General features: G+C 57.1%; 3 protein-coding genes across 3 annotated transcripts; 2 read left to right on the top strand and 1 right to left on the bottom strand.

Moving 5' to 3' along the window:
• The first annotated feature begins 7,237 nt into the window (after nucleotides 1-7,237).
• Nucleotides 7,238-48,420, top strand: LOC138391516 (SRC kinase signaling inhibitor 1). The gene is made up of 18 exons (XM_069481316.1): nucleotides 7,238-7,531; nucleotides 17,635-17,655; nucleotides 21,247-21,442; nucleotides 22,009-22,207; nucleotides 22,617-22,710; nucleotides 22,919-23,781; nucleotides 24,750-24,842; nucleotides 25,097-25,140; nucleotides 25,452-25,639; nucleotides 26,765-26,940; nucleotides 31,620-31,750; nucleotides 31,883-32,030; nucleotides 32,333-32,579; nucleotides 33,070-33,304; nucleotides 34,903-35,057; nucleotides 35,376-35,528; nucleotides 40,112-40,258; nucleotides 47,663-48,420. The coding sequence occupies exons 1-18, from the start codon at nucleotides 7,253-7,255 to the stop codon at nucleotides 47,795-47,797; spliced, it is 3,504 nt and encodes a 1,167-aa protein (XP_069337417.1). The 5' UTR covers nucleotides 7,238-7,252; the 3' UTR covers nucleotides 47,798-48,420.
• LOC138391969 (uncharacterized) lies at nucleotides 35,906-39,656 on the top strand. The gene is given in 6 exon segments (XM_069482157.1): nucleotides 35,906-36,067; nucleotides 36,177-36,299; nucleotides 37,077-37,526; nucleotides 37,528-37,632; nucleotides 38,646-39,380; nucleotides 39,609-39,656. Coding segments are annotated over 6 exon segments (1,623 nt in total).
• A 12,350-nt stretch (nucleotides 48,421-60,770) lies between the features above and the next one.
• Nucleotides 60,771-127,606, bottom strand: ARHGAP23 (Rho GTPase activating protein 23). Its single transcript, XM_069482429.1, has 24 exons — nucleotides 127,544-127,606; nucleotides 102,659-102,820; nucleotides 99,836-99,863; nucleotides 98,477-98,572; nucleotides 98,198-98,276; nucleotides 97,983-98,037; nucleotides 93,885-95,049; nucleotides 92,112-92,267; nucleotides 91,769-91,880; nucleotides 91,529-91,586; nucleotides 90,351-90,494; nucleotides 84,764-85,078; nucleotides 83,487-83,548; nucleotides 83,140-83,270; nucleotides 82,432-82,553; nucleotides 81,900-82,055; nucleotides 78,495-78,573; nucleotides 75,212-75,285; nucleotides 74,852-74,941; nucleotides 74,036-74,161; nucleotides 68,342-68,383; nucleotides 68,014-68,110; nucleotides 65,912-65,943; nucleotides 60,771-61,875 (listed from the first exon to the last, which is right to left on the bottom strand). Exons 1-24 carry the CDS (start codon nucleotides 127,604-127,606, stop codon nucleotides 60,826-60,828), a joined length of 4,494 nt encoding a protein of 1,497 aa, XP_069338530.1. The 3' UTR covers nucleotides 60,771-60,825.
• Nucleotides 127,607-139,652: the final 12,046 nt, after the last annotated feature.

Below are 139,652 nucleotides of genomic sequence, written 5' to 3'. Positions count from 1 at the left end.
GTCCCCAGGCGCCCGCCCCACCCCCAAGGTGGTTTGTAGGTCTCCTCACCTCACCCAGTTCTGCTCTTTGAGACCACCCAGTCTGGGCAGAATGGCTCCTGTGCCCTCAGGGAGGCCCCATCTCGGGAGAAGATGAGGGCCTTGGCCTAGGAAGCCCCCAGTCTGATGAGGAGAGCTGGGGCCCTAGCCCAGCCCGGGAGGGCCCGGCCTGAGTGGGGAGGCTAAGCTCTGTCTGATGGGGGAGCTGTGGGCCCCGCCCCAGGGGTGCTCCGAGTCAGAGCAAGTGGACAGAGTCAGCCTAGGGGTGGGCGAGAAAGAGCTCGGCAGGGGAACCATCTGGCCAGGGTGGTGCCCCCACCCAGGGAGCTGACACCCTCGAGTCTTCTCTCCCTGTGGAAAGCCCCAGAAGCTCTCCCAGGAGCAGCCAGGGCCCAGGCGCCCCCACAAGAGCTCCTCTTAGGCAGGTGAGCACTCCCTCCCCGAGGTGTAGCGAGGTCCTTTAATTAGATTCCCACTCGTTTACCAACTAAGTGGCCTTCGGTGGGTTTTAAATCTGCACAAATTGGTTTGTGTTTTTCTGCCTGCGTGAAGCTGTGACTGGCAGTGCCCTGTACCTTCCCTGCCTCCCTCAGCACGGCCCCTGCTCTGGTTCCCTCCAGGTCGCTGTCACTCCCCCGTCCCATGTCCCAGCCGAGTCTGAGTCTGGGCGCCCAGCTTCCCTGGGGCTGGGAGGCAGCAGGACTCCCTGGGCACGGGGATGGAAGGGACCACGGTCACAGGCCACAGGCCTCTTTCCCCTCATCCCCCCTGCCCCTGGGGAAGGGAGTGAGTCCATGTGGTGACTCAGATTAGCTCACTCGACCTCCCTGGCCCTCAGTGTCCCTTGCTGTGCCATGAGGACAGTCAGCCTGCTCCAGCTCTTCAATGTAGCGGCTCTGTAGATCAGTGTGGGGGGAGGGGCAACAAGTGTGTCATCGGCCCAAGAACCGCCCGACACCCTCTTGCCTTGCCCACTGTCCCCACCACGGCAGTGCCCAGGGAGTGGCCAGGGGCCATGCTGGGGGGATGGGCTATGCTTGGCTTCCTCCCTCTTCTCTGTCCTCCCTCTCACACCTGGCAGGGAGGGGAGCTGGCCTTCCCTGGAGACCCCATGATGACAGCTTGCCTGGCATCCTCTTTGTTGTCTAACCCTCTCCCCCATGCTTTCAAGTCAGCGCCTCCTCCAGGCCCTCCCTCCCATGAGTCCTCTCTCCTTCCTCTCCATCTTCCTTCCCAGCCCAGACGGGTCTCCTGAAGCGGCCTGACACGCGGGCGGTGGAGCTGGGTTGGGAGCGGGATGGGGAAGCACGGGCAGGTGTGGGGTTCCTGGCCCACCCTCTGTGCCAGGAGCAGGGCGCCAACCCCTCTCCAATCTGCAAGGCAAGGCAGCTGCCTCCTCCCGCCAACCACCCTTCCCCCGCCACACACCCCCACCTCTGAGGCTCTTGTTGGAGTGACAAGGACACTCAACAGGGCGCTGGGCATTAGCAATTTGGGGGGATATTACACAGGAATGTTTACAGAAAGGCAATTGCCCGGAAAATGACTTTGGTTGCTGTGGTATGGGGCGGAAAAGATGGTTTTAGAAAACAGACACAGATGGGCTTCTGCTCCAAGGACCCACAGACAGCAGGGACTGAGGGGCCTGGGCACACGAGGAGAGCAGAGCCAGGGGCACCCAAAGACGGAGAGGCTGATTCCTTCAGTGGGGCGGGGGGCAAGGGATCCTCTCACGTGGTCCAGGTTGCCAGAGCCTCTGCCAAGCTTGAGACATTTCTGGTCCCAGTTGACCTTTGTCCTCTGACCTCCAACCTGCAAACACAGTGTGCTTCCTGACTGCAGCAGGCACCCAGGAGGATGGAGCCGTCAGGCACAATTGATGGTGGCAGTGCCTCGGGGCTCCTCCTGGGTGACTTGGGCTCCTCTTGCTTTGGCTGCAGAGGCAGGACTGGGGCAGCCTCATGCCGTGCGTGTTCGCACGTGTGGGCAAGCACCTTGGGGTCTGAGGCAGGGCCTCTTGCCCTTCCAGCAATCTCCAGGCACCCTGCCCCTTGCCCCGCCTAGCCCTGGGGCCCTGTGGGCTCCTGAGCTGGTGTGGTCACCCTGAGTGCTTCCTGCCCTCCCTTCTGGCCAGGGCTGCAGCCCAGTCCCTACCTCTGCTCAGGCAATGGGTCGGGGGCACACACGTGACAGCCTCTCAGGGACCTGAACTCCAGGTCCTGAGCTTGGGGCTTCAAGGCCTCACAGCAGGGTCCCCAGAGAGTCCCCTTCTCTCTTTCCTGTAGCTTGTAGCTTTGCTCTTCCCTCTGCTTTCTCCCTTTGTCTCTCTTCTTCCTTCTCCCGCCTTCTCCTCTTCCCCCCATTCTTTTCCTCTACAGATGATGTCATGTGTGATTGTTGCCCAGCGGTAGGTCGCCAGAGGACAGAGTGGATGGTGACATCTGGGGTAGAGACGTCAGGTGGGGACCGGCTTGATGGCGTATGAGATGGTGTCACTAAGATGCTGGGATCTTAATTCTCATGATGAGTTACAGTGAGCTCAGGGGAAAGAATGCAGTGCATGATAAAAATAAATGATGCTCATAAATAAACGTGGAATTTGGAATTGGTGGAACAAATAACAATGTCACTCTCTTCCCAAGCACCTGCACCGTTATCCTCAGCCGGCCACTGGGGGGCGCCCACCACTTCCCTGTCACCCCAGCCTTCGGCCACTTTCACCTTCCCGTTTCCCAGGCTGGGAAGGCTGAGCTGAGGGTGACGAGGCCGCCTTCGCCGCCCTTCCCGTCCCCTCATTCTGATTCTGGTGTCATTGTCCCCCAGCATCTTCCCTATAGCTTGAATCTCCGACTCTAAATTTATAGTCGGCCTTGCGCCCTGAGGGTCCTTGGAGCCAGGGGAACCTGAGCCCCTCCCTTATATCTCCTTATATCTCTGGCTCCCCCAACCCCATCCCTGGGGGGGCCTTTCAGCCCCCACGCCCCTCCCCCAGCGTGCCCCAGCTCTGCTTCCCCTTCCCCCAGAGTTCCCTGCCTCTGCCTTTCCACCTCAGTGTCCTCCGCCCCCTCACCTGTCCCCCAGGGAACCCCAGCCCAGGGCCCTGGCGGCCCTCCCTGCCCTGGAACAGGAAAGCATCGATCTGCTCAGGGCCGCCGGTGCCTGCCAGATTGGAATCGATCTCCCTGGCTTTTCCCTGGGCCGCTCAGTCCCTGGAGGGTCAGGGCCGCCAGGAGGACTTGCTGGTGGCTGCAACAGGCTTAGGGGTAACAGGGAGGTCATGTTGCTAGGGCCCAGCAAGCCCACATGTCAGCAATGTCCTTTTTTTTTTTTTTTTTTGAGACAGAGACTCACTTTGTCACCTTGGGCTCGAGTGCCCTGGCATCAGCTTAGCTCACAACAACCTCAAACTCCTGGGCTCAAGGGATCCTCCTGCCTCAGGCTCCCGAGTAGCAGGGACTACAGGTGCACACCATGATGCCTGGCTAATTTTTCTATTTTTAGTAGAGACGGGTCTCACTCTTGCTCAGGCTGGTCTCGAACTCCTGACCTCAAGGGATCCTCCCGCCTTAGCCTCCCAGAGTGCTAGGATTACAGGCGTGAGCCACCTCACCAGCCAGCAATGTCTTTAGTGGAAAACAATGCACGTTCTCCTCCATTGTCCAGGGTTTAGAGGTTAATAGCCCCATTTTACAGATTAGGCCTTCAGGCCCAGAGGGGAAGAAACCTGTTGACTGAGTGAATAACTAATGAATGGCTAGCCTGGGGTCCCTCAGGGAAGGAGCTCACTAAACCTGGAGTGGCTCTGGCCGGGGTTTTCTTTCTCCCCATGCTCAGAATTCAAGCGCCTGGCAGGCTCAAGGAGATAAACTCATGGGTGTGTCCAGAGCCCCCCAGGCTGGTCACTGGCCTCCCTCTCCTAAAGGCAACAGGATGGCCCCCAAGCAGAAGCCCAGGCCGGTCCTGCCAGCTCAGTGGGGGCCCTGCAGAAAGAAGTGAAATAGAGGAGCAGGAGCCAGGACACCTGGGTTACACAGGCTCCCCTCTCCCGAGCCTCAGCTTCCTTTGTTGTTAAATAAAGCCAAGGATTGCAAAGGTTCTTAAACAGATTCTAAAGCTTTTCAAATCAAAGCCCCTCCTGGCTTGCCACCCCCCAGTATCTAGCTCCTGCCCCCCTGCGCCAGTGCCTGGGCACATGAGGGGTGAGTCCTGGCCTCGAGGAGGCAGTGGGGGTTAGTCCCTGATCCCCTCCCTGCTTAGCAGCCCTCCCCACAGTCTGTGTGACATTTGTGAGACTGCAGTCTCAGAGAGGGGCTGTGAGCCCCACGTCCTCCCCTCTGCCTGCTCCAGCAGCTGGGACCCCTCCCTGCCATAGTCTGCCTGGGAGGGCTGGGTGACCCAGGGACACCCTCACAGTCACTGCCCATCTCAGGGTGGTACATTGTTCGATGTACCCCAGACACACTGAGATGCCCCTAGGAGGTCAGGAAGGAGGTGCTGGCATGGAGCAAGGCAGGGGCGGGCAGTGAGGAGCTGTTTGGGGTCCAGGAGATCAATGAGGGAAGCAGCTGGGAGGTGAAAATGGGAGACTTGTCCCAATGGCACCTGTGGGTGCCCAGAGCCCTAGGAGGGCAGATGAGCCTGGCCATCTGGCACAAGGGGACGGGTCCTTCTGGCTCAGGCAGGGCTACAACTGGACTGTACAGCTGGGTTCCAGCAGCAAGACCATGGTCAGAAGCTGCAAGGCCTGAGCAAAGGGAGGGGTAGGGAGTGTCCAGGGCCCTTGGACATGGAGGGTCTCCTCCTGCTCACTTGTGTGACTTTGACTGGGGCTATTTCTCCAGCGGCCACAGACCCGCAGCCTTCTCCTGGATGTAGTGTTCAGGGCACTCCCTTTCAGCCACATTTCTGGTCACCCTGGGTTGCCACGAGCTCCTCAAGGGCAGGGGCTGGACCCTCTGGAAGATGGCCCCAGGGTCGCAGCATCACTCAGTCTGGGCCTTCTCACAAATTTCCTCCACATCGGGGAACTGTTTGCACTGTACTAACACAATATTTTTTGTTGTTGTTAACTCAACTCACTTTGAACTTAAATAAATTTACTTAAAAGGAAACTTTATTTCACCATCATACCAAGGAGCAATGTCCATGAAATCAGTGCTTTGACCTTCTACTTGAGGATTTTTTCTAATCCTTATGACGATAAATGCATAACTATTAAAGTATAAAACGACGTTCCTTCCAAAGTCATCTCCTCCCGTGTAGTGTGCGTGGACCTCATTTTGGGGAGCATGGCAGAGGATGGGGACTGTGGTGAGAGGGACGACCCCAGAGGCCAGCAGGTAAACCAGGTAGTCCACACGGTGTGGTGCGGTGCTGTCAGTGTTTGCTTACTAACAATTGTCATTTGTCAAGGAAAGTGGCAGTGCAAACCTAATAGATATTGGGGTCAAATTGGGACTCTACCACTCACTGTGGCTTTGGGCTTGTCACTGGACTTCTCTGAGCCTTGGTATATAGCCACCCCTGAAATGTGGACTACGATAACACTCCCCGGCAGGGTGTTGGGGGTACACAGGCCCAGAAGATGGCAGTCAGGCCCCTGTAAGCTGTGGCTCTCTGTGCCTGTGGGAGCCCTTCTTCCCTTGGTTTGGGTGGGAGGTGCTGGGTCTTCCTGGGCTCTGTGCCCCTGTGCACATGCCACAGCCATAGTCCAGGGAGGAGAGAGTGTGTGTGTGTGTGTGAGTGTGTGTGTGTGTGTGTGTGTTGGGGCAGGTGGTTTTTCCTGAAATGTGGCTGAATCTCCACTTCCCTCCTGTGGTTGGGCAGGGGTGGCCGAGGCCTGGCAGCGGGCCTCCTGAGAAGCGAATGTGTGGAGGGAGGAAGAAGGTGGGCAAGACTGGCTGGGCCCTAGCATTCCCGGACCTGTCCCCTAGGAGGCCCCAGTCCTAGGCAACACTGGGGGGTGGTGCCACTTTGGAGCTGGTGGACTATGGGCCTGGGCATGTGCAGGGGAGATGGTGCTTGTCTCCCAGTGGGGGTGATTCCTGGGGGAGGGGGAGGGTGAATCTACGTTTTATGCCCAGGAACATGGTTGCAATAGGCCCCCACCAACTCCTCCCACCCCCAAGGGGCGTCAGTGACCTCTGGAACCCCTGGCCACTGGTCCTTGAGGCTGGAGGGTGGGGGGCAGCAGGGCTGGGCCTGGGCAGGCTGGGGGCTCAGGACTGGTAGGCATTTGGGAAAGGGATTCAGAGTTCTGCATGGGACCTCAACCCCCGGCCTTCTCTATTTTTTTCCCGCTTCTGTACTGTCCTTTGTCCCCTGTGTATCTCTTATGGGCTTGTGTGTGTTTGGGGAAGAGAGAATGAAGAAGGGGAGGGGAGAGGTGAGGGAAGGTCCCAGGGCAAGGGGCTTGAGCTGTTCTGTCTGCTTTCTTTCTCCTTTAAGTTTGTCCCAAATCCATCTCTCACTGTCCTCTCTGTGCCCAGCCTCTCCTGTCCATCCATCTGTCTGTCTCTGGGGAGGGAGGGGAAAGGGGGTCCCACTGCCCCAGACCCTGGGCCTCAGTTGGAAGCCCCAAGAGTGACCTTTGCCCTCATTACACCATGTATCCTAACCCTGGCCCCTCTCCCAGCCAGCCCCAGCCTTGAGGATGAGTATGCCCTGGACATGCTAGTCTGAGGGAGGAGGCAGCCCCCTCCCACCCTCTCCTTAGAGGATGCCCTTGGAAGGAAGACAGTGCAAGGTCCTTTTTACATTTTTTAGGAAACTTCCAAAAGGCAACCCCCCTTTCCCTCACCTGTTTGCACCAGCTTTAGGATACAGAAGGGGTGTGTGGCTAGAGAGGTGTCCAGCTCACCGTCTTCCACCACTTTCTTCCATCCCCATTGTGGCCTCAAAATCTCCCACAGTCATTATCTCCCCAAACCCACGGGGAGGAGCAAAAAGTCAAATCCTGCCCTTGTTCCCCACCCGCCCTTGGGGCTGAAGGTGCCCTCTGCACCCCGTCCACCCTTCTGCTGCCTCCCGTCCCTAGTGGGGGCTGGGAGCCCCTGCCTCACCCCAGTAGCCTCTCAACACCCTTAGGCACGCCCCCTCCCCCCCGCCCTGCAGGGACCCCGGTAAGGGATGGGCAGGCCAGGCCCGGGCGCACCGTGACCCCGCCGTGCCCCTCTTGCCTCTCGCAGCAGATCCGGAGCGGAGCAGCCCCCCCATGCTGTCTGCGGACGATGCCGAGTACCCGCGGGAGTACCGGACCCTGGGGGGCGGGGGGGGCGGGGGCAGCGGGGGCCGGCGCTTCTCCAACGTGGGGCTGGTGCACACGTCGGAGCGGAGGCACACGGTGATCGCAGCCCAGAGCCTGGAGGCGCTTAGCGGGCTCCAGAAGGCGGATGCTGACCGCAAGCGCGATGCCTTCATGGACCACCTGAAGAGCAAGTACCCCCAGCACGCCCTGGCCCTTCGAGGCCAGCAGGACAGGATGCGAGAGCAGGTGAGTGTGCCCAGCTACCTGCGGGCTGGGGGCTGCGGGTGGGCGGGCGAGGGGACCTGATCCTCTATCCGTGGCCCCAGGCTTATTCCAACTCTGGGAGGCGTCTGGGGCAGAGAGGGCTGAAGGGAGAAGTTAGAGAACTGTCCCTTTAGGGCAGTGGCCCTGGTTGTCCTTTTCTAGAGCCTGGGGAGGAAGAGGCTGGGGGCTCAGCCTCCAGATCTCTGCCTGCAGTCCTGGAACTGGCAGCATGTGATTGGGCAGAGAGCTCAGCCTCTTTAACTCAGGCTATTTGGGCAGCAGGGCAGGAAGAACATGCCCTGGAGGCCAAGGACATGGTAGGGAGGAAGGGAGGGGCTTGGTTGGGAGGAAAGGAGGGGACCGCCGTGGAGACTGATGTTCTGCGCCTGAGGGTCCATCCAGTGGTGGAGCTGAGATGCTGGCTGGCTGTGACATGGGCCCTAAGGGAGGCTAGGGCTTGGGAGCCTCACTAGGCTGGGTCTGATAAGTCCCCAGTCCCTGCAAGAAGGGAGCCCAGGACTGCCGCCTTTTACCTCCTTCCTCCCTGTTCCACCCTGCACCAAGACTCGCTGTGTGACTTTGAGCTGGAAGCTTCCTCTCTCTGTGCCTTGGTTTCTCTCCTGCCCTCAGTAAGGCTTAGGGAGGAGTCTTGGCCTCTGCCTCTGGACCTAGACCCGTCTCCTTCTGTATGGGCTGGGACGCTTCCCTTCTATACTTTCCCAGAGCAGAGCAGGGTGCAGTGGCACACACCTGTGGTCCCAGCCACTCGGGAGGATCACTTGAGCCCAGGAGTTCAAGGCCACAGTGAGCTATGATTGCACCACTGTGCTCTGACCTAGGTGACAGAGTAAGACATCTTGTCTCAAAAAAAAAGAAAAAAGAAAGGAAAACCCCACCCCCACCCCCCCACCTTGGGCTCCTGAATGCATCTCTCCACTCAAGTATGAGCTTCTCCTCTGTAAGAAAGTCCTTTCTGGGACAAGTCTTCTGCTTACAGTCCTGGCTAGGTGAGGTGCCCTGATGATTGCTGTATATTGGCTGCTGAGACTCAGGCATTGTCCCCTCTGGAAGGAGGGACTATGGGGAGGGAGGTACATCCCATGAGCATCCTTTCAGTCAAGCCTTGGGGTGTCAGTTCCTGCTGCCACACCTGTCTTGCTCTGTCTCCCTTTTCCAGGTACTGCTGGGTGTGGCTGGGGATGGGGAGGAGTGTCCCCACCCCCACCCTCACTGCAGGGAACAAGGACTCACAGGCACATGTCTGGTACCTTATCTGTGCCCTGATGCCACCTCCAGTTCTGTCTGGCTTTTGCCTTTTTCCAGCTCCAGAGTCCTCCTGGGAGCAGGGTCCAGATGAGAGAAGGGAGATTGCAGATGAGATGCGGCCCTCACCCTCAGGGCTCCCTCGCAGTGGTTCCCCTTGTGTGGGGAGGCGAGGGGCAGGGGCATTTGTCATCTAGCTTGGGAGGGGGTTTAGAGAAGGGGAGATCAGGTGGGCAGGCCTGATCAGGAAAGGCTTCCTGGAGGAGGAGGTACCTAAACTAGGCTTAGAAGGATGGAAAGGGTTTGCACAGGCATAGAGGAAGAGAATGTGGTTTTAGGAGGTGGGTGGGGGGAGTGGTGCGAGCTTAGACCTGAGTTGGTTTGGGGAATGGCACAGTCCGCCTGGCTGGTACAGGAGGCTCAGGTGTGGGACATGTGGGGGCAGACTGAAAAAGTGGGCCCAGGTGGTGGTGGCAAGGAGGGCTGTGGCTGCTTCTGGATGGCAAACAGCAGGGGACAAAAGGCGGGCCGGAGGCAGGGGAAGAGAAGAGGAAGAGTGTATCTGGGATGATGAAGAAGAAGGGAGGACGGATGGGGCTTGGAAGGAAGACTGAGCAAGAGTTATTTGCTGCCTGGGTCTATGAGGCAATGACAGAAAGACCTGGGCAACAGGGAGATGTTGGTGTCTTGGAGAGAAACAGGAGGGTTGGGAGGGAAATGTGTGGGGGGTTGGGGAAGGGAATATGAGTTTGGGGTGTAGATTGGGCATTCACAGGGGTGCCGGTAAGGCACCACATATGTGGCTCAGGTCTCCAAAGTGACCACAGCTTCAGGAGGAGAGTGGAGTGTGGTAGGACCTGGGACATTAGGGTATAAGAGTGGCCATCAAGACAGAATGGAGTCTGAGAAGGGAGAGAGCCATGATGGTTGGGGGCAGGGGTGGGAATATTCTGCATCCACGAAAAAGTGGAAAAAGACCCCCTGAAGGAGGGGCCAGGAGGAGGGGGACCTGCACTTCAGAAGTCAGAAGGGACGAGGAGAGAGAAACAGCCATCGGGACTGGCCAGGATCTGTGGGTCCAGAGAGGGCGAGCTCATGTCTCGCGGTGTGGTGAGATAATGGCCGGTCTCAGGGGCCCAGGAGATTGGGGGTGGGGAGGGGCCAGGAGCCTTGGCCATAGACCTGTTTGGGGAGATTTGGCCAGAAAAAGATAGAAACAGCTGAAGTGGCAGCTTCAAGGGGCAGCAGGCCTGGGAGAGAAGCTGAGGGCCTCTTTCGTCTCTGGCATGTTTGCTGTAGGGAGCAGGCACCCAGTGAATACTTAGGGAACGAACCAGAGCACAGCCACTCACTCACACATTCGCTCCTTTCTTTCCTCCCCCGCTCCCTCCCTAGAGTGTGAGCGGGCAGGGTCGTGGCCCTTTCTCTTGCCATCCAGTGCTGGTGCCCAAGCCTAGCACTGGCTCAGTGCGCGCTTGTGGAATGAATGACAGAAGGAAGGAGGAATGAAGGGAGGATGCTGAGGGGGAAGAAGGTCATGGAGCGATGGGCTTTCAGCCTTAGGTGTGGGGTGGCCTTGGGGTAGCAGAAGAAAGTCGCTTCCACTGAGATGCAGGAAGTAAAGATGTGCTATCAGGACAGAGACAACTGGGGTGAGGCCACTCCTGCCAGTGAGTGGTTCCCATGAGGCAGGTGGTGACATCCTCAGGGAGGAGGGGCTGAGAGCTGGAGGAGGGGAAGGCTGGGAGCAGCCAGGTGCAGGGAGGCTGGGGACAGTCAGGAATTGGAGATAGCATTTCAGTACTACCTGATAGGGAAGGCCCGGCCCTGGGCTCAGGGAACCCCTGGTCCATCAGGAAAGACAAACATCCCGAAACAGACCCAGGGCACTAGTTAGAGACAGACCCAGCCTATGTAAGGGACTTGCCAGCATCGCTAGGTCCCTCTGCGGTGGGAGCTCTGTGCCCCATTCCAAGACTTGCCCCAGGAATGCCCCTCCCTGTCCCGTCACAGTCCCCCAGCGGCTTCTGCCCGCTCCCCCTAATGGGGTGTCCCCCGCTTCGCACACACAGGTTGGCGGCTGGACCGTGGACCCCGTGTGCCTCCTCAGCTCCCTCTGCTCCCACCTCCATGGCGACTCCGCCCCCTCCGGGGCTGGCCAGCCGGCCCAGGTGAGTCACCCTCCTCCACCCCAGCCCCCACACCCATGGCTGAGTCTGGCTTTGGGGAGGATTAGTTTTTGGAGGGGGGATATTTAGGATTTTTATTTTGCATCCCTTTCTCTTTTAGGTAGGAGCCCCCATTTTCAGGGGACTTCTATGCCCTGTATCCACATCTCCCCTGATCGTCTAATTTCCTGCCACTACCTCCCCAAACCTGGTTGGCTTTGGGGAAGGAATTTTTTGAGGGAGGATACTCAGGATTTAAATTTTTTTTTTTTTAATTCCTTGCTCCTTTAAACAGGAGTGCCCTCACCTTGCCCCATGGGTTTCCGGAGTCTCTTAAGCCCTGCCTCCACTGAAGATATCTTACCCTGTCCACACCCTACCTTTCCATTTCCAAGCAGACCCAACCTTCCCCTGATGTCTTTCCATCAGGAAGTTCTGCATGATGTCTCTCTCCCACCCTTCTTGCTATGTTCAAGGCTTAGTTTCAAATTTTTAAGAGGACTTGGGCATCTGGCCATTTGTTCTGAACTTGTTCCCCTCTTCCTCATCAAGCCTCAGTGTCCCTGATGGGAAGATGGTTCTTAGCTTAGACAGGGGCACACTTAGACAGGATACCAGGGGTCTGGGGTCCCAGCTAGGCCTGGACGTTGCCATGGGACAAATAATAGCCACCTGAGGCCCAAACAGGGAGAGGGACCAGGAAGTCAGAATTGCAACAGAGAGGGGGCAGTTCAGGCTTGACCTGAGGACGTTCAACTGCAGGAGGTGGCGGAGGGCAGTGGCAGGGAATCCAGTGGGTAGCAGTGGTACTCGGTTCCTTACACACCTTGCTCCTCCTGGAGAAGGACAGCAAGGCTTGACTTTTTCAAGGGGAATTAAGAGAAAAAAATTGTGACTGCCCAGGAAATGATAAGCCTTCAGAGCGAGACGTTTTAGCTGAGTGTAACTCAAGTCTAGCAACAGATTGGCAGGCTTGGCATCACTCACAGGGTGTCCAGCCGATTCCTTTCCCGGCTCTCAGCCCCGTCTTGGCTGAACTTGGGGGAACAAGGATGTGTCTGCCAAGGCTGGATGGCAAGTAGGACAGACTTGTCCTGAGTGACCAAGTGTGTGGTGGAGGCCAAAGTGGGGCTGGGACAGGGATGGTGATGGGGCAGAGGACAGGTTCGATGGAGCATCTTGGGCTGTGATAGGGTTGGGGTGATAGACGGGAGTGAGGCTGGACTCAGATGAGCTCAGTTGCACCTGTCATGGGGTTCTAGGCCCATCCACATCTGGAATCTGCTCTGATCGCCGAAGGGGGAGCTTGAGCAGACCTTTGCCCCAGGGCTTTGTAATTACTGAGGAGAGTGGCTGTGCACAGGATCTTGTCATCACCACATACTTAGAGCTTAGCATGCTCCCCGTCCCCAGGCCTGAGTCTGAGGTTCCTTTTTGTCAAGTGCAAGTCTAGAGATGTTCCACAAAGGCCAGAGTCACACAGCCGGGCCAGATAGGAGGGCATCAAGGAAACTTAGGCATCTTTGGCCTCCCAGACTTGGCCAGGGATTAAGTCCTAAGAGAGTTAAAAAAAACAGAGGTGCACAGCGGAGACCCAGGTGGGGAGAGGCTGTGGGCTCCGACGGTGGCAGAGCAAGAGGCGAGGCAGGACACCGTCCTCTCCCCTACTCTACACCAGGCCAGGCCTTTAGGAATGGGAGCGGGACAGAGGACCCTGGGAGGGGACCAGAGGTTAGACTACTCGCCGCAGCCCCTCCCCCGCTTCCACCAGGCTGTCTAACCTCCCTCCCTCCTGCTGCAACCCGAGTCCTGGGCGGCGGGCCGGCGTATCGGGTGACCGCGCGTCGCAGCCACCAGCCTCCGCCGCTCCTCGGCGGGGCCGCGCCGGGGAGGGGGCCGAGAGAGGGGATGTGCACGGCGGCGCGCCGCGCGGCGCCAGGTGGAGTCGTGGTTACCGGGGCGACCGGGGCCCGGGCCGGCTCGGCGGCGGCGGCGGCGGCGGCGGCGGCGGCTCTCGCACTGCAGCAAAGGGCACCGGCGGCGGCTGCGGCTGCGGCTGCGGAGGCGGCCGGGGGAGGGGAGAGCCCGGGCGGGTGGGAGCTGGGGGCCGCCCTCCCTCCCCCGCCCGACGCAAGACCTGGGGCTGGGGGCCCCGCGGGTACACCTGTGGCCGCAGGTAAGGGGGAGCGGCTGTGGGGGCGGGGACCACCGCCTCGGGTACAGCGGGGGGGGGGGGGGGGGGCGCCAGGGACACGGAGATGGGCCCCCCCCGCCCCCCGCCCGCTCCGAGGCACCTAGAGCCATCCAGGGGTGGGAGACGCTCGGGCCATTGCGGGTTCCCAATCTCTGAGAAACGCCTCCTCCCCTCCCCCACTGCATTAGGTGCCTTCCGCGTGGGCCGAGCCCCCACTCCAAAATGCGGCTGGCGCCCCCTCCCCCAACCTCGGAAAGTCATGACCTTCCTGGGGTGCACCCTCGCCCCCAGCGCAGCGCAGGTCCCGCAGCAACCCCCCCAACACACGCACTCTGCATTGGGAAGGGGTAGGAGGTGAGATGTCGATCCGCACGCCTGAAGGGGAGGGGAGTGCATGTGTCGCGGTGGGAGCCTGTCGCCCCAGGGGTGCGTCGCTTAGCCCCAGCCTGGGGGGGGGGCGGCTGTTTACGTGGACTCCGTGGACTCCCGTTCACCGGAGTTGAGAGGTGGGTGTGTGTGCCGGTGCGTGCTGAGCTGGGGGATTGAGGAGCCAGGTGCTGGACCCTTGGGTGTCCTCCCTCCCTGGAGGATGCGTTGTCAGGGCACCAGGTCAAGGAGGGGTCATGCACTCACCTAGTTCGCCGGGGACGTCTGCCCAGGCGAGGAGAGACCTCAGCTGGCTGGGGGAAGGCTCCCAAGGGGCACAGCCCTGCCCCTCCCAGGGTACAGGGGTTGGGAGGAAGGGCCAGCTGCAGGGCCAGGGAGGAACCCCACCACCAAGGCTAGGGTGGAGGAGGGAGAGAGGGAGTTAACTCCTCAGGCCCAGAGGGGAGAAGCTGTTTCCTCTTCTCACCAGGGAGTTGGAGGATTCCCTGGCCTTGCTTCCTGGGGCCTTCAGGGAAGCTCCCACTCCCCATTTCTGAAAGCCTGGTCCCTAGACATGGCTGGCCTCCATCTTCCCCTGTTGGAACACCTCTCATTTTGCACCAGCTCCTGTAAGATTCTTCCCCACAAGTGGTTGCCCCAAGCAGGGTCTCCCCTACTCACCCCTTTCTTTATTTCCTCTCAGTGTCTTCTGGAAAGGCGAGACCCCTCCCTGAGTATGGGGAGGGAGAGAGCTTTGCCTTGGTATTGGAGGATTTTGCTTGAAGTGGGGAGCCAGATCTCTCCTGGGCCCTTCCTGCCCTCTGCCCTCCTCCCAGGGGGCTTTCTGGTGCTGGGAAGTTCCCAGGGAAAAGGCCTAGAAGGCTGAGCAGTCTGGGTGCCAAGAGATGGAGGGAGTGGTGCCAGACAAGAGCATGGGGAGACAGCCCCCTCCTCCCATGGGCTGGTCCTGTTTTATTTGCATTTGTTCATTGTCACATGGTTGTTGAGGGCCTGCTTATATGCCAGGCACTGTGTTGGGCACAGCAGGAGGAACAGACAAGCAGGAAAAGGGTGAGGAGGTAAAAGGTGCTGGAAGTTGGAAGGGGAGTGGCTAGGAGTGTCCTCCCTCAGAGAACAGGGGAGGAGCCCTTTGCTCTCAGCCACCCAAGGCTGTCCCTTGGGTTAAAACCCTGGAAAGAGAGAGAGAGGATGGAAGGTTTCCCCAGAGGCCTCCCCCCCACTGTGATTTCCCCCTTCAAGGACAGGGTTGCCAGAGACTATGTGTGTCATTCCTGGTGGGGTGGACATGAAAGAGGATTATTCTTCCCACTTTCTGGAGGGAGGACAGAGGATGGAGGGGGAGGACTCACATTCTTTAGAGATCAGAGCCCAAAGTCCCAGAATTTTGATCTCAGCATCATTCATACATCCAAGTGACCTAAGCACAAACATAGCTGTTCTGCTATCTTTACTCTTTAGTTGGGCTCAGCTAGCCTTTCCTATGGCACTGACACCACCCAGTCCTCTCCCTTAGCCACTGCTAGTGACCTGTCCCTTCCAGGTGACTGCCCCATGGGTGCACACAACCTTGGGACCCTGGAGCAGGCCCATGTTGAGGCCATAGGCAGTGTGGCTGTGGCCAGGCCCTGTCCCTGTGTCCCTCCCAGGGACATGAGATGGGTCCCAGTCATCTGTACAAGGTACCCTGAGTCCAGCGTGTTGACATTGGTGACAGGGTAGGGGACAGGGCATCTTCTGACTCTTTTGAATCAAGAGATCACCTCCCTGACACATGATGTCTAGCACATCATAGGCATGGGGCATTGGCCAAGGTGGCCAGAGGCACCCTGACCTGGCTAGCAGGGGGAAGAAGGGATGGACTTTCTCTTTGTATGTGGGTGGCTCTGACACCACGTGTGTGTATTGGGTGTGTTCCTGTAGCTGGCGTGTGTGTCTCGGTGTGAGTGGGGTGGGTATCCATGTCTCTGTGTTTCTGTGACTCTGTGGGGTGCTTGTGAGAGTGCGTGTGAACAGTCAGGGGCCGAGGGGAGGGGTACACTTTCATGTACGCGTCGGGGTGGTCTACCTGTGGGTATCTCTGTCGCCCAATTGCTGTTTGTTTCTGGGGCTGTTTCTGGACGAGGAGGGCTTCTGTCTCCGTGCTTGTGGCCCTCGGTAGGTGTGTTTTTGTTGTGCTGGGTGTTTGTGGAGATGTCCTTATCTAAGGATGTGTTTGAGAGTCCGAGGCGGCCCTGTGAGTGAGCCCGCATGTGGCGGGGAGCTGTGGGTGACCCATGCGTGTGCCGCCGGTACTGCTTGTAAGGGTGGAGGTGGGTGAAGGACTTGAAGCCTCTGCAGAGCTGTCCATCACTGCCGGGTCTGCAGACATGACTCTCATTGTAAACCTCCGGTGCCCTCTGCCTGGCTCTGCCTGCCACCCATGTGTCCATTCCCTCTGCCACACCCACCTTCCCAAGCCGAAGGCAGCTGTGGCTGTGGCCTGTTACTTCAGCCCCTTACCTCCCCTCCCCTCGGCACCTGTGGGCACCCTGGCACCCATGGGGGTAGCTTCTGTCCGTAGATTATTCCAGGCATTGACTGGGGCACAGACTTTGCTATCCCCTTTTCCTGCCTGGCATGTGACTATTTTTCGTCTTCTGGAGCCAATACTGGGGGGATTGTGGCTCAGGTGGGTGTGGTCCTGGCAAACGAACCGTTTCATCCCAGCCCTGGCCCTGCGTCACCCCACCCCAGAGGTCTGCCTCAGGTAAAGCCTCCATCCGGCAGTGCCCCTCAACTCCTCCCTTCCAGGAAAGCATTCAGGTGGCCCAGGACACCCTGGCATGCTGTCCTTCCCCCATCAGGGACCCTCGATGTTCCTGTCCTCTGCCAGTGGCTCTGAGGCCGGGGGAATCTTGTCTGGTTGTGCCAGGCACCCCAGGGCCAGGCCATCTGCTGCCTCTATCTTCCTGCTGAGGCTGGCACTGGTCAGCAGGGTGCCCCTGGCTTTGCCAAGAACCAGCTCGGCCTCGGGGCTGCTCCTTCCTTGTCCTAAGCCATCTGGAAGGGCCTTCTGGTCTTGAGGGAGGGTGGGGCGACCCTGGGTCGCTGTGAGAAGGCATCTCAGGCTCCATGTTCTGGGGAGGTTAGGAGGGATGCACGGACCCTCCTCTATCATCCAGCCAGCCACAGGGCGTTGCCAGGTCCTCTGTCCCCCCCAGCTGCCTGTGCATCGCCCAGCGCGTGAGGCTACCGGCATCTGTAATCCAGGTCCGTCATGGATGTGGCTCCCTGCCCTGGCCTTGGCCCCAGCCTCCCTCCTGCACTCCCTGTCCCACCAGCCCTGCCCAGTTCTGATCCCATTCTGCCCCACTCAGCTCTTCTGCTTGTCCACCCAGTTAAATCTAAATACTTGCTCTCAGCATCTAAGGCCACTTGTCATCTGGCCTCAGCCCCCTCCCCCCACCCCTTGCAGCCCAACCTGCCACCTTCCCAGGCTGCCCCCCAGCCAAAGCGGACTACGGAGTATTCCGTCAACCCACTCTCCACTCGCCTGCGCCCGGGCACTTGCCACACCGTCCCCTCTGCTCAGCTCGCCTTGCTGCTCAGTCTCCAGCTGCTCATTTTTCAACACCGAGCTCAAACGCCACCTCTTCTGGGAAATTTCTCCTGGCCTGCCACAACCACATGCCACTTCTCTGACCCCACAGCTCAGCTGTATCTCTGCCCCTCTTTTGACTGTGTCTCATGGGTTCCCTACGTCATGGTCACAGTCCTCTGTGCCTTTTCCTATATGTAGTTCTCTGAGGGCTCTTACTATAGCTAGGAGGCGTGGCTTGTGAATATCTGGAGTGGTCCTCCCCTGCTCCCACCAGCAAGCCTCCAGCCTGCTCAGGGCCATCCTGGCTACACCGCAGTGTTCCAGGTCCTAGCAGAGAATGGGATGTACCAGGCCTGACTTCCTTCCTGCTCCTGGGAGGGTAGAGGGCCCACGTCCCAGGGCTCAGTGCCGGGCTCCAGGGGTCTCTAACCACCCCCCTCCTCTACCCTCTCAGCCCCCTCATAACCATCTCTTCTCTTATTTCCATCAGCAGCCAAACTACTGGAGTTTCAAGGTCAGTGTGTGATGCTTCTGCTTCCATGACAACTGCATGTGCTCTCCCTCCCCTGCGCCTGCCCCTCCCTTGCACAAGCTTTGCACCCACCAGGGTGCGCGTCTGCACGGGCACCTCCTGGTGTGGGCGGTGGGCCTTGGGGCTGCAGGCTGTGACTGCTGCTTTGGGAGAGTCTGGGTTTGCCTGCCAGGCATGTGGATCCAGAGTGGGAATGTGGGCTGGAGATGCTCAGTCCCCGGGCTTCCGCAGCCCATAAGGGGTGTGTTGGAATGAGAAGGGCTGCCTGGCATTTCCCCAGCTTGGAGAGATTTCTGGCTCTGAGTTGGGGACCTGGACCCCATGATCTTGTTGAGGGGCCTGCTCTCTGAACTCAGATTTCACCTCCCAGGGAGGCCCCGTGACTATGATGAGTCCCTCATCTGTTTCTTACTCCCCATGATGGGGGAGTTGCCCAGTGCCAGGCAAGAGATTCACAGCCCTGCACCCCCAAACCTGTTGTCTAAGTGCAGGCCTAAGCTCAGGGATGGGTGCCTGCTGCCTCCTCTGGCAAGCCTGGACTCTCCTGAGCTGGAGAGCTGTCTTCCCCCTGCAAGGGCATCCTGCGGACCCCTGGGGAGCACCCTCGGGCCTCTCTTTCATCTTCCTTGGCACCCAGGCCCAGAGCTGAGTGAACCAACTGCTGCCTGCTTACTGGAGCCTCTGGCCCCTCAAGTCCTAGGCATCGTGACAAGGTCTGGGAAGCGTCCATCCCAGACTCCCCACGTGTCTTACTTGCATGCGTTCTCCCCAGCACCACCAGAATCCTGGAACCAGAAGACCCTGGAATCATAGAATGGCACAGCCGCTTTGGAGGAGGCAGGAGAGGGCAGTGGTTAAATGCATACCCAGGCTGCCTGGTAACGAATTCCAGTCTGCTGCTCACCAGCTTGGTGACCTGGGGCAAGTTACATAATCTCAGCCTCAGTTTCTCCTCTGTAAAGTGGAACAACAATGCCTGTGTCACAGAGTTGTTATAAAGATAGAAAAACTACAGTAACGCACGTGTCTGGCTCCTGTCAAGACTTACGTGGTAGCCAACCTCCTTGGCTGCCAGAATCATGGCTGCTGACCTGACTCTCAAACCTGGAAATCAGAATCTCCATAGGAACTTGTCAAAAATCTTCACCCCAAGGCCCCAACCCCAGAGATTATGATTCAGTGAACGTGGGGTCCTGGAAACAGTGCTTTTAAAAGCTTCCAAGGGATTCTTCCCCAGTCTATGGACAGCCTCTGGGACCCTCAGCTCCTACTCTGACCACCCCCCTCAAGGTTCCCTCTGTCTGACCTCTGACCGGGAGTCAACAGCTGCTCCCTAGAACACCTCCAGGGACGGGTTTTCCCATGGTGGCCCCTTTCTTGTCTTGGCTTGAATCACTGTTCTGTTCTCTTGCCACCTCCCTCATGGCCGGGAAGTCCTTCTGGATGTCTCACTTTACTCTGTCCTGTTGTCTCAGCCCAGGGATGGAGGGAAGTGCTGACAGGTTTTCCCTCTTTTCAAGAGGGTTTTCTACAAAGGCTGTGACAATGGAAGGTGTGCTCCACTAGACAGGAACTGGTGGAGCAGGGGATGTGAGCATCTCTTCTCCAAGGGCTCTTGCCTTCTTGGCAGTCAGCAACCCCCAGGATCCCTGCCCTGCCCCCTTCATTCTGGTCCCTGTTCCATCTTCCTACTGGTACCTCATTGGTACCCCCTGGCACTGTGGCCACCCCCTATTTCTCATCCTTGCTAACTGCCTCATTCTGCCTGAATTCTGTAGCCCCTCATCCACACCAGCCTGGCAACCACTGACCTTTCAGTTGCCAGGCAACCCAGTGACCACCAGACCAGACCTGGTTCTCCATATGGCTGCAGAGCTCCCGCCCTTCTTCTGGGGCTGGAGGTGAGAGCAAGGGACACAGGCTGGCACTGGTGGACAGCCTAGAGCTGAGCCACAGCATCTAAAGTCTGGGCACAGGCATCCCCTCCAAGCCGGCCCAGTTCCAATGCTGCCTTCCTCCTCCTAGGGCCCATGCCCGCCCACTGGTCAAGGCATGGTGCTGGATGCTGGAAGCCCTGTGATGTCCCCAAATCTGACCTTCCATGTCCCCAAGCCCTCAAGGCCACCTTGGGGACAGCAGGGCACACTGCCCATCAGAGGAGGATGCTCTTTCTTTTCCAGAGTGCTGATCCAATTGGAACGTTAAATTGAGTTAATACGAAGATAGAGATTAATTAGAAGTTGATCAGGATTTGGGGAAAGAGGGAGCCAAAGAGGAGAATAAATGATTCCTTTTTAGAGCTATTTTATTGTCTTTTTTTAAATTATAAAAGTAATATATTCGGATTGTGCAAAATTCACACAATTTTGTAGAGAAATCTATAGAGGAAAAAAGAAAGCTGTCTCTCAACTCTGAGATAACCAACGTTAATAGTTTTAAGTGATTTGCTGTTAAAATAGACCATTTATTTTACAGAAAAATACAATTGGGCAGCATGATTTTTTCTTGATGATAACATGTATATATATTATATAATATATATATATATTCCTACGTGGAATGATGTAGGTCTGATCCACTCTTTTACTCCCTTAAATAAATGAGTTTCAGTATAGCAACCAGGTTTGAGGGGACGGACTAGGGTAGAATGGGAGGGGCTGTGGCCCTGAGTGACAACCCAGTCTGCAGCCAAAAGTAGGTTCTTAAAGTGCAATTGAAATCATCTTGTGACTCCTCTCCCCCAAAGGAGAGAGCAATCAGGCTGTCCTGTGACATCCTTCCCTCCCTCCCCCAACCAGATATCAGCCTCAGCTCTAGCTTCGTGGGAGAGGCTGTGGCTGGGGATCCTGGGGAGGCTGGCCATGGTGGCTGGCTGTGGCAGCATGCGCCTTACAGGGAGGGGTGACACATGTGCCATGTGCACATGTGTGTCACACCAGGCTTAGCATGTATATTGTGTGCACTGGGCAGGGAGTCTGTTTGAAACTGGGGTCCAGCTGGCTTTGAGGGGTTTGGGATAGTTTTCCCAGTTACCTTAAACCAAAGACATTGATCTAGGCAAGGAGCCCCACCTCCCAAAGCTGAGGTCCTGGGGTCCTAGCTCTCTTTGCTTTCTCCACCCGCCTTGCTTCCCGCCCCCACCCCCACCCCCACCCCCACCCTCTGAACTCCATGAAGAATAAATTTGCCGCTCACAAACCCGCCACTTAATTAATGTCTGGAACTAATGCCCCAATTTGTTCAACGATTCTGCTGCTCACCTCGGTGACAAATTTGTGTTGTTGTTGTTCTTTGGAAGCTTAAAATAGCAGATGTGCCCGTGGCTTCTGCTCAGATGGTTTCTTGTCTGCTTTTCTGGCTTGCTTGAGTCCTTTGCCCACTCCTTACCTGCTGGGTGTCCCAGGGAGGCCAAGGCCCCGGAGAGGTTGAGGAACTCTCTTGTAGCCACACAGCGAGTCTGGAATTTGTGTGGGTGTCTCTGGCTGGCAGAGCCTCCCCAGGGCCTGGATGGGGGCAGCGGCAGGCAAGGAGGGGCTCACGCTTGGTTCCTCTCGCCCTGCCCTGCCCCTGCAGACCCGAAGCTCACGCCACACTCAGGGAGCCCAGCCTGGGCTGGCAGACCAGGCGGCCAAGCTGTCTTACGCCTCAGCTGAGTCGCTGGAGACCATGTCTGAGGCCGAGCTGCCCCTGGGCTTCAGCAGGATGAACCGCTTCCGACAGAGCCTGCCTCTCTCCCGCTCCGCCAGCCAGACCAAGCTGCGCTCGCCAGGTACTGCGCGCCCTGTCCACCCTCCCAACCAGCTGCAGGCTCCTCCCTCTGCTCTTCTCCCCTCCGTACTCATCCCCGACACCACTCAGTCCCTCCTCAGTCTCTGCTTCCCTTTCCAGCTCCATCTGCCCCCAGCAACCCGCCCCCCTTAGCTCTCTCCCTCCACCCCTCTCCCTCAGGATCCCCTGCCTAGCCTTTCTCTGCAAGGCGCCTCTCTCCCTCTGCTTCCTTTTCTCTCCCTGGGCAGTCCCCCCTTCTCTTCATCCCTTCCTTCTCCCCTCTCTTCTATCTCAAACTCTCTCCAATCTCTCTCAGCAGCCTCTGACCTTCCAGACTCCTTCTCAGTTTCTGCCCCACCTGCTCCTGCCCCAATTCCATTTCCTTGTCTGGGCTCCAACTGCGTGGGGTCCAGTGGGTGCCTGGCGCTGCCTGCAGCATGAGGGGTGCTTGGGTGCACCTGCACTCGGGGGCGGCTTCGGGCCTCAGACCCTGCCGCTGCGGTGCCAGCGCAGCTCCCGAAGGCTCTCCTGGCGGGCGGCGTGGTGGCAGCGGCCTCTCCTTCGCAGGGGTGCTGTTCCTGCAGTTCGGGGAGGAGACTCGGCGCGTGCACATCACGCACGAGGTCAGCAGCCTGGACACGCTGCACGCACTCATCGCGCACATGTTCCCGCAGAAGCTCACCATGGGCATGCTTAAGTCGCCCAACACCGCCATCCTCATCAAAGACGAGGCTCGCAACGTCTTCTACGAGCTGGAGGACGTCCGGTGGGCATGGCCCCAGGGGCTGGGTGGACTTCCCCACACCGCTCCTCTGAGGGGTGCTCGACCCCGCATGCCCTTCCCCAGTCCCCTCCTGACCCAACCTCAGCCTCCCCCTCCTCCCGGAGCCCTACCGCCCCCCTCTTTTCTAACTCATCCACCCCTGCTGGTTCCCTTTGGTTTGCGCTAACCTGAAAATGGCCTGAAGCCGAGGAAGCGGACTGGGTGAAGGCTGCTGGGTGTGTGTGTTGGTGACTGGCAACCTGAGGCACCAGATCCACCGAGAGAAGGACTTAGGAAGGGGTTGGGGCTCCTGGTGCCTCTTGCCACCCCTGTTCTCTCTGCCTGGAGTAGCCTCATCATTGTGCACTGCTGGGGGATGGATGGTGACCCTCTCTTCCCCCCCTGCCCCCAGGGATATCCAGGACCGCAGTATTATCAAGATCTATAGGAAGGAGCCACTTTATGCTGCTTTCCCTGGCTCACACCTCACCAACGGGGACCTCCGGGTATGGCTGGGGATGCCCAGGGCATTGGGGAGGCTGGGCGGATGGGGTCCAGGCGAGCAGAGTCTAGGCAGTTGTCACTGGGGACCAGGACCAGCTTTGGAGAAGGGACTTTCTAAGCGTCAGGGAGGAGATGCTGGCTTCTCAGGCAAGGGGCAGTGGACCCCTTTGTGACCAGCCCTCTGGGGTCCCGGGGCTGTTTTCTGCGCAGAGAGAGATGGTGTACGCGTCGCGGGAGTCGTCGCCCACGCGGCGCCTCAACAACCTGTCGCCAGCGCCCCACCTGGCTTCCAGCTCCCCGCCACCCGGGCTACCGTCGGGGCTGCCGTCGGGGCTGCCGTCTGGCTCGCCGTCGCGCTCGCGCCTCTCCTACGCTGGCGGGCGCCCGCCCTCATATGCCGGCAGCCCGGTGCACCACGCGGCCGAGCGGCTGGGAGGTGCCCCGGCCGCCCAGGGCGTCAGTCCCAGCCCCAGCGCCATCCTGGAGCGGCGCGACGTGAAGCCGGACGAGGACCTGGCGAGCAAGGCGGGCAGCATGGTGCTGGTGAAGGGCGAGGGCCTCTATGCGGACCCTTACGGGCTGCTGCACGAGGGCCGTCTGAGCCTGGCCGCGGCCGCGGGCGACCCGTTCGCCTACCCCGGGGCCGGCGGCCTCTACAAGCGCGGCTCGGTGCGCTCGCTCAGCACCTACTCGGCCGCCGCGCTGCAGTCCGACCTGGAGGACTCGCTGTACAAGGCGGCGGGCGGCGGCGGCCCGCTCTATGGCGACGGCTACGGCTTCCGCCTGCCGCCCTCGTCGCCGCAGAAGCTGGCTGACGTGGCGGCGCCCCCCGGAGGTCCCCCGCCGCCGCACAGCCCCTACTCGGGGCCACCCAGCCGCGGCTCGCCGGTGCGCCAGTCATTCCGCAAAGACTCCTCCTCTTCTGTCTTCGCCGAGAGTCCTGGAGGCAAGACCCGCAGTGGGGGCAGCGCCTCGACGACCGGAGCACCCCCTCCCGAGCTCTTTCCTGGGCCTGGGGAGCGCTCGCTCGTTGGGTTCGGGCCGCCAGTGCCAGCCAAGGACACGGAGACCAGGTGAGGGACACTCGCCAGGCCTCAGGGCTGTGGGGGTGGGGAAAGGGGGCAGGGCAGAGTCCTTGGCAGGTGTGTGTCTTGGACTCAGAGATCCCAGAGTTCTTTGTAGACCCTGAGTAGTATTGGATATGGCAGGGAGGGCATTGGAAAGACCCACCTGCCATTTTCCTGCTGTCTGCACCACCTGAAGGGGTGGGCGAGAGGTCCCAAGATGAGGACCCTGGAGACTGGGGTTTGCATCCATTTTCTGAGCCTGTTTCTCCAACTGTGAAATTGAGGGGCTGAACCAGTCCTTTTAGTGCCTTTCCAGCAGGGACACAGAATTTGCAGCCTTGAGAGCTGTCCAGCACAGGGCCAGCTGAAGTCCACTAGGGAGGAGGGTGCGGGTAAGAAATAGGGACGGCAAGAGCAGCATGTCTAGTTACCTAGCCTCCAGGGTAGGGAGCCCTTGCCAGCACGCAGTCCCCTCCTAAGGGTGCAGGGCTGGAGGAGGTAACCTCTGCCCTTGGGCAGCACTGCCGAGAGGTGAGGAGAACCCATTCGCCTTCACACAGCAGGCACTGCCCTGGGTACTGTTGATACCAGGTTGGGCAAACCTAGTTTCTACCCTGGTCTAGTGGGGAGACACACACACAAAAATACTTGCACTTCCCTTGGGTGGTGTAGGGCTCCTCGGGGCTACTGGAGCTGTCAAGCTGGAAGAAAGGCACAGCAGGCAGGGGAAGCATGTGCCAGGGCGTGGAGAGGTCAGGGTGGGCCTTAGGGAGGCAGTGGTGAGAGATGAGCGGGTGCTGTGGGCTTGATCCTTAGGTTTTGGGGGCCTTTGAATTGTCTGTGTGCTGGTCACCTGGCAGGGAATAGTGCTTGTTCCGGTTATCAATCTTAGCAATGGGGGGCTGGGCAGGGGACTGGGCAGGAGGGACCCTATGCTCAAAGGAGAGGTTGCTCAGAGCTACCTTCCTCCCCAGGGAGCGCATGGAGGCCATGGAGAAGCAGATTGCCAGCCTCACAGGCCTGGTACAGAGTGCTCTACTGCGAGGCTCAGAGCCTGAGACGCCCAGGTGAGGCCTCTCTCCCAACACCACTGCCAGGGGCTGGGGTTGGGGCAGGAGAAAGCGGGGATGGGCCTCAGGAGCCCTGGGCTGAGCTCTGCAATGTCTCACTCGGTGACCCTGGGTGAGTCCCTTCCCTGCTTGGGGACTCCATCCTCAGATCAGAGAGCTGGAGAAGATTACAGCTAAGGTCCTACCCAGCTCTGACAGTCTGGGGCTGGCCTGGCCCCCCTGATGGCTGTCTTTTCCCACCTGTGCCACAGTGAGAAGATTGAAGGCTCCAATGGAGCAGCCACCCCCTCAGCGCGTGAGTGACCCTCCCCCCCCCACAGGTCCCTGTCCTCTCAGAGCCTCAGTTCCCTAATCTGTAAGTGGGGTTTAAACAGTAACTACATTGGGCTTTCAATGGATAAATAAGTAGTGATCTTGGCCGGAGATGTATTTTCCCTGGCACTTTGCTCCCCACAGTTAGGACTGACCACCACTTGGGACAGGGAGTCAGAGCCATGTGCCTCTCAGGCAACCGTGTGGGGTCAGGGAGGGAGTGAGACCTTGTCCAGCCCCTCCCAGGCGCCCAATTTGTTCCCTTTCTCCCATCCTCGTGGTCCTTCTTTGCAGCCGGCGGCTCAGGCAGCCGGAGCAGCGGGGCCACCCCGGTGTCTGGCCCTCCCCCGCCCTCGGCCAGCAGCACCCCTTCAGGGCAGCCCACTGCTGTCAGCCGTCTGCAGATGCAGCTGCACCTGCGCGGCCTGCAGAACAGCGCCAGTGACCTGCGCGGCCAGCTGCAGCAGTTGCGCAAGCTCCAGGTACAGCCCCTCCCCGGGGCTCCGCCCCACCCCAACCCACGTACTGGCCGAAAGCCCTTCCCACAAGTCGCGCCCCATCCCCTCCTCCTTCGCCCATCCCCCACAGAGCCGTCCCTCGCTGTTTACTGGCCCCTCTCCGAATCCTTTCTCCTCCCCTTCCTCAAGCCCTCCTCCCTCCGCTCCGTCGCTGAACCACCGCTCCCTCACTAAGCCCCGGCTCCTCGCCCAAATCCCCCTTACTGAGCCCTCCTTCCCCGAGTCTCCGTCGCAGTCCTGGAGTCCCAGTCCACCCACTGAGCCCCCTCCCCCTGTCAGTATCCCTCGGGGCTGTTCCAGTACTTTTCTGCCCTGCATCCCTTTTCCCCCCAATTCGGGTGAGAGCCCTTCCCCCAAGTCCCCTCAGCTCCCCCTTCCTGAGCCCGGACAGTCTCCCCCACCTCGCCTGACAGATGGTCCCACCTGTCAGGAGACTGGCATCAATGTGCCTGCTCCTCGAGCGGGCCCAGGGCCCGTCAGGTGAGGATAATGAACAGAGACAGGCTGGGGATGGGGCAGAGAATTGCCATCTGGGCAACGAGTAAGAACTCGCCCACCCCCGCCATTCGGGCTTGGAACTGCGTTAGATCGATCGTTAACCTAGCCTTCCTGTCTCAGCCACAGAAACTCTATCAACCCCCAGCGCTGGAGTCCTTCATTCCAGTCCCGTCCCCATTCAGGGCTGCTCAAACCACAGCCATGCAGCCATCCTGTAATCAGGGCCCTACATGGGCCCACCCGTCCCGCAAATATTCCCATCCCCTTCTCCTGCATCTATATTTCCCTAGAACTTAACCTTGTCTTCCGCCCCCCACAATCCCACCCCTTCGCTGCTGCTCGTGGCCACAGCTATGCAGCTGCACCTTCTGCACCGCCATCCTGCCTCAGTTCTCCAGAACTGAGCCCTCGGCCCCTGCCCCCCGCCATCCCACCCTGTCGCTGCGGCTGGGGCCAAGCCTAACACCCGCATCTTCTGCGGAGCCCCGCCCTGCACTGGGCTGTGCTCTACCCGCCTTCTCCCGGCCCTTGCCCTGCTGCGCGCTCCACCCCCTCCCACCCGGGTCCATCCGTCCCTCGCGCGTCCCGCAGCTGCAGAACCAGGAGTCGGTGCGCGCGCTGCTGAAGCGCACGGAGGCGGAGCTGAGCATGCGCGTGTCGGAGGCGGCGCGGCGGCAGGAGGACCCGCTGCAGCGGCAGCGCACCCTGGTGGAGGAGGAGCGGCTGCGCTACCTCAACGACGAGGAGCTCATCACCCAGCAGCTCAAGTGAGGCGGGGCCCGCCGCAGAGGGAGCGCGGGGTGCGGCCGCGGTGACCTCCAACCTGGTTTCACTGGGAGGAGCACCTCCCTTCCTTCTGAGTCATAGGCGACGCTGGTCTGTTCTGAAGCCCGATTTCATTCTTTTCTGGCCTGATTTCTCGGTGACCCACAGACCTTTGACCGGCTGGCATAAGTCCTGATTTCTGTTTTTCTGGCTTGATGCCGGCTTTTGCTATGGTCTTGCTTCGTAATGATCCACAGTCTGCCTTCTTGTGGCTGCAGCTTCACTCTCATGTGGCCACCTGCGCGATTTCCTTCAGCCCTCTGCCTGCTTTTATGCTGGCCTGTGACCTGTGCAAACTGACCCTCAGGTAGAGCATTTGGGTGGAGCGTCAGGCATTGCCAACCATCCAGCTTGGTGGTTACCAGCCACCATTGGGAATCTAATTCCCTGATCTCTGAGACCAGGTATCGCCAAGGAAACCCCTCTTTCTCTTAGTGCAGCTGAAACGGGGCTCTAGTGTAACAGAGAACACCCGGCCTCCAAATGCTTAGACATGGAGGGGTTAACAGAAGACAGTCTTCTGATCCAAATTTAGCAAATGGCTGTCTGGCCATGATGCCATTGTCTGGCACCTTTGAAGGGAGAAGCTGCCTTTCACCGTCCATTCAGGGACTGAGCACCCCCACCTCACTGCTTTCCCTTGTCAGTTACTGCTCCTTCCTGTGTGCCCCCCTTGTGGTGGCACAGGGCACTAGGGGACCTGGGTTCCAGCTCTAGCATTGAGGGGCTGTGTGATCAGGTCAGTTCCTGCCCCCTCTCTGTGCCCCAGCATCCTCACTTGTGCCCAATATTAAGATTTTTGTGGTTCTTTTCCAAGAGGGGTTGGGTTGTACTGGCCAGCAGCTCAGGGAGCCGGGAGAGGCTGCCCAGCTTCCTCACTAAGTTGTAAATGAACCTCTTGCCAGAGGCTCCTTGAGAAGGGTCACTGCTCCTCAGCCCCGGGCCCACACAGACTGATGGCGCATGTGCCTTTCAGCGAGGCACAAGACAAAGATTCCTATGACACTGTGTGGCTGAAATGAAGTAAGGGGCCACCCCGTGTGGAAATAAACACCAGCAGCCACCCTGTCACTCTAGGTGTGATAGATAGTGACAACTCCAGCCAGATCTCCAAGCAGACTGGCACCTGCCATCCCTCTCACCCAGGGCATTCCATTTACCCGACTTTCCTGTCCTGTCCCTGTTCCTTTCCATTCAGCACAGAGGAGCTGGGTTGGAATTTTCAAAAGGAACTTTACTAAGACATTAAAGGAAAATTAAAGGAAATATAAAAGCACAAAGGCAGACGAGATGAAAGAATGAATTTATGTTACCATCATTATAAGTGTCTGATTCTTGGCTCCTGGGGTCCTAGACTCTCCAGGAACACAGAGTCCCCTCTCCCCTCCCCACGCCTGTTATAAAACCCATTATTCAGACTGCTCACTTGAGAGAGCTTGAGACCTGCAATACTGCTTCTGGAATGTGGATCCTGCCTCCTTGGGGGCAGCAGGGGCTGGGCTGCCCTGGTGCAGCCCTGGCCTGGCCATGAAGCCCCCCCCCCGCCAGCTCCCATAGACTCCCCAAGCGTGAACCCTGCAGGCCCTGCTGAGCCCCCCTCTGGCTGCAGCCCTCGTGTGCTTACTGTTTCCTCTTTCCTGGCATCCTGCTAGAGGTTAAGGCTGGTTCTGCGTTTCACTCTGCTTAGCTCACTCACCTGCTCACCCAGCCCAGCACTTGAGCTCTCTCTGGACATTGCCCGAAAGGGCAGCCTCTGCTGACTGAGACCTTTTGGGTCCTTGAATTGATCTTTGCCGAACCCAGCACCAGCTTTATAGGCACATGACCTGTGCGGTGACACAGAGCCCATGCTCAGAAGGGCCCCATGCTTGGTTTAGTGCTCTGCTTCACTGTCTTGAAATTCTTATTAATTTTTGAACTAGGGGCACCATTTCCATTTGGCATGAGGCTTCACAAGTTATTAGCTGTTTCTGTCCTGACCCTCCCCTCTTGACCCCTCCAGGACTAAAGTGGGTCTGGAAAGCACAGCCACTCTCTAATCCAGTGTCTAGTCCAGCTGGTCTGGGACCTGTTTGCAGAGCCTGTCAAGTTAGGGGCCCCCAAACTTTAATAGATCGGACGGTTAGAAAATCAAGGCCCTGACTGAGCCTAAGGCGGAGCCTGGTTCCTTCTGCCTGAAGGTTGCAATGCTGCCTCCTCCTGAAGGCTTCTCTGAGTCCTTTAAATAAGGGCCTCTTCCCCCTCGGAGTGATGTTGGGGAGTGACACTTTTACAAGACCAGCACAGCCTGGGCCAGTCTGGTGTCACACATACAAGCAGAGGAGAGTTGTTCTTTCCTATGTGCTGGAGCGAGGGCTGGAGTAGGACAGTGGGGAGTGCGTATGAGTGATGTTAGTCCAGCGTGGAAGTGAGATGCAGCAGAACCAATGGCAGAGACCAGATGTGGGTAGATCCTGCTTTGCCACAAAATAGTTGTATGACCTTGGACTAGTTAATCTCTCTGCCTCTTTTATTCCTTTTCTTAATGCCAAAGTCTTTATTAGGGTAGCTAATTAATTAGTTAAGTTTAAATGCTATAATATATAAGCTCCCAAATTATATAATGGTTCAAAAATAATAGACATATCTTTCTTCTTTCACATTGAACAGTTTTGGGTAGGTTAACAGGTTGGCTCTCCTCCATGCAGTCATTCAGGGATCTAGGCTGGTGGAAGTCTGCCATCTTTAACATGTGCTTTCCAAGATCACCCAGAGAGTTTCCAACCCACCAGGAGAAATGAGCATGGAGGAGCTTATGTGGGAGGCTTTTATGGGCCAGGTCTGGAAGTGGCATGTACTCGTTCCACTCGTATTCCATTGGGTAGACCTCAGTTGAATGGCCATTTATGCAAGGGAGGCTGGGAAATGCAGTCTGGTGTCTGAGCCCCTGTTTGTCCTTGTGTAAATGGGAGTTAATAACTGTTCCCACCTCCAGGATTTATTCTGAGGATTAATTAAGGTAATGAAACTGAAGGGCTGAGTATAGCACCTGGCATGCAGTAAGTGCTTAATACAAGACAGCTCTTTAACTGGTAGTGCTGAGTCACAGGGATTTTGCCCTTGACTCCAACCTCATCTGTCTTTCCCCCCGCTAGTTGGATGAAGATGTACAAGGCATGCTGATAAGATTTACTGATGACACAGAGCTTTAAGGGGGAGCAAATCTGTTGGATGGTAGAACTGAGATTCAGAAGTTGTTCGCACCTGGACTGAGCTGAAATCCAACAGATGGGATTTGACAGGAATGTATGTAACATCCTGCATGTGGGTCAGGGATGTCAGAGACTCAGGCCCAGAATTGAGGTGGCCTACCCGGGCAGCAGCTCCTTCCTCCACTTGTTCATTCACTGCACAATTACTTACCAGACATCTACTCTGTGCTGGGCATCGTGCCAGGTGCTGGAAATCGGAGATGGATCTGGAAGACGTGGTCCTTGCCTGCCTGGCACAAGTGGTCCAGAAGGCTGCAGAGCCCAGCAAATGGGAGCTTCAGGAATTTGGGGGGCAGGAAACAGACCCCCAACTCCAAGTGGAGGGGCAGGGGAGAACTTCCTGAGAACAAGTGGAAATTAGCCCCTGGGCGGGGTTGTGTGTGTGTGTGTAGGGATGGATGGATGGAATATTCTAGACAAAGAGAACAGCATTATAAAGGGTGAGAGAGGGTGGCGCATGCAGGGACCTCAGGGAAGTTCTAAAGGGCTCTAAATAGTAGCAAGCCAGGCGGGGGCAGGCCGTGCAGCTCCAAGGAGAGCAACCTCCAGAGACTGAACCTTAGCCGCCTGCTTTCCCATCTGCATTAGCTTATTTCATCCTCCTAATGTCCCTGTGAATGAGGAACTCTTACCATCCCCAGTTTTTGGACAAAGAAGTTGAGGCCCAGACATATTAGGTAACTTGCCTGGGATCTCCCGCAAAAGGCAGAGCTGGGATTGGAGCCTGGATGTATCTGACTCTAGAGCCAAGTTTTCAACTATGACCCTTGACCCTTGTGCCCTTCTCTGCTGCACTGAAGACTTTGGATTTTAGCCTCAGGCTGATGGCATCCATTTAGGGTTCAATGGAAGGGGTGGTGACCTGGTCTGATTTACATTTTAGAAAGTTGTGGGGTCTTAAATGACACAAGCTCAGCAGAAATCAATGAAAATCAAAAGCAGCTTTGGCCTCAAGGAAAGAGGCTGAGTGGCCGGATCATTTGAGAAAAGGCAGGTGGACACCATAGTGTCCCCTCAGACAGGAGATCCCTTGGGGGCAGGTATCACTGCCTCCGGTTCTCTGAAAGGCTTCAAAGTTCTTTGCTGCTTCCTTGGCAGAATGAGAATTGGGGGCTGCAAGTCACAGGAGGGATGTTTGGGCTGACGTTGCAGAAGAGCAGAGTTCCCCAGGGGGCTCAGAGTACCTCTCAGGGAGCTCTTCGGAGGTCTCCTCCCCTCTGAGACTTGTGTTGCTGATTTCACTTGGGCACGTGGCCTGTAGCTGGCTTTTAATTTTGATCTAACCGGTGGCCTGGTTTCTTTCCAGCTGCCCAATTTCAGGGGGCTGGGCTGGGGCCAGAGGGGCTGAGAGGGTCTCTCTGTGGCTGCAGTGACCTGGAGAAATCGGTGGAGAAGATCCAGAGGGACATGTCCCACAACCACCGGCTGGTACCCGGCCCCGAGCTAGAGGAGAAGGCGCTGGTGCTGAAGCAGCTTGGGGAGACGCTGACGGAGCTCAAGGGTGGGTCTGGGGCCAGCGAGCGTGGCACGGTCCGGGGTGGGAGTCCCTGCAGCACTCCTGCCATCACCCCTGTTCTCCCCGTCCTCAGTGCTCCCTCTGAGTGCCCCAGCTCACTCCTTCCTGTCCCCCCAGCTCACTTCCCAGGCCTGCAGAGCAAGATGCGGGTAGTGCTGCGCGTGGAGGTGGAGGCAGTGAAGTTCCTGAAGGAGGAGCCCCAGCGCCTGGATGGGCTCCTCAAGCGCTGCCGTGGGGTCACGGACACGCTGGCCCAGATCCGAAGGTCATTCTGTCCCTGACCTCTGATTTCCCATGGGGTCACACACTGGGCCCAGATCCATAGGTCAGCCTGACCCCTTATCCCGACTTCCCCAGAGGATGGTCACCTCTGACCTGTGACCCCTCAAGTGCCATAGGCTCGGCTTTCCCTTATGCTGGGGGCAGTTGCCCCTCCCCAGGCCCTCCCACCTCCCCTGCAAGATCCCAGAGGCCTGGTCACACCCCACCTCCCTCAGGCCAGCCTCCCCTCAGAGGGGGCCACCACCCTGCCGGCCTCACAGCTGCTCCTAACTCTCCCAACCCCAGGCAAGTGGACGAGGGTGTGTGGCCACCCCCCAACAACCTTCTGAATCAGTCCCCCAAGAAGGTGACGGCCGAGACTGACTTCAACAAGAGCTTGGACTTTGAAATGCCACCCCCCAGCCCCCCGCTGAACCTCCATGAGCTGAGTGGGCCGGCCGAGGGAGCCTCTCTTACCCCCAAGGGGGGCAACCCCACCAAAGGCCTGGACACTCCTGGCAAGAGAAGCGTGGACAAGGCTGTGTCTGTTGAGGTGCTGGGGCCTGGGATTGGGGGTGGGGGCCGGGGTCACACGTTCTCATCACCACCCTGGGGTGGGAAGTGCCAGACGTGTAGGTCCTTTCTCTAGGAGGAGGAGGGTCAGTTCCCTAATGGAAGTCTAAGAAGCATAATGAGGGTGACATTAGTCCTGCTAGACAGCAAGTGTATTCTAAAGCTATAATAATCAAAGCAGTGTGGCATTAGCATAAGAACGGACTGTGATCAATGAAACATAACAGAATGTCCCAGAAACAGGTGTCAGTATGTCAAGAATATAGTAAGTAATGAAGTAGCATTCCTGACCGTGGAGTTGATGTGTAACACCCACGGAGAAGGCAGAGGGTGCTGGGGGGCGGGGGGCAGGATCAAATGTGAGGCTTCCTTTTCTATTCCTTGCATGCGACTGGGGGGAAGAAGTGAGGCCCCAGAGGTCCCCGAGCAGGGCAACCGCCTCGGTCCTGACTCCCGGCCCCCCTCTCAAGGCTGCGGAGCGAGACTGGGAGGAGAAGAGGGCAGCCCTGACCCAGTACAGCGCCAAGGACATCAACCGGCTGCTGGAGGAGACGCAGGCAGAGCTGCTCAAGGCCATCCCCGACCTGGACTGTGCGAGCAAAGCCCACCCGGGCCCAGCCCCCACCCCAGACCACAAGCCCCCCAAAGTCCCCCACGGCCAGAAGGCAGCTCCCCGAACGGAGCCCAGTGGGAGGAGGGGCTCAGGTACGGGGTGGCAGGGGCTGGTGAAGAGCCCAGAGTGGGAGCGCTGTCAGGATGACGGGGGATGAGGGGGACTGGGGAGTGGGAATCACTATGGTGGGGCTGCCAGAGAGAGTGGCTCTGGGACATCAGCCACCTGCTAAGGGGAGACCCAGAAGGACAGGGTGAGCTGGACCCCGCCCAGGGCTTTCCCCACCACCCTAAGAGCTGCCAAGAGGACCACGCAGGGGGATGAGCAGGTCCAGGCAGAGCCATCCTGAACATGTGCCACCAACCAGGCTGTGCTGGGGATGTGCCACAGTACTGATAATGACACTCACACAGTTCCCGGGCTCCCCAGCCTGTGAGCTCATGGGGAGGCAGAAGTCCGGACCAGAAGTGGCAGTATCATTCATTCATTAATTCATTCCTGCAACACCTATTTGTTAAGTACCTACTGTGTGCTAGGTCCTGGAGATAGAGAGGTAAGACAGGGCTTGCTTTTAAGGAGCTCAAAATTTAGTGAGGGATGGCTCGGCCGGGTGGCTCACGCCTGTAATCCTAGTATTTTGAGGGGCTGAGGCAGAAGGATCGCTTGAACCCAGAAATGTGAGGTTGCAGTGAGCTATGGTGATGACACTGCACTCCAGCCTGGGAGACAAAGCAAGACCTGTCTCAAAAAAAGATTTACTGGGGGAAATAAAGCTAACATTGGTGTTTATCATGCACTTTCTGTGCCATAAGAACTGTTCCAGATGCTTTCTATGTATTAATCCTTATAATTCCACAACAACCCCAGGAGGCAGATATGGTAATTATTCCCATTTTACGGATGAGGACACTAAGGCTCAGAATGGTTAAGCGATCTGTCCCAAGCCATAGCTAGCCTGTAAACCAGCCGTAGAAGGCAGCTGCTAAATGCAGTGGCAAAGGCAAGCCCTGGTGCTGTGTAGTCCTAGAGAAGGCCCTGCGAGGGCAAGAGGGCTTCCTGGAGGGGGAGGCTTTCCACTGGAGCCTTGGAAATGAGAAGGCACTTCCCTGGCCAGTGAGAGAGGGCATTCCAGGGGGAGGGACCTGGCAGGTGCAGAGGGTGCTGGGCTAAGGAGCTTGCATGGGGTTTGGGATGATAGGGAGCTGCTGGAGGATCAAAGGCGGGGAGTGTCACAGTTAGAGTGACCTCTCAGCAGGTTGCCCTGGAAACAGGGCTGGAGGAGGAACTGGGGTTAAGGGAGAGCCAGGTGGGCGGGGCAGAGCTGAGCCTAGGGCTGAGGGGCAAAGGAAGAAGGGGGCTTAGAGCAGGGTCTCCAGCTCAGTATGTGCAGGAGTCACCGGGGTCTCCTACACTGCAGATTCTGGTTTGGCAGCCTGGGGTGGGGCCTGAGCTGCGTTTCTGCCAAGCTGCTCTGGCCCAGGGGCCACCCTTAGCAGGGAGGGGTTGGAGTGCCCTAAGGGGAGCCAGGACAGAGCAGATTGCAGGGGAGGTGAGAGAAGTACGGGGGGCCCTGTGTTCTCACCCCTGAGCTTTCCTCTCTCCTCCTCCTGGGCCTCCCTGGGAGGCAGATGTAGTGCGTTGGTTCCAGGGTTGCGGGTCTCCTGACCCCCAGCCCCTTGGCTGTCTGCAGATGAGCTGACAGTTCCCCGATACCGCACGGAGAAGCCCTCCAAGTCGCCCCCACCGCCCCCTCCCCGCCGAAGCTTCCCCTCCTCCCACGGCCTGACCACCACGCGCACCGGAGAGGTGGTGGTCACCAGCAAGAAAGACTCGGCCTTCATCAAGGTACCACTCCCCCCTTGGGCAGGGGTCCAGGGGGTTGAGTTAAGTCAAGCCTGAAGTAACCTCTGGAGACCCCCAGGGCTGGGAGAGGGACCCCTTTCTCAGAGGAAGTGGAAGGAAAGAGGGCTTGGCCAGTGGAGACTCTGTCCTTCTAGCATGGGATCCTGGGTATGTGTATTTGCCCTAAGTCCACCCCGGGCCCCTGCAGGGGACAGCAGGCATGGCAGATGAGAAGCTGGGGTAGGTGAGAGATGGGGCCTAGTGGGTGAGCTGGGGCTGGGGGGCAGAGCTCAGTCTTGACAGGCGTCCCGGGCCTTGCAGAAGGCCGAGTCCGAGGAGCTGGAGGTGCAGAAGCCCCAGGTGAAGCTGCGCCGGGCCGTGTCCGAGGTGGCCCGCCCGGCCTCCACCCCGCCCATCATGGCCTCTGCCATCAAGGACGAGGACGACGAGGATCGCATCATCGCAGAACTGGAGGTGGGTCGGGGCGTGCCTGGCCCCCCAGGCCTCAGCCGGGCCCCCTTCCCTGCCAGGCTGTCCCCAGGCGAGGTGGCCGGATTGGGCAGCTGGATGGACACTGGGTCCCCACGCTGAGTGCTGGCTGCACAGGACCCCAGCCTTCTTGCCTCCATTTCTTCTCCATTGTAAAATGGGGGGCTCTAAAGTCTCTCCTTGCAGGTTTGAGCTTTTTATTGTAGTCTCTGAGACCCCCCCAAGTGCCCCAAGAACCCCTGTACTCTGAAAGACCCATACCTGAATATTCTGAGATCACTGAATGCTGAGACCCCCATCGCTGAGTGTGCTGAGAACAGTTAGAGCTTGAGACCCCCACATCTGAGTGTTCTGAGACCCTCATGCCCAAACGCCTTGACTCCCCCAGTGCTGGAAGTCGCCATGCTCAGTGTCCGCGGCCCCCACCCCAGGCCTGGTGCCTGGAGCCCCTGGATTGCCAGGGTCTCTGCAGGAGGAGACCAACGGGGCAGGCTGGGCCAGTGGCCACAGCGAAGGGCCAAGGGGTGAGGCCAGGGGCCCAGCACCATCCAGGCCACCCTCCCCTTGGGTGCCTGCACCCCCATCCTCCCTAGTGCCCCTCTTCCAAACCTGCCCCCACCTTCTGCTCCTCAGGTGTTTGAGAGAAGCTCAGTGTCTTCCCTCCCCCCCACGCCCCGCTGCCAGCCGATCCCCACCTTGCTGTCCCCCCAGGACCTGGGGTCCCCCAGGGGCTCAGCCCCGGGCCCCACACGGAAGGTAACGGGGCTGCCCACCTCTCACGGCTCTCTCTCTGCCTGTGCCGCCACCCTCCACCGCTTCCCCTCCTCACCTCTCACGCTGACCCGCTAAAACGCCAGCCACGCCAGCCACGGTCCCAGTCCTGCCACTGCCACAGCATCACACCCTCGACTCACCCTCCACCCCCCATAGGCGCATAACCCTCCTCCCTCCGCCTCCCAGGTGGGATTTCCCCGGGACTCCAGCAGCCCAGGTGTCTGTGACCCTTGAGTCTGCGTCCCCTCAGGCTTGATTCCAAGTCTGGCACACGTGGCCTGCTGTTCTGGTCCAGTTTGCGGCCTGAGTCTAGGTCTGGCCCGAAGCCTGGGTGCTGTCTTGGGCCAAGATTGGAGGTTGGATCTTGCTCACAAGACGACTTTGGGTCCAACTCAAAATCTAACCTTGTCTTGAGCCCTTGCCTGGTCCCCACCTCTGTCCCCCGCTGCTCTGCCGCCTGTGCCGGGTGACAGGCTCTGCTTTTCCCTCTGGAATCTGTGCCTTGCACTGGGGGCCTGGACACCCAGGGAAGGCTCATCTGCAGCCTCTGCCCTGCCATGGCCCATCTCGGCCCCCTGGTCAGGGGACTTGGAGTGGAAGAAACCCATGCCCTTCCTTGGCTGCTGGTTCTGTCTTTCAGCATTGGGAAGTTCTTCCTTCTCTCTAACTTCAGTCCTTGCTGCTGTCCTGCTGCACTTATTTCCTCTTTATTCTTTCTTGGGAATTTGGGGGACCTGTTTTCTGCACCCCCTCCCATAGGACTGTGCTGTGCTTGGGGAGGAGGGTGGTGGGAGGGGCTGGGAGTCTCTCCCTCTGCCCGGTCAGGTTGGGCCTGGAGGGCCCTCTGCTCTGTGGGGGGACAGCCCCCCATGCACACACACTGTCATCTTCCTTATCTGGTCCCTGGCCCACAGTGGGCTCCATGCTGGCCACCACCCAGTTTCTGGCCTGGCTGGAGGCCTGCTGGTGCTTTGGTTTCCTGGCAGGGGAGAGCAGACAGGCATCATATGGGGGCACAGTGCTGTCAGCTGGGCAGGGGACGGGCACAGAGCAGCCCATGGAGCTGTACATGATGAGCAGTGTGGGCGGGGCACCTTCTGGCTGGCTGAGTCCTGGGCACCGTGGCCCCTCAACCCCACACCTGCCCCTTGCTGGCTCTGGGAGCCAATCCTGAGAGGGCCCAGTGGGCAAGGCCCCTCCCCTGGCCTTGTGGTCCTGCCTGACCCTCTGCATCCTACGGCACCGTCAGGCAGTGGAGCCGGGCGAGCGTCAGGTCACCCTCTCTGCCTTCCCAGTCTACACCCCATGCTCCCAGGTAAGCAGGTGGCAAGGCTGGGTGGCTCGCCATGGGAGGGGGTGGTTGGAGTCCCTGCTGGCCCCCACGCATCTCCCCCTGGCTCCTTTTAGTGGAAAGAACACTGGACTTGGAGTCAGACCATCTAGGTCTAACTAACTGTGGGTGAGTGGCCTTGAGTGAATCATGAAACCTCCCTCACCCTCGGCTTCCTCCTCTGTGGAGTGGGGCGATGAGAGCAGTAGCCATTTCACGGGTCACAGTAGACTTTAAAGGTGAGGACAGACGTGACAGCACCTGACACGTGACTGGTGCTCAGCATTAGACCAGGATTCCCTCAGTTCGGGCACGGTACTTGGGGCGTCTCTCTGTGCCCCCACTGAGGCCAGGCCCAGGGCCACTCGCACCGAAGCAGGTACCCAAGGGGGCTTTGCTGGAGTGTGTGTGCCGCAGAGGACCCTGGCAAAGGCTGAGCCCCGCCCCTTCTGTGGCGAAGCCCCCGGGGAGAGCTCACAAAGCGGCAGGGGGGCCAGGAGTCTCTGGCTTGAGATGAGGACGACAGCCCCCTCCTCAGAGGACAGAGGCTGGCAGGTGGTCTCTGCCCACACAGGGCTGGAGGCCTGGGGCGTTCATTTCAGCCGATATTCACGGAGCATTCACGATGTGAATTACTTACTTCTCCACCGACCCCACGTTGGCGTCATCCCCTTGGCCAGTGGCAAACTCATGGGAGTAACCGCGAGACCTGCTCCCAGAGTGTGACAAGGGCGACGACGCACAATTAACATGTGTCTATTCTTCCGCATAAACTGGCATCTTTACTAGACCGTGGGAAGCCGTGGGGGCTGGTGGAAGTGACCCGGGTTCTAGTCCCAGTTTTGCCTCTAACTTACTGGGTAACCTTAGTCAGGACCCTCCCTGCCTCAGTTTCCCCATCTGTGAAAGGAAGGGATGGGCTCACCTAACTCTAACCCCCCATCCCAGCCCAGTGTGGTTTGCAGGGATCACAGTCTTCCTCATCCTTCTGCCCCCAGGCTGCCCCGGGTCCCGGGGCCTTCTGCATCCCGCGGATCATCCTGACAGAATGTGCCCCCAACCCTCCCTCCCTGCCAGAGGCCAGGCTTGAGGGGCCGGGTCCCAGGACAGCTCCCACCCCGAGACCCCGGACCCTGGCTGGCAGCGGGAGGGGCTGGGATGGCCCACAGACCCTGCCGGGGGGAGCGGCTGAGCCTCCCTGGCCGCGGAGCAGCTTGATGCCTGAGAAGGAAGGGGCAGCTCTCAAGAAACTGGGTGTAGAAGGCTACGGCCCAGAGGATGGAGGAGACAGGGTCCCCTGCTCTTGGGGAGCAGCCGCAGATGGGACCCAGAAGCCTTCTCCTGCTGAGACCCACCTAGAGGAGACCCTCATGGACTTTGGATGCCATGCCCAGACCTGCAGCTGGAAACACCCGGGCCAGCCTGTCACCAGCGCAGGCCACACAGCCCAGGGTGCCACCACCCATCGGATGGACAGCCTGGAAGAGACGCTCCAGGAGCTGGAAGCCACCCTCAGCGAGATGGGCACAGCCACCACTGCAGGGTCCCCGAGCAGCCCCCCATCCCTGCCCCCCAGCCCCCAGGTGGCTGCCTCCTCCCCCCCTTCACACTCCTGTCTCTGCATCTTCAGGGCTGGAGGGAGTGGGGGGCTGCAGGAGCCACACCAGCCCCCTCCTCCCACCGGCCTTCTCTCAGCTCCTGCCACCCTCCTGGGAGCCTGGTGCCAGGCATGGGTTTGCAGGCAGAGCCCGGGGGAGGCTGGGAAGCTGGCCTACCCAGGGGTCGGCCCCCCAACCTTGGCAAGAACTGGGTCCTCTCCCCTTCTGCTCTGTATCTGTAAACCAGCAAATAAAGTTCTGTCCCCTCCCCCCCCACTCCTCTCCCCCCTCCTGTCTCTGACTCTTTCTGTCTCTGTCATTCCTCTGCTCGCGCCTCTGGGTGCCCAGTGGCCCTCTGTGCAGGTCCGACACCTGGGGGGTGTCAAGGGGGCCAGACTTGCCCGTCTCTAGGGGGACCCCACCCCAGCCTCCCATTAGGAGGCAGATGCGGCCTTGGGCTGCCAATCTGCAGTTCTGCCTTTGCAGAGAAAGCCCTCAGCCCCAAATCTAGGCCTGTGCCCCCAGGTCCACGGTGGTGCCTCTTGCTGGAGTGGGGTGGTGCTGGGGACCCTCACTTTGGAAGCGGCTCACCCGCTCAGGAGGGCACCAGCTGCCCCTGAGCTACTCAAGGAAGCCACCAAAGAGTTCTCACTCTGGAGTTGTTGGGAACCTGGCTGGTGGCCCTACTCCTCTCCTGCGGGGAGGCCTCAAGCCTGGCTCAGAGAGGGGCCTGGGGTGTGGAGGCCAAGGGCCCCACAGAGGAGGTGGCAGCCCCGGAGACCCCACCCAGTGCGTGCCTAGGGTTTCTGTGTGACTCCACCCCCACACGGGACCCTCCAACACCAACCCTGTTCCTCTTCCTGCAGAGTGGCAGTGGCAGCGTGCCACCCATGAAGGTGGTGACTCCGGGGGCCTCTCGGCTGAAGGCGGCCCAGGGCCAGGCAGGCAGCCCTGACAAAAGCAAGCACGGCAAGCAGAGGGCTGAGTACATGAGGATCCAGGCCCAGCAGCAGGTGAGGGCGGGGGGCGGGGGGTGGCCCCGCCAGGCCCCTCGGTGCTGTGCGCTGAGCTCCTGCTGTGTGCTGGGCATTTCCTGCCACTACTCCCGGGACCACCCACCCTCCAGCTTGCCTGAGAGACCCTGCCAGGACTACCCTACCCATCCCTGAACCTTCGCCCTGCCTCCTCCCCTCAATCCCAGCGCTTTGCATGTGGTTTAGAGCATACGTGCTCAGCCAGGCCCCTTCCGTCTCAGGAGCCCCTTGCTCAGGGGCAGGGAAGACCCTGTCCCCAGCTGGCTCCTGGGGGACCGGGGACAGGGGTGGGGTGGGGGTGAGCAGATTCATGACTCCACCGGCCCCCTGTCTGGGTCCCTTCTAAGGCCCAGCCTGCTCTGGGGCATAGAAGGGAGAATTTTGTACCTTCCTCTTCCTGCCATTCTGTTCCTCTCTTCTCTTTCCTTCTCCCTGTTCTCAGGGACCCCCCACTCTCATCTCAGCCTCCCTCTTAGCTCTTGGGCCAGCCCCGGCTAAGGGAGAAACGAGTTTTGCATCTGCTTTTCAGCCTTGCGTTGGGGTTTCAGTGGACTCACCTCTGATCGCAGGGAGGGGTACTAGAGCCCCCAGGAGGGGTAGGGGTGTGGTAGGAGTTGCAGGGGCGCTACACCCCCTTTCAGATTTATTAGTGGGCTGGAGGGCGGCGTATAGAAAGACATCACCTGTGGGTGATGCTGCCCCGTCTGTGGCCTGCCCACGTGGCCTGGTCAGCGGGTGCAGGGTGGTCCCCGGGCCTAGCTGTGAGAGAGACCTGTGGCGTGCTCATTTGATTCAGTAAACATCTCTGAGCAGCTCCTGTACGCCAGGCCCAGTCTGGGTGTGAGGGTGGTGGCTCCCACTTAAGAAGGTTCTAGGCTCAGAGGCAAGAGGCTAAAGATGAGTGAATTCAGTCACCTCCTTGACAGACAAGGGGACAGCTGAGAGAAGGAAAGGGGCTTCCCAAAGGTGCATAGCAAGGTAGCCTCAGCAGCTCCCCACCTCCCTCCTTGTGGTCCCCAGACACCCTGCGAGTGCCACCTCCAGCTTTTCTTCCTGCCACCCCCATGGCTGAGTCCCCTCGTCCTGTCCAGGCTGGTGCCTCCTCGGTGCCCAAGAGAGCAGCTGACATTTAAAGGGTGTCGGCTTGTGCCAGGCACGTGCATGATCTCATCTCACACTGGCCACTCTAGTCGGAAGGAGCTGGGTCCTTATTGTCCCCGTGAGATAGGCGGGGACACTGAGGCTTTACCCAAGGTCACACAGCTGGCAAGTGGGGGAGCCTGCTTCGGTCCACACCGCCTCCCCTCCCCCACCCACCCCCACCCACTGGTGCTGCAGCCTCCCCAGCAGGCCCCTCCCGCGGCTGTAGTTGTGCTCCTCCTCTCCCCGAAACCCCTGGCTCCCCAGATCCCAGCCCCCATGCTTGTTCCTCAGCCTGTCCTGGCCCTCCCTCCGCCTCCCACAGGGCGCGTGAGGTCTCTAGTGGCCTCCAGACGGGCTCTTCCCCCTCCATCCCCACCTCCCTGCAGCATGTGCCCTGTAGACCCTTCACGCACGCCCGTGGGGCTGTGCGGAGCCCCCAGTCCTGGCGTCCTCTCCCAGCCCTGCCGCGGCCCTCCTGGCTCCTCTGCCCACCTCTTCTCTTCTCCGCGCCTGGTTCCTCACACATCCCCCTCCCCTCCTTGGGCATCACCCAGTCTCTGTCCCCACCCAGGTCTGTTCTGAGCTCCAGTCGCCCACGCATGCCTCCCCCGGCTGTCCCCAGGCGCCTTGCACACGTGCATCCAGACACAATGCTCCCTCACCACCCAGCCCGTGGCTGCCCCAACTGCTGTCCCCTGGGGAAGGGTCGCCCCCACCCCCAGTAGCTCCTCCCCGCCCCTCGCCTCCTGGGCAGACACGGCTGTGCTTTCTCCCCAACATGCGGCCACTGGCCTTAGCTACACCTCGCGCTCCCACTGCCCCAGTAGCCTTTCTTTTTTTTTTTTTTTTTTTTGAGACAGAGTCTCACTCTGTTGCCCAGGCTAGAGTGAGTGCCGTGGCGTCAGCCTAGCTCACAGCAACCTCAAACTCCTGGGCTCAAGCCATCCTCCTGCCTCAGCCTCCCCAGTAGCTGGGACTACAGGCATGCACCACCATGCCCGGCTAATTTTTTCTATATATATTTTTTAGCTGTCCATATAATTTCTTTCTATTTTTAGTAGAGATGGGGTCTCGCTCTTGCTCAGGCTGGTCTCGAACTCCTGAGCTCAAACGATCCGCCCACCTCGGCCTCCCAGAGTGCTAGGATTACAGGCGTGAGCCACCGCGCCCGGCCGCCTTTCTTAAAAATATTCCTTCTTCCTGGTAAAGTAATGTATGTTCCCTGTGGAAATTTTTAAAAGTAAAGTATAAAAAAGCAGGGGGGACCATCTACGTCTCACTACATGCATGCATGGATTTCTGCCAGCTCCCTGGGGCTCCTGTCACCTCTAACCTATTTCCCAAGACCTACAGGGTGGAGCGGGAACTTTGTAAAATGCAGATTTGATTCTCTCTCTCTCTCTCTCTCTCTCACACACACACACACACACACACACACACACACACGCGCGCGCCAGCTTAAACCCCATCTCCGGCCCTGCTGGATGATAAGCCTGAATCCCTGCTGGTGCTGTCTAGGGCACTTCAGCTCAGCACCCGCTCCGCCTCCAGCCCCCTTGCCCCATAGTCCTCCTCCCTCTCCAGCTCCCCCCCGCCAGCCCATGCCCACCCTGTGTTCCAGCTGCCTGGGTCACCTGGGCGGACATGCTCCATCCAGCTTAGCCTGTGGCCTTGGTCAAAGTCCTCTGTCTACTCAGGCTCTTTCCTCATCTGTACAATGGGGACAAGGACAAAAATACCCAGTAGGGTTCTGAGATCACATAATGCCAGATGCAGGAGAGAGCTTTGGGAACCACACACAGCTCTGCAAAGGGAAGGAGTCCCGCGATGGTCTCGGTGGGACTGGACGTTGTCCAGGACAAGGCTGGTGCCCAAGGCCTCTCCCTCATCGAGTGATTCCGACACTTGGAGCTCAGAGCTGTCTTTGGCAATGAGGAGATGGAGGGTGGCTTAGTCCGTTTACGTAGCGGTATAGGAATACCTGAGGCTGGGTAATTTATAAAGAAAAGAGGTTTATTTGGCTCATGGTTCTGCAAGCTGCACAAGAAGCGTGGTGCCAGCATCTGCTTCTGCTGAGGGCTTCAGGGAGTTTCCAGTCATGGCACAAGGCCAGGGGGAGCAGGCCTGTCACAGGGCGAGAGAGGGAGAGAGAGAGAGAGAGAGAGAGAGAGAGAGGAGACACAGCAAGGCTTTTTCCAGCAGAATGGGGCTCAGCCCTGGGTGAGGGAGCCGCCTTCCTACCCAAAGCCTCCCGCCAGGCCCCACCTCCAACACTGCGGGTCAAATTTCAGCATGAAATCTGGGGGGACAAATATCCAAACTACAGCAGAGGGGAATGGAAGTGCCGGGATCAGACAAAGAAACCGGGGGAAGAAAGTTCCGAGATCTGGGTGTTTTGCAACAGAGCCTGATGCTGCAGAGAAGTCAGAGGAAATGATGGAGAGAAAGCCCTTGAGTGTTGCGCTTGACAGCCAAGTGTGGGGTGGGAGCCAGACTCCAGGGGTGCGAGGATGTCAGCTTGGTGTAGACGTGAAGCCGTGGACACTCCCTCTCTGTGGCCTCGCTAGGGGGAGGGCAGGGGGCACAGTGTCTAGCAGGAGGGAGTAGGGAAGGAACTCTACCCCACCTTTCTCTCTGTCCACCCTGCCATGAGACCCCCACCGGCCAAACCCAGCCAGAGGCCAGTCAGCAAAGGGCTGGCAGGGGTCCGCTCCCAGGGCACAGAGCAGGGCAGAAATTGATTCTAGGGAGTGGGGAGGCAGATACGAAACAGCCAGCATTCCTGTTGGGTACCAAGTTCATGTGTCTTGTTTAATCCTAACAACTTTATACGTTAAAATGAATCTGTGTTGTCACGGCTGCATCCCCACAGCACCTAGAACGGTGCTTGGCATATATTGGCGCTCAGTAAATAGTTGTCGGGTGGTGAATGATCGAATGAGTTTGCCGCCGATCAGGCCCAATCCAGATGGAAATAGACAAAGCAAACCTGAGAGGTTACAAAAATCCCAGTAAGAGCCACCACTCCGTGCACGTGCTGTGGCAGGCACTGGGCCTCGCGCCCTATTTGCGTCATCTCTCGTGCACCTGACGCTGTCGGGGCGGTTATCCCTGCAGATGGGACGTGAAGGCCCAGAGAGATGTCTGCTTAGGGTCACGTGGTTAAAAAGAGGCAGGACTGGGCCTTAAACCCAGATCTGCCTAATGCAAATTCTCCTATCTTCATGCTGGATTCTGTTGCTTTGCCAGGAGCACAGCCTTGTGGGTGTCACCCAGCCTCGGTGAGATCACACTCAGAACGGGAACACTAGAAGGCAATAGCTTAACACAAAAAAGAGAAGGTTGAATAGAGTGATAGAGGAGTGACGCTGGGCCTCACGGGCGTCACTTAGAATGGGTTTAGCTGCAAGGAACGGGAACCCCAATTCAAAATGGCTTAAACAATAAGGAAAGGTATCGTTAACCAAGCAAGAAGTCTGGAAGCAGGGAGGTTCCAGAGTTGGGGAATTCAGCAGCTCAAGAACATCAGGACCCAGGTTCCTTGTGCATTTAGGTCCTATCGTCATCCTGCCACCCTCTGCCACGTGGCTGACTTCATGCCAGGGGTCCTGGGCACACAACTCTTTTAGAAGCAGGAGAATCTTTCCAGGAGCCCCCAACAGGCCTCCCCGCTCTCCACGTTGCCTATTCCTGGATCAGTTGCTGGCGAGGAGAAAGGAATTGCCCTCATCGCCGTGGATTTTTCATGATCCCCGCCACTGCCCCCCATCCTGGGCTGGGGGAAAAGCCCAGCTTCTCCTGACAGTCTGGTTCCAGATCCAGGCAGGATTTAGTCAGCAAAAGCAGGGCCCAGGGAGGACATGGCACTGGGAATGGCTCTGGAGGAGGCAGGCGACAGGAGGACCCGCACCTGTGTGGCAATGTGTGCGTCGGAGCGGAGCGTGGGGGACGGGGCAGCGTGCTTGGCACAGACAGCAGGTGGCAGACTCTGATCCCCAGGCAGGAGGGAGGTGTGCAGGGTTCAGGGCCTGGGTGAGGGTCCTACGTCTCCCCCCACTCCCTGAAAGCTGAACATCTGTGAGGCTTCCCCCTCGCTGCAAAGGTGACTGAGTTCTGCTTCTCTGGACGTAATTGGGACCAACATGGGAGGACTGGTAGGGGAAATGGAAGTGACAGGAACCTTGAGAGACAGTAGCTGTGTCACACAAGAGCCTCGCAGGAGGGGGTCGCTGGGCACAGCTGGCCGTGCCTCTCAGCTTGGCGAGAGTGGGTTTTGAGTGCTGCAGTGGTCAGCGTCTCCTGGGAGGGAAGATGGCCCAAGAGGACTTTACAACACAAATGCTTGCAGAGAGACCACGAGTGGTCCCCACGAAGAAGTCGGGGCAGAGGTCAGGCGTTCCCATGAACTGGTAAAGCCGGATGGCAGAAGCCTGGCGCTGGCTGTGGGAGGGACAAGGGGTGCCTTGCCTGGGTGAGGACATGTTGCCACGTGAATATGGCGTCACGTGGAGGCACCAGCCGGAAGGTAGGTGTTCCAAAGACCAAGGCTTGGAATAGACCGAGGCTCCTTCAGAACAAAGAGGACAGCCAGGAGGGAGTGGACACCTTGCATGGGGACGTGGTGAGATGTTAAGAGACACCAGAGAGAATTCACTGTGCTCCCCTCCCACTTGGCTTTGGGGGAAAGAATTTAAATGAGAAAGCCTGGTGTGTGGGAAGAGTGGGCCTGAGCCCAGGGTAAGTGACAAGTGGTAAGAGAGTCCTTGGTTGCCTTTAAATGAGTTTGCCTCTGGGCCCAGGTCCTGGGAGCCCCTTGAGGGCAGGGCCCAGGCCGGACACATGCACAGGGCTTCAGACCCCGGTGATCGGGTGGCTGCAGCCCTAGAGCCCCTTTGCGTAATGGACGGACGGACGTGCGGACGTGCAGCCTCGGCAAGAGGAGAGGGATTAGAGAACCCAGATGGGGACCGCTTGCCTTGCTTTCCATAATGGGGAGGCGCAAACTGCAGTGTGGCCCGCAAAACCCGGGTGAGTCACTGAGCGGAGCGCTTGCGCCTTGGAAGAAGAAATGATAATCACCAAGGGGGTGGGTTCTTGAGCAGGCTGGGCTTGCTGTAGACGCTAGCTGTCCCCTGCAAGGCATCTGCCACAGCCTCCCCAGGGCTGGTGATAATGTAGGACTGTGATGTGCCACTTTAGCTTTTGGGGGGTCTTTTTTAGCAAGGCCATTCAGTTCTCACGCTAGTAGCTAAGCAAGGCCAGAGGGGACAATGAATACAATTGTGGGAGAAAACCTGGTCTGTGTCCCACTGGCCTAGTGGATTTCTCAGGGTAAGCGTGCAGCACAACCCCCTGGGGCACCTGCTTAAAATGCACATTCCTGGGCCAGCACCAGAGACCGACTGTGGAGGGGGCCCAGGAATCTGCATTTTCAAGGCACGTCACATGCTGTCCCCCACCCCCCAGTTGACACAGATAGCTCCCCACTTTGGAGACCACAGCTCCAGAGAACAGGCCTCCAGGACCAATAGAGACACAGGGAGTCTGCTGGAGGTGGGGAGGAGGGTGACGGGTGGTTCTGACTGTCAGAGGGGACCAGTGAGGACAGGACACGTCACGAGGGAGTGGCCTTCCCATTCCCTACCCAGAGCTGGAGGAAGACTTGCAGGGGTGCTATGGGGCTTCCCGTGCAGGGGTGCGAGGCTGGGTGCAGTGAGCGCCTTCTTCCCACAGTCCCAGACTGGAGTTCCTTGAAGTGCTCCCCAGGGAGGACCAGCTCCTTCCTCTGTTGCCATGGCACTGAGGCCAGAAAAGACTGCGCTATTGACCAGTGGGGACTAAGACCCCTCCCCCACGTACCCCTGCCTCAGCTAACCTTTCACTTCTTCTTCCTCCCCTCCCCGCCCTCCCCCTGCCCCGCCTCCCCACCTGCCTGTCCTGGGCATGGTCTCTCTTGTGCTGCTCTGGTCTCTCTTCCACCTTCTCTCTCTCCCATCAGTGACCGTGGGCCTGCCCCCTACTCTGGTTCCCAGGCCCTTCCCACACCCCCTTTCTGCCCCCGCTGGGCCCCCCACCCTATTCAGAGGACCGCTCTCTCCAGATGCCCCTCTGGTTTCTTCCTTTTGCAGTTAATTTTCTCTTGCATTTGTAGAGGTTTTCCATTTTTAAAACGTCAGCTGGGGGCCAGCACGAAGGCGCTCCCTTCTTCTCTCTGACCCCTGACCCCTGTTTTTGTTCCAGGCCACTAAACCATCTAAAGAGATGAGCGGGTCAAATGAGACCTCGAGCCCTGTCTCAGAAAAGCCCTCGGCTTCCAGAACCTCTATCCCTGTATTGACTTCCTTTGGGGCAAGGAATTCTTCCATCTCCTTCTAGAAGGCCCCTCATGTCTCCACCCCTGCCTGTCCCTCCACCCCTGCCATTTCTCTCTCTTCCTTCCTCTCCACCCACCCCCACCCTGCTCGCCAGACCCCTGCGGGGTTTGTCCTTCAGAGGAGGGGGTGGCCCTCAGCTCCCCACACCCATCCTCTGTTGGTGTTTTTGGTTTTTTTTAAATGATTCACTTTTAATTATCTTTTTTTAAATAGTAAAACTAAAAACCAAACACACCACCTCCCCCTGGTTTCCTGTTCTCAGAGGGCCTCTCGGGCCCACTTCCTGTCACTCTGTCCCTTTTCTCTTTCACCGCTCTTCCTCCCAAGTCCATCCTGAAGTCCCTGCCCCCTCCCCCCCTCCCCCCCACTTCCCAAGAATACTCCAAACAAACTCTGAGCCACGGAGACTTGGAGCAGCGAGAAACTCTCTCCCCTCCCTCGGTGCCTCCCGGAGGAACGCCTGGACATTGGACCAACCCAGCATCAGGCCTGGGGACGCGACGCTGGGAGACGGGGCCCTGGAGACACCCCCCTCCCGGTCCAACCTCGCACAAGACTGACCTCTGCTGCTGCTCCGCTGCTTCCACTCACCCAGTGGGCCTGGAGTCTAGACGGATGGGCTGGACACGGAGGCCGGGGGCTGGGAGGCCTTGGGGTAGGGTGAGGCCGGGAGTCTGTGTCCCTAGGGAGCAGCGGGCCTCTGTCCTGCGGAGAGCGGGAGGAGGCCCTTTGCACCGTTGGCTGTGGGGGTGGGTTGTGCAGATGGCCTGACACCGGGGCCTGACATTGGGGACACTGCCTGGGGAGAGGGCAGCCCTGGGAGGGGCATTGGGTACTTTTAGTTTCCTAATTTAGCACTTTAAATGACATTAACTTATTTAATGGGGGTGGGGTGGGCAAGAATGAAGGGCCCAGAAATTAGGTTTTGAGGGCTGGAGGCGGTGGGGAAGGGGCCTGGTTGTGAGGGAAGGGGGAGAGCAGGGAGGGCTGGGTGGGGTGGGGCAGACAGCTCCGGCCGCAGGTGGGGTGACTTGACCTTCAACCATCTTCTTTGTGACTTGAGGGTTTTCAGGGAAGGGGCGAGATGTGGTTTTTAAATGGGGATCTGTTGACCGGGGTGAGATGTCTGAAGGTCCCCGAGGCCTGGCCAGCCAGTCTGTGGCCCGTGGATGCCCTGCTCCGCCCGCAGAGGCTGTTGGAAGTCGTGGTCCTGGGGATGGGGAGAGGGAGATCAATTCTGGTTGTCACTCCTGGCCCCCCAGAGGGCACAGGGAGGGGTCAGAGGGAGATTATGAGAGAGGGGGAGGAGGAGGAGGATGGAATGGGGGTCCCCAGGCAGAGGATCCCCATTTGGAGCACAAAGTGGTGTAAGCACAGGGGAGGGGAGTTGGAATCAGTCCCCCCAGCAAGCACAGAAAGGAGCCATTGCAGGAGGGCAGCGCCCGCAGACGTGGGGCGGGGGAGGGACAGCCCGGGGAGCTGCCCGAGGCTTGGGGAGGGAGGGGAAACTGGGCTGTGTTTCTTCATTTCTTTTGTTTTTGCTTCTGTTGGTTCATCCTTGTTTTCTAGCTTTGGATCATTTTTGTACCAAGGCAAGCAAGCCTTTTTGAAAAATAACAAAAGAAGAGGAAAAAAAAAAAAATCCCTCCAGAAAAAAAAAAAAACTCTGGAAAATAGGAAACAACAAAAAAAGGACCTCATAAATGATGCAATTACTTTTAATTGCAGGCAACTCTTTACATTTAAGTGAAGTGTCTTAACATTTTATATTGTTTTAAAAATATATTTACATATTATATATATATATAATATACGTAATATAAATATATATAAATATTTAAAAAAGAAAAAAAAAAAGAAAACCACGGCACTCTCTCCCTTGCCGCTGTCTGGCGGGGGAGGGGGCTGGGGTGGGCGCATCGGCCTGGCTCATGTGGTCCAGTGAAGGTTCGGTTGATTTGGCTGTACAGAGACCCCTGGCTTGGGAGGGGAGGGGGGAGTGGTGCCCCCTCCTCCCTCCACTCCATTCCTCTTCGCTTGCTACCCTTCACTCGCCCCCCACCTCCCACCCTCCGCCCTGTGACCGGAACGTGTGCCCCACGTCATTGTCCTGAGTTGAATGTCCCTTTGTGGGGGGAGGAGGGCGGGGGCGGTGTCCACCCAGGAAGGGGCAGATGGAGGGAGCCATGTGCCCCACCCCCTGCTCAAGTAGAGCCCAGTGGGATTTGCATCTTTTTTTCACTTTGGTTCCTGCACATTTGTGGGCTGGGAGGCATCTGCGTGGAACTGTGTGCAGCCTGCGTGTGTGCGTGTGCGTGTGTGTGTGTGTGTGTGCAGGCACAAGCCCACCCGGCCGTGTGTGCAGATGCATGGGACACACGTCCACAGGCCTGGCCTGTCATGTGTGGGGAGGCGTGTGCATGTAGGCGTATGTAACCTGTTCGGGCATTGGCGGGTGCCCACCTGCATGTTAGTGTGAGAGGAGCTTTGCGTGAGAACGCGGGTGGGGCGTGTGCAGACGTGCCTAGCAGCGAGAGACTCGTTAGTGTGGGGGCCATGTGTTTGTGGACAGAGGTGTGAACATGGAAGTGCGTGTGACCTGTGTCTGCGGTGGGTGTGTGCACGCGCCCACGTGTGTGTCCCATCATCCCTGCACCACTCGCTCCGGCTCCCTTCCCGAGCCCCGTCCCCACTGGCCGTCTCACAGCCGCCGCTTGCCGGTGCCCCCAGCTGCATGCGCCTCGCTGCTCTGTCCATCAGTGTGTGCTTGACCAAGAGCAAACTAAGACGTCTGGGGGGACCCCTGTACCCGGTCCCCCCAGCCCCCGCCCACTGTGCTGTGTTACTCGCATGGGGGGGTTTCTCTCCGCCCCTTCCACAATATGCTGTTTCCCCAGGAGCCTCAGGCCCGAGGTTCTGAGTGGGGTCCCAAGTGGGCCCCCGGGGCGAGCCCCGGCTCCACACCCACCCCGTCCACCCCGTAGGGCCCGTGTTGGTGTAGCAGTGACGGCTTCTGTGGATATTCTGTGACCTTTGTCGGTGTAACTTGACAATTTCTAAATGGAAAAGGGTTGCTGTGTTTTCTCTGTCTCTCTTTTTTAATGTCCTTTTTTTTCCTCCCACCTCCCTGCTCTCTCCTTTTGGTTTTTCTAGCCAAGTGTTTGGGGCTTTAATAAAACTTGTTTCTCTTTCCTGGATCGCCTTCCTACAGGCTGCTGTCTCCTTATTTCTCAGCTTCGCCCTCGAGGGCCTGGAAGGCGCTGGGGTGGATGGGGCTGAGAGGGGGCAGCCCCGACAGCCCATGGCCCTGACCCTTCAGCAGACAGGGCACAAAGAGGGGGGTAGAATACAGCCACCGGGGCTGGTGCTGTCCCTGAGCACCCATGGGAACCAACACCACTGAAGGGGAACACCACGGACTCTCAAGGGGCCCGCTCTTGGCTTGGCACTCCAAGACATGTCCCATCTAATCCTCACGACCATCTGTGAGGGAGCCACGGGCACTACCTACACCTGCAAGTGACAAAGAGGCTCAGAGGCATTGGGCATCTTGCCCAGAGTCACACCACTAGTTATTTGCAGACAAACTAGTAAGTTTGAATCCAGCTCTGCCTGACCCCAAAGTCAGTGCTTTCCCCCCAAAACCAAGTAGAGGCCGATTGCCTCCAGCAGTCCCCTGTGATGTGTCCCAGCCTCCCGCCCTTTGGGTGGGCTAACCCTCCTTGGTGTCCGCGGATCCCTTCTAGAGCAGCAGCTTGCACACTTGTGTGGCTGTACCGGTATGAAATACACTTCACGTCTCAAAGCTTTGGGTACTTACACACGCCCATAATGAAATGGCACTTACTACATACAATGCACCATTGAGTGCACATGTCCTGAGTGGGTTTTTCAGGTTTTCCTGGAATTCCAATGGCTGTGCCACTGTTCCAGAATGTTCTAAGTGTCCTTGAGGCCGCCCTTCCAGTTGCTCTTCTGCTTGGCTGAGACCTGGGGTGTTATTGAATCTCTTCTACCTCCTGCAACCATCACTTCTATCCCATAAGGTAATGACAGTGTCCCGGAGCACCGGCTGCACTTTCTTCTGGGTCCCCCCTTCCTGTTTGATCTCTGAGTGGCTTAAGTGGTCCCTGAGCTGACAGGATGACTGAGCTATCCACAGGGTGGGGGGCTCAGCCGGTGGCCTCATGCCCTTTATCTGATAACAGGCTCCCTGGAAGCTCACCGATGCTGACTGGGGCGACTCAGAATGACACCTGGTAGGAGGCCCCATGCCGTACCCATGGTCATCATCCCAGAAATCTTAACTGCAGAACCAAGACTCTTGGCTCTAGTTTGGGGCTACACTCACGGTTCCCCTACATGCCCTCACCAGAATGGCAGGGAAACCCTATTTCTTTTACTCTGACCCTAACAGATTTGGAGGTCCCCCAAAGAAATGTTTCCTACGAAACATATCAAACCCCACCTGACAGAGTGAGTTTTACAGTACAGAGTTGGCTGTTTGTTTTTATAGCTTTATTGAGATATATTGCACATGCCATAAAATCCACCCATTTAAAGTCTACAGATGTGTGTTAGCATAGTGACAGATATGTGTGACCATCACCACAATCTAATTTTAGAATATTTTCAACACCCCGAAAAGAAATTCGGATCCCATCACTATCATCCCCGATTCCTGCACCCTTCTCTCTGCCACCCTCCTCCTTGCTCCCTGCCTGAGTCCCAGGTAATTACTAATCTACTTTCTGTCTGTATGGACATTTCACACAGATAGAATCACACAGCAGGTGGTCTTATGTGACTGGTTTCTTTCTAGATAATGTTTTCAAAGTTCATCTGTGTTATAGCATATATCAGTACTTCATTACTTCATTCTTTTTGTTTGGCTTTTGGTTTTATTATTTTCTTTCAGAGACAGGGTCTTGCTCTGTCACCCAGACTGGAATGCAGTGGCTGATCCTAACTCACTGTAATCTTGAATTCCTGAGCTCAGGTGATTCTCCTGCCTCAGCTTCCCAAGTAGATGAGGCTATAGGCATGCACCACCATGCCCAGTTAATTTTTAATTTTTTTTTTTTGTACACATGAGGGTATTATTGTGTTGCCCAGGCTAGTCTTGAACTCCTGGCCTCAAGCGATCCCACTGCCTCGGCCTCCCAAAGTGCTGGGATTACAGGCATGAGCCACTGCACCCAGCCTTCATTCCTTTTTTATGCTGAGTAATTTTTCATTGTATGGATCTACTGCATTTTACTTATCCATCCATCAGTTGATGGACATTTAGATAATTAGTACATGAACATTCATGTACAAGTTTTTTGTGGGGACATATGTTTCAATTCTCTTGGGTATATAACAATGAGTAGAATTGCTGGGTTTATGGTAGCCCTAGGTTTAACATTTTGAGGAACTGCCAAACTTTTCCAAAGTGGCTGCCCCATTTTACATTCCCACCAGCCATGTTTGAGGGTTCTAATTTCTCCACATGCTTGTTATTGACTGTCTTTTTTTTACTTCTGCCATCCTAATGTGTGTGAAGAGGGAGTTCATTGTGGTTTTGATTTGCATTCCCCTGTTGGCTAATGATGCTGAACATCTTTGTATGTGTTTATTGGCCATTTGCATATCTTCTTTGGAGAGAAATGTCTATTCAAATCCTTTGTCCATTTTTAAATTGCTTCGTTTGTCTTTTAATATTGTTGAGATTTAAGAGTTCCTTGTATATTCTAGATGTGAGTCCCTTGTCAGATATAGTATTTTCAAATATTTTCTCCCTTTCTTTTTTTTTTTTTTTTTTTTTTGAGACAGTCTTGCTCCGTCGCCCAGGCTAGAGTGCAGTGGTGTCATTATAGCTCACTGCAAACTCAAACTCCTGGCCTCAAGTGATCCTCCTGCCTTGGCTTCCCGAAGTGCTAGGATTACAGGCATGCGCCACCACACGGGGGCAGTCTTTTCACTTTCTCGATGGTGTCCTTTGACACACAGAGTTTTTACTTTTGATGAAGCCCAATCTCCAATTTTTTTCTTTTATTGCTTGTGCTTTTGGTGTCATAACCAAGAAACCATTATCTAACCTAAGGTCACCAAGATTTATTCCTATATTTTCTTCTAGAAGTTTTTTGGTTTTTTTCACACCTGTTAGCAAGGAGAGAGTTTTCTTCTAGAATTTTTATAATTTAGTTCTTATATTTACATTTTGGATCCATTTTAATTTTTGTATATGGCGTGAGAGAGGTGTCCAAATTTATTCCGTTTGCAGATGGCTGCCCAATTGTCCCAGGACCATTTGTTGATAAGACTATTCTTTGCCCATTGAATCATCTTAGTACCCTTGTCAAAAATCAGTTTACGGTAAATGTGAGGATTTATTTCAGGACTCCTAATTTTATTCCACTGATCTACATATCTTGATTACTCTAGCTTTGTAGTAAGTTTTGAAACTGGAAAGTCTAAGTCCTCCAACTTTTTTCCCCCAAGACGTTTTGGCTATTCTGGGTCCCTTGTGTTTCCATAGGAATTTGAGGATCAGCTTGTAAATTTCTGCAAAAAAAAAAAAAAAAAAAAAAAAGGAATTTTAATCGGGATTGATTTGAATCTGTAGATCAATTTAAGGGATATTGCCATCTTTTATTTATTTTTTTTTAATACAGAGTCTCATTCTGTTGCCCGGGCTAGAGTGCCGTGGCATCAGCCTAGCTCACAGCAACCTCAAACTCCTGGGCTCAAGCAATCCTCCTGCCTCAGCCTCCCGGGTAGCTGGGACTACAGGCATGCGCCACCATGCCCGGCTAATGGAATATTGCCATCTTAACAATGTTGAGTCTTTTGAAACGTACAATATTCTTTCATTTATTGAGATCCTTTTAAATTTCTCTCAACAATGTTTTGTCGTTATCCATATACAAGTTTTGCATTTATTTTGTTAAATTTATTTCTAGGTATTTTATTCTTTTTGATGCTATTATAAATAGAATTGTCTTCTTAATTTTATTTTTGGATTATTCACTGCTTATAGAAATCAGATTGATTGTGTGTGGAGGGAGGGGCAGTTAAGGATTTTCTTTTTTCAAAAAAGATCTTCCAAAAGTATTCTGATTTATTTTTGCCACTGTGCCTGGCATATTCTGAATTTATTATTCACCTCAGTTTCTATTCCAATCTATACTTATGAGCATCCTTAATTGTAAATAAGTTTCTAAACTTTTTTATTGAGGTGAAATTCAGACAACATACAATTAACCATTTTAAAGTGCATAATTCAATGGTATTTGTATTCACAGTGTTGCGCTGCCACCAGCTCTGTCTAGTTGCAAAGCTTTTTCATTACACCTTTAAAAAAAATCTCCATTAAGCAATTACTCCTCATTACCCGCCTCCCTTCATCCCTCAGTAATCTGTTCTGTCTTTCCGGTTTTGCCCACTCTGGATATATTTATTATACAAAGGAATCATACGATGTGTGACGTTTTGTGTCTGGCTTCTTTCACTTAGCATAGTATTTCCAGGTTCATCCAAGTGGTGACAAATATCAGTACGTCGTTCCTTTTTGGGGCTGAATAATATTCTTTTGCATGTAAATTACAGTGATTTGTTTATCCATTCATCCATTTATGGGCATTTAGGCTGTCTCACCCTTTGGCTATTATAAACAGTGCTGCTATAAACATTCATGTACGAGTTTCTGCGTGAACATATGTTTTCATTTCTCTTGGGTGTATACTTAGGAGTAGAATTTGTGGATCATATGGTAATTCTGTTTAGCTTTTTGAGGAGACACCCAACTGTTTTACACAGTGGCTGTGCCATTTTTCACCCCCGCCAGCAATGTGTGAGTGTTCCTATTTCTCTACATCCTCATCAACACTTGTTGTTTTCCGTTTTCTTGATTGAAGCCATATAGTGGGTGTGAAGTGGCATCTCAGTGTGGTTTTGGTTTTCCCTTGCTTAATGACCAATGATGGTGAACATCATTTTCATGTGCTTGTTAGTCATTTGTATATCTTCTTTGGAGAAGTAGCTATTCAAATCTTTTGTCTATTTTTGGGGTGGTTTTTTTTTTTGTTTGTTTTTTGGTTTTTTGTTTTGTTTTGTTTTGTTTTGTTTTGTTTGCTTTTTAGAGACAGAGTCTCATTATGTTGCCCAGGCCTGGACTTTTCTTTGTTGAAAGTTTTAACATTACTAATTAAATCTTTTTCTGGCTGGGTGTGGTGGCTCATACTTGTAATCCTAGCACTTTGGGAGGCCAAGGTGGGAGGATTACTTGAGACCAGAAGTTCGAGAGATCCTGTCTCTACAAAAAATAGAAAAATTAGCCGGGCATGGCGGCGCATGCCTGTAGTCCCAGCTACTCGGGAGGCTGAGGCAGGAGGATCACTTGAGTCCAGGAATTTGAGGTTGCTGTGAGCTATGATGAAACCATTGTAACCCTAGCCAGGGTGACAGAGCTACACTCTATCTCAAAAAACAAACAAAAAACCTTGTTCCTTGTTCAGATTATCTATGCGTTTTCTTTCTTTGGTCATTTTTGGTAATTTGTGTCTTTCTAGGAAAGACTAAGAATTTGTCCATTTCATCTAATTATCTAAATGCTAGAATGTAGTTGTTCATAGCATTCTCTTATTATCCCTTTTATTTTTATAAGATCAGTAATGATGTCCCCCTTTCGTACCTGATTTAGTAATTTGAGTCTTCTCTCATTTTTTTCTTGCTCAATCTAGGTAAATACTTGCCAATTTGTTGATCTTTTCCAAGAACCAACCTTTGGTTTTATTGATTTTCTTTGTTTTTTTCTATTTCATTTATTTTTACTCATTTTTATTATTTCCTTCCTTTCACTTGCGTTTGGTTTAGTTTGCTCTCCTTTTTTTGTTTTTTAAGGTGGTTATTAATTGGAAACCTTTCTTCTTTTTCAATGCAGACATTTACAGCTGTAAATTTCCTTCTACGCACTGCTTGTGTTGCTGTATCCTGTAAGTTTTGGCATGTTGTATTTTAGTTTTCATTTATCCCAAGGTAGTTTCTAATTTTCATGTGATTTCTTCTTTGGCTCATTGGATTATTTAGGAGTGTGTGTTGAAATTTCTACATATTTGTGAATTTCCCAAAATTTCTTCTGTTGTTAATTTCTCATTTAATTCCATTGTAGTTGGAGAACAGACTTTGTATAATTGCAATCCTTTTAAATTTATTGAGGCTCGTTTTTGTTTTATGGCCTAGCATATGGTCTCTCCTGGAGAATGTCCCGTGTGCACTTGGGAAGGATGTGTATTCTGCCGTTATTGAGAGGAGTGTTCTCTCCATATCTGTTAGAGCTTGTTGGTTTATAGTGTTGTTCAAGTTTTCTACTTCCCGCTGATCTGCTACCTAGTGGTTCTACCCATTATTAAAAGTGGGATATTGAAGTTTCCAATTATTATATTGAATTGTCTCGTTTCCCTTCCATTCTGTCAGTTTTTGCTTCATGTATTTTGGGCTCTGTCACTAGGATTATGTATGTTTACAATCATTTTATCTTCCTGATGTGTTGGCTCTTTTATCACGATAAAATGTCCTTCTAACTCTAGTAACAATTTTTGTCTTAAAGTCTATTTTGCCTCACCCTAGCTCTCTTTTAGTAACTGTTCACGTGGTTTCTTTTTCCAACCTGCTTTCAAATCCCGTTCTTTGAATCTAAACAGCTTCTAGTTGGATCATTTCTTAAAATCCATTCTGGGCCGGGCGCGGTGGCTCACGCCTGTAATCCTAGCACTTTGGGAGGCCGAGGTGGGCGGATCGTTTGAGCTCAGGAGTTCGAGACCAGCCTGAGCAAGAGCAAGACCCCATCTCTACTAAAAATAGAAAGAAATTATATGGACAGCTAAAAATATATATAGAAAAAATTAGCCGGGCATGGTGGTGCATGCCTGTAGTCCCAACTACTCGGGAGGCTGAGACAGGAGGATCCCTTGAGCTCAGGAGTTTGAGGTTGCTGTGAGCTAGGCTGACGCCACGGCACTCACTCTAGCCGGGGCAACAAAGTGAGACTCTGTCTCAAAAAGAAAAAAAAAAAAAAAAAAAAATCCATTCTGCCAATTTCAGCCTTTTGATTGGGGTGTTGAATCCATTTACATTCAATGCAATTATTGATAATTATGCATTGGCTTTATGTTTGCCATTTTGCTATTTTTTCATATATCTTATGTCTTTTTTGTTCCTTGATTCCTGCCTTTTCTTGTGTAAAGTATTTTCTAATGTATATTTTTAATTCCCTTTTTGAATCATTTACAATATTTTTTTCAGTTATTTTCTTAGTGGTTGCTCCGGAGATTACCATTAGCATCGTAACTTACAACAATATAGGTTGCATTCATACTAACGAAATTTTCATAGTGTATAAAAACTTTGCTCCAATAGAGCTCCATACCCTCCCCACTCCTTGTCATACAAATTACACCTTTATATGTCAATGCAGTTTTGTAATTGATGCAGTTGTCTTTAAAGGCAGAGTTAGAGACAAGAAAGAAAAGAACTACAACAAAAATGTTATCCTGTCTTTCATATTGCCTATATAGTCACCCTTACTGGCGTTCTTTATTTATTCATGTGCATTGAAGTTCCCATCTAGTGTACTTGCATTTCTGCTTGAAGGCTCCCTTTAGTATTTTGTATGGCAGATCTGCTGGTGATTAATTCAGTTTTTGTCTAGAGATGCCTTCCTGTCTCCTTTTTAAAAAATTTAAAAACTTTTCTCTGATCCTACAATTTGGGGAAATCTTTTATTTTTGAAGGAGAGCACAGGGTTTTGATCCATTCTCACCCAAAGCCTACTACAGTTTAGAGACGGTGGCCCAATGGGCAGGTCACTCCATCCCTGTGTCCTTTCTCTGGACTTAGACTTATCCTGGCTCCACCACTTACTATGTGACCTTGGGCAAGTTATGTCACCCCCGCTGTGCCTCAGTTTTGTCACCTATGAAATGGGGATAATGGTGCTGTGCTCAAAAGTGTTGGAGGATTGATTTAAAATATGGAAAGCCCTGAAAGCGGGTACTGAGGCTACAGTAACACTAGCTATAAGCTCATTTGCTCAGTAAAAACCACCTGGGGCGGCACAGGATTTAGTGAGCAACTGATCTCTCCCCAGCTCCAGAGCACCTCTGGGATTCTCTGACATTCCTTGATGAATGTCACCTGCTCTTCCTACAGATGGACAAGAGGCTCATAGGCCGCAGCCTGTAAGCTGGCTGGAGCCATGAACTACAGGCCGCAGGATAGAAAGAAGCGCACAGCATGTTGCAAGCTTACACACGTAAGACACAGGGTAAAACCTATACTGTCCTTTGCAATATTATCTGGGCCTGGAGTGCCCATTACAGTGGCCCAAGCCTCCCATGTGCTGGCAACACTGCTGGAACCATCCTGAAGGGCCAAGCAGGCCTGAGGAGGAGGAGCCGGTGCACCTGTCTGGGTTCTGCAGGAAGAGAGAGTACAGGTGCCTGGCAACCTCCTGTAGCAATGAGGGCCCCCCGCCCTTCCAACTTGCATCTGTTCCTGTGTCATTGTTCACACCAGCCTCCAAGGATGCTTACAAAAAGCCACCAGGAGGAAGAGGGTTGCCTCCACCTTGCCACCCTCCTTCTGCGGCCCAGGTACCAGGTACCTCCGCTGTCTGCCAGCCCCCCTCTGGCCCTCTGCTCCCTACAAAACAAGTGAGACGGCTGACTTGTGCCTTGAGGAAGGCCATTTATTTCCAAGATATAGACTGTACTTTTACGACAGGACTTTTCAGAAGCAGGAAATTTTAGTTGTCGCCAGAGAGGTGTGTCCAGGACACAGTGAAAGGAACCATGCGGACGTGGGGCGGGAGGCTTTATCCAACACTGTTACAACACTTTTGTAAATGAGCAAAACATCTTTAAAAATCCTTATAAATTCTTTATAATATGTTACACATTTAGAGACAATATTTACAATAAAAGGACCAGGAGGGAGGAGCAAGGAGTCGACTTTACAGGACTGGCAGATGTGGCAGCCGCGTTCACAGCCCCACCTGGGCCTCCCTGGGGTGAGTGAGGGTGTGGGGGCGCCTGGTGGTCTGAGGTCTATTTACAAAGTGTGGGAAGAAGAGGGGGCTGGGTCCCACCCATCCTGCAGGAACAGCCCAGCTCAGGCCCTAAACATCAGTGTGTGTGAGACAGAGACACCAGGCGTGTTTGACTGTCCCCCCCCCCCATCTAGGGAAAGAAGGTGGGGTTCTGTGTGCCTGAGCTGTGGAAGGAGCAGGCACAGCTGGAAGAACAAAAGGAGGGGCGAGGGAGGCACCAGCAGGGGGACCGGACCCTCCCAAAACTGGGGAACAGGCAGCTCCCATGGTCAAAGCCCTTGGGGGGAGGTGTGATTTAGAGGTTGGCAAAAGGATGGGGGGTGGAGTAACCCTGGTGAGGGTTTGAGTCCTGCCTCCTTGGAGGGGTCCCAACCCCCTTCTCTGGCTCTGACAAGGCAGGGCAGGATCCCTGTGTGCACCTAAGGCTGGGAGCCCTGGAGGGGGAGAAAGGGGGCAGGGGTGTGGAAGTTGCTATTGGAAACACCTTTGGACAGTGACTACACACGCTCACACAGAAGTCCCCCTCCCCCATGGACACCGTCTCCCTGCACCTCCTCTCCCCTGACACACAAACATCCCTCCCTTAGGAGCTAGTGGGGGGGGGGGGGGAGAGGAAAGCAAAAAGCCAGCGTCACCCAGTATCTTTAGCAGAAACTTGGGGGTTGCCTCGGCACACCCATGGTCCACAAGGGTCCCTAAGTGCACCCACAGGAGGTCCAGAAGGGCCCAGTCAGGCGCGTATGCAGGGACACAGACTCGGGCAGCCCACCCCTCTCCTCGCCCTCGCATTCCCTCTGGAACCCCGCCTTCCATCTACTCTCTGGCCGCCCCCACCAACTCCAGCACACGGCCCCCCTACCCTCACCCCATGCACCCAGGGACAACAGAGGAGGGGTGCAGGTCAGAGGCTCCTATTACCCAAGGGGCTCTAGGAAGGGGTGTCACAGACACTGATGGAGGCGGGAGGTGGCGGAGCGGCGCAGAGGCTGGCTCTGCAGGGCCCCCGGGTCCCCGGGCGCGGGCGGCAGCGAGGCCGCGGACGACGGGGCCCGCGCCTTGGTGGACTCCAAGCTGCTGAGGCCGGAGTCCTTGTTGTCACTGTGTGCCCGCGGGCTCGCGGGCTCCGGGGAGCCCCCTCCGCCCAGCTCCTTCCACTCGTTGAAGTTGAGGTCGGTCAGCGGGCTCTGCACCACCACCGTGTGGCGGCGCCAGCTGCTCCGGCGCCGCCGCGTCTCGGGCGACAGCGGCCGCCGCAGCCGCACGGCCAGCATGTCGTCGGCTGTGCCGCGGAGACGCAGCCGCAGGGCCTCGATGCGCGAGGGCCGCGAGCCCAGCACGGCCGCCGCCGCCGCCGCCGGGGGGCGCAGCGACTCCTGGCTGCTGGATGAGGCCGAACCGGGCAGCTCCGCGGCGCGGGGACCGCCCCGGCCCGCGCCCGCGCCCTCGCTGTCCGGGCGGCTCCGGGACAGGCGGCGCCGCGCCAGGGTGTCGCAGGGAATGAGGTGGTGCGAGCTGAAGGAGGGCCGGCGTGTCAGGCGTCCGCCGGGACCTGCGCCCGCCGCGCCGCCCTCCGTGTCCGTCTCCACGTGGCTCAGCTCGCTGCGCTCGTCGTCCGCCTCGTCCCCCGCGCCCGCCCGCCGGCCGCCGGCGCCCGAGCACACGCTGCGGTCCATGGTGGAGAGCGTGGAGTAGCCCGAGACGATGGAGCGCGTGTCCGCGGCCGGCCGCTCCTCGGGCGCCGCCGGGGGGCTGAGGCGCCCGGGGGCCTCGGGGGCAGCGGCGCCCGGCAGCTGCCCCTCCGGCCGCCCCTGGGCCCCCGGCGCCGGCACCCCCGCCCCGGGCTTGTGCGCCTCCTGCTCCGAGTCGTCGTCGGTGCTGCTGCCCAGCCCTCGCGCCTCTCGCCGCTTCTTCCGCTTGCGGTTGACGGCCGAGATGAAGGAGATCGCCAGCATCTCCCGGGCGTACGGCTCCTTCTTGGGGGCCCACGAGCCCTGTGCGGGGAGACAGGTCGGGATGCGGGAGGCGCCCGGACTCGCGCCAGTGCCGCGCTCTCCCCGAGCCCGGGCCGGAGGCCTCACCGCCCCCCCCCCCCCCACATTGCCATCGCACCCCACCGCGACACGTCGAAACCAGGCCCAGCACCGACACTGGCATCATAAAACGTGCCTCCTCCACCCCGGACCCGCTGGGGTGGCACCATCCCTCTAGAGACTACCCCAGCCGCCCCACCCCACCATCCTGAAGCCTGCTGGGCGCCTCTCTGCCCCTAATCCAGGCTCAGCTCTTCCTTGTGAGCTGGTTGATTTCCCTGCCGCCTCATTTCCATTCCGTCTTCCATACCCAGCGCTGGATAAATCCTTTCAGACACAGCTCTGGTAATAACAGTCTCTCAACAGCGAGTAACACTTGCCAGTCTGAACCCCTTTCACGTACACTATGGTGGGTTGTCATCCCCGAGCTTCCCGTGGACCAGGCCGCAGAGCCCTGGCAGGGACCTTTCTCCAACCACAGCTCCTCCGCTTCTCCCTCTCTGCGCACGCCCACCTGGGGAACCTGCTTCCCACCTACTCAGAGAGTACCTGCCTCTCCAGGGCAACTGGCCCAAGTTCACTTCCTCCCCTGTTCCGCTGCAGCCCACCAGCGCCCCACCCAGCCAATCCCCAACCCCAGATCAATTCAGCCACCAGCTCTGCTGCTGAAACTGGCTGGAAAATCTGGCACACAGCCTGGACAACATGGCAGACCCCACAAGCAAAACAGAACAAAGAGAGGCTTAGACCGAGAGGGAGGGGGCTTGGATCCCTGCCCCATCCGTCCTCTCATGTACCTGTTGGTGGTAATGACCCCAAGATGGCTCCAAGGAACACAGTTTGACAATGACCTGGATTTTAGAGTCAGGCAAAAGAGCCAGAGGCTGGCAGTGATGAGTGGCCAGCACCATGCAGGATTCGTCCCCATGCTCGGGAGCTCACAGCCCCGTGAAGGGCCAGGCCCTGGTGCCTCCTCCCCCGGCTCTGACTCCTGTGTCCCCAGTAGTAGATCAGACTACTATTGAGGCCACCTGCTGCACATGTCACTCAATGTCCCTGTCTCGTGACAGTTATTTCTCTCTATTACTATACTTAACAGACTGGTCCATGCCTCAGTTTCTCAGGGGCGTGGCTGGCTGGTTTAGGCTCATGCTCAGGGCAGATCCAGTTCCTGTGCCAGAAAAATCAAGAAACACTCCGCACCTGAAGGCAGATGGTCAGACCTCCGACCCAGAATGTTCACCAAGGAAAGAGGCAGCCTACTCAGCTCCTGACCCCTTGATACCTGAGAACACACTCAAACTTCCAGCCACTTAAACTCTCTGAGCCTTGGTTTTCCCATCTGTAAATGGGGATAGTACAAAACTCCAGGGTCTTTTGTAAAGATGAAAAGACACAGGTGTTTGTGAAGAGTTCTCTGCATGGTTGCTGGCATCTAGTAGGTGCTCAATAAACGTGCATTCTCTTCTCTTTTGTCTCACACTAGTGATTCTGAGTAACTCACTGGGGTCACAGTGAAGTCTCCGACTCAGTTTCCAGTAAAGACATGCTTTCTGAGAAGTGTGTTCTATTGTTCCAGCCTGTGAGTAAGAAGAGGGCTCCCGCGGGGTTCCCAGGCTAATGGGGGAGGTCAGGCTGGCCAGCCTGGGAAGCAGAAGCTGCTAGTGCCTCAGGAGGAAGGAATTCCATCTCCAGGAGGCTTCAGGGAGGAGCTGGCCTGTGAGTTGTGGGGAGGTCGGTGCCAAGTCTACTGGAGACAAGGTGAAGTCACAGGAAGCGAACGAGGATGTCTCTGGCCGGAAAGGGCTCTCCCGGGGGTGCGGAGGAGCCGGCCCCAGCAGGCCAGGCCAGGCCAGGCCAGGGCCACGGGGCAAAGTGCTGGCGCCTCACCCTGCCCACAGTGTTCCTCCGCCCCTTCAGGAAACTCACCTCGCTTCTCAGGACCCATTTCAGACTTCCTTCACCCTCTTAAACTTTCCCTGCCTCCTTCACGCTCAGCTGAGGACGTCACCTCCTACTTCACTGAGGAAAGAGCATCAGCTGGGAATGTCCCCACCATCCGCACTGCCTGCAGCTGTGCCCACCCTGCCCCTGCCCTCTCATCCAGCTACACCTGGGCAGGGTCTGCTCTGAGCACAGGCCACGCCTGCCCCGGGGCCCTCTGGGCCCAGCTCTTCCCATATTTCTCCCTCCCTCCCTCTCTCTCTCTCTCTCTCTCTCTCCCCTCCCCCCACCGTTCCTGTTGGCAAGTACGTGCCAGAGGCATTTGCCTTTTAATGAAAGCGTCCCTCCATCCATATATTTTCCCATTTTGCTCCTCTAAACATCTTTTCAGAATCAGGCGTCTCAAAGAGTTGCCTACACATGCGCTCTTCCCTCCCTCACTGAGTGCTTATAACTCAGTCCACCTGGCTGCTGCCTTCCCTGTGCTCCGACCTGCCAGATGCACAGTCCTCACGTGCCCATTGGCTCAATGTCTGTCTCCTGTTACAGGATAAGCTTCATGAGGGCAGGGACTTAGCTGTGGGGCTCACTATTACCCTCTTAGTACTCAGCACAGGACTGGTAGGTAGTAAATGTTCAGCAAGTATGTGTACTATGACTAAATGAATTAACCCTATCTTTTCTGGAGACATTGCCAGGTTCGGGTACCAGGATAACGCTGGCCTCATAAAATGAGTTGGAAAGTGTTCCTCCCTCTTCTATTTTCTGGAAGAGTTTGTGGGGAATTGGAGTTATTTTTCAAATAATTATTTAAATGATATTTAAATGGTTAAAGTATCATTTAAATAAGTACCTAAATATACTAATCTCTCAAATTATACCATTTTATAATTAAAATAATATTTTAAAATTATTGATATAATAAATTATTTGAAATGCAAATATCCCTTAAACATGTGGTGGAATTTACCAGTAAAACCATCTGGACCTACAGTTTTCTTTGTTGGGAGGTTTTTAATTATAAATTGAATTTCTGTAGCAGGTAAAGGACGATTTGATTTGGGTTATCTATTTCTTCTTAAGTGAGTTTTGGTAGTTTGAATCTTTCAAAGAATTAGTCTATTTCATCTAAGTTATTGAATTTATGGGCATAGAGTTGCTTATAGTATTCCCTGATTAGCCTTTTAATATCTGTTGGGTCAGTTGTGATATCCCTCTTATGTCCCTGAGAAAGATAATCTTTCTTTTTATTCTGTCTGGCTACAGATTTACCAATTTTATTGTTTATTATTATTTCCTTCTTTCTGCTTGCTTTGTGCTCTCCAAAGACCTTAAAGAATGTTTACTGTATCAATCAGACGTATTTGTTGTGATCCACATTTTACAGATGAGGCAGCTGAAAGAGGTTAAATAACTTGCCCAATGTCCCAAAGCCACTAAATATAATAGCAGAGCTGGGACTCAAACTCAGGACTGTGTGACTCCAGAGCCTGCGCTTCTACTCACTGAGCCACACTGCCTCCCAGGCCAGATTCTTCTACTACACCAGATGCCTCATCAAGTTGCCAAGTGAGCAACTTCTCAGTTTACCTTGGACACTAAGCATTTCCCACCTCCCTCCCGGGGAACATATCGTCTACTTTCCTTACAGTCCAGTTGCCATGCTCCCAATTTCCTTGACCAACAATCAAAGTGGGGAGCCAGATATGGTGGCTCATGCCTATAATCCCAGTGATTTGTGGGGCTAAGGCAGGAGGATCCCTTGAGGCCAGGAGTTTGAGACAAGCCTGGGCAACATAGCAAGACCCTGTCTCTAAAAAAATAAGAAAAAATTAGCCAGGCGTGCACCTGTAGTCCCAGATACTCAGAGGCTGAGGCAGGAGGGTCACTAGAGCCCTGGAGTTCAAGGCTGCAGTGAGCTATGATAATGCCACTGTACTCCAGCCTGGACAATAGAGCAAGACCCTATCTCTAAAAAACAAAAAAAAAACAAAAAAACAAAGTGGGCTGGCTTGTATAGGAAGAAAGCCTTCAGAATTGCCTTGGTACTTACCTTGGACTTGGCCGAACTACAGGTGGTAGAATCTGTTGGTGAGAGACAGAAAAAAATGAAAGTTGGATCAAAGAAGGAGAAGGCTGAGTCTTGTGAACACAATTCCCTCTCCTCAAAGGCTTCAGAAACCAAGATGCTAAGAAACCTGAGATCTCCACAGGTCCTGAAAGTATGATGGACCTCTGATGTCATTTTCTATGGGATAATGGAATGATGTCAATCACCACTTCCTTTAGCAGCAGGAAGTGACATCAGGCTGCCAGCCACTCGTCCCTCACTTGCCCAGGGTTAAGGGCAAGGGGGATTTTCTTTGGCTTCCTCTCCCCGCCCCCTCCTATATCCCTGTTACTCTGAAGCACTGGAGAGAAAATGCCAAATACCAGATGCAGTCCACGGAAACCACCACAGTGAAACACAGCAAATCACAGATGCTCTGGAGAAATGGAGACCACACAGTGCAGAGACAGCTGGGTGCCCTACACCCCCTACCCGCAGGACATGAGAAGGACTAGAGGGACCATGTGAATGATGGATAAAAGGGCAGAAATGAAGTGGGTAGGACACAGGAGGTAGAGTGGGCTGGTGATTAGAGCCTTGATAGGTTCCACCTCCACACCTGGGGTCAACCTGCCCTTATGGGGCAAGGTCCCGGGTTATAACCAGAGTTATGAAGGAACGTAAAATCATCACATCTATGGGACTTGGGTCCCACTGCCTTAATGTTACTGGGGTAAAGAAGGAACCACAAACAAGTCCTGGCAGTGTCCTCTCCAAGGCTGGAGAGGGAACAGGTTGATCCGAGGGTCTCCCGGGGTCCCGGGGCAGTGGGCAGGTGCGGTTAATCCACACTCTCTGGCAGGCAGGTTAGATTCCCCTCTCCAGCCCCTCCCCCTGCACACGGTGAGAAGAGCAAGATGGGCTGACCACACACGACACACCACACGGGGCAGGCGGGGGGCGGCGGGTGATTAGAAGAGACAGGGGGCTCCTTTCTGCCATCCCACCCCCATGTCCTCTGGCCCCTCCCCCAGGCTGCCTCTGGCAACTAGTGGAGCAGTGGCTGTGCCTCCGCCAGGGACGTGGGACACTAAGGGGTGGGGCAACCACGGCGGGGGAGGAGCTAGAGGCTGGAGCCAAGAGGGGAGTGGCCGTTCGTTTGTCTCTGAGCACGTCAATCCTCTGTCCCCTGCCATAAGGGGGCCAGAGGCCCCGGAAACAGGACTTGGGGGCTGAGTGACAGGGGCCCTGGTTTCTGAAGCAAGAAAAGGTCGCCCCTTGGGACGACTGAGGCAGGAGCTGTAGCTACAGAGAGGCTCGTGGGAGTGGCATCCCTGGTTTCCGGAGAGCCTGGGTCCCCAGCCAAGTCTCCCCCGGCCCACATGACCACCAATGGCAAGGCTTGGCACAGAGAGAAGGCCACAGAGTCTGCGGGACTGTGGGAGGGCGGCCATCATATGCCCAGACTTCCAGGCTAGGAGAAGGGCTCAGGCCCCAGCGAGCGCCTCCTTCCTCCTGAGAAGGGGCTGTAGGATGGGAGGGGGCTGGGGCGGGGGTGGAGGGGTGAGTTGTGACAAGTGTGGGTAACCGGGATGCTGGGGTGGGGTCCTCAACGGCCCGGGCCATTTCTGCCTGCCCAGCCCTCTTATAATCACCCGCCACTGTTAGTGACCGAGGCCGCGACACCGCACTGTACCCTTTAAATCTCCAACAGGTCCGCTGGAGGGAGGGAGGTGGGGAGGAGAGGGGGGAGAGATGGGGGATGGGAGGAGAGCACGGGGAGAGAGGCGGGAGGGGCAGGGGTGCAAGGAGAAGAGGAAGAAAAATTAGACAGAGGAACATGCCCGGAAGGACAAGCCAGCCCATGAGAAATTAAAGGCTCGGGAGAGAAACCAGTGGGAGGCCAAAGCTGCTACCGCGCAGACACGAGGCCGCGCTTCCCGGGGAGGGAGAAGGCCCCGCACAACCCCGACTCCGAGGCGGGGGCGGGGGAGGGCCCCGCTGGGGCACAGCAGGGAAGCTGGGCGTCTGGCCAGGCGTCCGGGACCCTCAGGAACACAGAGCCCACCCCCAGCCCCCGCCCCCTCCCAGGCCCCTGCACTCACCTGAACCCGGGTCACCAGGGGGCACCGTCCTGCCAATGTTGGGCAGGAGGTACTCGATGTTGGGCACTGACTGAGGCTCCTTGTCATCCACAGGGGTCTGCAGACAGGAGGAGGGGTCAGCCAGCATGCCCTCAGATGGCTGGACTGCCGGCCCCTCAGAAGGGGGTGTCCTGGTGGTAGGGCCGTGTCTCCCCCATCAGACTGGGGGCTCCCGAAGGCACGATTGTGTCTCTCCCATCGGAAAGGGGATGCCCTGAGGGTGAGTCTTGGCCCCCCAGGACGAGGGCCCACCTCAGACCAGACCCCCTCCAACCCCCGGATCACTTACTCTCTCTCCCTTGTCCTCCTCGTCGCTGAAGAACCAGTCTGACTGCAGAGAGACAAAGGAAGGGATGAAGTCAGTGCGGGCAGGGGCCAAGGGAAGACAAGGAGACACCAGCTCCTCAAGGCGCTTGGCCCAGAGGACCACTCGGTGGCAGCTGGCCACGGTCCCTCCTCCCTCAACAAACCGCAGGCCGGCTGGGCTGTGGGGAGGGCTCCGAGGGAGGCTGACGGATCCTGGAACCCGACTCCACAAACTATGAAAACCCACTGGGGAGAGAAAAGATGGGACTGCTGCGGGGGGAACACAGCCTGGAGCGGGACAGAGCCCACCACAGATGGGTGACAGGCGCACGGAGACCTGCTCTTTTTGCCTGTTTTTCACTAAACACCGTCACGGCACATCACTGTGGCACATACCCCACAGCAAGCCGGAAGGCAGGGAGGCAGCGGCGCACTTAGCACCGGCCAGGTCCACGGCTGTGAGGGCTGAGTGTGCCCCACTCCATCTGTGCGTGCCACGCCGACAAGGGGGCTGTCACACGCCCAGCCCAGCAAAGGCAAGTGCCCGGAGAGAGGATTAGGAGGTTCCTTGAGGGGTAGGCAGGCAGGAGCTTTCTCATAAATGCCAAACTAGATAGAAAATAAAGTAAACCCCCCACACTTAAATATATTTTGTGAAATTTGAGAATCTTGATGATAAAATTCTAAAAGTTTTCTGGGAGAAAAAAAAAAGACCAGATTGGTTACAAATGAATAAGTACTTAGAACTTTCAGCAGCAACAGACACGAGGAAGACAAGTAATAATTTCAATATGTTGAAGGAATACCATTTTGAACCTAGAATTTTATACCTTGCTAAACCCTAATTTAAATTTGAGTGTGACATAAAGCTGTTCTAAGACATCAGAAAGTTTACTACACAAAGACTCTTAACCAAATATTTGAGAGAGTAAGGAAATGAACCCAGGATGGAGCAACAAGCTCTGAGAAGTAAGCATGAATAAATAGAATGGAAAAGGCTATTGTTATCAAAATAAGCAACGAAACACACACAAAATATACCCTACACCCATGACAATCTGGAATACAAATTCAGAGGCGGAAACAGTGACAGGTGAAAGTAATTAAGGCACTTTTGGCTTTTAGACGTGGTGGAAGGAAGATAGATACTGATAAGCTTTAGAAATTGACAGTGGCATTTAAACATGAGTTCCTGTGAGTAGGTAGTAACTTCTAGGAGATGAAAAATAGAACGCATAATTTTCGTATCAAGAAAATAAAATTCAGGCCAGGCGAGCTGGCTCATGCTTATAATCCTAGCACTCTGGGAGGCCGAGGTGGGAGGATCTCTTGAAGTCAGGAGTTGAGACCAGCCTGAGCAAGAAAGAGACCCTGTCTCTACTAAAAATAGAAAAATGAACTGAGTGTGGTGGCACACACCTATAGTCCCTGCTACTTGGGAGGCTGAGGCAGGGGGATCACTTGAGCCCAGGAGTTTGAAGTTGCTGTGAGCTAGGCTGACACCACTGCACTCTAGCCTGGGCAACAGAGTGAGACTCTGTCTCTAAATCAATCAATCAATCAATCATAGCATATATGTGTTTCACATTTTTAAAATATATTAAGCAATAATTGATAGAACTATAAGGAGACTAGAGAAGATTAAATATAATATTGTAGTTCATCAACCAGATTAAAAAAAAAGTAAAGATATAGACACTCTGAACAACACAGTTGACAAGTCTGATCTAATGGATATATCTAGAACCTTACACTCAACCATTAGAGAAAATATATTCTTTTAGTACACACATGAATCATTCAAAAACCAGCCATATCCTAGGCCACAGAGAAACTTCCCACAGATCCTCAGGAGTCAGCATCATACAGGCTATATGCTCTGCTCATAATAAAATAAAATTAGAAATAACAACAAAGAGCTAAAAACTCCCTAAGTCTTCATATGTCTGGAAACATATCGATGATACTGCTAAATAACCCTTGGATTAAAGAGAAAATCAGAAAGTAATCATGAGATACTCAGAGCCCAGGAGCCGGAGTTTGCAGTAAGCTATGATGACACCATCGTACTCCAGCCTGGGCGACAGAATGAGACCCTGTCTCTAAAAAAAAAGGAAAAAATCAGAAGGTGGATTGGAATATATTAGCCTATTAAAGTGGGTACTCTGGGAAGGGGAGAGCAGTAGGAGTGAAGGGGGAAAGAAGGGGACTTGCGGGGCCACGCGAGTGAGCCCAGTTATTATTAATCATGATCCCGTATATGATTGACTCAAACAGCACTGGAAGTACTGAAGAAAAACAAGAAAGAGACAGAAGAGACACGAGCAAGGACGATAAGAAAGAAATCCAAGATCTGAAGTCAGTCGTTTCAGTTCAAGTTTACCTTAGGCTAGTTACCTTCCCCCTGTGAGTCTATTTTATCTGCAAAATGGGCATAACGTAAGTACCAACTTCTAGACTTGTGGTGAGGGTTAAAATGCAGTACCGTATGTAAAGTATTGAGTACGACACGCTGTTAGCGTATAATAAATGCGAGCTGTTATTAGTAAAAGGTGCAGCTTCCAGAGACAGGCTGAGCAAAGGGAGCCTGAGGATTGGCGCAAAAGAGTCAGCCTCTAACCAAAAGTGCTCTGCACACCAGGAGTCTACAGGAAGCTTTCGGGCGGGCCACAGCTCCCAGGAAGAACTCACGCTAGCTCATGCCACCCTCTTTTGCATATCTGTGCTGGTCCCTTTGCCTGGAATGCCTTTCTCCCTTCTCTGCCTGGCTAAGTTGCTCGTGGTCTTCCAAGACAGTTCAAGAACCCCCTGACTACGGCCCAGCCCTACACCCAGGGCTGGGGTGGGTCCTTCTCTGGGGCTTCCCGGGGCACAGCCCAGAGCATGAGAAACGCCACCGTTACTGGCAGTGTTGCTTCAGAGCAGAAGCTGGGTCACATTCATCTGTGTTCCCAGCACCTGCATCCGTCTCTGGCAGGGAATAATGACAATGACAAACATGATGACAATGACGATGATGATGGCTAATTCTTACACTCTTACTAACGGCCAGGCACCATTTTAAGTGCTTTACAGATACTAACTCATGTAGCCCTCACAACAGACCTATGAGGTAGGTACTATTATTAATATTATCTCTTCTTTACACATGAGGAGGCGGAGGCAGAGGGTAAGTCACTTGTCCAAGGCCACACAGCATATGAGGGGCAGGCTGGCTCCAGGGCCAGTGCCCTTGCCCTCTACATCAGGGCAATGTTGCCGCTCCAGGGGGTTATTTGGAGGTACTTTTGATTGTCACAGCTGGGAGGATGTTCTTGGCATCTCGTGGGTAGAGGCCAGAGGTGCAGCCCCCACAATAAATAAAGAATTATCTGGTCCCAGAGGTCACTAGTGCTGAGGTTGGGAAACACAGGTATCACCACGTAAGCAAATGAACAGATGCCTTGAGGTGGTCTTTGCTGGGTTCCAGCTGACTCAGTAAACACAGGTATGGACTGTGGTGACTTGCCCGCTGGGATGTCAAACACCTGGGTTTGCCGTCATCTCAGCTCTCCCGCTATCCTGCTGTGCCACCCTGGACAAGTCACTGCTCCTCTCTACACCTCGGTTGTCACCCTCTGTCTGACATGAGGACTGGTCTGGGTGCCGGAAGGCCCCTCCAGCTCTGCTATTCAAGGGTTCCACAGATGACAGGAGCCCCAGGCCAGGTGTGGGCTGCACAGACACTCCCAGCAGGAGTCAATGACAGGCAAAGGGCCCAGAGACAGGACCAAAGCCGTCTCTGCCACAAGTCCACTCACAGCCTCGGTTCAGGACCACACCGCCCCCTGGCTACAGCGCCTCTGGGTTAGACACACGTTCCCATGGGCCAGCGCAAGGGGCCTGCGGAGCTCATTCCTTCAACAGTCACCTAGGGCTGATCATGTTCCAACGCCAAGGAGGCAGGGAATGGAAGCCACCAGCTCGACGGTTCCCAGGAATGTGTGTGTGAGTCAAAAGCCCAGCCTGACGTAGGCTCAGTTAGCAATTCGCTCCTTCATTCATCCACCCCAGACGCTGAGCGTTCACCGTGTGCCAAGCACTAGTCTCGGTGCTAATGAGACAGACGTGCTCCACCTCCCCCACGCTGCTCAGAGGGGAACTCCCCCTCGGGAGTCTGGGGGACAGTAAGTGGACACACCTCAGGCCTCCTCTTCCCTGAAGGCTGCTGTTCCTGACACCTCAGCTGACCACAGGCGTCAGGCTTCCAGTGGCTTCTCCAGGAGCCACAATGCCACACACCCTCTCTTCCCCACTGCTGTCCCCGGGAGCACACACTGCTGGGAGGCTCCAGGGCTCCCTGTTGCACCAGGGAGCTAAACCTTCCTGAGGCCACAGCAGGATCCCTGGCACTGCCCAGTGGCCCTGGCCTCCTCGACAGCTCTAGGGTGGGTGTCCAGGCTGGTGGTCCTAACACCAGGATGAGGACAGCCTGTGATGCTCCCTCCTGTGGCTCAGAGGCCTGGCCGTGCGGTGCAGGAAGGAGACCAGCAGGCAAAGCTGGTCAGCATGACCGAGGTCTCCCCCTGCCTCCTTCCCCTGGCCCTGCCAGCCTCTCTCCCTCCAAGGTCAGCTCGGGAGGCTGCCCTTCTGGTGGGTGGGGAGGAAAGCACAGCCTTTGGTCAGACAGACCTGGGTTAAAATCCTGGGACTGTCACTTATTAGCAAGTCACTTTGCCTCCCTGAGCCCCAGTTTCCTTATCTGTAAAATGGGGGTAATATGACCTGATTTCCCTTCCCTAAAGTGTCCATGAGGGGAGGAGGGCCAAGGCCTCCCTTCCTCTGGCGAGCTGCCAACCTTATTTCGCCAGGCAGGAGAGGGTCTGTTTCCATCCTTTGTGGGCTGTAACAAGATTTGCAAATGGAAAATCTAAGATGATTCATGAAAACATCCCTGAGCGCCCCAGAAGTGGGTGGTGCCGCCTTTCGGTTTGACTCTGGAAGACCAAGTCCTCCTGTGCCCTCTGCTGGACGCTCAGGGTTCTCCTCCCTTCAGGCACAAGAAGAAGAATCCACAGGATCACAGGGGATCCATAGGATCACAGGGCTCTCAGTGGCTCCAGGAAGCCACGAGAAGGGAGGTGACCAGCCCAAGACACATGAAGCACCAGAGCAGGATCCCGCCTCAGGCCCATGCTCGGTGCCCTGCCCCATTCGCCATTCCTTACCTCCCCAGAACCTCAGTGAGGCCGGCAGGCCCCCTGATTCCCAGGCCACACCTCTGCCCCGCCTCTGCACCTGTCTGCTCTGCACCTGTGTGCCCGGACTCCTAGGGGCCGGCTTCTGAAGGCCCTCCTGCCCTCACCCCTACCGCCCTCCACCCCAGCAGCAGCCTCCCTGCCCTGCCTCCTCCCTCCGACTCTCATACGCATCTTGGAAGCGCTGGGCCTCCTGATTCTCCTCCTGGGGACCCAACGTCCCAGAATGAAGGGACTTTGGGAGCCATTCCTAGAATCTACTTTGCCTTGAAATGCAGGCTGTTGCTTCTGAAGGGCATTCGCCCCCCAGTGGCATTTTCTTAGGCTGCTGAGCCCATCCCTGAGCACACCCAGCCAGGCCGAGCAGGAGCGAGGTGCTCGGAGGGACGCCCCCCAGATCCTGGGGACTGCTGGGGTGCGCCCACGGACCAGCTGCTTACGTGCTGGATCAGCGTCTCCACGATCTTGTAGCGGTCAGGCATGTGGGTCACCATGTCCGTCATGTTGTCCTCAGACGTCCTCACCAGTGTTGGTCCGAAGACCAGGGCCAGGTTCCGGGGCTCCATCTGGGCAGGAAAATGAAGCAGGTCAGGGCCAACACTCCGAACTCTGACCTCCAGCACCTCCCAATCATCCCTCACTCCAGGCCCCTAAGGCCTCCATCCCTGACCCCGTCCGAAGCTATACTCCCAACTCCCAACTTAGGGGCTGGACACCCCCATGCGTGGCCACGGATGTACTTGGCAAGTGGAGCACAGGCCAGATTTCAGCCCCACTCATCCGCAGGCCCGGAAGCTGTGAGCAGTGCCCAATCTGCACACCTGTACAGGGCAGCCCTGAGTGGTCAGCGTTAGCACTAGGAGATCCTGGAGTAAGAGACATGTTGGCGATCCCAAGGGTATTTTAGGCCCGAGAAAAAATCCTATCACTGCCCTCATTTTCCCCACTGCAGAGCCAGAAGACATAAGGGGTTTGACGAGGAAAATGCAGTGCAAGGGATTTGATCTACATCAGAGGACAGCTATTCATCACAGGGGGACTGTGGCTCTCTGCCTCTGGAAGACCCTCAGAAACTCAGAGACAGCTCTCTGGGGAAAAGCACTGGCTGGCACAGCGTGGGTGGGGACAGAGTAGCTCCGAGGAGGGCATGCCTACAGATGCTTGTTGTCTGACTGTAGGACCCCAGAACAAGCCGAGAGCCTCCCGGTGTGGGCTGTGCTCCCTCCCCCAGGCTCCAAGCCAGTGCCGCCACCCACCTTGTTTTTCTCCGAGTGGTCAGCAATGGTCTTCAGATGGCCCACAAGGAATTTGAGCGTTTCATAGTAGTGTCCTGGGAGATCTCGGATCTGCCGGGGAGAGAGGGGCAGGGGAACAGCTGTGAAGGCTGCCCCTGCCCCGATGCCCTCTACAGGGGCTCCTACTGCCATACCTCAGGGAGTCTGGAATGCACCCTCTAACCCCCCTTCCCTTGTATGATGGGGAAACTGAGGCCTTGAGTGGAGAAAGGCTGCTCTAAAATCACAGGGGGACTCCTGGCCCTGGTCGGCTGGCCACCTGGGACGGGGCTGCCCTGCCGTCCACACCCCGTCTGCCTAACAGCATCGCCCTCTCCTCACCAGCTTCCGTAGCGTCTTCATCCGCTCCCTCGAGTCTTCAATGCGGTTGGCCTCGATGAAGTCGTTGTATTTGTCTAGAACACAGTGAAGACTCTTTAGAGAGGCAGGAGGCAGCCCCTTGTTCCCCTCTCCAGCTGGGCTGCTCCCGGGGCTGACAGCCCGGGCGGGCTGAGGAGGCCCTGCTGGGAGGCCTGTGTTTTGTGCCCATGTTGTTCCAGACTGGGAGGCTCTGTGGCCTTGTGTTTATGTGGCCAAACCCACCACAGCTGCACTCAGGTGTGCACCTGACCCGGGGTAGCCCAGGTGTGTTCGCTGGGGAAGAAATAAGATCTGAGCTGCATGCTGATCCTAGAAAAGGGGTCCCTGCCCCTGTCCCAGGACAAGGACACCAATGTTTGGCAGGTTAAAAGTGAAGGTTGTCTCTAAAGGGGGGGCCTCAGACACCCCCCCATCAGGATTCCCCCAACTCCCTTCAGCAGAAGTGCACAGGGAAATTTAAAAAATGGAACATAATAAGCCTGTTCTAAAATTCATCTGGGCCGGGCGTGGTGGTGGCTCACGCCTGTAATCCTAGCACTCTGGGAGGCCGAGGCAGGAGGATCTCTTGAGCCCAGGAGTTTGAGGTTGCTGTGAGCTAGGCTGACGCCACAGTGACAGAGCAAGACTCCATCTCAAAAAAATAAATAAATAAATAAATAAATAAAATTCATCTGGATAAGTTAATGCACAAAGATAGCCAAGAATGGTTTTTAAAGGAAGGATGATGCAGGAGGATTTGCCCTACAGGACTGAAACATACAAAAAAAAAAAAAAAAAAGACACAGCAAAAGCCATCTGGCACTGGCAGGGAAAGCAGAGCAATGGTGAGTCCAGGAGGGGGGAACAGGCCACACAGATATTTACTATACGATAAAGGCAGCACTTCCAATCAGTGGGGAGGGATAGATGCCTCAATATACGGCCCTGAGGAAAAATCCACTTCTTTTTTTTTTTTTTTTTTTTTTGAGACAGAGTCTCACTTTGTTGCCCAGGCTAGAGTGAGTGCTGTGGCGTCAGCCTAGCTCACAGCAACCTCAAACTCCTGGGCTCAAGCGATCCTCCTGCCTCAGCCTCCCGAGTAGCTGGGACTACAGGCATGCGCCACTATGCCCGGCTAATTTTTTTTCTATATATATATTTTTAGTTGTCCATATAATTTCTTTCTATTTTTAGTAGAGACGGGGTCTCGAACTCCTGACCTTGAGCGATCCACCCGCCTCGGCCTCCCAGAGTGCTAGGATTACAGGCGTGAGCCACCGCGCCCGGCCAAAAAATCCACTTCTATCTCACATAATACACAAATTTAGTTGCATGGAAGAGCCAAATGTAAAAATTGTAAAAGCATTGGGGAAAAAGATAAGAAAATATTTTTACAATCCTAAGGCCTTCCTAAACATGAGATGCAGAATCCTTTACAGAAAGATTAACAGCTTTGACTGCATTTAAAAAAATTGTTTTTGGTTTCTGTACTGAAAAGTGAAAAGGCAATTGCAGAGCGGAGCAACTATTTGCAAAAACTAACCAAGGGTTAATATCTGTAATATACCAAGAGCTTGTCTCCCACAAATCAATACGAAAGAAACATAAATAACCCAATGGAAAAATGGGCACATAGTATGAACAAGCAATTATACAGAAAATAGGGAAAGCCAATAAACTAATGAAAAAAGATTTAATCTCCCTAGTAATGAGGGAAATGAAAATAAAAAAAAATAACGAGATGCCATTTCCCTTATCTGATTAGCAAAAGTTTAAAATATTAATAATATCCAATGCTCATGGGGACGTGAGGAGACAAACTCCCTCTTACGCTGTTTATGAGAGTCTGAACTGGGGCCTCCTTCTCAGAGTGTAATTTGACATTAGCTCTCAAATACGTTTACCGGGACTTTGACGAAGGAAATGCTACATCTAAAAATCTACTTAGAGGCCGGGCACGGTGGCTCACGCCTATAATCCTAGCACTCTGGGAGGCCGAGGAGGGAGGATCGCTCAAGGTCAGGAGTTCGAGACCAGCTCTGAGCAAGAGCGAGACCCCGTCTCTACTAAAAATAGAAAGAAATTAGCTGGACAGCTAAAATTATATATAGAGAAAAAAATTAGCCAGGCATGGTGGCGCATGCCTGTAGTCCCAGCTATTCGGGAGGCTGAGGCAGGAGGATTGTTTAAGCCCAGGAGTTTGAGGTTGCTGTGAGCTAGGCTGACGCCACGGCACTCTAGCCTGGGCAACAGAGCGAGACTCTGTCTCAAAAAAAAAAAAAGGTTTAAAAATCTACTTAGAGAGCACAGACCTAGGCATGCAAGGGCTGAATCAAGGACAGTCATTGCAACAGGTCTTATAATACCAAATATGTGAAGACAATCTAAATATCCATCAATAGGGGAGTGATTAAAGAAATTATAGTCTGTTCAAACTATGAAATACTATGTGGTTGATTTAAAAGAAGAATGAGGTAGAGCTCTCTGTACGGACACGAATGAACCTCAGAATCACAATTCTGCTTCTGTTGGAAACAACTCCACCAGAGGTGTGCTGCAGCCCGCTCACACTGGCTTCTAGGAGCGGACTGTTTGCATTTCTTCCCAATTCATGTTGGTGACATCATGTTGGTGGCTCACAATAAGCTACGGTGGAAGTATTTACACCACGGAAATTGGAAAACGCTGTAAGTCAAGGCTCCCCCGCCCCCCACCAACCCCGGAGAGCCAGATGTTAAACATTTACCAGCACAGCACTGAGCCCATCCAACTCTAAACCCTGTGTATGTACACGTGTGTCTCTGTCATGTCTTTCAGAGGGTCAGGAAGGAAACACGACAAATTGTTAATAAGCAGCTCAGCAAATGACCAAGAGCTCAGCTCCAGAGCCAGATGCCTGGGCAGAATCCTGTGTGATCTTGGGCAAGGCATTTAACCTCTCTGAGCCTCAGTTTCTTCCTCCGCAGAGGGGAGATAACAGCACCCGCCTTGTGGAGCTGCTGCCGGGAGTAGTGCTGGGTGCATAGCAAACGCTCAGAAAGTGTTCACTGCAACCTCTGGGGAAAGGGAGTGAGAGGCGGACAGGACTCTGCTATTTACTTTATTCACATCTGTGCTAGCTGAGTTTTTAACAAGCATGTGTTTCTTTTGTGCCTTAAAAAAAAAAAAAAAAAAAAAACCCAAAAGTAAAGCCAACAAATCAAATAAAAAAGTGGTCAGGGTGCAGCACAGACTGGCGTCCCTCCCCCTTCCACCACCTACTCACCATCGGTGAAGAGCGGCTCGGGCAGCTTTCGGAAGAAGGACTTGAGCAAGCTGCTGATCACGTTGAGGTCTTGCCAGCGCTGGGGGAGGGGGCACACGTCAGGCCGCAGGCAGGCCCAGCCCCGGCGCCCGTGCCTCCACGCCCGGCCACCCCAGGGTCCCTGGCCCTCCCTGGGATCCGTCACGCCAAGCTCCGCCCAGACCAGGGATCTCTACTCATCAGGGTGATGGCAGCAGAACAGAGTCCCCAGCTAGGTCCTGCCCCCAACACGCACATGTGGCCCCAGCCCTCCCTGCTCCAGCCTGCCCCATGGGCTCCAACACTTGCCCACCCACCAACAATACCAACTGCCTTCTTTGGGCCAGGCATCGTGGGGCACAGAAGTGAGCGAGAGCCACCCCCAGACATGCCCGCCTACCGCACCTCCACCAGACCTACAGGTGCCAGGCTCAGCGCCTGCCTCCCAGTGTTCCCGTTCATCAAAGGGGCATCCTCTGACACCCTCTCCGTCCCCCGCAAAGCCTACGCAGCCATGACAGAGCAGTTGCCCATGTCTGGCTCCTTCTTGTCTTGGGCCTTCTGCCCTTGCTGGCTCCCTCAACTAGAACTTTCCTCCCCCACTTCACACGGTCCCTCATCCCGCCTAAACGTCACTCTTCAGAGAGGCCTTCCCTGACGCCCTGCCATCTGCATCCCCACCCTGACTTTGTTTCTTCCGTGCAGCTGACCTCAGCTTGTCATTTCATGCTTTTGTTCCCTTGTTCGTGCCTTTCTCCCCACAGGACTGTAAGCTCCACGAGGAACGGGGATCCTGTCTATGTTACACCCCACTGTGTTCCTGTCACCCAGCTGGCACAGTTAGCCTGGCACTTACAGGGCCAGAATCAGTAATTCTCCAGGCAATGCCCAGAGCCATTTTGATTTTCACAACTAGGGGTGCCACTCACATCTAGTGAATAGAGGCCATGGACGCTGCTTAATTTCCTCCAAATGCACATGACATCTCCCCACAACAAATAAATATTGTGCCCAAAATGTCAGTTGTGCCAAGGTTGAGAAACCCTGGTGTACACAAATGGTTGCAGAACACAAGAACGAAGACAGAAGAGCCAGGCCGTTGCCCCATCTGTCCACTAGGGGGCACCACTGCCCCGCACTACAGCAGAGTCAGGCGCCCCCACCTTGCCCAGAACCGCTCAGAGCAACTCACGCCCAGAAAGACGTAATACCCTCAACAAAGAGACACAACACAAAGATGCACACACCCATGGCAGTGGGCCCACAGGTCAACGCAGACAATCCCACAAACGATACAGTCCCCACAGGCCCGACAGGCGTGACAGCCACCACCACACTTCCAGCACTGCCCCCAACGACACCCTGATGTCCCAGACAAAACGACACACCTGGCACGCCCCCACCTGAGCCCTGGCTAAGGCCAAGCTGCTGCTTCGTTGCCTGCCCACCCCCACCCCGCAGGGCTCATCTCCCAGCCGCCAGCCCAGGTCGGTGGCCCATCCTTCTTGCCTCCTCCTGAGTGGAATGCCCGGGCGTCCCCTCCTTCTGGCCCACTCTGAGCCCGGCCCGTTTTCCTGCTGCCCACCTCGGCCATCCCGCCCCCAAGCCCCAGCAGGACTCCATGCCCCTGTGGTCCACTCTCAGTCTAGTGGCCGTGTATGCCGTCTCCCCGCATAGGTGGCTTCCACACCCCGAATCTAGCGGGGCCGCGCCCTGACTCATGCTCTCCCTCCCAACCCTCCTCAAGCTGCCCACTCCCCGGTTTCCACCAGGGGTAGACAGTACCAGCCCAGGCTCAAACTTTTGGCTCCTCCCTGCCCCCTTCCTCCCTGTCACACAGCCAAGTCCTAGAGCTGCTCCCACCCTCCACTCCCCGGACCACCGAGTCCGCCTGACCCTTAGTGCACCCCATAGACCAGTGACTTCTCTGCCAGACTTGCCCTCCCCATGTGCACCCACTGGGCACAAGTGGGAGCATCACTCTCTCTCATTTATGCCTCCGCAGCTTAAGAACCATCAAACGTTCCCTATTGTCCATTGGGTCAAGGTCAAAGGCTTTAGTGAAACCCACAAAAGCCCTCTGTCTCTTGGGTATCACTCTCCCCACCAAGCGCAGGAGGTGGATCCACTCTCTGTCCCAACCCTCCGGGATTTGGGGATTTTGGAAATAGGGGATTTTCTCTGGGATTCTGGAATATGCCATCAACGCCACCTGGACTGCCTTCCTGTCCACCTGCCTCCTCCCATCCTGCAATGACTCAAACCCTCGATCCGGCCGCCTGCTCCAGCCCTTCAGCATCCTCTCCCTCTTCATCGTACAGTTGGGTCCCTGACGAGAGCCTGTCCTTTTCTCTTGTCCATGACTTCACACAGACTTGTGTTGCCCCCCATTTCCCAAGGGCAGGGAGACTCCTGTATATCACATGCGGCTTCACAGTGTGTGACTCATGGGACTTCACTGCCCAGATGCACGGCTTCCAAAAAATCCTTTTCATCAGGGCCCCTCTTGGCAAATAAAATTGTACATGGAAACCCAGTATGACAGACTGAGCAAAGCAGGGCTGCTCTAGTCTAAGCAAGGACAGGGGGTCCTGACCTGCCCCTGGCCTCCCACAGCCCTTCTGGGAACCCTAGGACTCCGGAGAACACCGTTTGGGAATCACTGTCCCTGCTGCAAACTCTTAAGTGTAGCAGCAGATCCCTGCACAAGCTGGGCTCGTCTCCTCTGATCAGCCGCTTCTCGTCCCATGTTGCAGCCGCCCAAATTGCTGGCCATTCTAGAAAGCATCATATATTCCCCTTTTTCTAATCCAGGGGTCTGCAAACCACAGTCCACAGGCAAAATCCATCCATCACCTGCTTTTGTATGGCCCTTGAGCTAAGTATGGTTTTTCCATTGTTAAAGGATTATGAAAAAGAGGAGGAAGAGGAGGAGGAAGAGCAAGAAGAGACTGCAACAGAGCAAACCGACACCCACAGTATTTACCATCTGGCCCATGGAAAGTCTGTTGACTGCTGGCAAACGTCTGGAGTCTACGCCACAGCCCAGGCCACCTCTCTGCCTGCAATGCCCTCACCTGGCTTTCACTGGCTTTTAGTGAACTCTGCTCATCCTGAAGGCTCAGACAAAACTGCTTGGGAGGCTCTGCCTCGGAGCTCCCCCAGCTGTGACTGCGTCTGTCTGCTCGGTTCAGCCTTGGGCTGATGCCCATGCCCGGGGCTGGCCTGCAAGGGCAGGTCCCATCTTGCCCATTTGGTGCTCTGGCCCAACGCCAGGCACATGGCAGGGCACAACGAATACAACACAGCAGACCACAGAACTGTCCTAGTGGAGCATCCCACACACACCACCCCACTCCCCGTCCACAGCCCCCCCGCCACACCCACCTCATCCTGCAGGTTGATGTCACCGGGCCCACGGTTGAGCTGCTCCTGCAGGCTGGACACCACGGCGTTGTTGCCGGGCACTCGGTAAATGCCCGTGGACTCTAGCCCCCGTGCCTCCACGATGCGACAGCACGCAGCCACAATAAGGGGGACGCGCTGGGGACACAGGCAGGGTGGGGGTGTTAGGGGTGATGGGGGCCAGAGGAGGTGGGGAAGCCAAGCTGGGGACAGTGCAAGGCCCAGAGCTGCTGCCAGGGACCCTGTGGGGGAACAAAAGGCCCTGCTGCCTCCAGTCTAGGGGCCGAGAACAGCACCAAAGCCTCGTCGTGGCTGAGAAGGAGCGAGGCTCGCCTCAGCTCTCCCACTCCCTCCGTGGGAGACCCGGGGCGGGGGCCTCCCCTCTCTGCACTGTCTCCCCACCTGTGTTTGCACAATGAGGTGGAGAGAGCTGGTTCCATGTCCCTTGCTGCTCTGACCCTCTGTGGCTCCGTCTCCCCCTGCTCTGCCTGCTCTGCAGATGGTGGACACCCACCTGGTTCTCCGTGGCCGGCTGGCACTCCTCAAGCCGGACCCCAAATGCCCTCGGGGCTGCCTTCTTGTTCTTCTTGATGATGTTGATGCTCCAGGGGGTTTTGGAGGTAGCAGCACTGTCATCTGGGGTGGAGGAGCCACAGGGAGCCAGAGTGAGCTTGACACCAGGGAGGGTGCCCTACATCCCCCACCCGCAGGACACGGAAGGACTAGAGGGACCATGTGAATGATGGAGAAAAGGGCAGAAATGAAGTGGGTAGGACACTCACTGCCACATTCACGCGTTTGGACACACGGACACTCCATCAAAGAAGCAACCAGGATGGTGAGAGAGGACGGTGACAGAGCAGGCTGAAGGGGACGGGCTCAGAGCCACGTAAGGACTTCCGTGCGGCCTCAAGGGCTAGAACCACAAGGCAGGAGCCATAGGTTCTGATATAACCAAAGTAAAAACTTTCTAACAGCCAAAAGTGGGTGAAGATGGAAAAGGCTGCCTCACAGAGGGTGAGCCTCTGGCCTCGACACAGACACAAGCCAAGACTGGAGGCCCACCCAGCAGGGGTGTCAGGGAGGGGAACCAGGCTCCAGGCCCTTCTAGCCCTGAGACCCTGAGCGCCCCAGTCCCTGACAGGCATGCACTTGTGGGCAGACATCCGGGGTGACCCTGGCGCACACACAGGCACACGCCCCCACGCAGACACCTTCCTACCCTTGCTCCCTGCGGGCTGGTCCTGAGTGCGGAGGCCCCGTGCCGCACTCTGTTTGAGGAACTCAGACTTGAGGCCCCCCAGGCCACGAGAGCCTTTTGGGGAGGAATCAGCTTTGGGCCCAGAGCTATGGCTGTGCAGGAAAGAAGAGAAGAGGGTCTTCACTTGGGGTGGCCAAGCATGCCATCCGCCCGGCCTCCCACCACGTGGGACCCTCCCCATGTGAAGGCAGTCCCTCTCTGCCTGTCTGGGGACTGGAGGCCCTGGATGTGGGCCAGGAGGATGACCTCTACCTGGAGTCCCCCACCGCCCCCAAGGTGGGGACTGCTCCACGAGGGCTGGGCCTCACCTCACTTTGCGGTAATCATTAAGCTTCTTGCTGATCAGAGCTTGGTTGGCACAGCCGGGGTCCTGGAGCAGAGAGGAGAGAGAGCACACCGGGTCAGTGCCCACAGCCAGCCAGCCCCAGGCTCATCCCTGCCCCAACCCACTTCCCCTCTCCTCCACCGGCCAGGCAGAGAGCACAGACCCTGGAGCCAGAAAGACCAGGGCTGGACTCCTGGGCACCCCTTCACCAGCTGTGTGGCCTCGGGAAAGCCACTTAGCCTCTCTGAGCCTCAGTCACCTCAGCAATAAACATGGGGAGCTAATAAGGCGACCTCAGGGTCGGGTGCAGAATTATGCACACAGCACTCATCACAGTCCTGGCAGACACAGAGGAGGTGCCCCATGAGCGGCAGCTACTGGTGCAATGAATAGGACTCTGGATGCCCTGACCATGCCCTGTTGGGGACAGCCCAGCCAGGCCCCCAGAGCAGAGGGCCCAGATTCCAGGTACTTTCCTCTCTGCGGTGAGGATAGATTTGTCCCGGTCAGCGAGAGGACATGCCCTCAGCAGGAGGGTCTGCGGCCCGGGGGGGCTGTGCGCTAGCACCTTCTCCCGTGGCCAGGGCAGGAGCCCACCTGGACCAGGCCCCAGGCCCACTGGCCCTTGGCGGAGACCACCCCCAAGCCCGCACGTAACTCTGTGCAGGTGTGTCAAGGCATCTTTGTGCAGGTTCCTGGGTGAGTTGGGTGGAACCCGGAGTGAGTGGAACTACGGCTGCCCAGAAGGGGGCGCCATTTTAAAACATTCTCCCCAAATCTCTGTCAAAGCCCCTGGCTGGACCTCTGCTGCCAAAGGCCATGGTCACACGGTTTATCCCCCTGCACACAGGCCAGCCCTAGCAGGGTTCTGGAGCAGGGGCACCTCATCCCGTAATATACCCATGGGAGACGCCCACCTCCCCTGCCTCCTGCCAAAAGCTGGGATTGGGCTGCAGCTGAGCTCTCTGTGCCAGCGCCTGCCCAGGGCAGTCCTAACAACAGTGACAATCACTGTCGTCACTGCAGTTATCATGGCTACTGCCGGACACTGCACACCAAGGAGGCCAGGTGCTCTGAGCCACTGTCCCTGCCTTTTTCCTCACACCGAAACCTGGGTGGACGCACTAGCAGGCACGCTCCTGCCGCCCCATTTTCTAGAAGAGGGAAGTGAGGCTCGGAGCGGCCACGGGAGGCCCACAGCGGGTGGGGGGCGCCCTGCCCTGCCCCGGCCCCCGGCCGCTGAGCCAGGCCGGCCCTCACCTCGCCCTCGGCCCTGCTGTTCTCTCGGATCGCTCTGATCCAGCCCAGCATGTCATCCCGGTCCTCAGCCTGAAAGAGATATTCACAGAAGTCAGCGGTGGTCAGCCGGAACACGTGCCTCCTCTTGGTCTCGCTGTAGGAGATGTCCACCAGGCAGGAGCCGATGCAGACGGGCGCCGCCTCGTCCTCACCTGCGCCGGCCGCCGCAGCCCCCGCCGCCGGCCCGGGCTCCCGCCGCTCCTTGCTCAGCGAGAGCGAGCGCGCCCGCAGCGCGGCGTACACCCGCTTCCACTGGCGCAGGCCGCTGCCCGCTTTCTGCAGGGAGACACGGGGTGGGGGGAGACGGGGGCGGTGAGAGGCCAGGCCTGCCACCGTCCCCGGAGCAGCAGACAGTGGACAGCAGCAGGGACAGACCCCACCCACTGCCCACCAGGAGCCCCCCCACTCCACCTGGCTGCACCTGGGTGACCTCCTGCCCACCATCCACCAATGCTCTCTCAGCCCCTGGCCCGCCTGCGCACCCCTACCCATCACTCTCAATCCCCCAGAGGACCCCAACCCTCTCCGGGTCTAAACACCAGCATCGGCACCCATCGGGTGCCGGCAACACCCCAGAGACCCCGCAGAGGCCCCTGCCCGGCATGGCCCACCTGACATAAAATCCTCGTAAAGCCACCCCTAGTCCACACCCCGTCCCCATACTGTCCCCCAGCAAAGCTGGTCGGGAGCTGTCCACACTCCAGGGTGTTCTCCCCACTTCGCCTCCTCCCCCCAGCACTGCACTCTGCGTCCCCTGCTCTCAAGGGCACCCGGACCACCAGGCTGCCAGAGCCAGTGGCCGCGTCTCTGCCCTCGTGGTAAACCTCTCGGCCGGCAGCGACTGACACGTAACTGGCCCCTCCTCCCCTCTCCAAACCCTGTCTTGGCGTCTGTGGGCCCCCACACTCCCAGTTTTCTTCCTAATTCCACTGGCTCCTTCACAGTCCCTTCCCCTGCCCACCCCCACCCTCCACACCTGTAGTTCCCAACCGGGTGAATCACCCCCAGGGGACATTCCTCTGGAGACACGGGGGCGGGGGCTGCCACGGCAGGTCGGGGGCTGCCATGGCAGGTCGCAGGGAGAGGTCGGCACGCTGCTAAATATCCCACGATGCACTGCGCAGCCTCCCCCCACAGAATATTCTGGCCCAAAATGTCAAAAGAGAAGAGCCCTGCCCCAAAGGAGCTCCAGGACTTTGTCCCGGGCGCTCCTCTCCCGCACAACGCCCTCAGGGCGCCATCCATGCCCGCGGCTCTAACCCGGTCCATCTGCCGATGACGATTCCCAGATGTACCCTCCTGGCCACCGTCTCCCCCAGCCACAGCCCGCGGCCTACTCCCGTCTCCTCTTGCATGTCCCGCAAGCACTTCACACGCCACTTGCTCATCTACGGCCACGCGGTTTCTCACCATCAAACCTGTTCTCCACCCCCACCCCCATCTTTCCCAGCTCAATCCACCCAGTTGCCCAGAAACCTGGGAGTTGCCCTTGACTCCTCCCTTATCCTTGCCCTTGACATCCAACCCATCAGGAAGTGACGACTGTTCTGCTCCCAAGTATCACCTGTCTCCATCTTCCCTGCTACCACCTCGTCCCTGCCATCAACACCTCTTGCCTGGACAAGGCAAGACCTTCCTGGCCTCCACTCTCACCTCCGGCAGCCATCACTTCCGAATGAAAAGGAGGTCGTGTCTCTCCCATCTCATGGGATCCCGAGCCCTTGGAATCAAATTTAAGGTCTTCTGTGGTCCGGCCCCTGCCTCTCTCCAAACTCGTTTTCTTCCCTACTTCTTTGTCACTACGTCATGCCTCAAGGCCTTTGCCAGTGACCAAGACAAGCCCTTCCTTTCTCCCGGCCTTTGCACTTGCTGCTCCCAGCCTGGGACCCCCTTCCTCTTCTCTATGTGGCCGCCTCCCTCTCCCACTTCAGATCTGAGCTCCGACATCACCAAGATCACATCACCAAGATCACTTCCCCAAGGAGGCCTTCTCTGACCAGTTTTTCTCCCTAAAGGCCACTCCCCCTTCCCTGCGACTGGCATGGGCCACACCAGCCCATTCATTTCCCCTGAGTGCTTACTGCAACCTCAGGCTGTCCTGGGGGCAGGGGCATCGTCTGTCCTCTGACTTGCAGGCCCAGGTTCATCAGTATTTACTGAATTAAAGGATTAACGGTCCTTAAAGCACCCCGAGGGCAGGGACTCTATCTCTTATCAGACCTAGGGCTCCTCTCCACGGGCTGGTGGCCCACCCACTGCGCCAGCCTTTGCCCTTGGGGCAAACCAGAGGAGGAGACCCCGTGGCTGGCAGCTGAGCACAGCCGAGTCTGGCCTCCTGTTGAGCGGATCGGTGCTGGGGGCCCTGCCCTTCACGGAGCTGCTGCGCCAGGAGCTGGTGGGGAGTGCTGGAGTGAGTGGTGACAAGGGCACCCCTCTGAGACTACACCAGCTGCGTGACCTTGCACAAGTCAAGCCCCTTCCCCTGGCATCAGTGTCCCCAGCTGATAAGAGACAATGAACGAGCTAGGCACCAAGGTTGCACCCAGCTCTAGTGCTGGCTCTGTGGCTTCAGGGACAAGCCACACTCCCCTCCCCCTCCTCTGCCTGACACTCAGCCATCTCTGAAAGAAGCTGGGGGCTGGGAGGGGCACACAGAGGCTTGCCCTGCAGGGGCAGATGACATCTGGCTGGGAAACAGGACCCTGGACAGACCAAGGATCTGAGGCTGACTCCAGGACCCTCCTCTAATGCCCAGGCCACCAAGAGGACAAGTGACATCGGGTTTTGGCCAGCAAGGGAGTGGAGGCCCTGGCCTCCCGAACCAGCCAGTGAACAGGAAACGGCCAGCTCTGGTCCCTGCCCAGCAAACACTGAGGCCGGGCGGCCAGGGGCCCTGGGGGCTGGGGGACGGTCTCCCTGGCAGAGTGGGTCAGCTGCTCTCACGAGCCTCCATGGGGCTCAGACGTTGGACTGGAAGGGCTGGTCCACACGTGGCTCCCCTGCTCGACACACACAGCTACCCCCTCCCCAGGGCATCCCCTGGTGTCACCACCATCTCGCTCTCTTTTTGGTGTCTCGCCAGCCTCACCTCCCTGTGCCCCACTTCCTCTCAAGGCTCAGCGGGGCTGTTGCTTCTCCCTTCATGCCCCCACGCCCAAGGCCAAGGTGCCCAGTGCACACTGACGGACAAAGGCCCTGCCCAGGCGGGCCTCCCCCTCAGTGCCACAGCCTCAGCGTCTCTGTCCCCAGGACACTTCCACTGGGGTCTGTCCCACAGCCCCAAGGAAACTTGGCTTCCTCTCCCCAAACATGCTCCTCCGGTGCCCTGTGGCCCAGGGGAGGGTCCCACTACCCAAGCCAGGAACCCAGGAACCGTGCTGCCTCCTCCTCCTCCTGCCCTCCCAGCCATCAGCAAGTCCTTCCCCTCCAGTCGCTCCCTAAACGGTCCCCTCTACCCGCCCCACGCCTTGACCTTGGTCAGGGTTCCCCCAACCCCTGTCTTGCTCACCTGGACACCAGCAATGGCATTGTCTTCTCCTGTCACAGACACAACACTTGTCTCCTGGCGTCACATACCTCCCCACTCCCCGATCAAAACCCTGGACGGGGCCGGGCGTGGTGGCTCACCCCTGTAATCCCAGCACTCTGGGAGGCCGAGGCGGGTGGATCACTCGAGGTCAGGAGTTCGAGACCAGCCTGAGCAAGAGTGTGTACCCCATCTCTACTAAAAATAGAAAGAAATTATCTGGCCAACTAAAAATATATGTAGAAAAAATAAGCCAGGCATGGTGGCGCATGTCTGTAGTCCCAGCTACTCGGGAGGCTGAGGCAGTAGGATCGCTTAAGCCCAGGAGTTTGAGGTTGCTGTGAGCTAGGCTGACGCCACGGCACTCACTCTAGCCCAAAGCGAGACTGTCTCAAAAAAAGAAAAAAAAAAAAAAAACCCTGGACGGGCTTTCCCGGGTGCCAGGGCCCCACAAGCCACGGCAGGGGCCTGACTCCACACCCGGCCTTCCACCTCGTCCCCAGGGCGCTCCAGGCACCCTGGCTCGCAGCCTCCCAGCACGCCCCTCCCCACCTTACCCCCTACACCCTCCAAGATGGCGTCTACCCACTCCTCTCCCTCCCTGCCCCTCCATGTTCCATGAGAAATGTCTCGGCCCCTGGACACCTCCCCTCCCCCACACCACCCCACTTCTGAGCTCCCCATCACAGCAGTCTTTGCACCTGGAACCATCACGCCACAGGCGCTTTCTGTGCTTGTCAGGAGCCCCAGGAGGGCAGGGCCAGCCTGGCCCCCTCACAACTAAATCCCCAGGACCTCAAAAGAGACCGGAGCCCCCCTGAGCAGAGGCCTTAGTAATTATGGGCGGAAGAGCGCCAGTCCTGCCCAGACCACGTGTCTCGCCTCATCCACAGCAGCCCTTGGAGTGGAAAAACACTGTGCCCATCTTACAGATCTGAAAAGTGAGGCTCAGGGAAGTTCAGGGGGGTGCCCAGAGCCATGTGTTTGATATGCGGCCAGGCAGGATCTGAAAGTCTGTCTGCTTCAAAGCTTATGCTCTTTCCCGGCACCCCCAGACCCCGGAAGGCAGGGTGAGAAATTTGAATAGCAGTAAGCGGAGGAAGAGCAGCTCCAAGTGCCAAGAGCCGGCAAACCCTTTACTGAGATCATCTCATTTAATCCCCTGCGCTGGGCTCATGAGCCGGGGATTACCGCGAGCTCCGCTGACAGACAAGGACACTGAGTCATGGTGGGTGAGCTGCCCGAGCTCTAGAGCCATACATGGCAGTCAGGAGTCACACCCAGCTTCATCCTCACCTGGCGGCTGGCAGGGATAGCGGTGGGGCAGCAGAGACCGCCACTCTGTCCTCCCTCCTCCCCAGCTCCCCGGCACAGCCTGGGGCTGGGCTCACCCTTCTCTTCAGGAGCTTGTCTGCCCTCCCGGCCCCTCTCCCCCAGGTCCAAGCCCCGTTTCATCCCTCACCTGATCTCGCTTGTGGCTCCTAACTGGTCTTCTTGCCTCCAGTCTGGCCCCTCCTATTCCGTCCCAGGAAGCCAAGTGCATATTTTAAAGCTGTAACTCCCTCCCAGAAGAGCCCCGAGGAGCTTTTAGCTGGCCTCAGGGTGCAGACTAAACCCTGTGCTGCCCTGCAAGGCCCTGAAGACGCTGGCCCAGGCTTTCCTCTTGGGCCTCAGCTCCCCTAGGAGGATCGCCCTGGCCTTGCTCCTTGTTTCCGTGAGCCCCAGGGGCCATTGCAGATCTGCCCAGCGATGACCACCGTGGGATGGCTTTGTCAGAATACCGAGCACAGCCTGGTCAGATCATCCCACAGCAACGACCACCTCTCTGTTAACCTCCGTTTCATGAGTTCTTTAAGTCTCCCCCAAGGAGTTCTTCCTAGCATCTAACCTCTATCCTTCATGCTACCACCTAAGCTGGTTCTCTGCGGCTCCAGAGGCTGAGGCGTGTCTGCAAGAGAAGCTGGAGAGTTCTGCCGGAGACAGCTTCCGTCCACCCCCACCTCATCTCTCCATCCATCCTACCTTCCCCTTCTTGGTGAGGATCTGTTTGTAACACAACCAGCCTTCTCTCCTGATATCGCTGAAGGTCGCGTCTGAGAGGTCAGAGGTTGAGTGTCGCTTAGAAGGGGCGTCGGCATCTTCGGAGGTGCCCCAGCTATCCAAGGACTGCAGGGAGAAAACAGAGGACAATTTAGGGCGGCTCCCACGGTACCAGCATCTCAGGAGCCCCATGGACCACTCGCAGCCACACAATCCTGGCGTATGTCTGTGCCACACCCTGATGTGCTGTGTGACCTCGTGGGCTCTGCTTGCCCTCTCTGGTCCACTTGTGTTGAGGTCATGAGACGTATGTAATGGAGAAGCCAGAAAGGAGGAAAGGCTATGGCCCGCCTGCAGACCACACGCCTCGCCACGCTAGCAAAGCCAATCTGGAACCTCCCTTAACTTTATAGACTGAAAGGAATTAAGGAAACAGAGGAAGTGATTGTGTCAACAAGGAGTTAAATAAACAGGGGAAGTGGGAACATCAACAAAGACCGAGCTAGGGGAGCAGGTAGCCAGTCTGCAAGGAGTTAAACAGAGGAAGTGATAGTGTCACAGGACTTAGCCACAGAGATCACTGTCTAGGCAGAGTTAAGTAAGCAGAGGAAGTGCTAGGAACAGGCCAGGTGACGGTAGCATCAAGGTGTTAAAATAACCAGAGATGTGGCGGGTCTGAAAGCAAGATGGCTTTTCTAGTCCATCTGTAATCAAAACGAGATGAGGCCACTGCACACCTGATGCTGTCTGCCCAGGTCCTGAGTGTGCCGTAGCCGCGGAGCCGGCAATAAAGAAGATAAACAGAAATTGTGCGACATGAGACTGACGCAGCGGAGGGAAGCGGAGGCTGAAATATCAAGGCCTAAAAAACCCTGGAAAAAGTGGAGAAGTGAATCATGTGGTCATGGGGGGGGGTGGGCCTGGAAAGGGGGATTCCAGATGGGGGAGAGGACAAGTGCGACGGCCTTGGGGGGCGTACACTGTCCTTAAAGTGGCGGCAGAGCCCGCAGAAGAGGATGGGTCAGGTGGTCGACATGGGGGTGGGCAGGTGTCAAGAGGAAGGAGGCAGGAGCCGGCGTAGCTCACTTCGGTCCTGGAAGCCAAGGCTGTGCCCCGCCCTCCCCGCCGCCCTCCCGCACAGACGCACACGTGCCACTCACCCCGTCGGTGAAGAAGCTGCGAAGCACCCGCAGGCTGGGCACTCGGTCCGGCAGGCGCCTGGGGAGCAGCGAGGGGCAGGGTGAGGGATGTGGGAGGCACGGCGGGGACCTCGCTCCCGTCGCCCAGCACACCCCCAGGCCCAGAGGCCTTCCGGGAGGCGGCACACTGCTGTGTGTGTCGGGCCCCGGGGCCCAGCCTAGCGAGCGGCCGCCCCACCCCATGTCCAGACAAGGCCTCACCGCAGAGCCCGGCCCTCGTCCCGGAAGGTGTTGAGCCCGTCGTCGCAGGACTTGGAGCGCTCCGTGGTAATGGCCAGCAGGTAGGAGGAGCGGCGGCCAGCCTTGATGCTGCCTGCAAAGCCACCCATATCGGGCCTCGGGGTCAGCGGGGTGGCAGGTCAGGCCTTCCCCGGAGCCCTCCCTTCTGGGCAGGACCAGGGGGTGTCTCTCCCCATGGGCCCCGGGAGAAGCAGAAGCCAGGTGGAAGAAGCCAGACATCAGGCAGCAGGCCCAGCAGGGACCCCTGGGGACCAGGCGGCAAGGGAGAGGGTGGGGCCGGGTGGGGCAGGGGGGCAGCACTCACTGCAGTCCTGCGAGTAATGGCGGCCAAGGGCAAAGGTGAAGGTTGGGGAGGACGGGCTGGTGCCCAGGACGGGGGCTGAGTTCATGGCACTGGAGACAACAGCGGAGGCGGGGACGTGCTTGGCTTGGAGGTCAATGCTGGGGCTGGTGGGCTCATCTGCGCAAGGGGAGGAGTGAGGTGTGAGGGTGGCAGAGAGAGGAACCTGCTGCCCCTCCCCAGCCTGGCCAGACCCCCTGCCACTCGCCTCCAGGCTCAGACCACACCCCAAAGGGCCTCATGTCCTCCAGCATCCCGCTGGCAACATGCCCACTGCCAGGTGTCACCGGGTCTCTCCCCTCAGCAGGGACCGAGCCTCCCCCATCACACCAAGGGCTCCGGGGAGTGGAGCTGAGCCTCCCTCCATAGCCCGGGCTCCTGAGGGCGCAGCCAACACTGCCCCATTATACTGGGGGCCTCCTGAGGGCAGGGACTGTCTCCCGCATCAGCTGGGGGCTCCCTGACGACAGAGACTACATCTGCCCCCAGACCGAGAGTACTCTGGGAGAAGAGACATTATCTCCCCTCAGTCGGGGAGTCACTAAAGGAAGGGGCTGTGTCTCCCTCCGACTGAAGGCTGGCAGGGAGGTCCCCTCTCCTCATTGCCAGGCTGCCCCAGGCCAGCTCACCTCCCTGCTCCGGCCCCCGTCTGGGGCCCTGGCTCCCAGTCCCTTTGCCTCACGTCCTGGTCTCCTCCCAAGCCCCAGACCCAGCCCAGCTGCCCTGCTTCCTCACGGGCGCCTCGCCTCATATTCAACACGCCCTAAACTTTTTCCTGCTCCTCCTGCCCGGCCCCCCTGAGCCCCTGTGTGGGGCGGGGAGCCCTCCAGCCAGGCCAGAGACCCGGCATCACCAGCCTCCGCTCTCCTGCTGCTCCGCCCGACATCCACTCTCAGGCAAGCCTCCCAGAGCTCCCTCTGCTCTCAGGACAGAGTCCACCCCCTAGCGACTGATGAGACCCCTTGGACCCAGAAGGGTCCTCATGACCTGGGCGGCATCCTGCCTCTCTCATTTGGGGTCTTTGTGTATCACTCCTTCTCCCCCGACCCACTCCTTCTCATCCTTTACGTCTCGCCAAAGTGTTCTTTCTCAAGATTTTCTCTGAGGCTGCCACGCCCCAGTCGGGGCTCCACAGCCCTCCCCTGTCCTCCTCCAGCGCCCTGCACCACCACACAGCCAGGCCACGGGCTGTTCCTGCCTGACCGCCCACCCCAGCAGAGCACGGAGCCGAGCACAGGGCCTGGCACGAATGGGTGTGGATGGAGGGAGGGGTGGGGGGTGGACGGGAGGGACAAAGAGTGAAAGATGCAACGGGAGGATGGGAGAAAGAAAGGACGGAAGGATGGAAGGAAGGGTGAAAGGAGAGAATGATGGACAAATGAATGGAAGAGAAAGGAAGGAACAGATGGATGAGTGAACAAAGGAAGGAGGGAGAGAGGGAGGAAGGAAAGGAAGGAAGGAAGAATGAATGGCTGGATAGATGAGTGGAAGGAAGGAGGGAGGGAGGAAAGAAGAAGTGGATGGAAAGATGGCTGGGAGGGTAAATGAATGGGAGGCAGGTGGAAGAAAGGATGACAGGATGGATGGAAGGAAGGAAGGAAGGACGGGTGGATGGACAGAGAAACAAGATGATCCCGTCAGCACCCAGCCCAGAGTTTTCCCCACCGTAGACAGGTAGATGGGGTGCAGCAGGGGACGGCCAGGTCTCCCACCACCACCACCTGCACCATCACTCACCGATGAAGGGGATGGAAGCCAGAGAGTCTTCAGTAGTGGCCAAAGGGGCCACCTTCCTGCCCAGGCGCTCCCCTCGCCCACTGGCCTCTGGCTCTGGGGACTCGTCACCAAGTCCAAGGTTCATCTGTCTGGCAGGGGTCAGCTGGATCTTGCGGCCCGTTGGAGGCTTCTGCCTCAGGACCACCTCATCGCGGCGGTCCTCGACGGGAGGCTCCAGGGCCCGGGCGCTGGTTTCTGGCCGCGCAACCCTGGGTGGTTCAGCAGCCTCCGGTGGGAATGGCGCAGGGGACTGGGCCAAGTTGAAGGTGGGCAGCCCCCCAAAGGGGGAGTCCCGGAAGGAGAGTGCGTGCAGGAGGCCAGTCCGGCGCTGGAATGATGGGCTGTAGCTCCGGTACCCGATGTACCCGATGTCATCTAGGCCCTGCAGGCCAGGCGGGGGTGGGGCCTGGGGCCCCGGCAGGTCCCGAGGTGCACAGGCAGGGGTGCGGGCAGACGGACGCTGGGAAGCCCAGCCACAGCGCTCGAAGCGGGGTGACACCAGTGCCCCTGGTCCCAGAGCCTCAGCTGAGCGGGTGGCCCGGCTCAGGTAGTCGTCTGAGCGAGCTCGGTGCCAGCCCTCCCGGCCCAGCTGGCTCAAGGCATCCTGGGAGGTGGAGCAGGGCCACGGGCGGTGGGCAGTCACCTCCTCCAGCCGGTCCTGGGAGGCGCTGCGGGCCCGGGGAGGCATGGCTGGGCACCGTCTCTCCCCCGCCCTGCGGGGGACTTGGTTCGACAGCCAGTGTGACAGGGCCTGCTGGCACTCCAGTCTGCTGGGGGGCACCCGGCTGCCAGGCTCCGGGAAGGCACGGGGCGTCCGGGGCTCCGAGGGAAGGTGGGGGAAGGCACCAGGGCTGGGGCGGGGCTGGCTCATCCCCAAGGAAGAGTTGTCCAGGTGGGCACGGGTGGCAGACGGGACACGGGGCCCCGGGTCACTCCAGGCAGTAGGACTCCGGGGGTCACTAGGCAGTGCTGAGACGGGCTCAGGCACCATAGTGGCCCAGGTGGAGACCCGGGCCGGTGGGGCGTAGGTCTTGCGGGGGTAGCAGATGGGGGGCGGCTCTGGGATGCTGCGGGCCTCTCCAGAATACGGCTCGTTCCCCTTCAGGTAGGCGTCCTGCGAGTAGGCCTGGCGGAGACAGAGAGGCAGGTGAGCAGGCTAGACAGGTCCCACAGGGCAGGGCTGCGGCAGCCCTGGGAGGTCAAGGACCCCAGAAGGGACCTGAAGGGAGAGGACCAAGCAGCGGGAGTCCTGAGTAGGAGGGGGTGGAAGGGCACGTCCGGATGAGGACAAAGAAGTAAGAGAGAGGCCTTTGAGAGAAAGAGAGAGAGAGACACACACACACACACACACACACACACGCACGCGCACAAACTTGAGAAAGAGCAGGATTTCTCTAAGACACATGACAAGGACTGCCCTTAGCCACAAACATTCCACCATCTGTTTTCTGGGGTTCCCCCCATCCTGGCCTCTGCCACCTCCCTGCTCCCTTCTGTCCATCTGATGCCCACAGCCCCGTGGGCAGAGCTGGGAAACCCCAGCAGAGACCAGTCAAGGTGGCAGACGACAGAAGAAATCAGCCAGGGGCGTGTCCAGGGTGGGGTGGGCTGGGCCGGGCGAGGCGGCGAGAGCCCAGCTGTTCCTCCATCCTTGCTGGGGAGCTGGCCTGGCTCTTGAGCCCTGGGTGAGGAGGGACTTGCCCGCCTCCTGCGCCCTCGGGCCAGGCTTGGAGGAGGAGCCAGACTGGCTGAGGGGCCTTGGGCCACCTTCTGCCACCCCTGGATCCGGAATTTGGCGCTGGGAGTTGAGGCTGACGCTGCACTGCTGAGGAGCAACAGGGCCAGCGCCCAGGCCCAGCCAAAAAAGGAGGCAGCTCCCAGGGACAGCGGCCTTGTGGCCCTGGCCCAGCCTGGCCCTGGATGAGCTGCCCGGGGGCCTCTCTCAGGGCAAAGTATCATAGGGCGGGAGGGCGAAGCCAAACCACACACACACACACACACACACACTCCACGCCACAAGGAGACACAGGAAGACACACACCCAGAGACACACTCACACACACATAGCAAAACACAATGAGACACACACACAAATAACTACACCTCCAGTCCCAGACACAAACATCATGTGACAAGGACAAGCTAAGCCACACCCCCGCACACTCAGCCCCTCCAGACCGGCACACGGGGCCAGGGATACGCATACCTCTCCCTCCTGCCATCCTGCCGGCTCCCGGGGCTCCCTGCATCACGGCTGCGGTGGCGGCAGCATCCCGGCCCGCCCCCGCCCTCCCCCCGCCCCGCCAACCCCCGACTGACCACGGCGGCGCCCTAGCCAGGGCCCGTCCCCCTCCGGCTGCCCTCCCTGCGCTGCCCCTCGGCCCCCACCCGGCTCTCTCGGCTGGCGGGAGGCAGAGGGAGGGGAGGATGGGTGTGGAGGGGCCTCGCCGCGTCGGTGGTGGCGTCAGCAGCTGCCGCGGCCCGATTGGCCTCCAGCCTTGGCTCCCAACCACAGGAATGCCTGGGCCCCACCCTCTCGCCTTTGGAGATGTGGGGGCCGCTGGAGGCCCCCACATGCTGACATCTGGGCCCACCTGAGCCTGGGAGGCACAGCTCAAGCCTGCTGCCCTTCCACCCCTTGCTCCTGCCGGCTAGAGAGTGGGGGACACCCTAAGTCCCTCCCTGTCATCCCTTATGGCTCGCCTCAACCCTCGGGGAGCTGGACAGGCAGGGCCTCTGAGACTTGGCGTGAGCTGTCCACCTCTTGGGGCTCCCCCTTCCTTCTTCCCCCTCCCCAGGAAGACCAAGGGGACAATCGAGGTCAGGGGTGGAGGTTCCCAGAGGGGCATCGTGCCAAGCGTGGCACTGTGATTACAGTGATTATGAGAGCGCGGCCAAGGCAGAAGCCAGAGTGGCGGCTCCCAGGGCCTCCCCTGGGGGCAATGACCTCAGGGGCAAGCAAGCTGGCATCTGGCTGTGACCCATGAGACTAGGGAAGTGGGCACTGGGCAGAGAGAGAGAGAGAGCGAGCGAGCGAACACACATGAGCGTGTGTGTGTGTGTACACTGGTGCACTTGTGAGTTCAAAGCATGCTTCCTGCCATGTCTGTGGCACGGGCTGTTTGTGTGGCGGGCTGGATGCTGTATTCTAGGCATGCCGAGGTGTCCGGAGGGGAGCGGGTTCAGACTGCACACTGCGATTGTACACATTTTGGATCCCGGGATACTGGTGAGGGCGTGCGCTGAGATGGGCTGGGGCACGCCGTGATGTTTGCGGGCATGCGTGTTGTGATAACACGTCCGTGTGTGTTTATATCACAGCGGTGGGAGGTCCGAGAATATGCATTGTGATACGCTATTCTGTTTGTGCTGTGGGGAATTTAGATGCTGGAGTGTGTTGCAATGCTTTGGCGTTTGGGGGTGTGTGCACTGCTGTGTACTGTGATGTTTGAGGGTGAATTGTGGTGCTGGGTGCCGGTGTGGTGCACTAGGGGTTGGCTCTGGTGGCACATGCCTGGTGCACCGTGTGTGTCGTGGCGTGCTCGGTGAAGGGTGAGGCTGCAGGGCTGTGCATCCGGTGTGCTCTGCTTATGTACTGAGTTGCACATGACAACGGGGTGGGGTGGGATGTGCTGAGGGGTATTTGGGGTGTGCTCTGTGTGTGTGGGGACACACCTACTCCAGACATGCTCACTCAGGGCCAGCAGGGAGTGGGTGCAGGGAACAGGCATCTTCCATAGGAGCCAAAAAGAACATGCCAGTCTCGCAGGGCCCGCTGGGCCACCCTCCCTCCAGATACCCTGGCAGGAATTCTGCCTGCCAAGGCCAGCGCCTCCCCTCTCCCCCAGCACAGAGCAGCCCTGAGTGAAGCAACAGCCAGCGCCAGCCCAGGGACAGGCCTGACATCTCCGATTGGGCAACGCTGGCCTGTGCCACCCCTGCACTTCCTTCTCTGCCTCCCAGGGGTGCAATGCAGGAATGAGGGCCCACAGAGGAGGGCCACATGCTGCCCCCCAGGGCTCAGGGATCCTCCACTCAGACGGCAGGGGCAGGACTCACCAGCTGGAGGATGTCCTCATCCTTGGGCATGATGGAGAGCTCCAGAGTGTCATCACTGCAGAGACAGGGCAGAGGTCAGGCCGGGCTGGGGCAACAGGGTCTGGGAGAACAGGGATCCTGGTGGCCAGGGCAGCCCCAGGACCAACGGGGTGGGTGTGCAGGGATGGGGTGGGTGGGAGCTATTCTGGGAGGAGGGCGGGGGAGGGGGCACTCACCTGTTCTGGATCAGAGCTATGACCTGGGAGTAGGTCTTCCCAATGACGCTCTCCCCGTTCACCTTCACCAGCCGGTCTCCTGGGGACATGGGGCGGGGCCACATGTGAGAAGGCCAAGGGGTGTCAACAGCCCCACCTGAGAACCCCTGCATCAGGTAAGGATGACGGTGGGGGGACAGGAGCCTCCCCAGCACCTGGATCCAAGAATCCCATTCTAACCAGATGGTAGGGAACAGAGCCCCAGAGGGTGCAGGGAGCCAGGTAACTGGGACAGCTCACCTGTGCGAAGCCCCGCCCTGTGGGCAGGGCCAGCCTCCTTCACATTCTTGACGAAGATGGTGTCCATGGGCTCCAGGCGGGGCCGGGGGGAGGGTCCTGGTGGGCATCAGCCAGGTTAGCTGGGGGCGCTGCCGAAGGCCACACCCATGCATAGCTACACACAGGGGACACACACTCAGAGAATGGTCACACTCACCTGGACACAAACATACACAGGTCCGCACAAGCCCACACATCAACAGGGACACTGTGGACAGACCCACAGGTGCACAGAACCAGATGTGAGGACACAACCTGGGAGCATGGAAGCCTACACAGACACACACAGAGTTGCTCCGGAAATGCCTACTGTGCCCCTGTCACGTGCTAGAAACCAGACTACGAAGGATGAAGAGACACAGTCCTGGCCCTGCTACAGCTCCCTGTTTAGTGAGAGAAACAGATACACACACACACACACACACACACGCACACGCACACGCACACACACACACACACACCATGAAACAAAGGCATACAAGAGACCCGCAGCAAGTCCTGAAGATACATGGCAGGGAGAGAAGCCCCCCCCCCAAGATGTCCACACCCACAGACCCTGAGACACAGCCGACACTCACATCTCCCACCCACTTCCTTCGCCAGGGTCAGGTGGCTCCAAGCAGAGGCCTGAAGGCCCCAGGGTGGGCACACACTGTGTTAGCCCCAACAACACTCCTCTGCTACGAACTACGTCCATCAGAGAAACAAGCCTGCTGGCTCCTCCTTCTACCTCCTGTGGCCTCGGGGTGGGGACTCCAGAGGACACTGTCCTCATGGTGGCCCAGGAGAAGCCCAGGGGCAGAGCAGGAAGGCCGCCTATTTAAGGAGCTCTGCCTTGAATACCCCGGAGCCAAGGCACCAGCAAGGGGCCCTTCGGGGCAGCAAAGTCCACAGCAAGGAGTCAGGCTCACATCTTAGGAGAACGACCTCGGGCCCTGACTCCCAAGAGGACCCCACTGTCTCTATACCCAAGGATAGCCCTTGGTCAATGCACCCGCCACCAGCACCCAGGCCTGCAGCCCCGGCCTCTGCCTTGGTCTAGGCTGGAAGCAGCGAGGGCAGGGGCCAGGTTGCAGACGCCCATTTGCTACCCCGGAGCACCGCCGGCCATGTGTGTGAGGTGGACAGGCCCCGAGGGAGACAAAGTAAGGAAAAAAGAGGGAGGACACAGCGAGAGTGAGGAGGAGATGCCCAGAGGTACCAAACCAGGAGCGCAGAGAAGAGCAAAGACAGGGACAGGGACAGGAGGCAAGAGGGAGGGGCACAGACCGACTTGTGATGGGGAGAGAAACAAGCTGAAGGATAGGACTCCCTCCTTACCTCCTCCTCGGCCTCCATTCTCTTCCTCCTGCAGGGAACAGAAAGGTGGGTGTGGGCCTCGGCCCAGCCCTCAGCAGCAAGGGGGATTGAGCTGCAGCCACCCCTTATCTCTTCCCAGCTGGGCCAGCAGTGGGGCGGGGGGGGGGGGGGGGGGGGGGGGGTCAGCTGCAGCATGGAGTCCCAGGCAATGTTCCCCAGTAGCACATGCTCGCCGCTCTCACCCCTGCTGATCCCACCACCCCAGCATCCCAGCCGTCTGGGAACCCCCACTCGAACAGGGGGCCCACGACCCCTTCCCTTCGGAGCTTCCAGCCCCATGGTGGAGCCCCACATGGGGCACCACACGCACTGCACTCCGGCACAGAAGGCCCAGGCAGGCACAGATAAGCGGTGACAAGTGCAAACAGCACTATCAGCCCTTAGAGAATGTGAAGGGAAGGCCTGATTAGGGTCCTCTGGGGGAAGGGACTTTGAGGCAAGTTTGAGGACACCAGGGAGAAGGCACTCCGGGTGAGGGGGATGGCGCGTGCAGACGGTTAGTGGCAGGAACACGCAAGCACATGTGGGGCTGGATCGGCTGAGTGACAGGAGCAGGTCAACAGCAGCAAGTGACAGTCGGACTAAAGCACCCAGGATTGAAAGGAGAGAAAGAGGGAGCCAGTGAAGGTTGTTTTGTAGGAGAGAGGGGATGTGAAAACACCAGTGAGGGGAGCGGATTCTGGCAGTTAGGGGCAGGGGTCGAGGGGACCCACTGGGAGGTCTCTGGGTCGTGTTAGTGACTGAGGGAGGGCACTGGAATTGGGGAGAGCAGAAGGTCAGAGAGACTGGACGAGCCAGCGGGATGTGGTGTTAGTGCTGGACTGGACCTTCCGGTCATCTCGTCTAACCTCCCCCACAGATACACCCATTGTACAGATCACAGGGCATGACATGTCCAAGGCCACTCAGTGGCAGAGCCAGGGCAGGAACCTAGGACTCTGGCACCCCAGCGAGGACAGGGTGGGTGGCAGCAAGGCCACCGGGCACTGCTGGGGAGGGCGCCTGCTGCCCGTGCCCTCCCAGGCAGGGTGCGCACCACTGATGTGAGCTGACAGCCCAGGGAGCGGGTGGCAGAGACAGACGGATGCATGTGGACGGCTGAGCTCCCTGCAGGCTCCCCGGCCGGCCGGCAGCAGGAAGGAGGGAAGAACTCAGCCTCCTCCAGCCTCCAGGCCGAGGGCCCCTCCCAGCCCTGGGCAGGTTCTGGAAAAGAGATGGAGCCTGTCCCTGGTTTGCCCTGCCCCAGGATCTTCTAGTTCCCCACAATAGCAAGGGCTCCCCACCCAGCCTAGACCACTGCTACTGTCCCTGTCACCCCTCGGCAGGGTCCCCTGAGAGAAGGTGGCAGGCACCAGAAGGAGTGGCATTCTGGGGAACGAGGGAAGGAAGGACTGGGGACTCCAGGGAACTAAGGGGCCAGTGTCCTTGGGCATCAAGGGGTGGGGCAGTGCCCCCTCCCACACACCATCAGCCCCACTCACATTCTTAAGCCCAGCTGCAGCCAGTGAGAATAGTTACGCAGGCGCCCTCAGCTTCAGACAAGCATATGAGAGCCACTCAGTCACATGCACACATGACGGGTATTTACACTGTATGTACACACGTATGTGTCCATGTCCAGCATGCGGGGCAAGCACGTGTGCACACAGAGACATGCAGGCACACACAGAGTGAAATCTGATATCTGGTTCTCTGGCAGGTGGGACCAAGGTCCCCAAGAGAGAGTCCCCCAACAGCTGTGCAGGCTGATCCTAGCCCTGGGGGAAGGGAGGAGAGGGGCTCACTGACTCCAAAATAAATGTCTCCGCCCCTGCTGGAAGAGAGGTGCAGGAGGGGAGCAGGGCCCTCGTGGGGAGCCCTGGATGCGGCCTGGGGCCCTTGCCGCCAGCCCACGACCTTAGGCTGGCTCAGGACCCCTGGTTCCCAGACTCAAGGAACATGACATTTACATTAGGGCCAGAAGGGCTCTTTGGAGTCAAGTTGATAAATGTCCTCAGGTTACATACAGCAGGAGAAATGGGGCCCAGAGAGAGGTGAGATGGCCCCAAATCCACAGTGAGTTAGGAGTTGTCCCAGGACTAGAACCCCGGGCTTCTGTGTCCCGGCCCAGGGCTCTTTCCAGCACACAGAGCTGTGGCCAGCATGGACCCGGGTATTTACAGGCGCTGTATGTATACACGTGCATGTCCGTGTCCAGCATGCAGGGCAAGCACATGTGCACACAGAGACATGCAGGCACACACACAGTGAAATCCGATGTCTGGTTCTCTGACAGGTGGGACCAAGGTCCCCAAGGGAGAGTCCCCCAACAGCTGTGCAGGCTGATCCCGGGGCACTCTGGGAAGGGTCCCAAAGATGTGTTAGGATAGGATCCCCGAGAGCTCAGGCTGGGGAGGAGGATGGCAGGTTCAGCTCAGAAACAGCCAGTGGATAGGAAGGCACAGGAACTGCATCCTTCCCGAGACAGATACACCCATTGTTCACCTTCCAGAGACCAAGAGACTGGGGTATGCTGGCTCCCCACCTCTAGGGCCCCTGCCCTGACCCAGCCACCCTTCCACCTCTCCTGAGAAGACCCAGTCCACAGAGGTTAGGGGGTCTGTCCTTGGCACACAGTGCAAATGGCCCAGCCAGGCCACAGCAGAAGGGAGTGAGGCTGGACCCCAGGAAGGACTGCTTCTCTGAGAGGGCCAAAAAACCATGGCAGAGACCAGCAAGAACGATTTTCCCCACCCTTGTTAAATTTTCCAGGAACAGGCCAGGGAAGTGGCGACAGGGACGTACCTTCAGGCTGCAGTGCACGGCCGACTCAGGTGGGTACACGATGAAGTGGCGCAGGGTGAAGCCAAAGCCATCCTGGAGACTTTTGTGCAGCAGTAGCGTCCTCGGCCCCTGCCAGGGGAGGGGGCGCCTAGGAGAGCACCCATCTCTGGGGCCCAGTGGCAGCTGCGGGAGACAGGGCGACAGGGCGAGAGGGCTGAGTGCCTGCGTGGCCAGCACTCCCGGCTCTGCACACTGCCTCCTGCAGCCCAGAGGACCCGAGGGCACTGGAAGGGGCCCGTTGCCCTAGGGGTGCCAGGCACCCTCCCTGCCCCTAACCTCCTCCTCACCCCTTCCTGCCTCTCCCATCCCCATCAGCCCAACAGCTTCTTCCTTCTTTCTTTTCCTCTCAGTCAGTTCACCATGTTTTTGCCTCCAGGGAAATAACTTGCTGCAGCGAGTTTCGATTCAGTTCAGCAAATGCTCACTGAGCACCTATGTGCCAGACGCTGACACACAGCCTTCCTGCCTGGGGGGTGCCTGTTGCTGTACAGCCCATGCACGATCACACACACGCACACACACACACGCACTCACGCACAGACAGACATGGGCATACAGACATGCACGTGCACACTCTCACACAGACACACACGCACGCTTATGAGACAGACACATCCACATGCACTCATAAAGACAGAACCCGCCGCAAACATACAGGCAAGCGCATGTGAAACATGCATACAGACACAGACGCACACACGAATGAGTATACATGTGCACGCTTACACAGACATGTAGACAACATGCACACACAGTCGCACGTAAGCACAGAGTCTTGCACACGCAATGCACATACAGGCACACATCACAGACACACTGGCATGCACACATCCTTCAGGAGCAGCAGCAGGAACACACAGGAGACCAAGAGCTGGAGGGAGTAGACTGGACCTCAGACAACTGAAGGGACTTCCTGAGGCTCCGGAACCCGGCCCAGCGGCCTGGCTGGTTCACCAGAAACGCTGGGGGTAGGGGACACTCTGCCTTCTGTCAGACCTGCAGGAATACTTGGGATTCCCCCAGATGACAGGGCAGAGGGTGTCTAAAGACAAGGGTCTGGGGGGTAAGAGAGCAAAAAGGACAGACAGTGCCTGAGAGAGGGCTCCCTTCATGTCCCCTTCTCGGACACAGAGAGGGGAAGTGGGCAGCAGGAGGGGTCAGACGGATCACGTCCAAAGAGGCTGGCTGGGGAAGAGGCCCGGGGTGGGGGGGTTGCCTGGTTTTGAAAATCCAGGAGGTCTCCTCGGGGACCCTTTATCTCCTAGCTTCAGGTTCTGCTGCCCTCATCCAAACCTCTCAGAGGGCAAGAAGCCCCTACCCCCACCCTCAACAGTCCTTAGCCCCCTCACTCCTCTTTGGCGCCGGGCAGGAGCCATCGGCCAAGGGGAGAGAGGCTCAGGGCTGGGTGCAGAGGCAAGAGCCCCACCAGTTCTGGGGCGGAGGGACACTTCACTATTAAAGTCCCTTTTGTCTCCTAATAGCTGGAGAAAGCTCAAAAACATTTGCCACTCAAATGTACTGACGCTAAGATGTTCGTTCACGTATCCACCCACCCTCCTCTTCAAGCATGCAGGGCAGGGGGAGCCCAGCACCCTGCGAGGGAGTTCTGCCTGGGGTGGGAGCCTGGGCTGCAGTCGAGCAGCCCTGGGGGAAGGGGATATATCCTCAAATCTCAGCAGATTAAAGAAAAATGTGGCAGAAGCAATAGGCCTGTTTCATTACAGCCCCAGAGGACAGAGCCAGGTTCAATACACAAGGAAGTCCAGCGACATCCCCTCAGCTCCTTCCACTTGTGGCTCCAGCCTAGCTTTCCCCACTGAGCCCACACCCCCATGACGACCTCAGAGCCCAGAGGAGAGAATTCTCTGGGAATTCTGCTGAGGCCTGAAATCCCCTGGATTTCCTATCTCTGCTGACCTGGTGAGGAACTGATCAGGGAGCAAAGAGGGTCTGGGAGATCCCCCACTGTCCTCTCCTGCCAGAAGCCCCTGCTCCTCCCCAGTGTGGGCTGCCCCCCTGCCTGTCCCCCACCTGGGCTCAGAGCTGAGGCTGTTTGCAGGGCCCATTGTTTTGCTGGTGTCCTGGATTAAGGTTTAAGCCACCAGCTGCCCCAGTGATGAGAAGTGGCTGGGACAGGTCCCCGCACGCCCCCCGCCCCTCCCCCAGCACACATCCTGCCTGGAGCTGCCAGCTGCCAGGGGTGCTGCTCCCTGGGGGGGCCTACATGCAATCCAGGGCAGGAGGCACGCCTTCCTCTCACAGGTCCCCTCTTCACCCAAGCACAACTGGCGCCCTCTCCCTTATCTCTGCCTCTCCCTTTCCTCTGTTCCTTCCTTCCAGCCCCCCTCCACCCACCCCTTCCAACTGGGCCCCTGAGAATGTCAGTAATCCCCCTGCCAAAGCTACCACACCCCTGCTTGAAAAGGAGACACCACAGGCCCCATCGATGGCCAGAGCTGGCGTCTCCCTATGGGAAGTTCTTCCTTGGGTTTAACCTCAGTCCTTCATGCTATTATACATGCGTGTTTCCTCTCCTCCCCTCTGACCTGGGACAACACTGGGTCTTGCTCTCGTCTTGAGGGAAAGGGAGGTGATGGGTGCAGAAACAGAGTAGGAGCCAGCGGGGACGAGAAAGGTGATTAGATTGAGGAGTACAGCTCACATACCCCCAACTCTGCCTCTCTGACAGAGGCACAGGGACAAGGAGATGCACAGGGACCCACTCAGGGGGCACAGGGACATTACTGATTACACTCTCCTGGCCTAGATCTATTTCCAAACACACCCTCATGTCAGGAAACAAAGAGACATCCAGAAATACCAACAAGGGTGGCAGGAGGGCAGATGACCCCAGGACACAAATTAGGCAGAAGTGGACACGTGGTGGGTTGGCAACACCAGGAACTAGAACCCAGGAGTCCTGCTCCTCCCCCCGGGGAGCATAAAGAGGTCACTGCAGGGAGCACAGTGTTTGGGCTGGGCATGGCGCCCACTGTGACTCACGCCCTATCAGCCCGGTGGATCCCGGACATCAGAAACACTGCAACCCGCCCCCAGCCCTGTGGGTCCTCACCCTGAGCTCACTCACTACCTGCAGGGGCCCATTCTGTCACCTCAGCCTCCTCTGCCGACTACCAAACCCTCGTGTGCCCCCACGTCCTGGCCGCCTATCAGGAGTAGGGTGGGATAATGCCCACTGCTCCATGTAGTGGCACCCCTGCCTAGCTGTGACTCAGGGTCCCTGCCAGCCAAGACTCTCTAGGATTCCTAGATGTCCTCCCAGCTCTTCAAACAATCTGGCCCCTTCCATCCTGACACTGCCTGTGAACTAAGAGGGCTGAGCCCACTGGAGGCCACAACTCAGCTGGGGTTGTCATTCCCAAAGCCCTGAAAGAGCTCCAAGCCACAATACCACCCTCAGCCCCATCGCTCAAGCTCCTCACTCTCTACTCCGGGGGCTTCTGTCCTGGAATGCAGGGCGCACACAGCGCAAAGGTCCGCAGGGAGTTAGTGACCCGTCTCACCCAGCCCCCAACAAGGCCTGCCCTGGCCAGGGCCCCCAGCCCCCGGCTCGCCAGCCCCGCGGCGCTCACCCTGGCCCGGCGCGGCCCGGGCGCGCGGCGGTCGCTGTGGCTGAGGCAGGGCAGCCAGAGGCAGCGCGGCTCCGGGGCGCTGCAGTCCACGCCGACGGCGCGCTCCCAGCGCCAGCCCCCGGCCCCCGCGCGCTCCACGCGCCACACGGCGCTGCCCACGAGCGCCGCGGCCGGCGGGGGCCCCCGGGCCCGGCCGCTGCCCCGACCCCTGCGCGCCCCAGGCTGGGCTTCCGGAGCGGGGCGCGCCACCCGGGGGAGCGGGGCCGCTGCTCGGAGCCCGGCGGGCGGCGTCCTCGGCCCCCGGGGCGGCAGGTGGGCCCCTGGGGTCCCCGCCCGCCCCCCGGAGCCTCGGGCCCGGGGCCCCGGGGCCCCGAGGGGACGGACGGCCCGCGCGGATGGCGGCAGGACGGCTGGCAGGGCTCCGCGCCTCCCGCGCCTCCCGCGCCTCCCGGCTGAAGGCGCCTGAGCCCGGACACGCCAACGAGTCGCGCAGGGCAGACACCTCCCCCTCTGGGGCGGCCCCTGTGCGCGGCCGCCCAGATCCCACAGCCACACACACCCCCACACACCAAAGGCGCTGCACAGTCCCCCGCATGGCCACGCCCTCACACCCTGCACGGCACACACTTACACACAGACCGCCACCCCCCACACACGAACACACACTGTACCCCGTGTGTGCCCCTTCCAGCACGCCCGTGTACACACATTCACACGTGCACTCCCTGTCCCTCACGGAGCCTACCCACTCTGTACAGACCCACACCACACACACATACACCTGACACCCTCCCACCCCACCCACACAACCTCACTCACCCCAGTCCGCCTATCCCGCGGAAACACTATTCTCCTCTCGCACACACGTGTTGTGATACCCTTCAGTATCACACACCTCGGACACCCTCCCATGCATTCACGGTCCACACACCCCCTACAGAGACACATTTGCAAGCATAGCATATGCACTATGCCCCAGAAAGCTCACCAGACCCCCACATACCCACCCCCACACTCCACACATACCCTGCAGAGACACCACAAACCCCACGCAGGCAGAGAGATGACACGCCCGCACTGCACAGCACAGCACAGGCACGCCAGGCATTGATGCCACACCCCCTTAGGCCTCACACACACACTGCCCAGCACAGAGCGAGTGCCCGTTCCCACAATACCCACACGAGCAAAAACCATACACCCTAAGGCTACACTGGAGTCCCCACCCTGGTGGGGAAGCGTGACCACCCTCTCCCCGAGGACCCCTTGCCCATTAGCTCTACCTAGAAGGGGTGCCACCAAGCTAACAATGGGCTCCAAGCTGGCCCCTATCCCACCCCCCTCATGTAAGTCAGACAGGAAGCCCCTGTTGGTGGCAGACCCTGCCCCACCCCCTTTCCTGGCTCTCCTTCTTCCCAGGCCCCTTCCTGGGTGGGGCTGGCAGAGGCCCTGGCTAGTAGGTGTATAGTCACCACCACCATTTCTATCCCACGTGACTGTTCCTGAACAATGTGCTTGTCACTACAGCCACTCACTGTGGCCCAGGGCCATCACTGTGGCCCAATTTGTAGAGAAGGAATCGGAGGCCCGGAACTCCAACTCCAGAGCTCTGATTCTGGCTCTGGATCCCACACCCAAATCCCAGCCAGCAGCCATGAAAGGGGTCAACTGTAGCCCAGCCCTGCTCCTGAATCTAGGAGGCGTCATCTAGGGGCTGAGCCATCCCTGTCTAGGGGCTGGGCCATCCTGGGCAGGTACCAGGAGGGAGAACCAAGCAGAGGAGTGAGATCCCACTCCATCATCTGAAGTTCCCAGCAGGACCTGCCAGAGGAGTAGGGTGGCCCATTTGGGAGGATGCAGAAAGGGGAGGGGAGGTGGAGGGGCAGAGAGGGGGAGGAGCCTGGGAGGTGACAAGGTGTGGGGAGGTGACAAGGTGTGGGAAGGTGGAGGAGCAAAGGGATGGGAAAGGAGGCTGCAGACCACTGTGGGGGAGTAGAGGGTGGGCAGGATCGAGGGAGGGAGAGAAGGAAGGGAGAGGAAGGGTGAGGGTGAGGCATGGGGGCGGCCGCCTGTGTCAGCCAGGGAGCGGTTTTGTTCTCCTGTTTCCTGTTTGCCATTTGCTGGGCCCCCCATGCATGAGCTGGACCCCCACCCCCACCCTGGCGGAAGCCAGACGGGAAGAGCCAGGCAGCCATGAGCTGAGTCAGGAGAGCTTGGGGGAGAGCAGGGAAAGGACGGCAATTAGGGAGAGCCGGACACCACATGTCTCTACACCTTCTCCCCGCCCCTCAATCGCTAGAAAACCAAGGATTCTGTGTGGGGACCACTCCTGCCCTTGCCAGCCCTGGGACTCCTTGTCACACTCCCCAAAGGCCAGACCCTCACGGACCAGCTGGAAGCACCATCAAGATGTCCTCAGCCATGTCAGACTCTGTGGCACCAAGTAGAGGGCAATGGTCACGAGGATGTCCTCAGCTCCAAGTGTGGCCTGCTCTCCCAGCAAGCAGCCAGCAAGTCCTTCCAGCTGTCTAACTTGCTTTCCTCTTGCTGAAAGTCCAGTCCGTGGTTCTGAGGAAAAGGAGTGACTCTCACACCCGAGGGAGCCTCTGATGGCCAACAGGTGCTGCTGTGCCCAGATCAAGAAGAATCCACCTCCCTCAAAACTGCTGAGGGTTCTAGGGGCTGGAGGGAGGGGAGAGGTGGAGACACAGCATGGGTTTTCTGGGCCAGGGCTGCAGAGACCTTGGAAAGCATCAGCCAGCCATATACAATGTCTGCTTCCTGCCCTCGAACCTGGCAGGGGCAGCAAGGCCCAGCAAAGGAGGTGACAGACTCTTCCAACACAACCAACACCTTCCCCACTCCCACCCCCTCCACACCCAGCCACCTATACAGGGACTTCGGGAGATGGGTGCACATAGTAGGGCCTCAGTGTTGTACATAGTTGGAATAAATGATCCTCCAGGCCTGGGGAGCCTCTCAGCTCCCTCCCCCATTTCCTCTGGGAAAGGAATGTGGGGTGGGCCCCAGAGGGCAGTGGGGGAGGGGGCCATGGGCTGGGAAATACCAGGCGTAGCTGAGATTCTATTCCAAGCCTTCCTGCCTAGTGTGAGTCCTCCCCCCACACCCTACCCAGCTTCCTCCCCCACATCAGAAATCGCCCTGCTGAGCAGCCCCTCCCATTCCCCTCCAGTTTGACCAGCTTGCAAAATCCACTGAACCTCATCCTCCCCAAGGTCCTTGGGGTAGGGGCTTGGAGGCTACCTCCTCCCAAGGGGAGGACATCTAGACTCCTTTCTCTCTGAAAGAGATAATAATCTTTTATTATTTCAAAGCACTTGCACTTGTTCTCATTTGACCCTTACCCCAAGAGCTGGATAACCAGGGACTGTTTTTATATCTATTTTTCAGTTATAGAAACTGAGGCTCAGGTCCAGCGCAGTGGCTCATGCCTGTAATCCTAGCACTCCGGGAGGCCAAGGTGGGAGGATCGCTTGAGCTTAGGAGTTCAAGACCAGCCTGAGCAAAAGCGAGACCCTGTCTCTACTAAAAATAGAAAAATTAGCCAGGTGTGGTGGCGCATACCTGTAGTCCCAGCTACTTGGGAGGTTGAGGCAGGAGGATCGCTTGAGCCCAGGAGTTTGAGGTTGCTGTGAGCTAGGCTGACGCCACAGCACTCTACTCAGGGCCACGGAGTGAGACTCTGTCTCAAAAAGAAAGAAACAGGCTCAAAGAGAACGAGTGACTGGTTCTAACCCTTGCCAGGTCTCTGTTCCTTACTCTCCCATTTATCCATTCAGCAACCCTGTCTTTAGGACGCCTTGGAGAACAAGGCCAGCACAGACCCCGCCCTCAGGGCACTTACAGTTCTTTCAGGAGTATGTACCAGTTCCTGAAACCTTTGGAGGTCTCCAAGTTCTAGACTCCTGCTGGAGCCATCAGCCTTCACCCCCTGACCAAGGGAGACCCCCACATATATCAGGTGTCCAGGGCCTCTTCTCTTTGGGAGGGACAGTTTTTTTTTTTTTGTTCTTTTTTTTTTTTGAGACAGAGTCTCACTCTGTTGCCCAGGCTAGAGTGCCGTGGCGTCAGCCTCGCTCACAGTAACCTCAAACTCCTGGGCTCAAGCCATCCTCCTGCCTCAGCCTCCCCAGTAGCTGGGACTACAGGCATGCGCCACCATGCCCTGCTAATTTTTTCTATATATATTTTTAGTTGTCCGTATAATTTCTTTCTATTTTTAGTAGAGACGGGGTCTTGCTCTTGCTCAGGCTGGTCTCGAACTCCCGAGCTCAGACGGTCCACCCACCTAGGCCTCCCAGAGTGCTAGGATTATAGGCATGAGCCACAGCGCCTGGCCTGCCCCACCTGGCCCGCCCCGGGGAGGTGACAGTTTTGAGGGTGGAGCCAGATACCTCCCAGGTGAGCCCTCCCAGGAGAGGGGGTCTGGGCTGGAGCAGCGGGAGCAACTAGGCACTGGGGAAGGGGAGGAGGTCCTGGGCCCTGGGGGTCAGGGGATGTGAGAAAGGGGGAAACTGATACATCACAGGGCATGGGGTTCAGGAAGTGAGAGAGGGGCTCAGGGACATTCTGCTTGCTTCTTCTTCCTCAGGTTTGCTCAGTGCCCCTCCGAGAATGTAGCCCCCAAACCACAAGGTGACAATGACCCCACCCCAGGAGAATCATCTGGCATTTTTAAAGCTCCGCCTGGTCCCATACACGGTCGCACACCAACCAGCAAACACAGACCCATAACCACCCCACAGCCTTGCACACAGACAGGGCAGATCCCACTGCTGGTCTGTGCATCCCAGGCACGCGGGCAATGCGATACCCAACGCTTGCCCCGCCCACGCCCCAGCCTCCGAGCCCTGCTCCCGTCTCATCTCCTCAGTCAAGGGCTGCTGCCCCCTGGGGCCTCCTCCACCCTTTTGCCCCATTCAGGTGCCTGGTTCCCAGCACTGCCTGTGTAGAGGCTCCCGCCTGACGTGCCCCAACAGGCCAAGTTGACAAGCCGGCCAAACAAGCCTGCTTCTCCCCAGCACCCTCAGTGGGCACATAGCCTCGAGTCACTGGGGACCTCACGCTGGCACTCTGTCTGGAGCTCCAGGCAGGGGATTCCTAGGGTCTCCCTAGGCCCCTGCTCTCCCTCTCTGGAGCCACTCCTGCCCTGGGTTGGTTTGGGTTGTGACACTCCGCTCCCTGTCCTTCAAACTGGGCCGGAGCCAAGGGAGTCCCAGGGAGGGGAGGAGGAAGCACTGCCCTGCCAGACATCCCGCCCCCATCAAGGGAGGGCAGAGATAATCCCCAGCCACACAAACCCCCAAGTTCTTTCAGCGGCAGCACAGCTCAGGGGTTAGCACGTGGGCTCTGGAGTCCTGTCGCGTCCCATCCCTACCACTGTCTAGCTGTGAGACCTTGGGTGAGTTCCTTAACCTCTTTGAGCTTTGGTTCCTCACCAGTAAAATGGGGAATGACATTAATTCCTACCTCAAAGTTTGTTGGGAGAATTAAGTAAGTTAAAGAAAGTCTTAGCACAGGCCCAGAGCACATAGTAGGGGTTTAATAAATGCAAGCTTGTTTTGATTGCCTTTGGATAGTCATAATCAGTCACACTCACATTCAGGCATGCAGACACTCGGCCACGTATACACAAAGACGCAGTGACACATGCAGACACTCACAGACCCAGACAGACTCATGATAGTGGACCCAGCCCCCAACTCCCCCTGCCAACCCCAGGTTCCTACAGGCTCTCACGGGCCTCCCCCCGCCTCAGCAGAACTTTGGCAAGCCCACAGCACTGTCTCGTAGGCCCTTTGGGAGTGCGGAAGGGGTGGGCAACGTGAGAGCCCAGCAGGCAAGGAGTATGGCAAAGGTGCCAGGCTGGCAGGGCCCCCGCCCGGCGAGAGAGCCAGTTCCCTCCTCAGGGACACCAGAGGGAGGAGACACTAAAGACGAGCATCTTTTCTCATGGTGGGAAATGAGCACTTACAGAAAAGGGTGAGTCTGGAGCCAGCCACAAAGTAAACACCAGGGCCACTGCCCCAGCAACCACAGGCCTGGTTAGGACAGGGCCCGGCCCAGACCCTCTCCACTCCCTGATTTACCCCCCTCAGCGGCCCCCTGGCTGTCCCAGTGTGTGCCCTCCATGCACCCACTCTGATCTCGGGGCCTGAGGACTCCCCAAAGGGAAGAGGCTGTACCTCCCGCATCAGACTGGGAGCTCCCTGAGAGCACAGGCTTTTTGCCCCAGGTTGGTGCAGGGTTTCCCCCAGAGGGCAAGGGCTGCGTCTTTCCCTTAAGACTAGAGAGTGCTCAGGGCATGGCCTGAGTCTCCCCCAATAGACTAAGACTGACAGCCTCCACAATGGCTACTGAATTTTCCAGAAATGGATTTGCCCTACTAGAGTGCTTTGTACATAGCAGACTCTCAAAAATTATTTGTTGATGGAGAGGATGTGGAGAAATTCCAATCCTGCCCATTGCTTGTGGGAATGTGAAATGGTGAGGACAGTATGACAGTTCCTCAAAATATTAAACATACAATTACTGTACGATCCAGTAATTGCACTTGTGGGTATACACCCGAAATAACTGAAAACAGGGTCTAGAATAGACATTTGTACACACATGTTCATAGCACCATTATTCACAATTCCCAAGAGGTGAAAGCAACCCAGGTGTCCATCTACAGATGAACAGATAAACAAAATGAGGTATATGCATACAATGGAAATGTGGTATATACCTGCAATGGAGTATTACTCAGCCTTTAAAAAGGAATGAAGTCCTGACACATGCTACTACATGGATAAACCTTGAAGACATTATGCTAGTGAAATAAGCCAGGCACAAAAGGACAAATACCATGTGATTCCACTTATATGAGGTACCTAGATCCATAGAGACAGAGAATAGAATGGTGGTTGCCAAGGACTAGGGGGAAGGGAGGATGAGGATTTATTGTTTAATGGGTACAGAGTTTCAGTTTGTGATGATGAAAAAGTTCTAGAAATGGATGGGGTGATGGTTACACAATAGGAATGTACTTAATGCCACTGAACTGTACACTTAAAAATGATTCAAAAGGTAAATTTTATATTAGATATATTTTACCACAGCATTTTTTTTTTTTTTTTTTTTTGAGACAGAGTCTCACTCTGTTGCCCAGGCTAGAGTGAGTGCCATGGTGTCAGCCTAGCTCACAGCAACCTCAAACTCCTGAGCTCAAGCGATCCTCCTGCCTCAGCCTCCCGAGTAGCTGGGACTACAGGCATGCACCACCATGCCCGGCTAATTTTTTCTATATATATTTTTAGCTGTCCATATAATTTCTTTCTATTTTTAGTAGAGATGGGGTCTCGCTCTTGCTCAGGCTGGTCTCGAACTCTTGAGCTCAAACGATCCACCCGCCTCGGCCTCCCAGAGTGCTAGGATTACAGGCGTGAGCCACCTCACCCAGCCTACCGCAGCATTTTAAAAAGGCAAAGTCAGAATTCAAATGCAAAAAAAGAAAAAAGGTTGAAAGAAGATGGAACGAATGCACAGGTGTCCCCTTGGTGCCCAGGAGCAGGCCCTGCCCACAGAGGTTGCCCAGGACAGCTGGGCATCTCCTGCCTGGAGGACCTTTCCCTGGCACCCTTCTCCACTGCACCTTCTCAGAGTCCCTATTGTCATCTCTGGGACCTCAGGGGAGTCTGAGCCTGGCACACAGTAGGTCCTTGGCCTTGATGGGGACCCACCACGCATCGGCGGTTGGACCAATGGATACACGAACTCTTCCAAGGTCTTGCTTGCCACACACCAAGGTGGCAGGACCTTGGAAGAGTTTTCTTGACAGGAGCCAGGCTCAGTGTGGGGGTCCTGCCCCCTGAAACCCAACCCCACTGAGGACACACATCTGTTCCAACCCCCCCGACACGCTCACACATCACCTGTAACATATTGACACCAGGCTGTGCACACAGAGACGTGTCCCTGTCGTCGCAAGCACTCCAAGGAAAATGAGCCAACACACTGAAGGGGCATAGGTTTGCTGGAGACAGCCGGCAGGCAGGTCCCCTGAGCTGCAGAGCCCCCTGCTGGCCCAGTGCTGGCATGCCAGGTCGCCCTTAGAGCCCACAGCGGGCAGGGGATCCTTATTCCCCCAACCTGGCTCCCCACCAACTGCATTCTCCAGACCCTGCAGCTCCAACCCTGCCCTGGGATCACCCCCTCCCCATCTCCCACAGAGGAGAAGGGTCCCCTGCAGAAGGACAGATTAGCTGAGGAACCCTGGGGTCTTCCTTTGGCCAAGGAGTACTGGAGAGAGACCAGAGCCCCTTTTCAGACACGAGACCGTGTTAGGGACAGTCCTTCCTGGAAGCAGAATGCCTGCAGTGACTCTTCTCCAAAATCACTGGATCCATTCCCCAACCACACGTGCACAGCTCATTTCAGAGAGACTGAAGGAAAGATCTGGGTGTGAATCACTCTATGGTCCCCCTCTCCAGAAGTTCTTCCTGTTGTCTGACCACCTGAGCAGAGACAACAGGTGCACTCACTGGTTTCTTTCAGGGGAGAGCTCAGTCCTAGTCAAGCTGAGACCACAATCCCTTCCCAGGGCAGGTCTCAACAGATTCCGGAAGTCTCCCCCAGGGCACATGGGACTCCCTGCAGGGAGAGGCTCTCAGCCCCACCCCTGAAACCACCCACCCCCTCACCCCAGCCCGGCCCAACTCCCCAGGTTACCCCTGCTTTCCCCCTCACACGTGGCCCTGACTATGAACTGAACCTCTCCCTAATCCAGCCCGTGATGCCCCAGAGGCAGCTGGAAGGGTGGAAGGGATGGTGGCTCTGCAGGGACAAACAGCCTCCCCTGGGCTCCTGCCCAAGAGGGAACTGGGATGGTTTCTGGGCTGGGCTCTGTGGTCAGAAGAGGACAGATGGCATCATCTTCGGCTCCAGACCCTCCCCCCTTGCCAGTTTGCCTGGCCTCACATTTGGGGACATGATAACAGCCACAGCAGTAATTAATACTTGTTGAGTGCTCACTATATGCCAGGCACACTGCACAAGCACTAGCTCACTTAACAGCAGAACAGCCTCTGGAAGTAAAGGTGGTATACAGCACCCACCACCTGGACCTCTTGGCCCCCCACCCAGTCTGGTGCTGGGTAGGGAATGCCAGGCCAACCCACAGGGGCACTGAGGCAGAGGGGATAGGAGGCTGGTGAGAAAGAGACCACTGTCCCAGCATCAAGAAGGCTGATATGGAGAAAGTACCACTTGCCATTGGTATTGCCCCTGACCCTGACCCTGGCCCTTTTCTGGCTGTGTGACTTCAAGGTCATCACTTAAGGTCACATGGGCTTTCTCATTTCCTCAGCTACAAAATGGGCTGGACTCAGTGGCTCACTCCTGTAATCCTAGCACTTTGGGAGGCCGAGGCGGGAGGATTGCTTGAGGTCAGGAGTTCAAGCTCAGCCTGAGCAAGAATGAGACCCTATCTCTACAAAAATTAGCCAGGTGCAGTAGCATGCTGTAGTCCCAGCTACTCAGGAGACTGACACAGGAGACTTGCTTCAGCCCAGGAGTTTGAGGTTGCAGTGAGCTATGATGAGACCACTGCACTCCAGCCTGGGTGACAGAGTGAGACTCTGTCTCAAAAACAAACAAACAAACAAAACAAAAAACAGAAAAAAGAAGATATATGAATAGCAGCCTTACAAAGTTGCTGGGAACCATGAAATGGGGGATGTTGTGGCCAGCCCTACATCCCACCATCACAGTGGGCTCTGCTTCCCACATGTCTCCAGAGGCTGACCACGTCAGCACATCTGGGGCCCCACTTCAAGCTGCCCTCACCCCTCTGGCCTCCAGCAGGCCAGATTGATGGTTTTAATATTATGACCACCAGGCCCTATGGGATATGCCTCAGCCTCCACACCCACCACACCCCCTTGCTCTGTGCTCTGGCCACCCTGGCCTCCTGCCAGTTCCTGTGAGGACCAGGCACTCTTCCAGCCACAGGTCCTTTGCACATGCTGTTTCTGGAATGCAACCTACACCCTATTTAACTCCTACCCACTCTGTGGCTCTCAGTAAAAATGTCACTGCCCCAGACACACCTTCTCTGGCCCCAGACCAGGTCAGATCCTTGCACACCCTCTTGCTGGTATCTATTTATTTCTGAAGTTATTTTGACCAGTATTTCCTGCCTAGGCTGTGAGTCCTGGAAGGCCAATGCCACTTCTGCTTTGCTGGTGGTTGAATCTTTGGCTCCTGGCACAGGACCTGGCCCAGGGTGGGTGAATGCTGAGGAATGAATGAGCTTCTGAGAGTCTGGGGTGGCCAGACCCCTGTCCCCAGGAGGAGTCCACCTGGAGCAGGGGCAGCTTCAGATCTTTGTCTTTTTGAACCCTTACTCCTTCCTCCATGGAAGCCAGATCCAAGAGGTTGGGGTGCTGGAATAAGGGAGTGAGGGGTGGGGAGGAAAGCGGAGCTGCTTTAATCCTCTTTGCAGCTCTGTGCCCTCGCCCCAGCTGGCCACGTGCCAGCCACGAGCCCTCCTCGTGGGTTCTCAAACATGCCAAGCCCTTGTCCTGAGACTCAGGGCCCGCCTACCACATCCAGGGTCCCCTCTCCTTGGAATATAATAGAGTGCTTGCCTGTCCCCTCCCCCATCTTCCCGTGACTGACCCCTTATCCTCCAGGTCTCAGCTTGACTTTCTGAAAAGCTTCCCTAACTTGGCAAGCGAAGGAACTTGCCAGGGTCACACAGCCAGTGTCAGCTCCTCATCAAACGCCTCATTTCTACCAGATCTTCCCTCTCGGCCCGGCCCTCTCTGGGGCCTCCCAGTTCCTTCATGTAGGCTCAGCCACCATGGGGCAGCCCGGACATCTGTAGACTTCAGGACGGTTGGCTGCCAGGGCGAAGGTGGGGGAGGAGGCAGAGGGCGAAGGGGAGGACAACGGAGGGGCGGCTGCCTCGGGCCAGCCAGACGTAAGAAACGCCAAGTATGCGAAGTACGCCGGCCCCTGAGCTATGAATAGTGCGCCAGGCTGCAGCCCAGGTGGGCCCTCCCGCCCCGCCGCCCCCACCCCTCCCCTCCTTTGAGAGCTCTGCACAGGGGGCCTGAAATGCACAAGGGGGCACACTTTTAGGAACAGAGGCTGAGCTGCGGAAACGAAGGGGTGCGGTCATGCAAATGACATGCAAATAAAGAGCCACAGCACCTCTGATTGGTGGATCCCTGTCGGTCTGGAGCATGGGCCAAATGGGCACTTCACAAGAGGCAGTGCCCAGGCCTCGGCCACAAGCAGAGCCCCAGCCCACGCGAGCTTCTCTCCCCCACCGCTCTCACCCCCACCCCCATCCCCGTGGCCGCATTGCCCAGGCCTGGACAACCCTTCTGGTCGGCCCATGGCCAAAATCGCACTGATGCTGTGCAGCCCAGGGGGAAGCCTCTCACCCTCTCCTGTCAAGGTCTTGGGAAGGCTCTGCCTCCTTCCAGCATGGTTTCTAATCACTCCAGTGCCAGCTCAGCCTCTCCTTGGAGCTCACAGGTCTGACAGACAGCTACGCACTTGGAAATCACAATGTCCCCAGTCCCTGCCACTAGACCCCTTCTCCGCATCAGTGACCACATGGGGACACATGCTGGACTTAGGGGCAGTAGACCCAGTCCATGACCCTGTCTATCCTGCCCCTGTGTGCCCACAAGCAAGTCAGCCAACTTCAGAGCTGACTCCCCCTTCTTTCATTCTGGGACTATTGACTGGGTGTCATCAAGGGCCTGACACTGGGTCAGAGGGCCCAGTGACACACAGTGACACCGAGGAAAAAAGAGTCAAAGTGACCAGGCCTCAGGTCCCACCAATGTGACCCTGGTAAGTCCTTCCCCTCTCCAAGCCTCAGTCTCGTCAGCTGTAAATGGGGTCCTTGAGAAGACTCAGGGTTGAGGGCCTGGCACGTAGGAGCTATGCAACAAATCCTAGTTCAGTGGTCCACAGAGGATTTTCAAAAATTAATAAAAGCAGTCCTTGATTTTATAAAGATCAAAGAGACAAACATGCAACAAATAAAGGAGCTGCAGCGCATAGCATTAAAAGTTCCTAAATAGGATTCAGAGGAACCTGGGTTTGAATCCTAACTCAGTCCCACTTCCTAGCTGTGTGTCCTTGGGCGAGTTACTAACCTCCCTGAGCTTCCGTTTCTCCATTTATAAAATAGAGATAATCCATTGCTCCTGGGTTCATTGTGCAGATTAAAGAGATAGTGTGTGTAAAGACTCAGCACAGCAGTGTCTGGCACTGAAGTGTTCAGTAAATGTTAGCTTTAACTAATACCACTATTGTTATTATTATTGTGGTTCTTGCAATCCAGTGCCAAGTGCTATGGAAACATTCAGTTCATCGGTCCACAATATTCAGTCAACAAGGCCTAGAAGCTGGATATGGAGCAGTGCACAGGACAAAGTCCCTATCCTCATGGGGCTTAAAGTTTAGTGCCCAGAGGAGGAAATCCCTAGATATTTGAGGAGGTTTGGTGGAGGGAGGATTTATAGAGAAGGATATTTGAACTGGGCATTGAAGGATGAATAGGAGCTTGAGAAATGGAAAAGGAAGGGAAGGCCATTCCAGACAAGGGAAAGAGATGGTATGGCATCTGTTCTCCTCTACCATCCTGTCCTCTCCATCTCTAACTCCAGTTTCAGGTCTCATCTTCTCTCACCTGGTCTGCTGCCTCCACCACCTGACACCCTTACATAGTTCCATGGTAGCTATGGGAATAAGTCAAGTTCCTTAGCATGGCAGGAGGGCGGGACAGGAGCTGGCCCTCATTGGCCTTGACGACCTCCTCTCTCTTTCCTCTGTCTTGCACTCATTGATCCGTTAAGAGGTCAGGCTGTTATACACCTCCTTGCCTGTGCTGTGCTGGGTCCCTCTGCCTGGAATGCCCTCCTCTCCTTTCTCAGTGTGTCCTTCTCTCGTCCCAGCAAACATCTTGGTGAGTCTCACCTCCTCAGTGAAGCCTTCTTCCCCCGTGAGCTGGAGCATCTTTAGAGGACGCAGGGGCTCAGCCATGTCTATTGACAGAGCCCTACGGTCCCCCACACTACCCAAGAGCAAACCCAGACTCCACACTGAGTCACAGAAGAGTCACAGAGAAGTTGAACATAATTCACATCTCTCTGCATCCACCCCCAACTATGTCTGCCCTCCCCACGCTTTCGTTATGCCAAGCCCCGCTCGGATTTCAAGGCTGAACTATGGGGACGAGGGGGGTATCCTCCCAGGCTCTTTCTTGTCAGGGAATATAACAGTGACCACAAGGACAGGCTTAGGATTCAAAGACACAGCTTTAAATCCGATGCTGGGTGACCTTGGGTGAAGTTATTCACCTGCTCAGGGGCTAGTTCGTGCATCTGTAAATGGACAACAACCTCATGATGGCCCTTGAAAATTGATCAAAAGGCATTTCACTACAGAATCCTCAAGTTAATGACAGGTTTCGAAATGGGAGATGAGAGAAAGGAGATTAATCATATCACCAACTGGTTTTTAACCAGCCCCATGGCAATTCTACCCGGAGAGTCTGCTTCCGTCTTTAAACTCCTGTTAACACCCCTTTGTGACCACACTCACACTCAAATCATGGTCACAGTGAAGACACTGGCTTGTGTCTGCTGTGGATCCATGTCCCCAATCAGACTGGGCCATTTTTGTTAATACGTTAATATTTTTGGCAGGGGGGTAGCAAGTAGTGTTCTGGACTGGCAGATAGTGTAAGTGAAAATTTCAAAACCTGTGGTTATAAAATATTAGTGGAGACTTTCTGTCTGGCTTTTGGGTGGTAGGAGAAGCAGACAGGGAACCCCTTAGGGGCAGGGCTGTGTCTTATTCACCCAGTTCCCAAGAGCCGCAGAGAGAGCCTGGAACACAGAGGGCATGCAAGAAATGGTCACCCACTGAAGGCCAGTGTGCATTCAGACCTGGCCTGCCGCCTGATTTTCCCAAGCACTGAGCCTCTCGTGTGGGTGTCAGGTCCTTCTCCTGTCCCAGGCTGCAATTAAGGAGTGGGCAGGAGGGACACTCTATGCAAGCCAGGCCTGGGAATATCCTCAGGGTCCCCAGGCCACACCCGGCCTCTCTGAAAAAGGCTTTCCCTAGCACCGGGGACCTAGGCCTCTGGGAGCCAATGGCGGAGGAAAGGGTCCCAGTGGGGAAGCAGAGGGGGCATCTGTCCTCCTGTCAGCAACCCAGCCTGGTTGGTGGCCCCCATTTCCTCTCTCGCAGACATGACCCCGTCTCCTGGGCTTTGGGCCCCACCTCAGCTGCCCCCCCCTCCTTCCCCTCCCCAGGTGCTGCGGGGGGTGGGGGACACAGTGCCAAGGCTTCATTAGAGCTAATGAGGGCTCAGCTCCGCAGATGCCAGCGCAAGATACAGGAGAGCCCCAGAGCCGGGCAGCTCCATCCCCCTCTCTGGGAGGAACCTGGCTGCACCTCCGGAAGAGGAAAGGGAGATTGAGAAGAATCTTCCCCAGTACAGAGTGTCGGAATGTGGGGCCATGAACTAGAAACAGCAGCAGGGTGGGGCAGGTTCTCACCTGGGCCACCAAGGGCTCCCCCGTCCACTGCTCAGTCCACGACCCGGAGTCCCCCGTCCTACTTGGACCTTGGGAACCCACCAACAGAAACCCACTCCTTCCTCTCCCCCTTTCCATGAACCAGCAGCAGGTCGGAGCCAAAGGCACCTCCTCACTTCTCTCCAGCAGCCTGAGCCCCTTCCTCTTCCTGTGTCCTGTCTCTTCCTCCCATTCCTGCTTGGCCCTTCCTCTCTGCCTCTGTGCCCTTGACCTGTCCTTTCTCTAGGCCTCAGTTACCCCAGGACACAAATGGAGAGACAGGGGAAAGGGTGGCCTCTCATATTCCTCCAGCTGAAACATAGGCAGACGTCCCCTGTCTGGTGGCTTCTCTCCTCCCTCCTCCCCTCCCTGTTCAGGAACAACACAGCGCTTCTCCACACTGAGAATGAGGGAACCTCTGGGGTGGAGGGTGGGGGTCTCCACTTCAGCCTCCTTCCCTTCCAGCCTCTTGGTGGCTCTCAGGAGCAGGAAACGCTCCGACAGCCCGAATCCCCACCCTGCCTCCTCCCAAGGGCCGTAAGTCTTGCATGCACGCCCGATTCTTTCCAAGGACTTCTCACAGTTTTTGAGGAAATTAAAAAGGAAAAAGCAGCTGCTGATTTAGGAGCCCGGAGTCAGACAGAAATCACACTGCAGACTGATAGAAACCAGGCGCGGGGCCGAAATGGACTGTGCCCTTCCCCATCGGACCCCAACTTGGAGCCAAGAACCCTTGAGTAGCTGTCCTGCCACATGGCTCCCACATGTCCCCCCAGCCCACCACATTCCTCTGGCCCCAGGAGGCCAGCACTGGGTCTGCTTCCAGCCCTCAGGCCTTGGCTTGTGGGTCTGTCATCCCCACGCCCCACCCCAGGCTGTCTCCCCTCCCAGGGACTCAGGCTGAGCTGTGAAAGGGTCACTTCAAAGAGGACCTGCCTGCTGAGGGCCCAGCCAGACCCAGGGCCAGCTCCTCGGCCAGATTCCCGGTGGCCGGGGACAAAGGCGCCACTGTTCCCCCGACCCCCAGACGCCCCCAAATGCACTGGGCATAAGAAGTCTTTCTTTCCCCAGTTCCGCTCCTTACAGGCCCGGGCTCCTTGCCACCGCGAGTAGCCCTGGCCCCTCCTACAGGAGCGGCCAGGGGGTGGCGGGACAGGGAATTACTAGTTTCCCCACCGCCACCACCATACACCCAAACCGCTTGGGCACCCAGGACGATGACGCAGCCCTGGAGCTGAATTCAGGACCAACGGCCCAGCCTCCTCCCTGCCCCTCAGCCACCAAGCCCTTCCTGGTCCTACAATAGAATCCCACCTTCTCCTACCCATCAGAACCATACTCGTCCTTCCAGGCTGCCTGTCGGGACCACCTCTCCTCTGAGGAGCCCAAACCATGGCAGCCAACCTCTGATGTTCCCAGGAGGCTGGGGTATCTGCCTTCTCTCCCGATCCCCCAAAGCAGGAACGAGGTCTCACCTGCTCCTCTAACTTCCCATCACATCGTGCTGATCCCAATGCAGGGCCCTTAAGGTTTTCTGTACCAACCCCTCGCCCAATGCCTGAATTCTCTCGGGTCCACGTCACTGTCTAGCCTGTGCTTGCCCACCGCCAGTGATGCCTGCTCACTACATCCAGAAGCAGCTCATTTCCTCTTCAGATTATTTGACCATAAAATATTCCTTTTACTGGGTCAAAAGTGTGTTGCTCTGGTTCCATTTAGGGGTTGGATTTTTTTTTAAAAAAGTGTGTTGTTCTCATTTCTATCTATTGATTATTGTTTGTTTAATAATAGTTGCTACCAATAGTTGAGATTACCAAATGTCATTTAGTCCTCCCAATTATTTTGAAGGATTATTTCAGGAATAAGAAAACTGAAGCCAAAACAACTAAGTCACTTGTCCAAGTTCATACAGTGAATAAGGGATAGAGCTGAAACTTGAACCCCAGCAGGCTAAAGGCAGGGCCCACACACTCAACCACAGGCTGCTGCTCCTGCCTTCCCAGGTACTGAGGACCACGCCAGGCCCAGGCCCCTCAGCTCCGGTGGCTGGCCTGTCTACATTAAACAGTGGACCGTATCTCCCACACGCCCCTCTTTTCTCCTAGCCAGCTGCCCCCCTGTCTTTTATTATAAGCAGATGAAGTATGGCCTGGAGGTAGCGACTGATTAATGTTAATTCAAACCAGCAAATGGGGGGCAGAGGGAGTCAGAAGGGAAGAGGTCACCTGCCCAGGTGCATAAGGGTTCAAGGAGGTTGGAGATGTCCCTGGACCTAAGGTTTAGGACTGGAGGTGGACAGAAATCTAACACCCCTTCTTGTGAGAGATGGAGAATCGACAGGCAGGACAGACCCTGCCCCAAACCAGGCTCTGTCCACCTTCCAACTTGAAAGGGACAGAATCTTCCACCACCAGGTGATGAGTTGAACTGAACATCTCAGGCCAGAGAGAGGAAAAACAAACAGGCTTCCTTATGCCAATCTGTAGTCTTTTCCCACGTGCCCTTTCCTCATCATTGTCCCCTCAGAATGCTAGGGGAAGAAGGGAAGGAGTGAGAGCAGAAGACAGGAGGAGACTGGTGGCCCCTGCCAAGCCTTGGAGGCAGTGGTGACAGGGGACAGGGTGTGGGTGAGTGAGCTTTCCCTTCCTCTCTAGGTTTGGCTCAGGCACTGCTGGTGCGGACAACACAGCGAGGCACCTCCAGGCTGCCTTCCCAAGACCCCAACCCCACCTGCTTCCAAAGGGTTAGGTTACAGGATTCTGTGGCTTTTCCATACACCGTCCCATCATTCATAAATTTAGTCAGTCAGTCAGTCAACAAACAGTCTCTGAGTACTTGCTGTGTGCCAAGCCCTGTAGATACCAAGACAAAAATGACATCTCTAGGGCCCCTTGGGATGAGGCCATGGTCAGCTCCTCAGCTCTGCCACTTGCTTGTGGTGTGACATTGGGAGGCCATGTAATCTCTTTGTGCCAGTTTTTTCAATCTGTCGAATGCGGTGATGGTAAGTACCATGGCAGCAGTTGCCATTATGATTTTTTTTGCTTTCAAATAACCCCAGTCTGGTGAGGTAGCCTGACATGTGGGTCACCCAGCACAATGCCAGAGATAGAGTTGGCATGGAGTGCCCTGGGAGGCCAGGGGAGGGGCCGCTGCCTGGTTTGTACTTCACAAACATTTATGGAGAGCTGCTCTGTGCCAGGCGCTGTGCCGGCCACTGGGGACACAGAGATGAACAGGACACATTGTCCACTTGTCCCTACTTCTCCCTGCCCTCCCCTCTCCCTCTCGGGGCCCAGTCCAAGAACCCTGCACTGAGGGGGCCACCAAGGACAGAAGCAGTGGTGGAGGGCAAGGCATGGCCTGGGAGCCCGGGAGTCAGAAGACCTGGGTTCTTGTCTGCCAAGGCTAAGGAACCCGGGTGCTCTCTGGCATGTCTCCCCACATGCGGGAGTTGGACAAGATGACCCCTTTGGTCCTGACCCACTCTAACAGGTGACGCATACACCCCACCCCCACAGGGCTTTAAACTCTCCCCAAAGCCATCTCAGCCTGCTGGCCCACTGAGGCATTGGGGGAGGCGATGCCTGCCTGGTACACACTGGCACTGCCCTGCTGACAAGCTGGCGCAATTTCACAAGAAACAGGGGGCCCTGGATCAAAGGGGGGGTTGTTTGCAGGGGCGGGGGGTGCTAGGGGAAAGGCAGCACCGGCTCCCACAGGCCCTATTCATGGCTCGCTCTGGGGAGGGTGAGGGAGCAGGACAATTAAAACCGGCCTTTGTCCAAATCCCTGACCAAGCCAATATCTCACCTTTGAACCCCTGCAGCCAACAGAGCAGGGCTGGTGCCCCTTTGGAGGGAAACCACCAATGACCTGAGCCCTGGCCCAGGTGCTGTGGGCAGCACAGGGTGGGTGGGGGAGGTCGAAGGAGGGGCTGCTTCCCACTCACCAACCACGGGGGACAGGGGACACCTGAGGCCTCGCCACCCCTGAAGCCTCTGCTCCCCATCCCTGTCCCAGCAGAAAGACAAGCAACCAGCTCCATTCCAGCAAGAAGTTGACCTTGATCTTGGGCTGTGTCCATGATGGCCCCAGATTCAGGGTGGGAGTGACAATGGGACAAGGCAGGTCCTAAGAAGCTGGACAGTTGAGCAGGACTCTGAAGCCAGATTGCTGGGTTCCTAGCCTACCAGCAGCGTGATTTTGGCCAAACTGTTAGCTCTCTGTGCCTCAGTGCCCTCAACTGTAAAATGGGGATAGTAGTAACCACTTCGTGGTGTATTGTGAGGATTAAATGAGGTAATTTATATAAACCCTGGCCCAGAGTAATTGCTCTCTGTGTATTATATTAGTTATTAGCTATACAATTAAAGCAAAGCCCCTTCCTTAAAAACACATTTTTTCCCAGGCACTAATGTATCTGCTCATTTGAATATATTTGCAGGCCAATGAATATCTCCAGATTCCTACATCAGAATCCAACATCACAGGAATCCACCTGACCCTCTATACTGGAGAAAACTTCCCTGCATGATGCTTCAGGCTAGCCTGGGACAGTGCAGGTCACAAACCTCTCCCTGGAAGTTCTACTGAATATCTAACTGCAATCCCTCACATTGTAACTTATTCCATCCTTCTGCTTTGTAGTCTCTCTTTTAATCTTACACATCAAGAAGTCCTTCTAAGTATCCCTGCAATGACGGATGAAGCAATCCACTGCCCACTCCTGCACTCATCCTCACTCCTGCCCACGCCAAGAATGCTGCACTCCTTCCACGTGAGTTCAAGGTTGTCCTCAGGAGGGGAACACAGAGGCCCCTCCCAGGTTGCCCAGCACAAAGCCTAGTCCCTAGGTCTAGAATCTCTCTGCTTGGGCTGGGATCCACAAAAGCCTTCCTCATTCCCTAGGGTGTCACAAAACCACCTTCCTAATAACTTTCCTCCACAAACTTCATCGTATGCCCTAATTACCATCAGGAGACCCAGGGGCTAGCCTTGACACTGTCACCGTGTAGGCTCAGACCCTCTCTGTAAAATGGGATGCCAACACCTGCCCACTTACAGGGGATTTTGAGGCCCTTGAATCGGGCATTGAATGTAGGGGACTTACTGCTCTCCTCGTTCCCAAGGAGAGGGTAGGGCCTTGGATTCAGGACCTTGGAGTTTCCTGCCACCTTGGGGTAGACCCAACAACATTGTGGGCAACTGGAAGAAGCAGCTGGGGCCAGGGGCCTCTGGGCTGTGTTTGGAGGCAAAATGACTGGTTATATAACTGAGATTCAACTCGCATGCCAATGAGCACATCTCAGCGATAGCCACCACTTTGGGGAATGGGGCTTGTTGCCCTGGCAGGAGGAGAGAACCACGTGGAATCAAAAGCCATCCACCCCCAGCTGGGCCACGGGGCGGGGGTGGAGATTGTAAGGGGATAGGTGAAGTATGTGTAGTTGGTGGGGGGTTGAATCCAAGGGACTCATGCTTAATGACCTCCACCCCCGCCCCCTGTCCATCCTGAATTTCAAGTTTGTAATTAGGAAACACACTTTGGCTGAAGAGAGATGCAGACTGAGGGAGAACTGAACACATCCAGCACCCGAGAAACACACCAGTCTCAGAAAAAGTTTGCAAACCACCAGATCCCACCTCCAATACTGAGGGAGGGGCTAGAAACGAGGGTCCCCAGGTCTTTCAGCCCTGTCAAAAAAGGCAGAGGCCTCAGCCCCGGCCTTGACCCCAGCCCGGACCCTGAGGAACCTCTTTTCCAAGGTCGGGAAAACTACTGGCCTGACAGTGTTCAATGCTCAGCTTGGGATGCAGGGAGTTAGTGCTGGGTACTTCAGTAGGGCCAGACGGCCAGGCTCAGAGGCAGGGGACTGGCTCCGATGGAGGGATGAGGCCCCTGGGGCCCCTCCCCAGCCTCAGCAGCTGGCAGATGAAAGAACCCAAGCAAAGCAGCCCAGCGCTGAGTAATGCCCCTGGCACCCCGCGCCCAGACCCACCCACAGTGGACCCGAGGGGGCGGAGGGGAAGACAGCCGCGCCTGCGGGTCCGGGGGCCCGGGGCCTGTTTCTCTTCCCGGGGACCCCGCGGGGCGGCGGACCCGTGTCTGGAAGCCTGTCACGAAGGCCGACCCCGCAGGGGGCGAGTGTGGCGCGGGGAGGGGATGTCGGGCCGCCTTGGCGGAGGACGTCCCGCTCCGGGAACCCCCTCCCCCACTCCCTCTCGCTCCAGCTGTGCAGGGGCCTCGCCAACGGAAAACGAAAACTCGGGCAGAGGAAACGGCGGCAGGCGCCCCGCCTGAAAATCCCGGACAAAAGGCGCGGGCCTCCCGCCCCCGCTGCCCGGCCGCGGGGGGCCTGGCACCGTCACCCTGGTCGGCGCCCCCTGCCCTGGCAGCCCGGTGCCCGTCCAGGCCCCCTGTCTACCTCCCTTCTTCCCTCCCCCCTGCCCCGGGCAGCTCTCGCCCCGGCCCGCTCCCCTGCTCGACACCAGCCGAAGTTCCCTGCAGCGGTGCCCGCGGTGCCCGCGCCCTGCGCTCCAGGCTGTGCCCGGCGGGCTGGGGCGCAGCGACCCGGGCCCGGCTGCCCGCTCCCCGGCAGCGCCCGGCCCCGCCCCCTCCCCTGGCCCGACGCCCTCACCTGGGGGGGCCGGGGCTCCGGGCGGGGCGGGATCCCGACCAGGCAGAAGGCGACTCCATTCATCGGGCGGCAGCGGCGGCTCTGCGGCCGGGGCACGGCTGGGGGCGCCGGCAGGGACCCGGGAGGGGCGGGGCCGGAGGGGCGGGGCCGAGCGCGGGTGGCCCCCAAGTCCCGCCCCTTCGCTCCTGCCCCTCCCCCACCCCACCCCCGCTCCCGTCGGGGCGCACCGGCGGCCTCTCCCTAGGGCCGCAGACTGATAATGGGGTTTGTACTGGCAGCAGAGCTGGAGGTCAGAACAGAGCCTGAGGAAGAGAGGGGGTCCCAAGGAGACAGCTTGTGCCGGCCTCCAGGGGACCGGCCCAGATAGACGGTGATGGGGCCCAGGAAAGAGGGCAAGGGCGCCGAAGCCAGAACTAGCACAGGGAGAGGAAGGGAGAAGGAAGCAAAGAGAAACAGCCAGACAGGGACGGTCAGAATCCGAGACACAGAGGCCCGGGAGGCATGAGGGAGGCAGAGCCAAGACAGAGAATAGAGAGGCGGAGAAGTCGGAAACAAAGGTGAGACCCAGGATGGAAAAGAGGGAATGACAGAAAAAGGCTTAGGAAGCTCTCCCTTTAGAGACTCATAGAAGTTGAGACACTTATGGTGCAGGGGGGCTGACCCTCAACCTAGGGCAGAGTCTCAGCGCAGGATCCCGCGGAGGCTGGAAGAGAGTCTGGCAGGAGCCCCAGCTCCTGGGACCCCTACCCAGCCAGGCCTGTAGCTCAGGCCTCAGGACCAGCCCACAGACCCCCACTGCAGTGGGCAACAGTGACAGCAGAGACCGAGTCACCAGCCTTCCACAGCCACCCTCGATGGCTTCATTCTGAGCTGGGTCCAAAGAGACACCCTGCGTCCTGAGCCGGGCTCTTACTTCCCTGCACCCCAGCCGCACCCCTCCAGCCCATCCCCTGCCAGTCCAAGGAGGGACAGTCCCTCTCCTTCACTTCTGCTGGAAAGTTCTTTCTGCTAACTCTCATTCTTCCTACTCCTTATTTCCTACAGCTCTTTCCCAGGCTGCCTTGCAGATTTAAGGGGTTTCTGTATTCCTTTTCCCAGATTATGCAGAAATGAAGGCAGAGGCCACAGATACATAGAAATAGGACTTGGAAAGGGGAGCCAATGAAAGTGGGAAGGCCACCTCTGCCTACTGGAGTCACCACCCCGCTGTGGTGAGGAGACCTCATGAAAGCTGCTGTGTCACCACTACCACCCTGACTCCTGACAGCTGGTGGGGCCCAACTCTCCCACCCCTTTGCTTTGATCAAGGCCAGGAACCCAGGTCCTGGAGGGGGTGGGGTGGCCCAGACACCAATTAGGCCACCCTTACTCCTGTGAGCCTGAGGACGGAGATACTGACTGGTTTTTAAATCGTATGCTTTATTTAATTTATTTTAAATCCCCTGGCAGGCAATAGAAAGGGATTCTTATTTATAATGATGGAGAGACAGTTAATAACTCCTCACCCTTCCTCATCAAGGTCATGTGCAGCCACAATTATCCCCCACTTCTGGAAAGTCCTTCCTGCTGTCTAACTGTAATCCATCATACTGCCTGGATTTTCTTGCTTACTCTTCAACCAGGTCCCCTGTTCCTGCCTCTTTCTGCCCAGTAGCTCCTCCAGTGGTACAAGGCTTGTTGCCACCCTGGCTCAGGGGTCCTTTCCTCCCATAACAAAGTGTTGTCTCCGTAAAAGGGAAGGGGTGGCATCTGAAATCCAGACTGAGCTGAGGTTGTGGGGGAGGAGAGGAGGGTGGTGGCCTCTGGGGTGCCCCTGGCTCACTTTTTCCAGAGCCTGATGCCCTCAGACCCTGCAGGAGTCAGTGAGAGGAAATGAGCTCACAGTGACCGGCAGGCGAATTCCTCCCTCCACAATGCACTACGCACACCTCCCCCACCCGCTCCCACTTCCCAGAAAGTATGTGTGGCTCTTCCCCCACCCTGCTGCCCTTCCCACCCCTTCCTGCACCTTGACCTGCACCCCATCCTGTCCCTGCCCTCCCATCCATCGTCCTCCCGCCCTTCCTCTCCATCTGCCTCCCTGACCCCTCTGACTCTCATGTCTCGCTCCCTGCATCCCGCCTCCACCCCAAATCCACTCTATCCCTGGTACACCTTCGTCTGGGGTTTGGGGCATTGGAGCCCAACATAGAGTGGAGCGTGTCCCTCACTGAGGACCCTCTTTATACTCCCCTCTTTCTGACCTTCCTTCATTCCCACATGCTTATTGGGAGCCCTAATATTCCTATGAGGGGTGGGGAGCGGAAGGCAGTGGGTGGGTTGGCCCTGGAGATATAGAAAAGGCCTGGATCCTTCCCTTGAGGGGAGGACTCAGTAGTGAGATCCCAGAGAAGGAGCAAAGTGCGGCTGGAGAAGTGGAGGAAAGTGTCTGGCAGGAGGCGCCTTGAACCTGCCAGGGCTCCGTGGGAGGGGCCAAGGTGGGCTGAGTGAGGGGAACCAGGCACCCTGGGGAGAAGGACAACCATGGATGAAGGCAGGGAGGCAGAGAGAGCAGGCTTCAGCCTGTGGCTGGAGCCAAGCGGGCAGGAAGTGTGGAGGGATGAGGAAGGAAACACAGGCGGGGGCGTGATCGTGGAGTGGCTGGGCCAGAGGCACTTAGGTCCTAGCCTGGCCTGGGGCAGGGAGTTTAGGTAGAGATGTGCTATGGCCACTGTGGCACAGGGTGGGGAAGGAACAGAGGGCACTGAGCCAGCAGATTCCGGGGGGCGTGTGCCAGGGCAAGGGACAGGGGTAACAAACCCCAGAGGCTTCTGGGACTTGGTGACCTACTGGGTGTAGAAGGAAGGAGATGGAAGAGTCTAGACCAACTCCAAGGCTTGGAGTATCAGGTAGACCAGTTGTCTACGGTGTTTGCAGAGCAGGGGGACAGGTAGGCACTGAGTTAAGTCCCTTGTATGCATCATTACAGTTTAGCCTGACAGAGGCCCTGTGAAACAGATATCATAGTCTTCGTCTTATGGATAAGGAGAATGAGGCTCAGAGCACTCAAGTATCTTATCCAAAGCCACACAGGATTTAAACCTGGGCACTTGGGCTCCAGAGTGCACACACTTAACCCACAGGCTGCGTTGCTGGTGGAGCAGTGACTGGCTGCCTAAACCCTGGGTCCACCTTCTGGCGGAGAGGCTTGATTTAGGGCCTTGGCTTTGGAAGTCTGGGGATCCCTGAGACCGGGGCGTGTGGATCACATTCTCCAGGGAGGGCAAAGAGTGACAGGGGACTGGGCTCGGGACAGTGCTGGGAGGAGCACTGGCCTTCAGGGATAGGCAGAGGAGGGGAGGACGGAGAGGTGGCTGGAGGAAGTGGCACCGTGTGGCACCGGGCAGAGAAGGCACATTCCAGGGGTGCCCAATGAGGAGAAGATGGGGTGAGGATGTGGAATCTGGCCCACTGGGAGATGTAGCAGGAAGGGACAGTCGGGCAGCACAGGTGAGCCGTGGACAAGGCAAGTTTCCGTTTGGGTGGTGGAGACTTGAGCAGGTGTTTGGTGGAGGAGCTGACCCCGGGGAGGGGGAGCCTGAGGGGCCAGGAGGAGGCCGTGGTGAGTGGAGTGGGGGGAAAGGCATCCCGAGTCTCGGGCACCCGAGGAAGAGCCCGTCTTCCCCAGGGCTGCACAGAGGCCAGACGGGGAGGTCAGGGAGTCTCCGGGCCAGAGCCGTCCAGGGTCATGACCAAGGAGCACCGAAAGAAACAAGAGTCTGAAGACCTGGGTTCAAGTTCCCAGGCTGCCCACCTGGCAGCTGTATGACATTGAGAACAAGTACATTCCCTGAACTTCAGTTTCACCCTCTGCAAGAGGAAAACAATAAGGCCTTCTCAGCCTGCCTGATAATGAATTTGAAGCACTCTGTGAGCTGAAAAGGAAAAACCGTAATAATGTGTGGAAGTTGGGTTAAGGCGGGCACAGGACCGTAAACCTGGCCCCAGCTCGGGCCCTTCCACCAAAGGGAAACGAGCACCCCCTGGTGGAAAATAACAGGAGGGCAGGACAAGAGGGGAGAGCTGTTCTGGGACCTACAGCTTTCAGCCCCCCAGGTCCTCGGCTTGGCCCCCAAAAGCAGCGCCACCCCCACTCCAATTTGCACCTCTGAAGCAGGTGGGGCTCAGTTCACACAAGTCAACAAGCATTTACTGAGCACCTGCATGCAAACTGCAGTGTGGGGTGGTGGGGACAGTTTGATGACCCAGGTGATGATCCTGCCCTCGGTGAGCTCCTATTGCAGGGAGAGCAAGAAACGCGGCAGAGGGTGCCTGCGATGGTGCGTGAGGCCGGTGCAAGCAGCCCTCCAGCAACGAGGGGGAGAGAAGGGGCCTTGGGAGGCAGGCGGGATTTGGCCTAGACATGGAAGGCCTTCTACTGGCAAGTGGCAGAGGAGGGAGGGGGTGAGGCCCAGGCCCTGGCCCTGGCAGAAGTCCCAGGCATCCCACAGAGTGGACCTCATTGAACATCTTTAATGGTGTAGGGTGTGGCAACGGTCCACTCAAGACCATGTCAGTTCCCACCCTTGTCCCTGCTGCCAGGTCCCTGAGGAACCCTGGGAGAAGAATCCTGCCTGAACACCCCTCAGGGAGGGGAGGGAGGCTAAAGACCCCCGGCCAGTCTGGGGCCAGAGGGCATTGGTAATCTGCCAAACAGCTGGGACCGCAGCCCAGCGACCTCGGGACAGCTGGCTTGGGGTGGGAGCAGGAGGCTGCCACTCCTCTGGGCTGGCAGCAGGGTGAGCAAGCCACACCCAGCCAGCCCTTGTGTCAGGGGAGGGGGTGACTGAAGATGCTCCACCCTTGCCACTCGGAACTGGCTGTCCCTCAGGGGAACCATGCTTGGGAAACTTATTTCATGGTGTAAGAGATCTTGGGCTGGGGTCTCAGCCCTGCAGACACCTGGCCATTGAAGCCCCCGTGGCACACGCTGCATGTATGAGTGTGCGCACACGAGGCTAAAAGATGACTTACAAAGACCATGACATCACCTAGCAGAAGCCTGAAAACACCAAGATGGAGAGGAAAGGTATTAAAATGTGTTGAGCATCTATGATGTGTCAAGCTCTTTAGAAACACTACTTCATTTTATCCCCATGACAACACTGCAAGGGGGATATTATTAGCCCTACTATGTAAATGAGGAAACAGGCTCAGAGAGGTTAAGTAACTTGTCCAAGATCTCCCAGCTAGGATTCAGGACTTGAACCCAAGTCTAATGCTACGTCCTTGCTCTCTCTGCCTAAGCACCATCCCTCTGGGAGGGGTCAGGCCAGGTGGTCTCGTCCAGCTAGCTCCAGGACGCTTAGTTCTATGGTCTTACACGAGGGCTCCTTAGTTCTTCCTGCTTCTGCCCCCCAGACCCCGCCTAGCCCCGCCCGCCTAGCCCCGCCTAGCCCCTGCCATCACTGCACACAGGAAGGGCTTGATCCACTCCCCTCCATCTCCATTCTGCCCTTCTGGAAGGGTGGAAAAGGGGAGAACAGAGGAGAGGAAGGGAAGGGAGGAAGAGAAGGGGAGGGGAGGAAGGACGATAGGAGGGGTGGCTCCCACCTCCCCCTGGAAGCTCTGGAAACCCCGGGCAGCTGCTCCCCTCTCCTCTGTCTGGCGCCAAGCCAGCCCTGGGCGGGACTGAACGCAGCAGTCAGATGGGGGGAAAAGAGGGGCGGGGCTGACCACATCAGCCCCTCGGTCCTGGCACCCACCCCACCCAGCAGTTCCAGCCCCCGTGAGAGATTCCAGGCATGCTCCCCTTTAAGGAAGCCCCACATGCCAAAATCCACACATACCAAACAGACACATCGGGGTGGTTCTTGCACTATAAAAGGATTCTTTGCTTTAGGAGAGGGCTCGGCACATGGGAAACTTAAAATAGGAGCTTCCCCTGGTGTGATGAAAAGAAGCTCTGATTTCAGAAGCACACCATACACACCATGCTTCCGGGACATCCAGAAAGCTGGTGACACCAGTGGGCGGGCAGGGTTGGGGCTGCCGTATGGCATTAACCACATCAGCCTGGGCACCTCCACGACTGTGCCAATCATCAGAGTCCGCATCGGTGTGAGGGTGGGGGCTCATGGTCCAGGGGACAAGCCAAGCTGCTAAGTTCCTTGGCAGAGGTGTCCTAGGACATCTAGAAAGAACCTAGAGGCTGGGTGCGGTGGTTCACACCTGTCATCTCAGCACTTTGGGAGGCCTATATGGAAGGATCACTTAAGCCTAGGAGTTCCAGACCAGTCTGGGCAACATAGAGAGGCTCCCTCTCTACAAAAAATTTAAAAATTAGCCAGATGTGGTGGCACACACCTGTAGTCCTAGCTACTAAGGAGGCTGAGGCAGGAGAATCACTTGAGTCCTGGAGTTGAAGGCGGCAGTGAGCTATGATCCCTAGCCTGGGTGAGAGAGCGAGACTTCTTCTCTAAAAATATTTTAATTTAAAAAAGAAAAGAACCTAGAAGCCACCATTTGGCATAGCTGGCAGAGATTTCACAGCAGCCCAGAGAGAGGATGGACATCCGAGGCCTCCTGGTGACTTTGATGGAGCCGGGCAGGAGCCCAACGTCCTGACTCCCCTCTGTGTCTCTCCTCCCAGGGGAGGAGGCAGGAGAGCAGGCTCTGGTCTGTCCTCTAGGACAGGGGAAGTGGCCAAGCCCCAGAACAGTTATGGAAGGCTGACGGGCTACTTTAAGGAACAAGCTGCACTTCGGGTCCAGTGAGACGTGTTTAGGGTTCCCTAGACAGGAAGCAGTGTGGCCCCTAGCCTTGCCCCTCCTTTTTTTAAAATTGAGGTAAAATTCATATAACGTAAAATTAACCATGAGCAATTCAGTGGCGTTTAGTACTCCCCCTTCCCCCACTACTTTTTCTGTGCTCAGAGCAGTAATAACAGCAGCAGCAGACAATTGAGTCCCCTTCCCTCTGCCAGGCCTGGTGCTCCAGGGAGCTGCCACTGGCCATTTAGATTAATGGCCAAGATGCCAAACAGGCCTGGAGACTCGCCCAGCCCAGGGAGGATGCCCAGAGCACCTCATCCCTCCCCAGTGCCTCCCTCCAACCCCCAGACCTTAGGATGACCCCCCACCCCTCCTCCTTCCCCTCCTCACCCCTCTCCTCACCACTGTCACAGGCAACCCTCCCCCCCACCCTGTGCGACGGGGATGGGGGCCTGGAGGGGAGGGGCTTCAGAGCCAGGTCCCTGGCCACTGCTTTAGGCAGAGCAGCCCCCAAGGAGCCTGGCTCACGGAAAGGAGGGGAGTGTGGCCAAGCCCAGCACTTAAAGTCACACCCAGTGACAGAAAAACCCACCCCACCATCGAGACCCCACCCCAACAACCTCACCCCAAGTAAAGGTTGGGAAAGGAGCAAGGCAACCCCGGGAACAGCCCCTTCACTCTGCCCCCCAAAAGGGTGCTGCCCCTCTTAGGGCAGGGGGCCGGAGTCAGGATCGAGCCCCTCCTGCTCCCTGAAGGTGACTGGCCTTCGCTTGTCCGGGATTTGCTGAGCTCCGAGCAGGGGTGCAGGCTCTGACTGGAAGGGGCCTTCCCCCTGCCCACGATGCCCAGCCCACACTCTTGGTGTGTTCTCGCGCAGCCTGTGTGAAAGAAAGGCAGCCCCTGGCTGGCTGGGGCTGCAGCTCTGTCTTTGGGGCGCATCACTAGAGCGCCTCCCAGCCCACCCCATCTTTTCACTGCCGTGAAATGGTGGCTGCAGCTGCTGCAGCTGCTGCGACTGGAGGCTGGCTGAGAAGCCCCTTGATGTGGAGGGGGAGGGGGACTGCCACAGCTTGAGGTCCCACCAGGGAGGTCTGGGGGTCACGGGGGTAGTTGTATGGCACGGAGCCCACCCCTCATTCTGCAGAGCCTGCAGCCCCCTTAGGCCTGGGTTCAGAGAGCAGGGGCTGGGACCCTACCAAGCGGGGATGCGGCTTCTAAATGTGGGTGATGTCCTTCTGGAGAGAGGGGTGGGGAGAGAGGCAGCGTGTGCGCCCTCTGTGAGCGCCCCGCTGGGTGTCAGTGACGGGGGAGTCCCCGCGCGGGTGTGTGTGTGTACCAGCTCTGTGTCACATCAGCCCCATCCCTCCCCCAGAGCCCCAGCCCTTCCCGCCGTGGCGGGCCCAGCGCGCCCACCCTCCCCGGGTCATGACGCCCCCAGCCCTCGGCTCTCAGACGCGCACCCCGCCCCGCGCCCACTCACCTGCTCCATGCTGCGTCCCGCTATGCCGTCCTCGCCGCGCCGGCCCCGGGGGGCGCAGGGGGCGGCGGCCGCTCCATGCGCCCTGTCGGGGCAGCTGCACTGGGCGACCGCGGCGCGCGAGGAGCGCCTGGTGTCAGCTCCCAAACCCCCTCCCCGCCCCGCCCGGGCCCCGCCCCTCCGCCCGCCCCCTCCCCTCTCACCCCGCCCGGCCGGCGGCGGCACCGCGCACCCGCGAGCACACCCGCTCACACGCGCGCACGCAGTCGCGCGTCCCGACCACCGCGTAACGCACACACGACCCCCACACACCCAGGGCTCATGCCCGTCTCCACCCGTTCTGCCTGTCCTGGGGCACGGCCGCTGGAGCGATGACTCCCTCTCTCATTTTACAGGGGCCAGAGAGGGGCTTGCCGAGGTCTCACGGCACCTTGGTGACAGTGCTGATCCCATGGTGAGGACCCACTTCAGGGGTAGTCTGAGGGCAGGCCAGAGATACCCAGATATGCTGGGACACAGGGAGACACTGTGCCACCCCAGCCCAGAGACCACTGTGAGAACGGGGCCATTGCCAGGGTCTAGCCTGAATTCCAGTGTGTTCTGAGGCCTTTGGCTGGGGGTGGGGAACAGAGATGGAGATTCCTGTCGCCCACTCTGTGCACCATGCCCCAAGCAAGAGAAGGGGGCCGACCTGTTCATCTGCTACCAGATACCTGGAGGTACCTGAACCCCCAGATACCACTTGGGAACCTAACTTGTGGGCAGTGGGGCCACCCACTCTGGTGAAGACCAAGGAGGTGTCAAAAAGTTCCTTCCCCCACCAATCCCCCCATCAGGGGTGGCTCCTGACCACCACTGTCCCTCTGTTCTGCCCCCAGCACAGCAGCACCGAACTGAGAGGGAAATCACATGAACAGGCGTGTGACAGGTGGGCCTGCCGCCCAGGGCAGGGCTGTGGAGTCCCGAGTGGACAGGGGTGGAAATGAACCTGCCCTGAGGGGACAGTGGGGTGGAGGCATCGGTGCATGAGGACTGGCTGCCCACAGCCCCTGGGCCCGTGCCCAGGCTGGCATGAAGGTGGCTGCACCACTTCTCACTGAGCTCTGGCCTCTTTGTTAGGCACCAGAGGGTGAGGGAGAGGGGGCGGGAAACTGAGAGGGGGGAGAGTTAAGATCCTCAGTCGTCCAGACAAAGGGGGCTTTATAGGCCGGGTGTGGGGGGCATGCTGGGGGCAGGGAGGCAGGAATGTGGGCCAGGGAGGCCCCGAGCTCCCAGGCAGCTCATTTTGGGGCTGAAGTTGGATTCCCCTGGCCCTCCCGGGCTTTGGCCCACCATGCAGTGTATTTATTGCTTTGCTTCTGGGACTACAATCAGGAGTCCCAGAAGCCCCTCAATCCTGGCTGCCCCTGGTGGGGATCTGGTGGGCACTGCCCACGCACTCCCGGTCCTCCCTGCCCAGCTGGCTGTGGCTTCTCTTGGCTTCCCTGCCATGCCCTCTCAGTGGCCTCGTGGCCCTTGTCTGCTACCCGACTGCCCTGCTGGTCGCCTGGGGAGTGGGGGACAGACTTGGGTGAGGTCACAAGGCTATGGGGTCAATGGGGCCTTTTGTCCCTTCAGAGGGAGTCTGTCCCAAGCCAAAGAGACGGGAGACAGATAAGAGTATCAGCCAGCACACTTGTCCCTGGATCCTGAGCTGGCCTCTCCCAGGCTGTGGGGGAGCTGGGCCCTGGCTGAGGAAGCCAAGCCCATTCTTTCCAGTTGGTTTCCCTCTGGTTCTCTTTCAGTGCTGAGGAAGTGAAAACAAGGAGAAGGAGGTGGCAGCAGCAGCCACCCATGCTGGGCCTCTCAGGCCCAAGGTTTGGTGTTGGGCTTTGCAAGGTCAGGGACTGTCTGTCCCCAGAGATGCTGATCTAGCCCTCTGGCGATCTGGACTCCTACTGGCCAAAGTCATGGTGACTAGATGGCTAAACCCCAATGCTATTTTATCAACACTCTGGGCACCGCAGAAAGCTTCACTAGCAGAGTCCCTGGAAAGGAAAGGGACGGTCCCATCTACCAGTCCGTGGGGTCGGCGGGTGCAGCCCCCAGTCCTCCTTCGTCCCTGGCAGGCTGGACCTCTGATGTGCTTCTCTTCCACACCACACATGGACCAGAACCTTTGGCAGCAGCACTGCCTCCCAGGTACAGCAGTGGGCAGCAGGCACAGGGCCTGGGCCAGGTCGTTGGTGTATATCTTATCGCTTTGATCAAATTAACAGAAGACACATCTCTTGGTGAATGTCTTGGGCAATAATATCCTTTACGGGGGCAATGTGCGAGTCTGGTCAGCATCGCATTTTCCAACCATCTCTTCCAGAGGCTTCAGTCACACTAATGGGAGGCAGACCAAGATTCAAACCCCAGGCCTGCCAGTTAGTGGCTGTGTGGTCTCGGACAAGTATTCTCACCTCTCTGAGCTCCAGCTTCCTCATCTGTAAACCAAGAATGCTAACAGCACCAGCTCACAGAGTTGTTGAAAGATTAATGTGAGTTTAAATGCTTGGTCCACTGGCGGGTGCATAAATGATCAATAAAAGTTAAGCACCTTCTACAAAAGGCTGAATTAATTCATCTTATGTTGATTATTATTAGCTTTAGTTTAGCAGGTGACAATGTGTGACCTTGTCCCCAAATTCTGGGAGACCATATGCTGGCCATAACCAGCTGTTCCTTTCCTGGATGGCACCTGCTTTCAGCCAGGTGAGGAGAGAAATGACGAAGGGAAGTTTCCAGCCTGGTGCCCTTCCCTGCCCCCAGCTTCCTTCCCTACCTTCGTGGCCTCCGGGGCTCCCTGAGGCACAGGGAGAAGGAGGAAAGGGAGCTGAGAGCCAGGGGCAAGACAGACAACTCCCGGGGTGCCAGGGGAAGGGAGGAGGAAGGAGGATTACCCAGGAGGGAGTGGAAGGAGATGAGAGGGCGGCAGGCAGCGGGCCCACTCCTGCACCTGCTGCTCTGAGAACAAAGCCAGGAATGATGCAATCCGCCTGGTGCAGCCCAGGCTGCAGGGCGCACAGAGAGGAAAAGTGGGTGTCGCGGTGGGGAGGGCAGTGGAGAGGGCAGTGGGCAGCAGGGCAGACACGAGGTGCCTGTGGACGCCTGACCCTGCATGCACAGCCCAACATGTGGCTCCTGGCCTCCTCCCGAAGCCCCTTACCCAGTGCCAGACCCCTCCTCCCCCAAATAGTCACAGCCAACTTGTAAGCAGGAGTCAGACATGATGCAACTAGGACATCATTCCAGGCAGCCTCCTCCGGGGAGGGATGTGACGAGAGAGACCCAGACGCAGAGTTGGCCCCAAGGCCCCCACTGGGCCCGTCACCATCAGGCCTCGAGCTGCAGGTTTCTGTCCCTGTCCTCTCGTCCTGGAGACAAAAGGGCAAAATCCTCCAGAGAGGGTGGGATAGGCTCAGGAGAACCTAATCCAGGGCCTGCACAAAATAGTACACACTTATAGAATTAAATGGAACCAAGGCAGACTTCGAAGCAGTCTGGGCCCCCAGCCTCTCCTATTAGCATTCATCAAGCCAGTGGGAGGGGGCGTGAGGGTGTCTGCTTCAGCCCCCCACTCTACCTGGGAGCCAAGGGAACAAAGGCTTCCCACTCTCGCACCACCTGGAGAGGTGGGTCTTGTCCGACACACCGGGGCCAGGCGAAGGATGCCTCATGGGACAGGGTCCCTAAGGGGGCAGGACATGAAGTGGGGTGAGCAGAAGAGGGCTGGAGATACTGTGTTTAGGAATATTTAAGCCTAGCCTCGCCCCACAGCCGCCCATACCTAAGGGGACAGCTGGGTGGCCTACCCCAGAGGAGCCACTAGGTGGCAGGAGAAGCCCAGCAACTC

This window comes from Eulemur rufifrons, chromosome 9 (genome assembly GCF_041146395.1).
Source record: "Eulemur rufifrons isolate Redbay chromosome 9, OSU_ERuf_1, whole genome shotgun sequence".
NCBI lineage: Eukaryota > Metazoa > Chordata > Mammalia > Primates > Lemuridae > Eulemur > Eulemur rufifrons.
This window is presented reverse-complemented; position numbering and strand designations above follow the sequence as displayed.

Coding starts and splice junctions, on each gene's coding strand:
- LOC138391516 (XM_069481316.1), top strand. CDS start 7,253: ATGCTGTCTGCGGACGATGCCGAGTACCCGCGGGAGTACCGGACCCTG. Junction 7,532..17,634: donor AGGACAGGATGCGAGAGCAG/GTGAGTGTGCCC, acceptor TTCCATCAGCAG/CCAAACTACTGGAGTTTCAA. Junction 35,529..40,111: donor GCATCATCGCAGAACTGGAG/GTGGGTCGGGGC, acceptor CTCTTCCTGCAG/AGTGGCAGTGGCAGCGTGCC.
- ARHGAP23 (XM_069482429.1), bottom strand. CDS start 127,606: ATGAATGGAGTCGCCTTCTGCCTGGTCGGGATCCCGCCCCGCCCGGAG. Junction 98,038..98,197: donor ATAGCTCTGATCCAGAACAG/GTGAGTGCCCCC, acceptor CTGTCTCTGCAG/TGATGACACTCTGGAGCTCT. Junction 75,286..78,494: donor CGAGCCGCTCTTCACCGATG/GTGAGTAGGTGG, acceptor ACTGTGTTCTAG/ACAAATACAACGACTTCATC.